Source organism: Oncorhynchus kisutch, linkage group LG15 (genome assembly GCF_002021735.2).
Source record: "Oncorhynchus kisutch isolate 150728-3 linkage group LG15, Okis_V2, whole genome shotgun sequence".
Taxonomy (NCBI): domain Eukaryota; kingdom Metazoa; phylum Chordata; class Actinopteri; order Salmoniformes; family Salmonidae; genus Oncorhynchus; species Oncorhynchus kisutch.
Genome location: NC_034188.2, coordinates 7765951 through 7910129, shown reverse-complemented (window position 1 = coordinate 7910129; position 144179 = coordinate 7765951). Strand labels below are relative to the sequence as shown.

Genomic DNA, 144179 nt, shown 5'->3' with positions numbered 1-144179 from the left:
AAAGGGGGGATACCTAGTCAGTTGAGGAAGGGGAAAGGGGGGATACCTAGTCAGTTGAGGAAGGGGAAAGGGGGGATACCTAGTCAGTTGATGAAGGGGAAGGGGGGATACCTAGTCAGTTGAGGAAGGGGAAAGGGGGGATACCTAGTCAGTTGATGAAGGGGAAGGGGAAAGGGGTAGGGGAAAGGGGGATACCTAGTCAGTTGAGGAAGGGGAAAGGGGGATACCTAGTCAGTTGAGGAAGGGGAAAGGGGGATACCTAGTCAGTTGAGGAAGGGGAAAGGGGGATACCTAGTGAGTTGAGGAAGGGGAAGGAGAAAGGGGGATACCTAGTGAGTTGAGGAAGGGGAAGGGGAGGGGAAAGGGGGATACCTAGTCAGTTGAGGAAGGGGAAGGGGAGGGGAACGAGGGATACCTAGTCAGTTGAGGAAGGGGAAGGGGAGGGGGAAAGGGGGGTACCTAGTCAGTTGTACCAATGAATGCATTCAACTGAAATGTGTCTTCCTCATTTAACCCAACCCCTCTGAATCAGAGAGGTGCGGGGGCTGCCATAATCGGCATCCACGTCTCTGGCGCCCGGGGAACAGTGGGTTAACTGCCTTCGTCAGGGGCACGATGACAGATTCGATTCGATCCAGCAACCTTTCGGTTACTGACTCAACACTCTAACAACTAGGCTACCTGCCGAGGAAGGTGTTATTAAAGTATGATATGAGGAAGATGAGGGAGGTGTTACTAAAGTATGATATGAGGAAGATGTTAATACATTGTGGGCATCTAAAACCAGAAGCTGCCCCACAAGAGGAAGATAACGATGGCCGTTCGCCTCTGCAGGTGGTGAATCAGATAAGTACCTTCTGTCAGCTGCTGAGCCACAGCCACATATTTGGCAATGATACAGACAGAGGCAGACCCTGCTTTACTGCGTTGTCCTCCTCTCTGTAGGAGAGATGCTCCTCTCCTCTCCTCTCCTCTCCTCTCCTCTCCTCTCCTCTCCTCTCCTCTCCTCTCCTCTCCTCTCCTCTCCTCTCCTCTCCTCTCCTCTCCTCTCCTCTCCTCTCCTCTCCTCTCCCTCTCCTCTCCTCTCCTCTCCTCTCCTCTCCTCTCCTCTGTGTGAGGATGGTTTGGCAGCAGGGCAGTAACCAGTAGATGAAATGGAAGGGAGAAACATTGGGAGAAGTTCAGTAATTGCTTGGCAGACATAAAGCACGTATTTGCATGTATTTATCAAAATAGACATTTCTCCCTCACGGTCACACTAAGGTGTTTATTAGCTGTGAGTCTCAGTTCAGCCAGAGTAGAATAACATTCACCATCATGCACATTTACATCATGTAGTTGAAAAACAGGCAACTGAGAGCTCTGATTTACATGAAGACATGAAGACATGGACCAGCTAGCATCAGGATAAAACATTACACAGCTGTTTTACATGAAGACATTACACAGCTGTTTTACATAAAGACATTTCACAGCTGTTTTACATGAAGACATTACACAGCTGTTTTACATAAAGACATTACACAGCTGTTTTACATAAAGACATTACACAGCTGTTTTACATAAAGACATTACACAGCTGTTTTACATAACGACATTACACAGCTGTTTTACATAAAGACATTACACAGCTGTTTTACATAAAGACATTACACAGCTGTTTTACATAAAGACATTACACAGCTGTTTTACATAACGACATTACACAGCTGTTTTACATAAAGACATTACACAACTGTTTTACATGAAGACATTACACAGCTGTTTTACATAAAGACATTACACAGCTGATTTACATAAAGACATTATACAGCTGTTTTACATAAAGACATTACACAGCTGATTTACATAAAGACATTACACAGCTGTTTTACATAAAGGCATTACACAACTGTTTTACATGAAGACATTACACAGCTGTTTTACATAAAGACATTACACAGCTGATTTACATAAAGACATTACACAACTGCTTTACATAAAGACATTACACAGCTGATTTACATAAAGACATTACACAACTGCTTTACATAAAGACATTACACAGCTGTCTCATAATCATGCAGGGACATGTCAGGTGTTGAATGTATTCCAGAGTGCACACCTATTTTCCATGTAGTGCACTAGGCTACCCCTCGGGGTGGCAGGTAACCTAGTGGTTAGAGTGTTGGGCCAGTAACTGAAAGGTTGCTAGATCAAATCCCTGAGCTGATAAAGGTGCAAATCTTTCGTTCTGCACCCTGAACTGTTCCTAGGCTGTAATTGAAAATAAGGATTTGTTCTGAAATGACTTGAACAGTTAAATAAAGATAACATATTTTTAACCAGACCTATAGTAGAGAATAGGGTGGCAATATGCAACGTCATACAACCTGTTGGGACAGAATAACCAGGCAGCTGGCTCCAGCTGCGACTGACTGGGGACACAGCCAGATGAGACAGCCCAGGGAAGGTCCATGATAATCAGACACTGTTTCAAATAGAGGTCCTGGCAGACTAGGCCTGGAAGCTCTGCTAAGGGCCCTGGTCAAAAACGAGTGGACCACGTATGAAATAAGGTGCGGTTTGAGATGCACCCGGGGTCACATTTCCCTGAATTGGAATTGAGAAGCATTTAACGAAATGAGGAACAAAAGGTTTGGCCTCAGACTGGAAGGGAGAGATAGAATCAGAGAGGACTGGAAGGGAGAGATAGAATCAGAGAGGACTGGAAGGGAAGGATAGAATCAGACAGGACTGGAAGGGAGAGATAGAATCAGACAGGACTGGAAGGGAAGGATAAAATCAGATAGGACTGGAAGGGAGAGATAGAATCAGAGAGGACTGGAAGGGAGAGATAGAATCAGATAGGACTGGAAGGGAGAGATAGAATCGGACAGGACTGGAAGGGAGAGATAGAATCAGACAGGACTGGAAGGGAAGGATAGAATCAGACAGAACTGGAAGGGAGAGATAGAATCAGATAGGACTGGAAGGGAGAGATAGAATCAGACAGGACTGGAAGGGAGAGATAGAGTCAGACAGGACTGGAAGGGAGAGATAGAATCAGACAGGACTGGAAGGGAGAGATAGAATCAGACAGGACTGGAAGGGAGGGATAGAATCACATAGGACTGGAAGGGAGAGATAGAATCAGACAGGACTGGAAGGAAGGGATAGAATCAGACAGGACTGGAAGGGAGAGATGGAATCAGACAGGACTGGAAGGGAGAGATAGAATCAGAGAGGACTGGAAGGGAAGGATAGACTCAGACAGGACTGGAAGGGAGAGATAGAATCAGACAGGACTGGAAGGGAGAGATAGAGTCAGACAGGACTGGAAGGGAGAGATAGAATCAGAGAGGACTGGAAGGGAGAGATAGAATCAGAGAGGACTGGAAGGGAGAGATAGAATCAGACAGGACTGGAAGGGAGAGATAGAATCAGACAGGACTGGAAGGGAAGGATAAAATCAGATAGGACTGGAAGGGAGAGATAGAATCAGAGAGGACTGGAAGGGAGAGATAGAATCAGATAGGACTGGAAGGGAGAGATAGAATCGGACAGGACTGGAAGGGAGAGATAGAATCAGACAGGACTGGAAGGGAAGGATAGAATCAGACAGAACTGGAAGGGAGAGATAGAATCAGATAGGACTGGAAGGGAGAGATAGAATCAGACAGGACTGGAAGGGGGAGATAGAGTCAGACAGGACTGGAAGGGAGAGATAGAATCAGACAGGACTGGAAGGGAGAGATAGAATCAGACAGGACTGGAAGGGAGGGATAGAATCACATAGGACTGGAAGGGAGAGATAGAATCAGACAGGACTGGAAGGAAGGGATAGAATCAGACAGGACTGGAAGGGAGAGATGGAATCAGACAGGACTGGAAGGGAGAGATAGAATCAGAGAGGACTGGAAGGGAAGGATAGACTCAGACAGGACTGGAAGGGAGAGATAGAATCAGACAGGACTGGAGAGGAGCGAGAGAATCAGACAGGACTGGAAGGGAGAGACAGAATCAGACAGGACTGGAAGGGAGGGATAGAATCACATAGGACTGGAAGGGAGAGATAGAATCAGACAGGACTGGAAGGAAGGGATAGAATCAGAAAGGACTGGAAGGGAGAGATGGAATCAGACAGGACTGGAAGGGAGAGATAGAATCAGAGAGGACTGGAAGGGAAGGATAGACTCAGACAGGACTGGAAGGGAGAGAAAGAATCAGACGGGACTGGAAGGGAGAGAAAGAATCAGACAGGACTGGAAGGGAGCGATAGAATCAGAAAGGACTGGAAGGGAGAGATAGAATCAGACAGGACTGGAAGGGAGGGATAGAATCAGATAGGACTGGAAGGGAGAGATAGAATCAGACAGGACTGGAAGGAAGGGATAGAATCAGACAGGACTGGAAGGGAGAGATAGAATCAGACAGGACTGGAAGGGAGCGATAGAATCAGACAGGACTGGAAGGGAGAGATATAATCAGACAGGACTGGAAGGGAGAGATAGAATCAGACAGGACTGGAAGGGAAGGATAGAATCAGACAGGACTGGAAGGGAGAGATAGAATTAGATAGGACTGGAAGGGAGAGATAGAGTCAGACAGGACTGGAAGGGAGAGATAGAATCAGACAGGACTGGAAGGGAGGGATAGAATCAGATAGGACTGGAAGGGAGAGATAGAATCAGACAGGACTGGAAGGAAGGGATAGAATCAGACAGGACTGGAAGGGAGAGATAGAATCAGACAGGACTGGAAGGGAGCGATAGAATCAGACAGGACTGGAAGGGAGAGATATAATCAGACAGGACTGGAAGGGAGAGATAGAATCAGACAGGACTGGAAGGGAAGGATAGAATCAGACAGGACTGGAAGGGAGAGATAGAATTAGATAGGACTGGAAGGGAGAGATAGAGTCAGACAGGACTGGAAGGGAGAGATAGAATCAGACAGGACTGGAAGGGAGAGATAGAATCAGACAGGACTGGAAGGGAGAGACAGAATCAGACAGGACTGGAAGGGAGAGATAGAATCAGACAGGACTGCAAGGGAGAGATAGAATCAGACAGGACTGGAGAGGAGCAAGAGAATCAGACAGGACTGGAAGGGAGAGACAGAATCAGACAGGACTGGAAGGAGAGATAGAATCAGATAGGACTGGAAGGGAGAGATAAAATCAAATAGGACTGGAAGGGAGAGATAGAATCAGACAGGACTGGAAGGGAGAGATAGAATCAGAAAGGACTGGAAGGGAGGGATAGAATCAGATAGGACTGGAAGGGAGAGATAGAATCAGACAGGACTGGAAGGAAGAGATAGAATCAGACAGGACTGGAAGGAGAGATAGAATCAGACAGGACTGGAAGGGAGAGATAGAATCAGAGAGGACTGGAAGGGAAGGATAGACTCAGACAGGACTGGAAGGGAGAGAAAGAATCAGACAGGACTGGAAGGGAGAGATAGAATCAGACAGGACTGGAAGTTAGAGATAGAATCAGACAGGACTGGAAGTTAGAGATAGAATCAGACAGGACTGGAAGGGAGAGATAGAATCAGAGGGGTTGAAAGGGTTAGGAATGACACACACACACTCACATACTCACAGACAAACACAGACAAACACAGACACAGACACAGACACACACACACACACACACGCACATACACACACACACACACACACACACAAAACACACACAGACAGTGGGACGGAGAGACAGACAGACAGATAAAGTAGACAGACAGATAAAGTAGACAGACAGATAAGGCAGACATACAGATAAAGCAGACAGACAGATAAGGCAGACAGACAGATAAAGCAGACATACAGACAGATAAGGCAGACAGACATATAGACAGATAAGGCAGACAGACAGATAAGGCAGACAGACAGATAAAGTAGACAGACAGATAAGGCAGACATACAGAAAAAGCAGAAAGACAGATAAAGCAGAAAGACAGATAAAGCAGACAGACAGATAAGGCAGACAGACAGATAGACAGACAGATAAGGCAGACAGACAGATAGACAGACAGATAAGGCAGACAGACAGATATACAGACAGATAAGGCAGACAGACAGATAAAGCAGACAGACAGATAAAGCAGACAGACAGATACGGCAGACAGACATATAAAGCAGACAGACAGATAAGGCAGACATACAGATAAACCAGACAGACAGATAAGGCAGACAGACAGATAAAGCAGACAGACATATAAGGCAGGCAGACAGATAAAGCAGACAGACAGATAAGGCAGACAGACAGATAAGGCAGACAGACAGATAAGGCAGACAGACAGATAAGGCAGACAGACATATAAAGCAGACAGACAGATAAAGCAGACAGACAGATAAGGCAGACAGACAGATAAGGCAGACAGATGGGGACAGGTCATTAACTAAAGTTCTCCAAGGTCAAACTCCCTGTCTGTCTGTGGGTTTCAGACAGATAAAATGAAATGAGATTAAATGTGATGTGATGTGATCCTATCGACCCTCAGATAGTGGACCTTCATTCACCACTGTAATGTTGTAGTCAACTGGGGAATACCTGCAGGGTTATGCGCAATGCTATTGGGGGTACGCCAAATAAAAATGTGATTCACATAAAAAATATATTTAAAAAAATATATACAAGAATTGTCTTCAAATTTTCAAACAGTACATTTATATTTTCCAACAGGGCTATACATTTGGGTGAGTTTTTTTTTTTATCTCACTGTTGCGCCTTCTTCACCACACTGTTTGTGTTGGTGGACCATTTCAGATTGTCAGTGATGTGTACCCTTTTCAACTTTTCAACTTCTCCATTGCTGTCCCGTCGATGTGCATAGGGGTGTGCTCCCTCTGCTGTTTCCTGAAGTCCACAATCAGCTCCTTTGTTTTGTTGATGTGAGGTTGTTTTCCTGGCGCCAGGGCCCTCACCTCTTCCCTGTAGACTGTTTTGTTATTGTTGGTAATCAGCAAACTTGATGATTGAGTTGGAGGCGTGCATGGCCACGGAGTCATGGGTGAACAGGGAGTACAGGAGGGGGCTGAGCACGCACCCTTGTGGGGCCCCTGTGTTGAGGATCAGGTAAGTGGAGGTGTTGTGATGAGGTGTTGAAGGCTGAGCTAGAGTCAATGAACAGCATTTATACATATATATTCTTCTTGTCCAGATGGGATAGGGCTGTGTGCAGTCAATTGCATCGTCACGGCGATTGCATCGTTTGTGGATCTCTTTTTTTAAATGTTCAACTTTGTTTAACCTTTATTTAACAAGGCAAGTCAGTTAAGAACAACGGCATACCCTGGCCAAACCCTAACCCGGACAATGCTGGGACAATGGTGTGCCGCCCTATGGGACTCCCAATCATAGCCGGTTGTGAAGTTGGTCTAGGTTGTCAGGTAAGATAGAGGTGATATGATCCTTAACTAGCCTCTCAAAGCGCTTTGAGAGGCTAGCGACAACAGAAGTGAGTGCTACGGGGCGATTGTCATTTAGTTCAGTTAACTTTGCTTAATTGGGTACTGGAACTATGGTGAACATGTTGAAGCAAGTGGGGACAGCAGACTGGGATAGGGAGAGATTGAATATGTCTGTGAATACTCCAGCCATGCTCTGAGGACATGGCTAGGGACACCGTCAGGGCCGGCAGCGTTGCAGGGGTTAACGCGCTTTACTCACTTCGGCCACGGAGAATGAATCACAGTCCTTGGGAGCGGGTCGCATCGGTGGCACGTCTCGTGTCTGAGCCATTGTCTCTGTACTGATGTTTTTCCTGTTTAATAACTGACTTACTGAAGGAATAACTACACTGTTTTGTATTCAATCATATTCCCAGTCCCCTTGCCATGGTTACAGTGCCTTGCAAAAGTATTCATCCCCTTTGTTGTTTTTCCTGTTTTGTTGCATTACAGCCTGTAATTTAAATGGATTTGGATTTGATGTCATGGAAATACACAAAATAGTCTTGTTTAAAAAAACACATGTAAATGGAAAAGTTGTGCGTGTAATCTAAGTGTCACATGATCTGTCACATGATCTCAGTATATATACACCTGTACTGAAAGGCCCCAGAGTCTGCAACACCACTAAGCAAGGGGCACCATGAAGACCAAGAAGCTCTCCAAACAGGTCAGAGACAAAGTTGTGGAGAAGTACAGATCAGGGTTGGGTTATAAGAAAATATCAGAAACTTTGAACATCCCACGGAGCACCATTAAATCCATTATTAAAACATGGAAAGAATATGGCACCACAACAAAACTGCCAAGAGAGGGCCGCCCACCAAAACTCACAGACCAGAAGGGCATTAATTAGAGAGGCAACAAAGAGACCAATGATAACCCTGAAGGAGCTGCAAAGGTCCACAGCGGAGATTGGAGTATCTGTCAAAGGACCATTTTAAACCGTACACTCCACAGAGATTTATGGAAGATTGGCCAGAAAAAAGACATTGCTTGAAGAAAGAAATAAACAAAAACATTTGGTGTTTGCCAAAAAGCATGTGGGAGTCTTCCCAAACATATGGAAGAAGGTTCTCTGGTCAGATGAGACAAAAACGGGGCTTTTTGGCCATCAAAGGAAAACGCTATGAGGGCCTTTTAGACATCCCATAAGGGAGAGTAACAATGGTTGAGTGTTTTTGCAGCGCGAGTACTACAGGCAATGTGTTGATTGAATTTCGGTAGCGTTTTCCTCATATTTGCTTTGTTAAAATCCCCAGTTACAATGGCCTCAGGATATTTGGTTTCCAGTTTGCACAAAGTCCTTTGTAGATCCTTGAGGGCCGTTGTGGTATCGGCTTGAGTGGGAATATACATGGCTGTGACTATAACCGAAGATAATTCTCTTGGGAGGTAATACGGTCGGCATTTGATTTTGAGGTATTCTAGGTAGGTTGAAGAAAATGACTTGAGTTTCTGTACGTTGTCACAATCACACTATTAGTAGTTAATCATGAAACATACACCACCATCTTTCTTCTTCCCTCTCTTCTTCCTGTCTGCATGATGTACTTAGAACCCAGCTGGCTGTATGGATGGGGACAGTATATCTGGAGAGAGATGGACTGAGAACCCAGCTGGCTGTATGGACGGGGACAGTATATCTGGAGAGAGATGGACTGAGAACCCAGCTGGCTGTATGGACGGGGACAGTATATCTGTAGAGAGATGGACTGAGAACCCAGCTGGCTGTATGGACGGGGACAGTATATCTGGAGAGAGATGGACTGAGAACCCAGCTGGCTGTATGGACGGGGACAGTATATCTGGAGAGAGATGTACTGAGAACCCAGCTGGCTGTATGGATGGGGACAGTATATCTGGAGCGAGATGGACTGAGAACCCAGCTGGCTGTGTGGATGGGGACAGTATATCTGGAGAGAGATGGACTGAGAACCCAGCTGGCTGTATGGACGGGGACAGTATATCCGGAGAGAGCCATGATTTTGTGAAACAGAATATGTTACAGTCCCTGACGTCTTTCTGGAAGGATATCCTCGCTCTGACCTCTTCTACTTTATTGTCCAGAGACTGAACATTAGATAGTAATATACTCTGAAGCGTTGGATGGTGTCCATGCTTCCTGAGTCGGACTAGAAGTCCGCTCCGATTACCTCTTCTTATCCGGTGGTGTCTTGGAGCAGCCTCTGGGATAAGTTCAATTGCCCTGGGGGGGGGGGGGGGGTACGAACAAAGGATCCAATTCGGGAAAGTCATATTCCTGGTTGTAATGCTGGTGAGTTTCCGCCACTCTGATATCCCAAAGTTTTTTCTGGCTGTATGTAATAACACAAAAAAACATTCTGGACTAATAATGTAAGAAATAACACACACAAAAACAAAATACTGCAAAGTTGTTTAGAATCTAGAAGCAGAGCTTCTCTGCTGTCGGCACCATCTTTGCAACTTGGCCATTCACATGTCCTGTCTGAATAAGAGTACACTCCATGTTTATTACGAGACATAAAAGGAACAACATCATGATTCATGTTTTTAAGATTTGCACTGACTGTCTCATTTTCTGGGTTTTCTGTTTGGTTTTTCCTCAATGTTTCAGGCTGCATTTAATTGCAGTGTCTGTGTCCCAAAATTGGCCCCGTATTCCCTATATAGAGCCCTATGAGCCCTGGTCAAAAGTACATACGGACTAGGGGTGCCATGTGGGATACATTCAGGCAGTACCTCATGAATAATTAATAAACTCTGTAATAATCCAGTGTTTCTGTTTTGCAACAGATGTGAGTCAGAGAAATGAATCGTTTTATTCACATGAAAACTCCATGTTCATGTTCATGCGGGCTTGTTTTTCTGTTCATGTGTGTGTGGATTCTCGTGGACTCTTTCCTCCGGACTGTTTGGTCCTACTGTTGGGCTCGTTAAGTGATGCGCCTGTTTGGCATCACCGTTACTTGTCCTGGAATAAAGGACCACGATTGAACTACCTCTGCTCTCTGCGCCTGACTCCTCCACCCACTACTCCTAGAAGCCGTGACAGAGGGAGAGAGGAAGAGAGAGGGAGAGGGGAAGAGAGAGGGAGAGGGGAAGAGAGAGGGAGAGGGAAATAGAGAAAAAGAGAAGGAGGGAGAGGGAAAAAGAGAAGGAGAGAGAAGGATAGAGAGCTGTGATTTAGATGTCAAGGTGATTTGTGATATACACGTTGCCAGTCATGAAATCAGGCGTCTTTAATGCAATCCGTGGACAGCCGATGTTGCTGTTCTGAGTCAGTCGGGAAGAACAACACCGAACAACACCGTCTGTCATGACTAACAAAGCAGAACTGACAGAAACATGTTCATATCAGTGTCTTTCCTTTCCTTTTCATATTCTAAAACCTCTGTGTTTTAGAATATGACTTCATTACAACAACATCTCCCATATGTCTCATATAGGCATGACTGTAGGTATGACTGTACCTCACTGTATCTACATGCCAGGCAATGAGTTTGATGGCGATCCCATCCATTGTGTTGGTGGATCTTCGAGAGAGTAACCCTCTATGTAAAAACAACCCCCTTTCTTCACACACAGGAAGGAACAATGCCTAATATGTTGCCCTATTCCTTTGGGGAGCATTGACAGGTCCCAGTGCAGTCTATAAATATAGTTAGGGAGTGGCACAGCAAGCCAAATATGCCCCCCGATTGTGTTGTTCTGTCATTTCCCACAACATAGAACCTGCGTCCCAAATGGAGCCGTATTGCCTATAAAGTGCACTACCAGGGCTGTGGTAAAAAAATAAAAATAAATTGTGCACTAGGAAACAGGGTGCCATTTGGGAGGGATCCAGAGAGTGGGACAGATTAGATGAATGCATTTAGAATCTAGATAGCAAAGCCAGAGGACAGAAAGAGCTTGTAAAATATGCATGTGTGCTGAAAGACCTTTTGTCATAGTGGTCTGACTGAGCTTGACATGGGAATAGCCCAGCTTTCAGTGGAGGAGGAGGAGGAGGAGGAGGAGAAGCGGAGCTGTGGGTACTTAAAATGTCAGGTACAAAGTGGCACATACAGCAACATGACGTGAGACCCCATCCGGCCCCACCCTGCTCCTTTGTGTGTGTGTGTGTGTGTGTGTGTGTGTGTGTGTGTGTGTGTGTGTGTGTGTGTGTGTGTGTGTGTGTGTGTGTCCTGCTCTTACCTCCTTGTCTCCTCTCCTGTCTACCCATGGGTGGTTCATGGAACCTTCTAAAATAGAACTTCTGCAACCTCCCAAACAAAGGGGTCACGACTTGTCAGGAGCAGAAAAAGTCCAATCTGTCAGTCTGACTGACTGTCTATCTGCATCATCTGCTAGCTAGGGGAATCAAGTGGCTGGCTCAAAGACATATAGGTGAAATACTAAGCCCCCCCACCCTAGCTGGAAATAAAGAAAGCTAGAACAGATATTCCCACAAGACAACAGCAGATGTTGAAAATGCTCAGCCCTGATCTATGTAGTTTGTATTGGGAATAGACTATATGTATCTCATTCCTGTGCCAGAAGAAGGCTGAACTGCACAAACAACGGCGGCAGGTAGCCTAGCGGTGAGGTAGCCTAGCGGTGAGGTAGCCTAGCGGTGAGGCAGCCTAGCGGTGAGGCAGCCTAGCGGTGAGGCAGCCCAGCGGTGAGGCAGCCCAGCGGTGAGGTAGCCTAGCGGTGAGGCAGCCCAGCGGTGAGGTAGCCTAGCGGTGAGGCAGCCCAGCGGTGAGGTAGCCTAGCGGTGAGGCAGCCTAGCGGTGAGGTAGCCTAGCGGTGAGGTAGCCTAGCGGTGAGGCAGCCTAGCGGTGAGGTAGCCTAGCGGTGAGGCAGCCTAGCGGTGAGGTAGCCTAGCGGTGAGGCAGCCTAGCGGTGAGGCAGCCTAGCGGTGAGGCAGCCTAGCGGTGAGGTAGCCTAGCGGTGAGGTAGCCCAGCAATGAGGTAGCCTAGCGGTGAGGCAGCCCAGTGGTGAGGTAGCCCAGCGGTGAGGCAGCCCAGCAGTGAGGCAGCCCAGCGGTGAGGCAGCCTAGCGGTGAGGCAGCCCAGCGGTGAGGTAGCCCAGCGGTGAGGCAGCCCAGCGGTGAGGTAGCCTAGCGGTGAGGTAGCCTAACGGTGAGGTAGCCTAGCGGTGAGGTAGCCTAGCGGTGAGATAAATAATCTCAAACCCTTTCCCTAACCCGGACAATTGTGCGCCGCCCTAATGGGTCTACTCAGTCGCCTGCCGCACAGCCCAGGATCAAACCCAGATCTGTAGTGATGCCTCTAGCACTGGCGTTGCAGTGCCTTAGACCGTTGCGCCACTCGACAGGCACCCATCCATACTATAAGATATCAATACATTTTATTACAGTATGTTCAGTGTCCCCCCCACCCCCCTTTCCAAATGAACTGCCTCATATAGAACACTAGTATGGTCCCACAGCAAAAATAAACGCTTCTACGTCACAGACACAGTATTAAACCACAGTAGAAACCTGAAACAGCACATCTCAACACTATGCATTACATTTCCATAGAAATAAACAGGGAGGGTGAAACAACAGAATGCCTCAGTTAACACTAGTGTAGCCAGCTATATGATCTTAACTAGAGTAAACTAGCTAGCCCACAGTCTGTCCTGTAGCCAATAACACCTCAGCTATAATAATAATAATAATGAAATGGGTGTCTCAAAATGGCACCCTATTCCCTATATAGTGCACTACATTTGACCAGGCCCTATAGGGAAGTATTGCACTATATAGGTGAGTAAGGTACCATTTGCGACAAAACCTCCCTGTTTATCCCACTGAAAGTGCTGTGAGACTGCAAAACGGGACGGACGTCAAAACACCTGCTGTTCGAGAATGAGCAGCCCTAATGGTGTTTGACAAAAACTCAGAGACACTCTCTGTGGAACCACCAAAGGGAATTCATTAAATGAACTATGAGGCACAGAAGAAAAATCATCGCCACCACAGCAATACTGCAGTTGGGCTGGTTCATTATACAGTATAAAGTGTGTGTGAGTGTGTGTGTGTGTATTGTAGTTGGGCTGGTTCATTATACAGTATAAAGTGTGTGTGTGTGTGTGTGTGTGTGTGTGTGTGTGTGTGTGTGTGTGTGTGTGTGTGTGTGTGTGTGTGTGTGTGTGTGTGTGTGTGTGTGTGTGTGTGTGTGTGTGTGTGTGTGTGTGTGTGTGTGTGTGCGTGTGTATTGCAGTTGGGCTGGTTCATTATACAGTATAAAATGTGCGTGTGTGTGTATTGTAGTTGGGCTGGTTCATTATACAGTATAAAGTGTGTGTGTGTGTGTGTGTGTGTGTGTGTGTGTGTGTGTGTGTGTGTGTGTGTGTGTGTGTGTGTGTGTATGCATTGCAGTTGTTTCCCTATACAGTACAAATGTGCACACACCATGTTGATTTTCTCTACCCAGCCATGAACTGAGATGCTAAAACTAGGAACACACATTGCCTCAATCGTTCAACCAATCGTTGAACTGTCGTGACATGGCAGCTTTTAAACTAGCTCAGAATAACCCATTTGCTGCATGTGAGTCAATGAATCAATTTAACCACATGGCTCTCTCAACACTGAGACACAACCTCCCAGGGGAAAGCCCACAAAGAGTTTGAAAACAAATCCAATTTTGATAAACTCCCATGGGTGAAATATCACAGTGTGACATCACAGCAGCAAGATGTGTGACCTGCTGCCACAAGAAAAGGGCAACCAGTGAAGAACAAACACCATTTTAAATACAACCCATATTTATGCTTATTTATTTTTCCTTTTGTACTTTAACCCTCATGTTGTGTTCGTTTCATGTTAATTAATTCTGTGTTCCTGGTCCAAAATGGCCGCCCCCATTATAGCTGATTATAAATCCATAATAATACATACGTCATTATGGATAATGTTGTGTTTGATCTTTTTATCAACTTAAGTTCTTGTGAACATTACAAGTTTTGAACTTCTATTAGCTCTTTATGGCCTGTAGGCCTCATTGACCTGAGCTCATACAACTCGTTTTTGAGTTTAAAAAATCATAATGTATGAAATATTTAGACTATAACAAATACTCAAATGAAACATATTGTGCTATTTATCACAGACTACTTTGTGTCAAAGTTTAACAAGGACTCTCTCCTCCTCACCAGTGTCATGATCAAAGATAGGATCAAGAGCATCACATACAGTATATCGTTTGGTCATTGTGCTGCCACAGAATGAATAGTGAGCAAGGCCTCAGTAAAGCTTTATATACCAGAGCTGTGAGAAAAGTTCTATATATTATTGAAACAATGTTGCGATTGTTTGTGAGAATTCCAACAGCTGTGGGGTTCCGTGGGGGAAATATTCTATTGGGGAAAGGTTCCCTTGGGGGTTGCCATGGAAGGGTCTTAATGGTCTGAGGGTGAGTGACGAAATGGAGTCTTAATGGCCTGAGAGTGAGTGATGAAATGGAGTCTTAATGGTCTAAGTGTGAGTGATGAAATGGAGTCTTAATGGCCTGAGAGTGAGTGATGAAATGGAGTCCTAATGGCCTGAGAGTGAGTGATGAAATGGAGTCCTAATGGTCTAAGGGTGAGTGATGAAATGGAGTCTTAATGGCCTGAGAGTGAGTGATGAAATGGAGTCTTAATGGCCTGAGAGTGAGTGATGAAATGGAGTCCTAATGGCCTGAGAGTGAGTGATGAAATGGAGTCCTAATGGCCTGAGAGTGAGTGATGAAATGGAGTCTTAATGGCCTGAGAGTGAGTGATGAAATGGAGTCCTAATGGCCTGAGAGTGAGTGATGAAATGGAGTCTTAATGGCCTGAGAGTGAGTGATGAAATGGAGTCTTAATGGCCTGAGAGTGAGTGATGAAATGGAGTCTTAATGGCCTGAGAGTGAGTGATGAAATGGAGTCCTAATGGCCTGAGAGTGAGTGATGAAATGGAGTCTTAATGGTCTAAGGGTGAGTGATGAAATGGAGTCTTAATGGCCTGAGAGTGAGTGATGAAATGGAGTCTTAATGGCCTGAGAGTGAGTGATGAAATGGAGTCCTAATGGCCTGAGAGTGAGTGATGAAATGGAGTCTTAATGGTCTGAGGGTGAGTGATGAAATGGAGTCTTAATGGCCTGAGAGTGAGTGATGAAATGGAGTCTTAATGGCCTGAGAGTGAGTGATGAAATGGAGTCCTAATGGCCTGAGAGTGAGTGATGAAATGGAGTCTTAATGGCCTGAGAGTGAGCGATATGGAAAAAAATAATGATTGAACTTTTTTAAACTGCATAACATAATGTCCTCAGAATTCTGCAGCCTGCCTTCAACATTTTACCTCCATTATACATAATCTACCATTTTATTAATGGGGAAAATTAAAATGGCAGTAATATTAAAAAGTAGAATAAACTGATTAAATTACTGGCAAAATAAAGACAATGAAAACACATAGAGTACTGTACTGGCTCAGAGAGCCTTCCAGGCAACAGAAAACAGAGTGAGATCTAAGCAAATCGAACTCACATTTAATGTAGAAGAATACCATTACTGCTTTAAGGTCTGACGCAATTCAGCCTATTTCTGTTTTCAGAGCAAAACACTGTCTGCGAAATCTAGATATTTGGACAGTGATCATTAAAAAAGGGCACACACTGAAATCAAAACATGGCCACTGTTCTTTGTCTTCTGTCCAGCTGATATGTTTATTCTATTGCAAGGCTTTACCCTAGTAACAAATACCATCCTATTCCCTATGGAGGGCACTAGTTTTGACCATGGTCCAATGAAGAAATGACACCGTTTGGTACATAGTGTTCTACAGACCTGGGTGGACGTGCCGTGTCACATGAGAGGGAGAAGTACATGTCTGTAAGATGAGGAAGTAGGTCTTCGAGGAGATCGTTAAAGATGATGGTGTGACTTCATCTGAATAATTTACATCCAAGTACATCAGCTGCCAACAGAATCTTCTTCTTTTTTTAAACTCTGCTCTATTACAGTGGCTGAGGAGAAGATTCAGCTTTTGTCACTACCTACTTCATAGTCAGAGTAGTGGCTCCTTCTACTTGATGTCATAGTCAGAGTAGTGGCTCCTCCTACTTGATGTCATAGTCAGAGTAGTGGCTCCTACTACTTGATGTCATAGTCAGAGTAGTGGCTCCTCCTACTTGATGTCATAGTCAGAGTAGTGGCTCCTTCTACTTGATGTCACAGTCACAGTCAGAGTAGTGGCTCCTCCTACTTGATGTCATAGTCAGAGTAGTGGCTCCTACTACTTGATGTCATAGTCAGAGTAGTGGCTCCTCCTACTTGATGTCATAGTCAGAGTAGTGGCTCCTCCTACTTGATGTCACAGTCAGAGTAGTGGCTCCTTCTACATGATGTCATAGTCAGAGTAGTGGCTCCTCCTACTTGATGTCATAGTCAGAGTAGTGGCTCCTCCTACTTGATGTCACAGTCAGAGTAGTGGCTCCTTCTACATGATGTCATAGTCAGAGTAGTGGCTCCTCCTACTTGATGTCATAGTTAGAGTAGTGGCTCCTACAACTTGATGTCATAGTCAGAGTAGTGGCTCCTCCAAATTGATTTCATAGTCAGCGTAGTGGCTCCTTCTACATTATGTCAGAGTAGTGGCACATCCTACTTGATGTCATAAGCAGAGTAGTGGCACCGCCAAATTGATGTCATAGTCAGAGTAGTGGCTCCTCCTACATTATGTCATAGTCAGAGTAGTGGCTCCTCCTACATGATGTCATAATCAGCGTAGTGGCTCCTCCTACATGATGTCATAGTCAGAGTAGTGGCTCCTTCTACTTTAACAATACAGGTTGGTTTTATTGGTACCGGTTGGTTTTATTGGTACAGGTTGGTTTTACCAGTACAGGTTGGTTTTATTAGGACAGGTTAGTTTTATTGGGACATGTTGGTTTTATTGGGACAGTTTGGGTTTACCAGTACAGGTTGGTTTTATTGGGACAGGTTCGTTTAATTGGTACCCGTTGGTTTTACCAGTGCAGGTTGGTTTTACCAGTACATGTTGGTTTTATTGGGACAGGTTGGTTTCACCAGTACAGGTTGGTTTTAACAGTACAGGTTTGTTTTACCAGTACAGGTTGGTTTCAACAGTACAGGTTGGTTTTATTGGGAAAGGTTGGTTTCAACAGTACAGGTTGGTTTTATTGGGACAGGTTGGTTTCAACAGTACGGGTTGGTTTCAACATTACAGTTTGGTTTCAACAGTACAGGTTGGTTTCACCAGTACAGTTTGGTTTCAACAGTACAGGTTGGTTTCACCAGTACAGGTTGGTTTTATTTGGACAGGTTGGTTTCACCAGTACGGGTTGGTTTCACCAGTACAGGTTGGTTTCACCAGTACAGTTTGGTTTCAACAGTACAGGTTGGTTTCACCAGTACAGGTTGGTTTTATTGGGACAGGTTCGTTTCACCAGTACAGGTTGGTTTTAACAGTACAGGTTGGTTTTATTGGGACAGGTTGGTTTCAACAGTACAGGTTGGTTTTATTGGGACCGTTTGGTTTTACCAGTACTCTGTAAACTGACAGCCGGAATCCCAAACAGATATAGCATTTGAGAAAAACAGAATCGTTTCAAACCTTGATTGACATTGAGATACTATCACATATGCCTCTCTTAAACGTCGGATTACTTGGGAACTGATTTCCCAAATTAAAATCATTTCCTTGTGATTTGGTGAGGATTTTATGTCCAAGACCTGAAATTAAATATATATCTTTGTAAGTAAAACATTTTGGCCGAAAGGGCCGACTATTGGGGAATTTCTGGCATCAAATATGAAATAAAGCAATATGTCTGATTCTGTTATACGTTCACTCCAGTAATAATGTTAGTATATTTTTCTGCCATCAGTGTATCTGTCTGACTGTAATACATTTAATTTATTACTGCACAAAGAGTATATACAGTATTTCTCCCATCTTGTCACATTTGAAAGTGGCTGATCTCTTCCCTGCTGTGCCTGGGCAGACCCTCAGGGTTATACAGCAGTCTCTAATCCTTTCATTGGTCTGGGGGGAGATATCACAGTCTCACCCTGAGTTCCTCTCAATCTCTCCAACATGTCCTAGACTTCACAGTGGAAGTGTGTGTGTGGAAACAGTCAGGTTTCTCTCATCCTGTAGATGTGTGTGCCCTCTTCCAGCTAGACGCTGACACTAAGCACTCACCCTTAACTGGCACTGTGCCAAGAGGAGGCAGTGGAGTGTTGGTGGGGATTCTTATAGGAAATTCAAGCCTGAGTGAGACAATTATCGCTGTCTGGAAACCAAGTATGAACCCACTGCTCTGCTCTGCTCTCCTCTCTTCTTTTCCCCTGTCCTCTCCTGTCCTTTATTTTCCTGTCCTCTCCTCTCCCTTAGACAGTCCTTCTTTTACTCCACTGGTCACAATCCTTAAGAGGTAACAAGAGGGTTGAATGATTTAGCTTCTTATGGACAGGTGGGACGGTAATGTCCCACCTGGCCAACATCCAGTGAAATTGCAGAGCGCGAAATTCAAACTACAGAATTATAAATATTTAACTTTCATAAAATCACAAGTGTAACACATCAAAATAAAGCTTAACTTCTTGTTAATCCAGCCGCTGTGTCAGATTTCAAAAAGGCTTTACGGCGAAAGCACACCATGCCATTATCTGAGGACAGTGCCCCACATACAAAAGCATGAAAAACATATTTCAACCAGGCAGGTTGCGTTATAATAAATGCCTTACCTTTGATGATCTTCTTCTGTTGGCACTCCAAAGGGTCCCAGATACATCACAAATGGTCCTTTTGTTCGATAATGTCCTGCTTTATATCCATGAAAACTCAGTTTAGCTGGCGAGCTTCAGTCAATAATCCACCCAGTTTCCCTCCATCAAAATGGATACAAAATTAATCCCAAACGTTACTAATAAACTTCTAATAAACTAATAAATAAAGTCATACAGCGTTTATAATCAAACCTTAGGTACCCTAATACGTAAATAAACAAAAAAAATGAAGACTGAGAATCGTTATTGTCTTTACCGGAGAAAAATACCAAAGAACGCACTCTCTTCCACGCGCTTGGAAACACTATTGCCAAAATGGGAGCCACCTAGAAAAACTACAATTTCTGGCAAAGTTTTCCAAAACCCGGCATGAAATTCTTTCTAAAGACTGTTGACATCTAGTGGAAGCCCTAGGAACTGCAATCTGGGAGGACTTCGCCTAATAATAAAAGTGACAGCCATTGAAAACTGGTAGGCTGAATTTTTTTGGGGGGGTGGGGGGGTTGGTTTGTCCTCGGGGTTTCGTCTGCCATATCAGTTATGTTATACTCACAGACATAATTTTAACAGTTTTAGAAACTTCAGAGTGTTTTCTATCCAAATCTACCGATATATGCATATTAGTAACAGGCACATATTAGTAACAGGCTCATAGTAACAGGCTCATAGTAACAGGCTCATAGTAACAGGCTCATAGTAACAGGCTCATAGTAACAGGCTCATAGTAACAGGCACATATTAGTAACAGGCTCATAGTAACAGGCTCATAGTAACAGGCACATATTAGTAACAGGCTCATAGTAACAGGCTCATAGTAACAGGCTCATAGTAACAGGCTCATAGTAACAGGCTCATAGTAACAGGCACATATTAGTAACAGGCTCATAGTAACAGGCTCATAGTAACAGGCACATATTAGTAACAGGCTTATAGTAACAGGCTCATAGTAACAGGCACATATTAGTAACAGGCTCATAGTAACAGGCTCATAGTAACAGGCACATATTAGTAACAGGCTCATCGTAACAGGCTCATAGTAACAGGCACATATTAGTAACAGGCTCATAGTAACAGGCTCATAGTAACAGGCACATATTAGTAACAGGCTCATAGTAACAGGCTCATAGTAACAGGCACATATTAGTAACAGGCTCATAGTAACAGGCTCATAGTAACAGGCACATATTAGTAACAGGCTCATAGTAACAGGCTCATAGTAACAGGCACATATTAGTAACAGGCTCATAGTAACAGGCTCATAGTAACAGGCACATATTAGTAACAGGCTCATAGTAACAGGCTCATAGTAACAGGCACATATTAGTAACAGGCTCATAGTAACAGGCTCATAGTAACAGGCACATATTAGTAACAGGCTCATAGTAACAGGCTCATAGTAACAGGCACATATTAGTAACAGGCACATAGTAACAGGCTCATAGTAACAGGCACATATTAGTAACAGGCACATATTAGTAACAGGCTCATAGTAACAGGCTCATAGTAACAGGCACATATTAGTAACAGGCACATATTAGTAACAGGCACATAGTAGTAACAGGCTCATAGTAACAGGCACATAGTAACAGGCTCATAGTAACAGGCTCATAGTAACAGGCACATATTAGTAACAGGCTCATAGTAACAGGCACATATTAGTAACAGGCTCATAGTAACAGGCTCATAGTAACAGGCACATATTAGTAACAGGCTCATAGTAACAGGCTCATAGTAACAGGCACATATTAGTAACAGGCACATAGTAACAGGCTCATAGTAACAGGCACATATTAGTAACAGGCACATATTAGTAACAGGCTCATAGTAACAGGCTCATAGTAACAGGCACATATTAGTAACAGGCACATATTAGTAACAGGCACATATTAGTAACAGGCTCATAGTAACAGGCACATAGTAACAGGCTCATAGTAACAGGCACATATTAGTAACAGGCTCATAGTAACATGCACATATTAGTAACAGGCTCATAGTAACAGGCACATATTAGTAACAGGCTCATAGTAACAGGCACATATTAGTAACAGGCTCATAGTAACAGGCTCATAGTAACAGGCACATATTAGTAACAGGCTCATAGTAACAGGCTCATAGTAACAGGCTCATAGTAACAGGCTCATAGTAACAGGCTCATAGTAACAGGCACATATTAGTAACAGGCTCATAGTAACAGGCTCATAGTAACAGGCACATATTAGTAACAGGCTCATAGTAACAGGCTAATAGTAACAGGCACATATTAGTAACAGGCTCATAGTAACAGGCTCATAGTAACAGGCACATATTAGTAACAGGCTCATAGTAACAGGCTCATAGTAACAGGCACATATTAGTAACAGGCACATATTAGTAACAGGCTCATAGTAACAGGCACATAGTAACAGGCTCATAGTAACAGGCTCATAGTAACAGACTCATAGTAACAGGCTCATAGTAACAGGCTCATAGTAACAGGCACATATTAGTAACAGGCTCATAGTAACAGGCTCATAGTAACAGGCTCATAGTAACAGGCTCATAGTAACAGGCTCATAGTAACAGGCTCATAGTAACAGGCACATATTAGTAACAGGCTCATAGTAACAGGCTCATAGTAACAGGCTCATAGTAACAGGCTCATAGTAACAGGCACATATTAGTAACAGGCTCATAGTAACATGCACATATTAGTAACAGGCTCATAGTAACAGGCTCATAGTAACAGGCACATATTAGTAACAGGCTCATAGTAACAGGCTCATAGTAACAGGCTCATAGTAACAGGCTCATAGTAACAGGCTCATAGTAACAGGCTCATAGTAACAGGCACATATTAGTAACAGGCTCATAGTAACAGGCTCATAGTAACAGGCACATATTAGTAACAGGCTCATAGTAACAGGCCCATAGTAACAGGCTCATAGTAACAGGCTCATAGTAACAGGCTCATAGTAACAGGCTCATAGTAACAGGCTCATAGTAACAGGCACATATTAGTAACAGGCTCATAGTAACAGGCTCATAGTAACAGGCTCATAGTAACAGGCTCATAGTAACAGGCTCATAGTAACAGGCACATATTAGTAACAGGCACATAGTAACAGGCTCATAGTAACAGGCACATATTAGTAACAGGCTCATAGTAACAGGCTCATAGTAACAGGCACATATTAGTAACAGGCTCATAGTAACAGGCTCATAGTAACAGGCACATATTAGTAACAGGCTCATAGTAACAGGCTCATAGTAACAGGCACATATTAGTAACAGGCTCATAGTAACAGGCTCATAGTAACAGGCACATATTAGTAACAGGCTCATAGTAACAGGCTCATAGTAACAGGCTCATAGTAACAGGCTCATAGTAACAGGCACATATTAGTAACAGGCTCATAGTAACAGGCACATATTAGTAACAGGCTCATAGTAACAGGCTCATAGTAACAGGCTCATAGTAACAGGCACATATTAGTAACAGGCTCATAGTAACAGGCACATATTAGTAACAGGCTCATAGTAACAGGCTCATAGTAACAGGCACATATTAGTAACAGGCTCATAGTAACAGGCACATATTAGTAACAGGCTCATAGTAACAGGCTCATAGTAACAGGCTCATAGTAACAGGCTCATAGTAACAGGCTCATAGTAACAGGCTCATAGTAACAGGCTCATAGTAACAGGTTCATAGTAACAGGCACATATTAGTAACAGGCTCATAGTAACAGGCTCATAGTAACAGGCTCATAGTAACAGGCTCATAGTAACAGGCTCATAGTAACAGGCTCATAGTAACAGGCTCATAGTAACAGGCTCATAGTAACAGGCACATAGTAACAGGCTCATACTAACAGGCTCATAGTAACAGGCTCATAGTAACAGGCACTTTACTTTGGGCACGTTTTTCCTTTTCTTGAAAATACTGCCCCCTGCCCAAGAAAGGTTAACTCACTACCTGCCAATGCCTGATCCTACCCGTGTTCAGCTGACTCTACCCATGTTCAGCTCACCTACCCGTGTTCAGCTTGATACCACTGACTGCTCTGTCTGTCTAGTCCCTCAGCTTTGATGCAGGAGTATCTGGAGTAACAGAACACAATCTGACTGGCTTTAGCTCAACAAATGAGTGAGTCCTGCCGAGGTCATTTCAAGGTTAAAACGCTGTGGAGTGTACAGAACAATAGTGTGGTTCACAAGGGTGTCTAAAATAGATGTTAGATTTGATATTGTGTCTCATCTAACTGATGCTCCTTTATCCTGAATTATCTCTGCTGTACAGCAGGAGAGAGAATCTTAGAACAGAATCTTAGAACAGAATCTTAGAATGCGTAATGATTCCATGTGACAGTTTTATGTCCAGATCACTGATCTAGACTAAATGCATCATGTCTGCCTATCACTCTGTAATGCCTTCAGATACCATAAGCTCTGTCAAATCTTTGTCTTGCTCTGAGGAAGGTCATCGTTGACTGAAAGTTTGGCACATTAAATACTGAAACATGCATCTGATTTAAGTACGCATAGACTTATTTTCAAAGTAAGACTTGTGAATCTGTCATCAATACATTTGACCAATAATGACATGGAGACAGCTGAGATCATATGGTGTAGATGATGCTGTGAGATACAGAGAGTTTTTGTTTGAGATTCAGTTCGTTTTTTTATGTTTGAGATTCAGTTAGTTTTTAAGTTTGGGATTCAGTTCATTTTTAAGTTTGGGATTCAGTTCATTTTTATGTTTGAGATTCGGTTTGTTGTTATATTTAGGATTCAGTTAGTTTTTATGTTTGCTTGTTGCACCCTCTAGTGTATTTTTTCATCCTCAGAATCTTTCCGATTGTGAGGCAATGCCTTAACACCAGTAGTACACCTTTATTTCCAATGGGGGGCAGTAAAACCCTAAATACTTCAGAGTCACATACTGTACACATGTCCAATGACATATATTCCATGCTGTTGGGATTGAAGACAAAAAATAAAACTACCACACTATCCACTCCTCCACATTGTACTGGAAACCCCCCAGAGCTACGTCCCACATGACAAATGGTAGAAGTCAGTGGCGACACATCATTCAGGTCAGGTGGGGCAGAGCCCACATTTTGTGCAAAAAATAATTATATATATATGTATGTATATGTGTGTAAATAAATACATTTTTGGAGTGGGCTTACTTGTTTTGTATGTTTTTTTTGTATTAATACGTGTCACATATCAGTTTGCAAACAACGTAAAAACAATATATATGTATCAATAAGTTAATAAAGCTACATACACACATGGTCTCTTTTTTGTTTTCTTGAGTAAGGCAGCTCCAAAATGCAGGTGTTTCAGCCTAGCTCTGTGATGGCGGGGAGAGCCAGCAGAAAATATAAAGTGTTGCGCCGTGATTGGCTCAGTGTTCTGTCACTCATGGGGACAGTACGTCATCACCCAGTTAAAAGTCCTTAGTAAGGGTAGACATCCAAAATGTCAACGCTTTTGTTCCTGCCATAGAGTTATATTACAAGTGCCCTTCCAAGAAGGCTCAAGGTCATTGGCCACAGATAAAATGATGTCAAACCACGTTATATGTACAGCAGCTTTGATTGGACTGATCATGTCAACATCATACTTTGAAAATCTTAGGTAGCATGTCATCATCATGAATAAAGTCAACAGTCTACTGACAAATCCCTTTTAATCCTTGTCATATGAAGAGAAATAACGAAGAGAAACTACAGCTTAAACGTATCAGTGCTCATCGTCCATCAGACATAAAGACAAGACACAAGAAGCTGGAAATCGCACATTGAGTCTTTTGGAAGGAATCAGTGTCTAACTTGCAAGTGTTACAAAGAAACCACTAACGTCAGCCTGCTATTCAATGGAGTGGCTGTGTGGTTTTTCCCCCCAGAGACCACAGCGCCACCTTCCTGTTCAAGTGAACACAACAAGGGGAGTCCAAAAATGTCTTGTAAGCTGCTGCATAAATGATGCAATATTCCAGGGAGATATGTATACTATAGCTAATAAAGTAATACTAAGTGTATGTTGTGTAGTAAGCGGTTAGCAGCCCCGGTGCCTCTAACCCTAATAATTTGGTCTATTTTCACCAACACGGTATTGTAAACACACCGTTCGTGTCCCGGTGTGTGCTTGTATTGTTTTGTACAGCTTTGACAGTGCTACTGATAGTAGTGGTGGTGCTTGGCTTGCACCTGCAAATTCAGCACAGACCACATTCTATAATAGAACTGTGTTATACTGATAGTAGTGGTGGTGCTTGGCTTGCACCTGCAAATTCAGCACACACCACATTCTATAATAGAACTGTGTTATACTGATAGTAGTGGTGGTGCTTGGCTTGCACCTGCAAATTCTATAATAGAACTGTAACTATACATTCTATAATAGAACTGTGTTATTTGACCTGTCCCAAATAACATATCATTTAATGTGTCAAATAGTGTTACATGACCTGTATCTCTTTTGACATGTGTTCGAAACATGTGTTCAACGGTGTTCAAACTGCCTTACACTAATCATTTGAGATATTTTCCCCTCTTAATTTCGCCTACTGTTCTAACTTGGTTGGTGCACAAATAGCCTATAAACTGTTTTAGAGAAATGTAAAGCGTTGAATATTACAAAAGTTTTCATTGTCTGTTTGCCCCCTTCATTTATCCTACAGTTCTGACTTGTACAGAACGGAATGGGTTTCTGAGCTGTGTGCTGGTTGTTTAAACTGACAGCTTGGTGCATTCAGCTTGTCAACACTTCTTACAAAAACAAGTAGTGATGAAGTCAACCTCTCCTCCACATTTGAGCCAAGAGATATTGACATGCATATCATTAATGTTAGCTCTCTGTGTACATCTAACGGCCAGCTGTGCTGCCCTGTTCTGAGACAGTTGTAATTTTCCAAGATCCCTCTTTGTGGCACCTGACCACACTACTGAACAGTAGTCCAGGTGGGAAAAAACTAGAGCCTGTAGGACCTGGCTTGTTGATAGTTCTGTTAAGAAAGTAGAGAAGTGCTTTATTATGGACAGACGTCTCCCCATCTTAGCTACTGTTGCATCAATATGTTTATTGATGCAACAATAAGTCATCTCAACATACTCAATTTCCACATTATTCATTACAAGATTTAGTTGAGGTTAAGGGTTTAGTGAATGATTTGTCCCAAATACAATTTTTACTCTTTGCTAAGTGTTGCTGTCATTTCAGTGGCTGTAGTAGCTGACGTGTATAGTGTTGAGTCATCCGCAAACATAGAAACACTGGCTTTACTCAAAGCATGTCGTTAGTACTAGACATACGAAAGTTGCTTTACGAAAGTTCTTTTTTTCTAAATCTAGAAATGTAATAGTGCTATAAAACAGAACAAACACACATTTGGAGATTTGTATTTGTCACGCCCTGACCTTAGCGAGCCTTGTTATGTCTCTATTTGGTTTGGTCAGGGTGTGACTTGGGTGGGTATTCTATGTCCTGTTTTCTATGTTTTTGTATTTCTATGTTTTGGGCGGGTATGGTTCTCAATCAGGGACAGCTGTCTATCGTTGTCTCTGATTGGGAATCATACTTAAGCAGCCTTGTTCCCTTTTGTCATTGTGGGAAGTTGTCGTTGTTAGGGGTACTATAGCCCTTGTAAGCGGCACAGTCTTTTTTTGTTGTTGTTGTTATTTCTTGTTTTGTTGGCGACATTTTATATAAATAAAGAAAATGTACGCTCACCATGCCGCACCTTGGTCTCATTCCGACGAAGGCCGTGACAGTATTACACATTTGAATAATCTAATCTTAGAATTAAACAATAAAGGGATTTAAACACAAATGACTTTTGTAAGTTGCATCTTATATAGGAGAAAAATAGGTTGTTTCTTTACATGGTTTGATAGCTCATACTAATATATATTTCAAATTATATTAATATGAAGACACATATTGAGATTGCCTCTTTCAAGAATCCCTGAGCTCTAAAACAGCAACATTTTCTCTCAGCATCATGGCAAAATGTAAAACTGCTCTACACCACTGTACGCCAAGCCACGGACATTAGTTTCTCCTCCTCGATGAGTCTGGATCTGAGTACCTCCCAGACCCTTCACAGAATACCAACACATTCAGAGCCGTTAGACTGGTCCAGAGGTGATGGGTTGGACCAGAGTCAGTAAAGGCGGCGGTTTGAAAACATGTCATTGTCTTTGACACTCTGATTGGTCAGAAATGACAACTTTTGTTTTTTGTACAACGCCCCTCGTGCCATTCGTCGCCACAAACGACATCAACGACGGCAGTGTCAGACTAAAGTTGCTCGCGTATGACAGAGAAGCGGAAGAATTTCGAGTGAATCGCCAGGCTGACTCACTTCGAGTGAATCGCCAGGCTGACTCACTTCGAGTGAATCGCCAGGCTGACTCACTTCAAGTGAATCGCCAGGCTGACTCACTTCGAGTGAATCGCCAGGCTGACTCACTTCGAGTGAATCGCCAGGCTGACTCACTTCGAGTGAATCGCCAGGCTGACTCATTTAGAGTGAATCGCCAGGCTGACTCATTTAGAGTGAATCGCCAGGCTGACTCATTTCGAGTGAATCGCCAGGCTGACTCACTTCGAGTGAATCGCCAGGCTGACTCATTTCGAGTGAATCGCCAGGCTGACTCATTTCGAGTGAATCGCCAGGCTGACTCACTTCGAGTGAATCGCCAGGCTGACTCACTTTTTATCAGCGCCAATAGAGGGCAGTGTTTCTTTCATTCCACTTCATTCACAGCTTCTACCTGATTTCCCAGCAAAAAGGGTACATCCCAAAATGGCACGCTATTGGGCCCTGGTCAAAAGTAGTGCATAGTACGTCATTTGGGATGCATCCAAGGGCTCCACTGCCCGAGGACATCATCAGACACTCAACAAAGCAACAGACAGATATTTCCTCTGTTTAATTGATACTGCTGAGCACAACGCAATGCAAACATTTGAATTTGACGCCTGCTTTCAATAAGCCATGATATCTTCTCATTGTTCTATTCTGTCTTCACTGCAAAGCTGATAGTGTACTAACCTAATCACACTCTGGATAGAAAAGTTCCCTTAACTTAATCACACTCTGGATAGATAAGTTCCCCTAACTTAATCACACTCTGGATAGATAAGTTCCCTTCACTTAATCACACTCTGGATAGATAAGTTCCCTTAACTTAATCACACTCTGGATAGATAAGTTCCCTTAACTTAATCACACTCTGGTTAGATAAGTTCCCTTAACTTAATCACACTCTGGATAGATAGGTTCCCTTAACTTAATCACACTCTGGATAGATACGTTCCTCTAAATGAATCACACTCTGGATAGATAAGTTCCCTTAACTTAATCACACTCTGGATAGATAAGTTCCCTTAACTTAATCACACTCTGGATAGATAAGTTCCCTTAACTTAATCACACTCTGGATAGATAAGTTCCCTTAACTTAATCACACTCTGGATAGATAAGTTCCCTTAACTTAATCACACTCTGGATAGATAAGTTCCCCTAACTTAATCACACTCTGGATAGATAAGTTCCCTTAACTTAATCACACTCTGGATAGATAAGTTCCCCTAACTTAATCACACTCTGGATAGATAAGTTCCCTTAACTTAATCACACTCTGGATAGATAAGTTCCCCTAACTTAATTAAATCAAGGGCTATCTGTTTACTTACTTTGTATAATGAAAACCATTTGATTTTACTGTGGCAGGCTGGCAGCCATGGCCTGCAGGATATAACTTTCAATTCAAATGTAATTAGATTCTATTTTCTAGCTTGTGATACTGTTGCTTGAGAAAACAACACACTTACTTTGTCTGTGTTATGGGCCAGATATCGAAATTCACTTAGCACAATAAACAAACTGGGGACAAACTGAGAAGATTGCAAATATTGATGTTTACTATCTTGACTTGATCAAACTTGAAATGGATGAACTATAAATATTACAGACATGCTCTTTTGTTTGTGCCCATTGAGTGTGAAAATGTACATTTGACAAAATATGCCACATTCACGTACATTTACCCCCCTCTCTTACTATTAATAGTCACTCAATTCTGATTGGCCTGAGCCTCCCTATAGATGTGTATGTCTTTATGAACTGCCATTAGTGTCACGCCCTGGCCTTAGTTATCTTTGTTTTCGTTATTATTTTGGTTAGGCCAGGGTGTGATATGGGTGATTTATGTGTTTTGTCTTGTCTAGGTTTTTTTTTGTAGATTTATGGGGTTCAGTTTAGTTGTCTAGGTAAGTCTATGGTTGCCTGGATTGGTTCTCAATCAGTGTTTATTGTTGTCTCTGATTGGGAACCATATTTAGGCAGCCATATTCTTTGGGTATTTTGTGGGTGATTGTTTCCTGTCTTTGTGTTTTAACCACCAGTTAGGACTTTTACGGTTATTGTTTGGTAGTTGTGTTCATGTTAAGTGTCTCTTATTAAAGAACCATGAACTATAACAACGCTGTGTTTTGGTCCGCCTCACCTTCCCAGGAAGAAAGCCGTTACAATTAGGTTCTACTAAGCTGTTCTGTTTTAAGATGGTCATACCAAGGATAATTTTGATTTGAATTTTAACAACAGATAGTCCCAACCCCCAGGCTGACTCAGGAAATGAGGAAATGTATAATTGTTTTAAACATGTATTTGACACTTTATTTGGGGGTGGGGCACTAAACAGTCTCCGTATGTACTTTCATTCATTTTTACAACTGGTACCAGGGGACCTTCAGACGAGTCTTGTGAGGACTGTGGGCGTCGTAGAGCATAACAACCAACATGTACGTGTCGCACCTTCGTGAGAGTCTCAACACAGAGGGGTCATATTAGTGTGTAACTCAAACTGTTCGGACGCTACAGACAGAAGTTGGCAGATCGGCGGCACCGACGTCAGACTAGTCCCAGGACCGCTTGTGGGCATCTTAGAGCAAAACGGAGAACATCGATGTCATGAATCTCATCTTTCCGTAGAGGGGTCATAATGTAGGCCAAATCATTTGGACACTACAGACGATTTTGTGAGACCAATTTTCGGGATGTCTCATGGTCTGACAAACACTGCTGCAGCTCTGTCACCATTCACCACAGATGCGGAAGTGCGAATAGACGGATGAGGTTGATTGAGACGCATCCAATGATATCTCTAGTTTAAACTGAAGGATTTTGATAGGGATTTTTTAGTATGCTAATTCGATTTTCCGTATGTGTTCATGCTCTCTCTTCCTCTTTCTCTCGCTCTCCCTGTCTCCCTGTCACTCTCTTTCTCTCTCTCTGTTGCTCTCTTTCTCTCTGTGTCTCTCTCTCTCTCTCTTTCTCTCTCTGTGTCTCTCTCTGTGTCTCTCTTGCTTCCTCTCTCTCCCTCTCTCTTTAATAATAACAATCGTGATGTAGCAGTTGAGAGAGCAGAGAAAGAGGAGGGCCAGCCGTCTACCAATCACATGGTTTCCCCACCTCCCTCCCTCTGTCTCTAAGCACGCAAACGTTGGGCAAAAAAAAGAAGTGATAAGCAGCTTTGAAACGCGTTCCCGCTGAATCAGGGCGAGTGTGTTCGACTCAGACACAGACAGCACAGCATTGGCTAACTCTCTCTCCTCCACAGACACAGACAGCACAGCATTGGCTAACTCTCGCTCTCCCACAGACACAGACAGCACAACATTGGCTAACTCTCTCTCCTCCACAGACACAGACAGCACAGCATTGGCTAACTCTCAGAAGCGAGTGTCTCACAACCAAAGCAAACATAGCCTTATTAACGTGACGAGTTTGAGAGTCAGGGAGACACGACTGACTGCCTACTCTCAGGGAAGAGGAGGAAGCTGGGGACACTTGACTTACCAACACAACCAATCCAGAGAACCTGGAGGGAGGCAATCCTTCCCTCTGCGTATGCTGAGGAATACACCTTACACACAAAAACAACTACAAGCCTGAGAAGAAGAGAGACCAGTGCCACGGTCTTTCTCTTTCTCTCTTTATACCTCTCTCTCCTGCTGTGGAGCTCTGTCCTCGTCTCTCCAGTCCCTCAAGGTATTCTGCTGACCTGACTGCCTGATCTGCTGTCATCATGTCAGAAGGAGAAGAATGTCGCTCTCCCATCGGTCTGGACTGCTGCTCCTGCTGCCTGGACCTGGCCAACTGTGACGACCCAGCTGGAGGAGGGGGTGAGGGCAGAGGCCAAAGCACCCCTCTGATGGGCAGCCCCACGTCGCTCAGCCACTTCCGCCAGTTCCGTGAGCAGCTGACGTTCCAGAACCAGAACGTGAACACAGACAAGCTGAACAGCATGATGAGGCTGGACTCTCTGGAGTCTGTGGTCAGAGACCCCTGTTACCTGCTCAACGAGGGCATCTGCAACAGCAACATCGACCAGACCACGCTGTCCATCCTGCTGTTCTTCCACAGGTACTGTACTTCACCTCTATACACCGCCCATCCTCATCCTCACGTTGTTGATACATGAAACACCTCACAACACCTCTTCACATTATCTCACTCATTACTGTCTCATTATTACTGTAATTATTACTGTGTAATTATTACTGTGTCATTATTACTGTAATTACTGTACAATGTAATCATTATTGTGATTACTCATTGTTATACTGTGCTTACAGCAGTAATCCTAACCAGCCCTGCGCCTTGCCGTAACCCTAAGTACAGTGTAAGTGCAATGTAACAATGAGTAACTTCAATATTGTCACTGTACTTATGGGAACATTAATAAACCAGGCAGTGTTATGTAAAGAGAGACCCTTCCTCCTCCTAATCACCTGAACTGAAAGTGGTTTAACCATCCCTTCCCCCTTTCTGTTTTACTATACAGTTCCACTTTCTGATTGTGTACATTTTCAATGTTCATTTACAAGGAATGTATTGGTGCTATGCCTGTCATAAACACAAATGACAACAATAATGTTATCAACATAATCAACAAAAACATGAATACAATACTTCTATCTTAAAATTAAAACATCACAATTGACCAATGAGGTTCTTTGATAAAACCTTTTCCTCTAGACGTAACTGTGAAAAACAACGAATCACAAAGACCTATTTGTTTTTTTTGTTCTAAAAGACAACTTGTTATATTGGACTCAGTATTCATTAGTTTGGGTGGGTTGCAGAAGGCTTATTAACCTATACTATGGTTGGTTTAATTCAGGGTCACACAGAGCAGTTTCTTAGTAGTCTTAAACAAATCTACTTTGAAACAGAAGTATACACCTCACACACATGGTTATGGGCTGATATAGAGTTGAAATGCATTCCATTTAGAGTTTGCATCCCAATATGACACTTTACATACATCACAGAAGACTGAAATATAACAAAACCGTTTGACATAAAATCACAGGATTTTTCTGGGCACGTTTTTGCAAAATAATGTTTATTGATTAATAATTAAATGATGAATCCTATTAAGAAACATTCCACTCATGACTCTACTAAGTCATTTGACGACAGGAAAGGGATGACCTGTACATACACTAGACTTCCTCCTCTCTCATCGTGGCCAAATTGTACATGTAAAATCGCAGGTTTGTTTGGAAACATGCTGACGTGTTAGTGGGGATTAAACAAGTCATGCAGCAGATTACTGCCAGTTCACATCTATGTTTGGCAACCCTAGGAATGACTTACACTCAGTTCAAATTAAAATGAACCAAAATGACCATTGGAACTATTCCATAGCTTCAGCAGCCATCATTGCTGTCCTTCCGATTTATGAAAGCACGAACAGTACAGTCTGTACACACTGAAAAGTACTGTCTGTACACACTGAAAAGTACTGTCTGTACACACTGAAACAGTACTGTCTGTACACACTGAAACAGTACTGTCTGTACACACTGAAAAGTACTGTCTGTACACACTGAAACAGTACTGTCTGTACACACTGAAAAGTACTGTCTGTACACACTGAAACAGTACTGTCTGTACACACTGAAACAGTACTGTCTGTACACACTGAAAAGTACTGTCTGTACACACTGAAACAGTACTGTCTGTACACACTGAAACAGTACTGTCTGTACACACTGAAACAGTACTGTCTGTACACACTGAAACAGTACTGTCTGTACACACTGAAACAGTACTGTCTGTACACACTGAAACAGTACTGTCTGTACACACTGAAACAGTACTGTCTATACACACTGAAACAGTACTGCCTGTACACACTGAACCAGTACTGTCTGTACACACTGAAACAGTACTGTTTGTACACACTGAAACAGTACAGTCTGTACACACTGAAACAGTACTGTCTGTACACACTGAAACAGTACTGTCTGTACACACTGAAACAGAACTGTCTGTACACACTGAAACAGTACTGTCTGTACACACTGAAACAGTACTGTCTGTACACACTGAACCAGTACTGTCTATTTACACTGAAAGCACTAACAGTACTGTCTATACACCCTTTGAAAGGTACAGATTGCAAGTGTCATGTTTGGTTTCTGAGCAGTAAAATGTGAAGGCCTACTGAGAAATATCTTAGCTAGGACATTATGTCCACAATGAGCACCGTCATCAAAGTATTCAAAGTATTTAGTCAGCCACCAATTGTGCAAGTTCTCCCACTTAAAAAGACAAGAGAGGCCTGTAATTTTCATCGTAGATACACTTCAACTATGACAGACAAAATGAGAAAAAAAATCAAATTATTGACCAAATACTTACTTTCCACCATAATTTGCAAATAAATTCATTAAAAATCCTCCAATGTGATTTTCTGGATTTTTTTCTCTTGCCATAGTTGAAGTGCACCTATGATGAAAATTACAGGCCTCTCTCAGCTTTTTAAATGGGAGAACTTGCACAATTGGTGGCTGACTAAATACTTTTTTGCCCCACTGTACATTGAACTGGGAGCATTAATGTCAGCGAAGCAGAGATATTGGTTAAAAATTAATGTCAGAGAAAAGTGCAATTATATCTTTAAAACATATTTCTAAATATTTATTACACGTGACAGATAATTATGTAATAAAAAACATGTTGGACTTCTTTTCATTGGTGTGACCTAAGCATTCTCCTTTGACCCTCAACCTCACCAGAACCATCAGACAGGGTTCTTGGTAATGTCTGAAAACCAGGAGATTTAGATTGGAAGGTATTCTGTAACACTTCAATCGTAATGAGTTGTTACGTCTTAAAAAATGAATTTTAAGACTTGTTGTGGACATGTATGACCCTGTTAGAATCTCTACTACGTCTAGTAATGATCCTCACAACAACAACAGAAAACTGCCGTTTTGAATCAGTCAAAAAGTGACACATAGAGAGACAAAAAAAGTCTGAAATAATTATACCTGCAGGCTTTAAATAACAAGTCGTGAAATCATCAAGCACAGTATGATTGGTGCAAGAACTAGAAACAAGTCTAAACACAAAACACTGTAGCCCGATTTGGGCGGGAACAGTTTTTATAGATGTGTTTACATTAGGTGTGTTGCTCAATGGAGTGTTATGAGAAACGCTGCCAAACTTCTGTCGCCATTAAGACTGAATGTTGGCTGCCACTGTCATTTTCACAGCTTTATTCTTGTCAAATATGTATCTTTCACTTCATGGCAGCTTTATTGTTGTCAAAGATGCATAAATAACTTCATGCCAACGTCACCAAGACGATCCAAGTAACTCAGCTGTTAAAAGTAGAATCAGTTTTATTGTGTTGACAGTCACTTCTCTACTTGGCATTGACTGTACTAGCTACAGAGCCTTCAGCACATTGTGTTGTGTTACAGCCTGAATTCAAAATGAGTTAAATATGATTTTATACCCATTTACACACAATACCCCATAATGACAGTGAAAAAAACGTTTTTGAATTGTTTTGCAAATGTATTGAATATGAAATGCAGAAATATCTCATTGACATAAGTTCACACACCCCTGAGTCAATACTTTGTAGAAACACATTTGACAGCGATTACAGCCATGTGTCTTTCTGGGTAAGTCTCTAAGAGCTGTGAGTCTTTCTGGGTAAATCTCAAAGAGCTGTGAGTCTTTCTGGGTAAATCTCTAAGAGTTTTCCGCAACTGGATTGTGCAACATTTACCCATTATGCTTTTCAGAATTCTTCAAGCTTTGTCAAATTGGTTGTTGATCATTGCTAGACAACCATTTTTTCAAGACTTGCCATAGATTTTCAAGTCCATGTAACTTAGTTTTTTTTTTACAATCCCTTTGGCACTAATTTCAGAACCTTGTGGTCATTTTTCAAAACTCTAGACACGGAACTCAAAACGGTCATCACTTGTTACTGTAACGGCTTTCTTCCTGGGAAGGAGAGGCGGACCAAAACGCAGCGTGGTTATAGTTCATGTTATTTTAATAAGGTAACTCACCATGAACAGAATGCAAGACAATAAATGTGCAACCCGAACACAGTCTTAGCTGGTGCATAGACACAAAGATAAGAAACAATCACCCACAAAACCCAACACAAAACAGGCTACCTAAATATGGTTCCCAATCAGAGACAATGACTAACACCTGCCTGTGATTGAGAACCATATCAGGCCAAACATAGAAATAGACAAACCAGACACACAACATAGAATACCCACCCAGCTCACGTCCTGACCAACACTAAAACAAGGAAAAGACAAAAGAACTATGGTCAGAACATGACAGTAACACAGGCTGACCAACTCTCAAAGCGTTGTTCATATCTTTAAAGAAACCTTGCACTTGCAGAATCATTGGTTCAAATAACTCATTTATCATGAAATACCAATAGGAACATTCATTTAGATCACCCAGTACGTTACAGGAACATTCATTTAGATCACCCAGTACGTTACAGGAACATTCATTTACATCACCCAGTACGTTACAGGAACATTCATTTAGATCACCCAGTACGTTACAGGAACATTCATTTAGATCACCCAGTACGTTACAGGAACACTCATTTAGATCACCCAGTACGTTACAGGAACATTCATTTAGATCACCCAGTACGTTACAGGACCATTCATTTAGATCACCCAGTACGTTACAGGAACATTCATTTAGATCACCCAGTACGTTACAGGAACATTCATTTAGATCACCCAGTACGTTACAGGAACATTCATTTAGATCACCCAGTACGTTACAGGAACATTCATTTAGATCACCCAGTACGTTACAGGAACATTCATTTAGATCACCCAGTACATTACAGGAACACTCATTTAGATCACCCAGTACGTTACAGGAACATTCATTTAGATCACCCAGTACGTTACAGGAACATTCATTTAGATCACCCAGTACGTTACAGGAACATTCATTTAGATCACCCAGTACGTTACAGGAACATTCATTTAGATCACCCAGACACAAGATACCGATAGTTTCACCGTATAGTTGTTCGTTCATTCATTAAATATTGTAGTACGAAATATGTGATACATGTTTCATTATGGTACTACACGTAAATACATCACTGTAAAAGGACTAGTAAAGAGAATACTACAGACACAGTGGAATCATTGAACAAAATATGACATTTATTGATGAAATACAATAAAATCAAACCGATTTCTTTTAATCAAAGCAAAAAGAATTAGCTACAAAAAAGACTACTGTAAAACATCACTGCAGTGTTCCTCACCTGGCTTACTGTAAAACATCACTGCAGTGTTCCTCACCTGGCTTACTGTAAAACATCACTGCAGTGTTCCTCACCTGGCTTACTGTAAAACATCACTGCAGTGTTCCTCACCTGGCTTACTGTAAAACATCACTGCAGTGTTCCTCACCTGGCTTACTGTAAAACATCACTTCAGTGTTCCTCACCTGGCTTACTGTAAAACATCACTGCAGTGTTCCTCACCTGGCTTACTGTAAAACATCAACGGGAGAATGTCCAGACTCATTCAAGCTAACGGAAAGGCCACACATGCTCAAATAACAGCTGTTTTAAACAGTGGTGTACAGAAAGGGCATCTCTTAACGTACAACACGGTGAATAATTCAGGCTGTTGTGGAGGCAAAAGGGGGTCTTACCCAAGTACTAGATAGATGTACCTAATAAAGTGGCCGGTGAGTGTACAGTCATGTCAAATCTGAAAACATGGTCTGGAAAAGTGGTACATGGGACCATAGAAACAGTGTCTGATAGAGAATGATGATGAAATATTACATCCATAGATAATGTCGTCCAATTGGTTCATGTTCCACGGTAATTGATGTCAATGGATCTCGTTATCCTGAAACTTTCATGATCTAAACATGTAATATTGTTAGTCAGTTTCCACAAAACTATGCATTAAGACTAATGCAACAGTTACTTATCATTTTGATCAGTTGTATCAATTGATAGTTAGATCATTGTAATGAAACGAATAGACAGTCATCTCAGATGTAATGTGTGAATTGCATTTTGAAATGGTGATACTTGGATGTTAAGTTGTGTCATTTTGAACAGGTGATTTTAAGTTCAATGAAAAAATGATCTTAGTTGTATGTGTATTGTATCCAAGCATTTGGAAAAAGTGTTAAGAGTTTTGAAAAATTTGCATTTTGATCATTGGTTTTGAATTTTGTGTCTAGAGTTTTGAAAAATGACATCAAGGTCTCCGAAATTAGTGCCAAAGTGATTGCAAAAAACTCTATTATGACTTGTTAAGCACATTTTTACCTCTGAACTTATTTAGGCTTGCCATAACAAAGGAATTGACTTAACTTAATGACATTTTAATGACATTTCAGCATTTACATTTTTTAAAATGAATTAGTAAAAAAAAAATATATGTACCATGGGTTTGGTTTCTAACCTGTCATGTTAACTGCTTCTACTAACAGTATTAGTCATTAGTTCAGAATATAATTCTAAGTATTAATCTACTGTTTCTAATCTAATTTTTAGTAAAAAAATATATATATATATATTTGAAAAACAATTCCGCTTTCACATTACAGAGTAGTGTGCGTGGGCTACTGACACACACAAAAAAATGTAATCCATTTTAAAATCAGGCTGTAACACAACAACATGTGGAGAAAGTCAAGGGGTGTGAATACTTTCTGAAGGCCTTGTACCTTTATCTCTTGTGATGATATATAAATAACAGAGATAAGACGAGAGTACATTGGAAGAGCTATCACCATTCCACGTTACTGTGTGTGTGTGTGTGTGTTGTTTGCAAAGGGAACACTCTGTTCTTGATGTATTTATGATAGCTGTGGGTGTGTCGGGCTTATAGGACTATTGCAGAACAGGGGTCAAAAGCCTTTTGGCTAAAGCCACTGTGGTCAACTGGTCCTTCCTCCCTCTTCAGAGTTGAGCAAATTTCCTGCAGAAACTAAGATACTTGTTTATGCCAGGCGATACTTTATTCATCACTTAGATGAAAAACTAAAAACTAAAAAACACATGATTTATACTTGGATATGATGAAGTGGTTTTAAATGCTGCTAGGCAGCCATATACTCTGAGTGTACAAAACATTATGAACACCTGCTCTAACTCAATAGTACGAAGGTGTTCCTAATGTTTTGTACACTCAGTGTACAATGGTCTGGATTGCAATGGGATGGTGAAAGGAGGCAGAGGGAGGTAAAACATGTATTTATGTATTAAATATGTATTTAGGACAGAATTCTACAGAGAGAAGGGCTTCCTCATCCACCTGGAACCTCCCTATAACCTACAGACTTCTGGTGTGTACCCTGGCGTTGCCCACATTGACCTGTGTTGACACGATGTTGGTAGGGAGACAGAACGTAGGTGGTAACGAGGACACCAGTCTGCAGACAGAACACTCAGCCTAGTACCCTGGAACCTCCCTATACCTACAGACTTCTGGCATAGTGTGAGGGTGTGTACCCTGGCCTTGCCCACATTGACCTGTGTTGACACGATGTTGGTAGGGAGACCGAACACTCAGCCTAGTACCCTGGAACCTCCCGATACCTCAGTACCCGTCTCCTCTTCCTGCCAACGCATCTGTTGTGTGTATTGTTTTGTACTGTTAGGTATTACTGCCCTGTTGGAGCTATAAAAAAAACATAAGCACCTGCGATAACATCTGAAAGATATGTGTACGCTATGCGACTAATAAACAATTTGATTTGATTCGAGACTCAAATAGAGTCTCAGCCTCTCAACCATCGTGATTTTTTTCTTCCTGTGGAACTAGTTTCTTACCAAGAGAGATTAATCATTAAGGTGGATCAAGTTGTAACTACTCATGTAGACTACACCCACAGACACACCCACAGACTACACCCACACACACACACACACACACACACACACACACACACACACACACACACACACACACACACACACACACACACACACACACACACACACACACACACACACACACACACAGACACATCCACAGACACACCCACAGACTACACCCACACACTCACACACACAGACACATCCACAGACACACACACACACAGACACAGACACAGACACACACACGCACACACACATACAAACACCAAATAAAAATAAAAATAAAAAACACAAACACACACAGACAGACAGATGGACACATGCAAAACTCTGTGAAAATGAGAAATGTGATTCTGTGAACACAGTAAATAATTAAGACTACACTAGTCATCGCGTGTTAGCCAGGAGAAGAAGAAGAGTGTTAACCAGGAGAAGAAGAAGAGTGTTAGCCAGGAGAAGAAGAAGAGTGTTAGCCAGGAGAAGAAGAAGAGTGTTCGCCAGGAGAAGAAGAAGAGTGTTAACCAGGAGAAGAAGAAGAGTGTTAACCAGGAGAAGAAGAAGAGTGTTAGCCAGGAGAAGAAGAAGAGTGTTAGCCAGGAGAAGAAGAAGAGTGTTAACCAGGAGAAGAAGAAGAGTGTTAACCAGGAGAAGAAGAAGAGTGTTAACCAGGAGAAGAAGAAGAGTATTAACCAGGAGAAGAAGAAGAGTGTTAACCAGGAGAAGAAGAAGAGTATTAACCAGGAGAAGAAGAAGAGTGTTAACCAGGGGAAGAAGACGAGTAGAGCGGGCTGAGTTGACGTCTACAGGATTAAAACGTTCTTCAGATATTTTTGGGTCATCTGGGCCAGGAATGTAAAAATTTCTCAAAGACATTCCAGTTGTGTGTTGGTATGTGGTTCTTCTGATGAGTCCATCCTAACCACTCAATGAAATGTCTCACCAGTCATTTAGTTCACTGGGGGGTCCTGGTCAAAAGTAGTGCACTATATAGGGCCCTGGTCAACAGTAGGGCACTATATAGGACCCTGGTCAACAGTAGTGCACTATATAGGGCCCTGGTCAACAGTAGTGCACTATATAGGCCATACGGTGCTGTTTGAGATGTGAAGGAGTGGGCTGTGGCAGCCATGTTACGTAAAATCCTTGGTAGGGTCATGAGAGGCTGCTGGCTTTCTGGCTCAAGAGGCTTTTCCTTGCTTTCCTTTGAATGTGGCTTTGAAAAAGGATCTGTGATCCAACAGGATGAATGGGGAGCGGTGGGGGGGGGGGGGGGGGGATAGTTGGCTTTGAGGAGCTCTGACTGCAGACTCTGAGGCTATTGGCTTTAGAGAAGGAACACTAGCTTCTACCGTTGGCAGTGTTAGTGAGCTTGTTATAAACTCATTGACATGGCCACCTCAAGCAGTGAGACCCACGTTACATTAGCAACAAAGCATTTTGGGAACTGGCCACTGTCCAGTCAGTGAATTTGCGAGCTCTCCAGATGGGTAGGAATACACTCATCCTGTCACTTAAGAGTTGACCGTGAACAGCAGGTCCCTCGATGAAGGCCGAGTCCATTTGAATAGAGGTGCCTGATTTCTACAAGGTGAATAGTACGCAGGGAACTCAAACACAGCCAACTTTTGAATAGCAGCAGCTCCTCTCGTCACATGACATCTCAGACAGACTGTAGTTTGTCTGAGTACAGCCTATACGTGGTCTACAAACGTATCATACTGTTGAAAGACTTACACTGTGAAGAACATCCAATGTATTTAACAAAGTATAAACAAGGTTGCCCTACAGAACCAGATACAATACACAATAAAATATGGGTGGCAATTAGCCTAGCCGTATGGGTGGCAGTTAGCCTAGCCGTATGGGTGGCAGTTAGCCTAGCAGTATGGGTGGCAGTTAGCCTAGCAGTATGGGTGGCAGTTAGCCTAGCAGCATGGGTGGCAGTTAGCCTAGCAGTATGGGTGGCAGTTAGCCTAGCAGTATGGGTGGCAGTTAGCCTAGCAGTATGGGTGGCAGTTAGCCTAGCAGTATGGGTGGCAGTTAGCCTAGCCGTATGGGTGGCCGTTAGCCTAGCCGTATGGGTGGCCGTTAGCCTAGCCGTATGGGTGGCAGTTAGCCTAGCCGTATGGGTGGCAGTTAGCCTAGCCATATGGGTGGCAGTTAGCCTAGCCGTATGGGTGGCCGTTAGCCTAGCCGTAGGGGTGGCAGTTAGCCTAGCCGTATGGGTGGCAGTTAGCCTAGCAGTTAAGAGTGTTGGATCAATAACCTAAAGTTTGCTGGTTCAGATCACTCAGCTGACTAGGTGGGAACAAAATCTGTTGTTGTGTCCTTGAGCAAGGTATTTAACCCTCTGGCTAAAGGTTTCTGCTAAATGACTAAAATGTCAATGTAAAATGAATGTACAAACCAGGGGCGTCAATTGGGTACCCGATACCCTAGCTCAACACCAACATTTTAAAACAGGCCACAAAAAATTATGTATATATATTTTTTTTTACCCCAATTTTGTGGCATCCAATTGGTAGAAGTTACAGTCTTGTCTCATCGCTGCAACTCCAGTACAGACTCGGAAGAGGCGAAGGTCGAGAACCATGCATCCTCCGAAACACAACCCAACTAAGCCACACTGCTTCTTGACACAATGCACATCCAAACCAGAAGCCAGCCGCACCAATGTGTTGGAAGAAACAATGTACACCTGGCGACCTGGTCAGTGTGCACTGCACCCGGCCCGCCACAGTGTGCACTGCACCCGGCCCGTCACAGTGTGCACTGCACCCGGCCCGTCACAGTGTGCACTGCACCCGGCCCGTCACAGTGTGCACTGCACCCGGCCCGCCACAGTGTGCACTGCACCCGGCCCGCCACAGTGTGCACTGCACCCGGCCCGCCACAGGAGTTGAGACAAGGATATCCCTGCCGGCGGAACCCTCCCGAACCCAGACGATGCTGGGCCAATTGTACGCCACCCCATGGGCCTCCCGGTCGCGGCTGGCTGCAACAGAGCTTGGGCTCGAACCCAGAATCTCTGGTGGCACAGCTAGCACTGCGGTGCATTGCCTTAGACCAATGCGCCACCCGGGAGGACCTACAAAAATCATTTTCAATACAGATTTGACTTTAGGACCATACGGACGCCTCAACCTTTTGTCAAAACAGTGCAGGGTAAAGCAGGAAGTAGTAGAAGGCATCAAATCAAATCACATTTTATTTGTCACATACACATGGTTAGCAGATGTTAATGCGAGTGTAGCGAAATGCTTGGCTAGGTGACTGATGTTTGACTTGATGTGAAATTAGACTAGAGGTGGCTAGGTGCCTCCCAGTAGGCAAGTCACTTAAGAACAAATTCTTATTTTCCATGACGGCCTAGGAACGGTGGGTTAACTGCCTTGTTCAGGGGCAGAACGACAGATTTTTACCTTGTCAGCTCGAGGATTCGATCTTACAACCTTTCGGTTACTAGTCCAACACTCTAACCACTAGGCTACCCTGCCGCCCACCCCATTTGTAGAATGTTCAGTAACCTATCAACTGGGCGTGGGGGGGTCCCCCCCCTATCACTTTGCAATAGCCTAGGCTTATCTGAAATGACAACCTGGTACAAAAACAAAACTGCTTCCAAGCTTCCTGACATCCAGGACCTAAATACCAGGCGGTGTCAGACGAAGGCTCAAAAAATTGTCAAAGACTCCAGTCATCCAAATAATAGCCTGTTTTCTCCTGCTTCCGCACGGCAAGCAGTACTGGAACACCAAGTCTAGGACAAAAAATCTCCTTAACAGCTTCTACCCCCAAGCCATAAGACTGCTGAATGACTAAACTAATCAAATGGCCACCCAGACTATTTATTTTTAACTCACTCCCCCCTCTTTGTTTTTACACTGCAGCTACTCACTGTTTATTATCTGCTCGTAGTCACTTCACAAATGACCTCGACTAACCTGTACCTCCACACATTGACTCGGTTGACCCTGTATATAGCCTCGTTATTGTTATGTAAATGTCTGTCCATGGTATAGGAGGCTGGTGGGAGGAGCTAAAGGCAGATGGACTCATTGTAATAATGGTTGGAATGGAAAGGAGACAAACACATATGTTTTCATATGTTTGATGTGTTCGGAACTAATTGCGTTTCTATCAGTCCATCCATTACAATGAGCCCGTCCTCCTATAGCTCCTCCCACCAGCCTCCTCTGGTACATAGTGTCTCGCAATAAGCCTATCCAAACTGCTCAAAAGGTCAACACAACCCTGGACAACACAGAGAAGGGAGTAGGGAAGGGAGTAGGGAAGGGAGTAGGGAAGGGAAGGGAGTAGGGAAGGGAGTAGGGAAGGGAGTAGGGAAGGGAGTAGGGAAGGGAGTAGGGAAGGGGGTAGGAAAGTGAGTAGGAAAGGGAGTAGGGAAGGGAAGGGAGTAGGGAAGGGAAGGGAGTAGGGAAGGGGGTAGGAAAGTGAGTAGGAAAGGGAGTAGGGAAGGGAAGGGAGTAGGGAAGGGAAGGGAGTAGGGAAGGGAGTAGGGAAGGGGGTAGGGAATGGGGTAGGGAAGGGAGTAGGGAAGGGGGTAGGAAGGGGGAGGAAAGGGAGTAGGGAAGGGAGTAGAGAAGGGAGTAGGAAAGGGGGTAGGAAAGGGAGTAGGGAAGGGAGTAGGGAAGGGGGTAGGGTAGGGGGTAGGAATGGGAGTAGGGTAGGGGGTAGGATAGGGGTAGGAAAGGGAGAAGGGAATGGAAAGGGGTAGGGTAGGGTAGGAAAGGGAGTAGGGAAGGGGGTAGGGGGGTAGGAAAGGGAGAAGGGAAGGGGGTAGGGTAGGGGTTAGGAAAGGGAGAAGGGAATGGGGTAGGAAAGGGAGTAGGGTAGGGGTAGGGTCGGGGGTAGGAAAGGGAGAAGGGAAGGGGGTAGGGTAGTGGTTAGGAAAGGGAGAAGGGAAGGGGGTAGGGATTAGGAAAGGGAGTAGGGTAGGGGGTAGGGTAGGGGTGAGGAAAGGGAGAAGGGAAGGGGGTAGGGTAGGGGTTAGGAAAGGGAGAAGGGAATGGGGTAGGAAAGGGAGTAGGGAAGGGGGGTAGGGGTAAGTATAGGGGGTAGGGAAGGGGGTAGGGAGTAGGATAGGGGGGTAGAGAAGGGGTAGGGGGTAGGATAGGGGGTAGTGAAGGGGGTAGGGGGTAGGATACGGGGTAGGGAAGGGGGTAGGGGGTAGGATAGGGGTAGGGGGTTAGGATGGGGTAGGGAAGGGGAAGGGGGTAGGATAGGGGTAGGGGGTAGGAGGTAGAGAAGGGGGTAGGGAAGGGGAGAATACAGGGAGGAAAAGACGAGAGAAAAAAGACGAGAGAACAGAGTCATAAGCAGTCGGGACCACACACACGCATACACACACACACACACACACACACACACACACACGCATACACACACACACACACACACACACACACATACATACGCGCATACATACACACACACACACACGCGCGCGCATACATATACACACACACACGTACCCACACACACACACACACACACACGTACCCACACACACACGTGCATACATACACACATACTACACACACACATATAAACACAGGGAAAGCATATCAATTGTTAGACTTGTTTAGCGAACAGTCAAAGACAAAATAGAAGATAGATTTAGATATATACACCCTATTCCCTATACTGTATAGTACACTACTGTTGGATTCAGATATAGTCCTAATTACACCCTATTCCCTATACTGTATAGTACACTACTGTTGGATTCAGATATAGTCCTCAATTACACCCTATTCCCTATACTGTATAGTACACTACTGTTGGATTCAGATATAGTCCTAAATTACACGCTATTCCCTATACTTTATAGTACACTACTGTTGGATTCAGATATAGTCCTCAATTACACCCTATTCCCTATACTGTATAGTACACTACTGTTGGATTCAGATATAGTCCTAATTACACCCTATTCCCTATACTGTATAGTACACTACTGTTGGATTCAGATATAGTCCTCAATTACACCCTATTCCCTATACTGTATAGTACACTACTGTTGGATTCAGATATAGTCCTAAATTACACGCTATTCCCTATACTTTATAGTACACTACTGTTGGATTCAGATATAGTCCTCAATTACACCCTATTCCCTATACTGTATAGTACACTACTGTTGGATTCAGATATAGTCCTAAATTACACGCTATTCCCTATACTTTATAGTACACTGCTGTTGGATTCAGATATAGTCCTAAATTACACCCTATTCCCTATACTGTATAGTACACTACTGTTGGATTCAGATATAGTCCTAAATTACACCCTATTCCCTATACTTTATAGTATACTGCTGTTGGAGTCCCATTATAGAGATCTACTCAAGGTGAAGTCTTCAGGAAGTCAATTAAGAGTCAAGGAGTTGTTCATTTGTCTTGAGAGGTAGAGATAGTGAGGGGCTTGGTGAGTTCGACTCAGTACAGAGAGATGCTGTAATATTTTTCGATGGACTTGTTGAGTTATAGCATTGCTGTGACTGTGTGAATGGGTTTTGGTGCTGTGCCAGGAGATGTCTGACAACAATGTGGTGTCCTTGTATTATGGTTGTGTGTGTGTGTGTGTGTGTGTGTGTGTGTGTGTGTGTGTGTGTGTGTGTGTGTGTGTGTGTGTGTGTGTGTGTGTGTGTGTGTGTGTGTGTGTGTGTGTGTGTGTGTGTGTGTGAGGTGTTCCCTTGTTCTCTATGTCTGGTTCAGAGTACCATCAAGAGTCATCTGTACGTGGTCTCCTTCCGACCCAAACGGAGTCACTCTCAGTGGGGGACAGCAGTCGCCATGGGCCTCCTTCACCATCACCAGCCAGGCCCTGTCAGTGGGTAAGGGGCCCTGTCAGTTAGCCAGGCCCTGTCAGTGTGGAAGGGGCCCTGTCAGTGGGGCCATCACCACATCAGCAGAGGCCAACAAATACGTTATTTATCTCATACAGAGATCCAATCATACAGAGATCCACTCATACAGAGACTCACACGACTCACAAGTAGACAGGCAGACAGAGATCCACTCATAGATACTGTCAATAGTAGTAGAGTAGTACTGAATAGATACTGTTAATGGTAGAAGAGTAGTACTGAATAGATATTGTCAATAGTAGTAGAGTAGTACTGAATAGATATTGTCAATAGTAGTAGAGTAGTACTGAATAGATACTGTCAATAGTAGTAGAGTAGTACTGAGTAGATACTGTCAACAGTAGTAGAGTAGTACTGAATAGATATTGTCAATAGTAGTAGAGTAGTACTGAATAGATACTGTCAATAGTAGTAGAGTAGTACTGAATAGATACTGTCAATAGTACTGAATAGATACTGTCACTAGTAGTAGAGTAATACTGAATAGATACTGTCAATAGTAGTAGAGTAGTACTGAATAGATACTGTCAATAGTAGTAGAGTAGTACTGAATAGATACTGCCAATAGTAGTAGAGTAGTACTGAATAGATACTGTCAATAGTACTGAATAGATACTGTCACTAGTAGTAGAGTAATACTGAATAGATACTGTCAATAGTAGTAGAGTAGTACTGAGTAGATACTGTCAACAGTAGTAGAGTAGTACTGAATAGATATTGTCAATAGTAGTAGAGTAGTACTGAATAGATACTGTCAATAGTAGTAGAGTAGTACTTAATAGATACTGCCAATAGTAGTAGAGTAGTACTGAATAGATACTGTCAATAGTACTGAATAGATACAGTCACTAGTAGTAGAGTAATACTGAATAGATACTGTCAATAGTAGTAGAGTAGTACTGAATAGATACTGTCAATAGTAGTAGAGTAGTACTGAATAGATACTGCCAATAGTAGTAGAGTAGTACTGAATAGATACTGTCAATAGTACTGAATAGATACTGTCACTAGTAGTAGAGTAATACTGAATAGATACTGTCAATAGTAGTAGAATAGTACTGAATAGATACTGTCAATAGTAGTAGAGTAGTACTGAATAGATACTGCCAATAGTAGTAGAGTAGTACTGAATAGATACTGTCAATAGTACTGAATAGATACTGTCACTAGTAGTAGAGTAATACTGAATAGATACTGTCAATAGTAGTAGAGTAGTACTGAATAGATACTGTCAATAGTACTGAATAGATACTGTCAATAGTACTGAATAGATACTGTCAATAGTAGTAGAGTAGTACTGAATAGATACTGTCAATAGTACTGAATAGATACTGTCACTAGTAGTAGAGTAATACTGAATAGATACTGTCAATAGTACTGAATAGATACTGTCAATAGTACTGAATAGATACTGTCAATAGTACTGAATAGATACTGTCACTAGTAGTAGAGTAATACTGAATAGATACTGTCAATAGTACTGAATAGATACTGTCAATAGTACTGAATAGATACTGTCAATAGTACTGAATAGATACTGTCACTAGTAGTAGAGTAATACTGAATAGATACTGTCAATAGTACTGAATAGATACTGTCAATAGTACTGAATAGATACTGTCAATAGTAGTAGAGTAGTACTGAATAGATACTGTCAATAGTACTGAATAGATACTGTCACTAGTAGTAGAGTAATACTGAATAGATACTGTCACTAGTAGTAGAGTAGTACTGAATAGATACTGTCAATAGTAGTAGAGTAGTACTGAATAGATACTGTCACTAGTAGTAGAGTAATACTGAATAGATACTGTCACTAGTAGTAGAGTAGTACTGAATAGATACTGTCAATAGTAGTAGAGTAGTACTGAATAGATACTGTCAATAGTAGTAGAGTAGTACTGAATAGATACTGCCAATAGTAGTAGAGTAGTACTGAATAGATACTGTCAATAGTACTGAATAGATACTGTCACTAGTAGTAGAGTAATACTGAATAGATACTGTCACTAGTAGTAGAGTAGTACTGAGTAGATACTGTCAACAGTAGTAGAGTAGTACTGAATAGATACTGTCACTAGTAGTAGAGTAATACTGAATAGATACTGTCACTAGTAGTAGAGTAGTACTGAATAGATACTGTCACTAGTAGTAGAGTAATACTGAATAGATACTGCCAATAGTAGTAGAGTAGTACTGAATAGATACTGTCAATAGTACTGAATAGATACTGTCACTAGTAGTAGAGTAATACTGAATAGATACTGTCACTAGTAGTAGAGTAATACTGAATAGATACTGTCACTAGTAGTAGAGTAATACTGAATAGATACTGTCACTAGTAGTAGAGTAATACTGAATAGATACTGTCACTAGTAGTAGAGTAATACTGAATAGATACTGTCACTAGTAGTAGAGTAATACTGAATAGATACTGTCACTAGTAGTAGAGTAATACTGAATAGATACTGTCAATAGTAGTAGAGTAGTACTGAATAGATACTGTCAATAGTACTGAATAGATACTGTCACTAGTAGTAGAGTAATACTGAATAGATACTGTCACTAGTAGTAGAGTAATACTGAATAGATACTGTCACTAGTAGTAGAGTAATACTGAATAGATACTGTCACTAGTAGTAGAGTAATACTGAATAGATACTGTCACTAGTAGTAGAGTAATACTGAATAGATACTGTCACTAGTAGTAGAGTAATACTGAATAGATACTGTCACTAGTAGTAGAGTAATACTGAATAGATACTGTCAATAGTAGTAGAGTAATACTGAATAGATACTGTCACTAGTAGTAGAGTAATACTGAATAGATACTGTCAATAGTAGTAGAGTAGTACTGAATAGATACTGTCAATAGTAGTAGAGTAGTACTGAATAGATACTGTCACTAGTAGTAGAGTAGTACTGAATAGATACTGCCAATATAATAAAGAGACTACTGATATTCTGACCTCACCCTTCGTTTGTCCTTGAAGAGATAATCCTAGTGATAATAATAAGACAGTTTAAGCTCCGAGGGTCGTTGTATGAATCAGCTGCTGTTCCTTCTGTTCACTGTAATTCACTGCCTTGTGACCCAGTCTATGGGTCTCAGCTCTGTGTTGATATCTCACCATGCCTCGCTTGATGAATAAGCTTCTGTTTACATCTAATAATGACAAACTTGCCACTTCTTGCTCTGTTGGTGAACAACAGTGGCTTACATATAAGATTGATTGATACTTAGAAAAGATTTGGTAGAGCAGGAGGGAAGTGATAATGAGTTATTCTGTGAATAACATTATCTCTGTGAATAATTCATTATCTTTGTGAAGAACTCCCTATCTCCGTGAAGTACTCGTTATCTCTGTGAAGAACTCGTTATCTCCGTGAAGAACTCATTGTCTCCGTGAAGAACTCATTGTCTCCGTGAAGAAATCGTTATCTCCGTGAAGAACTCATTGTCTCCGTGAAGAGCTCGCCTTTATTTTGACGACACAGATAACTTTTTCTTCTTCAGTTGGACTATAGTGCAAACTTTTCCTTGAAAACAAAATCTTGAATGGCTCAACTCTGCCACACTATCATGACTTCAGTCTTGGGCAAAATTCCACAAAAACCAAAAACAGTCCCACCCATTGGTACACTAACCAACAATGTACAAAGCCAACACCCCCATATGTAATAGTAATCAGTATTCCAAGTCATATCAAAAGGTTCTACATTTTTTTGGGGGGGGGGGGGCAACTTCAAAAGACGCAAGGGAGTGCTGCCACCTCCCATCCATTACAATCTATGTCTCATTGTGATTGGTCTGCCTGTGATTGGTCCGCCTGTGATTGGTCCGCCTGTTGTTGCAACACATTCAGCTAGGACATTCTAGTTGGAATGGAAGGGAGTGTGTTACTTAAATTCAGTGGCAGAGGTTGAGTGGAGACAACTGTCTGTAGTGTGTGTGTGTGTGTGTGTGTGTGTGTGTGTGTGTGTGTGTGTGTGTGTGTGTGTGTGTGTGTGTGTGTGTGTGTGTGTGTGTGTGTGTGTGTGTGTGTGTAGTGGTAGAGTGGTAATAGCTGGCTGTAGTGCTGGGCGACACACCAGTCTTATCTGCTTGGACTCAGGCTCAGTCTGGCACGCATTAAAGATAATGAAACAGGCTGTAAACACAACACGCCCCTGTCAACACACAGAACACCAGCCATCCTGACTGTAAACACAACACACCACTATCAACACACAGAACACCAGCCATCCTGACTGTCAACACAACACTCCCCTGTCAACACACAGAACACCAGCCATCCTGACTGTCAACACAACACGCCCCTGTCAACACACAGAACACCAGCCATCCTGACTGTCAACACAACACGCCCCTGTCAACACACAGAACACCAGCCATCCTGACTGTCAACACAACACGCCCCTGTCAACACACAGAACACCAGCCATCCTGACTGTCAACACAACACGCCCTGTCAACACACAGAACACCAGCCATCCTGACTGTCAACACAACACACCCCTATCAACACACAGAACACCAGCCATCCTGACTGTCAACACAACACACCGCTATCAACACACAGAACACCAGCCATCCTGACTGTCAACACAACACGCCCCTGTCAACACACAGAACACCAGCCATCCTGACTGTCAACACAACACACCACTATCAACACACAGAACACCAGCCATCCTGACTGTCAACACAACACGCCCCTGTCAACACACAGAACACCAGCCATCCTGACTGTCAACACAACACGCCCCTGTCAACACACAGAACACCAGCCATCCTGACTGTCAACACAACACACCGCTATCAACACACAGAACACCAGCCATCCTGACTGTCAACACAACACGCCCCTGTCAACACACAGAACACCAGCCATCCTGACTGTCAACACAACACACCACTATCAACACACAGAACACCAGCCATCCTGACTGTCAACACAACACGCCCCTGTCAACACACAGAACACCAGCCATCCTACAGTACCCGGATATTTAGGGCTAATATAATGATGATATAAGAGTCTTGAAACGGTTTTCCCTTTTTTAGTTAGCCAATCAGGAGATATTACACAACCAGAACCATGAGAAAGTTACACTTCACAGAACCAGTGTGCTTTCTATCCCTCAGGCTGTCACGTAGACGACTCAAACAGTGTACTGTGTATGGAATACAATGCGCATTTTGGAAGCATTTAGTACACGCAGATTATCAGTGTCCTGTTGGTACTATCAGGCGACAGGGCAACGTGTTCGCAGGGGGGACTTGGTCTGGTCCTAGATAAGTACTGACGCTCTTCGTTCTGCTAGGCGTGTTGCCCTGGCGACACCCCAGTGATGTCACAGTCCATAGCTTGGAAAAGATGCTGTAACGAGAAGAAAAATAATGACATCTGTATTCAGTTCTACATGTTTATGAAGTAAACAGGAAATATGCCATATTCATTTGCAGTAACATGTTGTTAACAACTTATGCATGTTAAGTGTTAACAACTTAACACTTGACATGCATACTCCACTATAAAACTTAGTTATTTGAGGGTCATTGTATTTTTAATATAGATTTTTTTTTTTGTAGACAACTTTCCAACTCAGTTGTTTTCCTGAACATGGACATATAATGATTGTAACGAAGTCCCCAAAACACAAGTCTCTTGTCACAGCATGAGACAGATGAAATGAAATGACAAAGATAACAGAATGTCTCTCCTGCTGTGGCTCATAAAACAAATGAAACAACAGGCCTCCTCATTAGACTCTGTCTCAGGCCACCTCATTAGACTCTGTCTCAGGCCACCTCATTAGACTCTGTCTCAGGTCTCCTCATTAGACTCTGTCTCAGGCCTCCTCATTAGACTCTGTCTCAGGCCTCCTCATTAGACTCTGTCTCAGGCCTCCTCATTAGACTCTGTCTCTGTCTCAGGTCTCCTCATTAGACTCTGTCTCAGGCCTCCTCATTAGACTCTGTCTATGTCTCAGGCCTCCTCATTAGACTCTGTCACAGGCCATCAGGGTAGCCTAGTGGTTAGAGCGTTGGACTAGTAACCGAAAGGTGGCAAGTTCGAATCCCCAAGCTGACGTTGTAGAAACTAAGAGGACACTAGAGAAGACTCTTTCCATTCCTGATGCTGTGTTTTTGGGTGGAGAACAGTTTGGCAAGTAGCGTACTTCACAAGAATTCAGCAATCGTTTCGTAAGACTTGTGTGAAATATGTCATTGTACACCCATCGAAGAGAGTTCTCACCCCTCCCAAAGCATGCCACTTTGCATCAGAGATGTGCTGCTCTGGTAGAAGCTCCAAAAATATGTGCATGTGAAATATTTACAACGAAAAGGTGAACACTTCTAGTCTAGTGCCAGATCTGTTTGTGCTGTCTAGGCAACGTTGGCAAGATAGCACAAACCGATCTGAAGTTTAATTATGAATCGCTACATTCGACTGGTCCAAACCGATCTGAAGTTTAATTATGAATCGCTACATTCGACTGGTCCAAAGCGAAGTCTGACGAGTGAAGACTAAATCTTCAATGTAATGAATCCACTTTCCTGTTTTCCTTCCGGCCTGTGTGTATTCTCCATGTCTTCATCATAGTGTTTTTTGGGGAGGAGAGGTTGGAACTGTAGGCACTGCCACTGGGGAAGCTGGGAAACTGAGAAGGTTCTGGAAACTCTCCTGGGGTTTTTAGGAAATCTTCTGCCCCTCCTAGACTGCATTAGCCAGCCTCTCTCTATCACTCATCATAGAGAACAGGACACCACCCAACCCATATAACACCCACCAAGTCCAGTCTTGATTTCCACGGTTACAGTAATGAGGCAGATTAGGCAGATCCACTTCAGCCATTTGACTCTCTCTGAGAATGAAAGAAGTTATTCATCCAGGCCATTCCGTGCAGACTACATAAGAGTAGAGGACGGAGAGTAAGTTGTTTGCCAAGTTCTTTTGTAAGCCTACGATTGTATCTGCCAATAAAATAAAAACGTTTCAGGGCTAGCTGAGCAAAAATAACAAGATGCATCCTGTCTTCACATCTGTGTATTGTTTACAAGAGCAAGTCGTTATATGGGTACAGGGAGGGTACAGGGTGGGTACAGGGAGGGTACAGGGTGGGTACACGGTGGGTACTGGGTGGGTACCGGGTGGGTACAGAGTGGGTACAGGGAGGGTACAGGGTGGGTACCGGGTGGGTACAGGGTGGGTACAGGGAGGGTACAAGGTGGGTACACGGTGGGTACTGGGTGGGTACCGGGTGGGTACAGAGTGGGTACAGGGAGGGTACAGGGTGGGTACAGAGTGGGTACAGGGAGGGTACAGGGTGGGTACAGAGTGGGTACAGGGATGGTACAGGGTGGGTACACGGTGGGTACCGGGTGGGTACAGAGTGGGTACAGGGAGGGTACAGGGTGGGTACAGAGTGGGTACAGGGTGGGTACTGGGTGGGTACAGGGTGGGTACAGAGTGGGCACCGGGTGGGTACAGGGTGGGTACAGGGTGGGTACCGGGTGGGTACAGGGTGGGTACGGGGTGGGTACAGGGAGGGTACAGGGTGGGTACAGGGTGGGTACAGAGTGGGAACAGGGTGGGTACAGGGTGGGTAAATCAAATCAAATCAAATCAAATTTATTTGTCACATACACATGGTTAGCAGATGTTAATGCGAGTGTAGCGAAATGCTTGTGCTTCTAGTTCCGACAATGCAGTAATAACGAACAAGTGATCTAACTAACAATTCAAAAAAAACCTACTGTCTTATACACAGTGTAAGGGGATAAAGAATATGTACATAAGGATATATGAATGAGTGATGGTACAGAGCAGCATAGGCAAGATACAGTAGATGATATCGAGTACAGTATATACATATGAGATGAGTATGTAAACCAAGTGGCATAGTTAAAGTGGCTAGTGATACATGTATTACATAAGGATGCAGTCGATGATATAGAGTACAGTATCTACGTATGCATATGAGATGAATAATGTAGGGTAAGTAACATTATATAAGGTAGCATTGTTTAAAGTGGCTAGTGATATATTTACATCATTTCCCATCAATTCCCATGATTAAAGTGGCTGGAGTAGAGTCAGTGGCATTGACAGTGTGTTGGCAGTAGCCACTCAATGTTAGTGGTGGCTGTTTAACAGTCTGATGGCCTTGAGATAGAAGCTGTTTTTCAGTCTCTCAGTCCCAGCTTTGATGCACCTGTACTGACCTCGCCTTCTGGATGACAGCGGGGTGAACAGGCAGTGGCTCGGGTGGTTGATGTCCTTGATGATCTTTATGGCCTTCCTGTAGCATCGGGTGGTGTAGGTGTCCTGGAGGGCAGGTAGTTTGCCCCCGGTGATGCGTTGTGCAGACCTCACTACCCTCTGGAGAGCCTTACGGTTGAGGGCGGTGCAGTTGCCATACCAGGCGGTGATACAGCCCGCCAGGATGCTCTCGATTGTGCATCTGTAGAAGTTTGTGAGTGCTTTTGGTGACAAGCCGAATTTCTTCAGCCTCCTGAGGTTGAAGAGGCGCTGCTGCGCCTTCCTCACGATGCTGTCTGTGTGAGTGGACCAATTCAGTTTGTCTGTGATGTGTATGCCGAGGAACTTAAAACTTGCTACCCTCTCCACTACTGTTCCATCGATGTGGATGGGGGGGTGTTCCCTCTGCTGTTTCCTGAAGTCCACAATCATCTCCTTAGTTTTGTTGACGTTGAGCGTGAGGTTATTTTCCTGACACCACACTCCGAGGGCCCTCACCTCCTTCCTGTAGGCCGTCTCGTCGTTGTTGGTAATCAAGCCTACCACTGTTGTGTCGTCCGCAAACTTGATGATTGAGTTGGAGGCGTGCGTGGCCACGCAGTCGTGGGTGAACAGGGAGTACAGGAGAGGGCTCAGAACGCACCCTTGTGGGGCCCCAGTGTTGAGGATCAGCGGGGAGGAGATGTTGTTGCCTACCCTCACCACCTGGGGGCGGCCCGTCAGGAAGTCCAGTACCCAGTTGCACAGGGCGGGGTCGAGACCCAGGGTCTCGAGCTTGATGACGAGCTTGGAGGGTACTATGGTGTTGAATGCCGAGCTGTAGTCGATGAACAGCATTCTCACATAGGTATTCCTCTTGTCCAGATGGGTTAGGGCAGTGTGCAGTGTGGTTGAGATTGCATCGTCTGTGGACCTATTTGGGCGGTAAGCAAATTGGAGTGGGTCAAGGGTGTCAGGTAGGGTGGAGGTGATATGGTCCTTGACTAGTCTCTCAAAGCACTTCATGATGACGGATGTGAGTGCTACGGGGCGGTAGTCGTTTAGCTCAGTTACCTTAGCTTTCTTGGGAACAGGAACAATGGTGGCCCTCTTGAAGCATGTGGGAACAGCAGACTGGTATAGGGATTGGTTGAATATGTCCGTAAACACACCGGCCAGCTGGTCTGCGCATGCTCTGAGGGCGCGGCTGGGGATGCCGTCTGGGCCTGCAGCCTTGCGAGGGTTAACACGTATAAATGTCTTACACACTTGGGCTGCAGTGAAGGAGAGACCGCATGTTTTCGTTGCAGGCCGTGTCAGTGGCACTGTATTGTCCTCAAAGCGGGCAAAAAAGTTGTTTAGTCTGCCTGGGAGCAAGACATCCTGGTCCGTGACTGGGCTGGGTTTCTTCCTGTAGTCCGTGATTGACTGTAGACCCTGCCACATGCCTCTTGTGTCTGAGCCGTTGAATTGAGATTCTACTTTGTCTCTGTACTGGCGCTTAGCTTGTTTGATAGCCTTGCGGAGGGAATAGCTGCGCTGTTTGTATTCAGTCATGTTACCAGACACTTTGCCCTGATTAAAAGCAGTGGTTCGCGCCTTCAGTTCCACACGAATGCTGCCATCAATCCACGGTTTCTGGTTGGGGAATGTTTTAATCGTTGCTATGGGAACGACATCTTCAACGCACGTAGTTACAGGGTGGGTACAGGGTGGGTACAGGGTGGGTACAGGGTAGTTACAGGGTGGGTACAGGGTGGGTACAGGGTGGGTACAGAGTGGGTACAGGGTGGGTACAGGGTAGTTACAGGGTGGGTACAGGGTTGGTACAGGGTGGGTACAGGGTGGATACAGGGTGGGTACAGAGTGGGTACAGAGTGGGTACAGGGTGGGTACAGGGTGGGTACAGGGTGGGTACAGCGTGGGTACAGGGTGGGTACAGGGTTGGTACAGGGTAGTTACAGGGTGGGTACAGGGTGGGTACAGAGTGGGTACAGAGTGCATGGGGGCAGCATTAGGCATGTTGGACTGTTGGTGTATACACTATACCCCTATGCGTGTGTCTCTCTTGCCATGTCTGTGTCCAAAATGGCACCCTATTCCCTAAATAGTGCAGCCCTGTGGGCCTTGATCAGAAGTAGTGCACTATATAGGGATTAGGATGTCATTTGTAGACAAATCCCATCTTTTCAGAACAACTATGTACACTAATTGGTGATGCCATTTAGCCTGTACTGGCTGGCTGACTGGTGGGCTGGCTGACTGGTGGGCTGGCTGGCTGGTGGGCTGGCTGGCTGACTGGTGGGCTGGCTGGCTGACTGGTGGGCTGGCTGACTGATGGGCTGACTGGTGGGCTGACTGACTGGTGGGCTGGCTGCGTTCTTTCCACTGAGATGTCATGGCAGTGACTCACCATTACAGCGATGCATGGTGATGGTCACTTAGTTTGTTTACGTGCTACAGAGGTTAAACAGACTGAATGAGGAGTAAACAGGACAGAGAGCAGAGCTCTGGAAGGAGCACAGAGACACAGAGAGTAGAGCTCTGGAAGGAGCACAGAGACACAGAGAGTAGAGCTCTGGAAGGAGCACAGAGACACAGAGAGTAGAGCTCTGGGAGGAACACAGAGACACAGAGACACAGAGTGTAGAGCTCTGGAAGGAACACAGAGACACAGAGAGCAGAGTTCTGGAAGGAGCACAGAGAGCAGAGCTCTGGAAGGAACACAGAGACAGAGACACAGAGAGTAGAGCTCTGGAAGGAACACAGAGACAGAGAGACACAGAGAGTAGAGCTCTGGAAGGAACACAGAGACACAGAGAGTAGAGCTCTGGAAGGAACACAGAGACACAGAGAGTAGAGCTCTGGAAGGAACACAGAGACACAGAGAGCAGATCTCTGGAAGGAGCACAGAGACACAGAGAGTAGAGCTCTGGAAGGAACACAGAGACACAGAGACACAGAGAGTAGAGCTCTGGAAGGAACACAGAGACAGAGACACAGAGAGTAGAGCTCTGGAAGGAACACAGAGACACAGAGAGCAGATCTCTGGAAGGAGCACAGAGACACAGAGAGTAGAGCTCTGGAAGGAACACAGAGACACAGAGACACAGAGAGTAGAGCTCTGGAAGGAACACAGAGACAGAGAGACACAGAGAGTAGAGCTCTGGAAGGAACACAGAGACACAGAGAGTAGAGCTCTGGAAGGAACACAGAGACACAGAGAGTAGAGCTCTGGAAGGAACACAGAGACACAGAGAGCAGAGCTCTGGAAGGAACACAGAGACAGAGACACAGAGAGTAGAGCTCTGGAAGGAACACAGAGACACAGAGAGCACAGCTCTGGAAGGAACACAGAGACTGGCTAATGTAGGCTTAGTTAGGAGTTATGTGGGAATGTGAAACATGCCTTTCTCTCTCTCTCTATATATATATAAATGTCTGACATCCACATAGCTCTATAAGGACTTGCATTGCTACGGCTGGGGTGATCCAGAGAGAGACTTTCTCAGGCCAGGCTGCAGTGCATACAAAGACCTTTCTATCACGTAGCTGGATGAAAGGTGTCAAAAATGAGACGTTAATAAGTTGATGGGGAAGTAGGAAGTAGGAAGTAGGAAGTAGGACTACGGTGAGGGAAGTTATGTAACATATCACTTGGCTGGGGAGAATATTGTAACAATTGTCAATATGGTGGTTAACAGACGGGGTTTAGATCACGAATGTTTCTACACTGAACAAAAATATAAACGCAACATGTAAAGTGTTGGTTCCATGTTTCATTGAGCTCTCAGCAAATTTGAACAGAGATACAGAGACGAGATCCTGAGGGCCCATTGTTGCACCATTCATCCACCGCCATCACCTCATGTTTCATCATGATAATGAAAGGCCCCATGTCGCAAGGAGCTGTACACAATTCCCCAAAGCTGAAAATGTCCCAGTTCTTCCATGGCCTGTATACTCACCAGACATGTCACCCGTTGAGCATGTTCGGGATGCTCTGGATTGACGTGTACGACAGCATGTTCCAGCTCCCGCCAATATCCAGCAACTTCACACAGCCATTGAAGAGGAGTGGGACAACATTCCACAGGCCACAATCAACAGCCTGATCAACTCTATGTGAAGGAGATGTGTTGCGCTGCATGAGGCAAATGGTGGTCACACCAGATACTGACTGGGTTTTTGATTCACACCCCTACCTTTTTTAAAGGTATCTGTGACCAACAGATGTATATATCTGTATTCCCAGTCATGTGAAATCCATAGATTACGGCCTCGCGAATGTATTTAAATGGACTGATTTCCTTATATGAACTGTCACTCAGTCAAATCTTTGAAAATTGTTGCATGTTGCGTGTATATTTGTGATCGTTATATGTTTGAGAAATGGAGGAATGGGACACTACTCCTAACCTGTCACATTGTCCCCGGGATGTTGCCTTTGATCCAGATGGTATATTTCATTAGTAAAGGTTTCTTTAACTAGCTGTTCTTCAGAACGGTGTGTCACTTCTGGAGCACACCAATAGCTCACGCCATATATATATATACATATATACACGCACGCACACACACGCACGCACGCACGCACGCACACACACACACACACATTTAGGGGGGGTGGGCGCTGCTACCCTCCGACCTGTCCGGTTTGGTTACACCTGCCATGGGTGCTGTATATACCACTCTGGTTAAACCTTAAGGGTAGTTGGCCTCTTGCTCTGGCTGCCTAATCTGCTTTGACAAGGTGACAGATGACCCCTAAATGCACCTGTAAAGTAAAGCCTCATTGGGGTCAAGTAATGTCCTATACAGTCCCACTACACTGACACCTTTCTCTTGGTAGAGGCCATCCCATTACAGTACACACTGACACCTTTCTCTTGGTAGAGGCCATCACATCACAAGGCAATTGTGTTTTCTGCAGTCAGTCAGTCAGTCAGTCGGTCGTTCAGTCGGTCGGTCGGTCGGTCAGTCAGTCAGTCAGTCAGCGAGTCAGTCCAGTCAGTCAGTCAGTCAGTTAGTCAGTCAGTCAGTCAGTCAGCGAGTCAGTCAGTCAGTCAGTCAGTCAGCGAGTCAGTCAGTCAATGAGTCAGTCAGTCAGCCAGTCAGCCAGTCAGCCAGTCAGCCAGTCAGTCAGTCAGCGAGTCAGCCAGTCAGTGAGTCAGTCAGTCAGTCAGCGAGTCATTCAGCGAGTCAGTCAGTCAGCGAGTCAGTCAGTCAGTCAGCGAGTCAGTCAGTCAGTCAGCGAGTCAGTCAGCCAGTCAGTCAGTCAGTCAGTCAGCTCACCTAAAGAACTAGGAGTTCAGCCAAGACCGCTTCTATCAGAGGAAGGACAGCAAAATAACAGCTGTGTGAGGCGAGCCCTCCCTCTCCTCCCTCCCTCTCCTCCCTCTCCTCCCTCCCTCTCCTCCCTCCCTCTCCTCCCTCCCTCTCCTCCCTCTCCTCCCTCTCCTCCCTCCCTCCCTCCCTCTCCTCCCTCCCTCTCCTCCCTCCCTCTCCACCACCTCGTCTTTCTCTTCCTCTTTTGTAATTTGTCTATTTCTGTATTATTTTTGCTACCCAGTCAGGCACCTGGAGATACAGGGTGAGGTCTCTCCTCGCTTCTCTAACAGACACGGCTGCTACTGGGTTCATCAGATGATCTCCGTCTCTGTGAAATAGGATTGTATTGGTATACTACTAGTGTTTGGTGCATGTCTGTATAGAGGAGAGCCCTGGTCTGTCTGTTTGATACAGAAACTATCTTGTAGAAAGAAGTGTTAGGTTGCATTCGGTGTCACCAGTTCCCCCCCCCCCAAAAGTGACAAACACAATATCCTGAAAATATACTGATAATAACAAACATAATTCCCCTTATTTATTTTTTTTGTAACACAGACAGGAAATTCAGTGACAGAATTTGGTCAGTAATATCTTGAAAAGAAAATAATATGCCACTTCCATGACCCTGTGTAATCCAGGGTCTGTCTATTAATAGTGTCCTTTCTCTCTCTCTCTCTCTCTCTCTCTCTCTCTCTCTCTCTCTCTCTCTCTCTGTGTCTCAACTTCCTTGTTGTCCTTATGACACATTCACGATAAGTTCCATCCTGTGTTCTACTAACCAACCACCATTCATCTACAGAGAGAGAGAGAAAAAGAAAAGTGTTGTTGTGGAAATTCTTACACAGGATACTCAAAGTCAATATTAAATTAATCACTCTTTATTGTCAGCAAGCTGAAGAGGTCACGGTCAACCTTAGATGCATAAGTACCTGTCTGAAGTGAGGTCCATAAAGGCCTACCTTGCATAGAATCTCATACATACATACATACATACATACATACATCACCATGATTCATTGGATCAGTTCACACATGTGACTGGCTCCGTCTCCTATCTTAACTTAAAGAACATATTCTGGGCGTTCTGCCAGATGTTCCTCCGGAGGGGGGCCCTACCCCTCCTCCCATGACCAGACACAGGCAGGAACCAAGGGTTGTTTATGACACCATATTCTGGGCGTTCTGCTAGATGTTCCTCCCGGAGGGGGGCCCTACCCCTCCTCCCATGACCAGACACAGGCAGGAACCAAGGGTTGTTTATGACACCATATTCTGGGCGTTCTGCTAGATGTTCCTCCGGAGGGGGGCCCTACCCCTCCTCCCATGACCAGACACAGGCAGGAACCAAGGGTTGTTTATGACACCATATTCTGGGCATTCTGCTAGATGTTCCTCCGGAGGGGGGCCCCTACCCCTCCTCCCATGACCAGACACAGGCAGGAACCAAGGGTTGTTTATGACACCATATTCTGGGCATTCTGCTAGATGTTCCTCCGGAGGGGGGCCCTACCCCTCCTCCCATGACCAGACACAGGCAGGAACCAAGGGTTGTTTATGACACCATATTCTGGGCGTTCTGCTAGATGTTCCTCCGGAGGGGGGCCCTGCCCCTCCTCCCATGACCAGACACAGGCAGGAACCAAGGGTTGTTTATGACACCATATTCTGGGCATTCTGCTAGATGTTCCTCCGGAGGGGGGCCCTACCCCTCCTCCCATGACCAGACACAGGCAGGAACCAAGGGTTGTTTATGACACCATATTCTGGGCATTCTGCTAGATGTTCCTCCGGAGGGGGGCCCTACCCCTCCTCCCATGACCAGACACAGGCAGGAACCAAGGGTTGTTTATGACACCATATTCTGGGCGTTCTGCTAGATGTTCCTCCGGAGGGGGCCCTACCCCTCCTCTCTTGACCAGACACAGCCAGGAACCAAGGATTGTTTATGACACCATATTCTGGGCGTTCTGCTAGATGTTCCTCCGGAGGGGGGCCCTACCCCTCCTCTCTTGACCAGACACAGCCAGGAACCAAGGGTTGTTTATGACACCAAAGATAAGATGCACGAAGTAAACGTCATTCATTACAGTGTGTTTGGGGGCTGTTGAGTTGTGTTTGGGGGCTGTTGAGTTGTATTTGGGGGCTGTTGAGTTGTGTTTGGGGGCTGTTGAGTTGTGTTTGGGGGCTGTTGAGTTGTGTTTGGGGGCTGTTGAGTTGTGTTTGGTGGCTGTTGAGTTGTGTTTGGGGGCTGTTGGTAGTGTTTGGGAGCTGTTGAGTTGTGTTTGGGGGCTGTTGAGGGGGCTGTTGAGTTGTGTTTGGGGGCTGTTGAGGGGGCTGTTGAGTTGTGTTTGGGGGCTGTTGAGGGGGCTGTTGAGTTGTGTTTGGGGGCTGTTGAGGGGGCTGTTGAGTTGTGTTTGGGGGCTGTTGGTAGTGTTTGGGGGCTGTTGGTAGTGGTTGGGTGCTGTTGGTAGTGGTTAGGGGCTGTTGGTAGTGTTTGGGGGCTGTTGGTAGTGTTTGGGGGCTGTTGGTAGTGTTTGGGGGCTGTTGGTAGTGGTTGGGGTCTGTTGGTAGTGTATGGAGGCTGTTGGTAGTGGTTGGAGGCTTTTGGTAGTGGTTGGGGTCTGTTGGTAGTGTTTGGGGGCTGTTGGTTGTGGTTGAGGGCTGTTGGTAGTGTTTGGGGGTTGTTGGTAGTGGTTGGGGTCTGTTGGTAGTGATTGGGGGCTGTTGGTAGTGTTTGGGGGCTGTTGGTTGTGGTTGGGGGCTGTTGGTAGTGTTTGGGGGTTGTTGGTAGTGGTTGGGGGCTGTTGGTAGTGGTTGGGGGCTGTTGGTTGTCCAGGTGGCTGCACTCACACACACTGGTGCCTTTATCTTTCCAACAGTGTGTGACTCAGCAGGTCGTTTGAGGGCATGGTTGGTTTAGTGGTGCCTGTCTGGTGAAACGAAGGGCATGTGAGAACCAGGGCAGTTCAGCTCAGTTCTTTGGGAGGAAGGCCTGGAGAGAAGACATGGCAAATACGGTCTGCTGCAGAGTAAACAATGGTATCAAGGAACAGAGTAAACAATGGTATCAAGGAACAGAGTAAACAATTGTATCAAGGAAGAGGCCAACGTTCTACATTCTACAGGCCAACATTCTACATTCTACAGGCCAACATTCTACTTTCTACAGGCCAACATTATACATTCTACTGGCCAACATTCTACTGGCCAACATTCTACATTCTACAGGCCAACATTCTACATTCTACAGGCCAACATTCTACCGGCCAACATTCTACATTCTACAGGCCAACATTCTACATTCTACTGGGCAACATTCTACATTCTACCAGCCAACATTCTACAGGCCAACATTCTACATTCTACTGGCCAACATTCTACATTCTACTGGCCTACATTCTACAGGCCAACATTCTACCGGCCAACATTCTACATTCTACAGGCCAACATTCTACATTCTACAGGCCAACATTCTACATTCTACTGGCCTACATTCTATAGGCCAACATTCTACCGGCCAACATTCTACATTCTACAGGCCAACATTCTACATTCCACAGGCCAACTGACTAACTCACCTTGATTCACCCCGCCGTAGGCATTCTGTCAACACTACTACTTAACATAATACTCTTCACTTGAGCCTCAAATAGCCCTTAACCAGACGCCACAGAGTACATGATGCAGACAGGTGACAGACATGCTAATTATCAAGCGCGGGCAGGACAAGGCTATACTGACAGACTGCTTACCTCGTGCCAGATAAGATTTAACTGGTGCTTACACACTGTGAACAGAGAATAGAGAAGGCATGGAAAACAACGGAATGGGGTGGTAGAGAAGTGTCAGTATGGCTTGGCACTGCTTTCCATTGACACAATTTAGATTCTGTAAATGTTTTTCTTTACTGTCTATGACAATATTTATAGAATTAAGCAGAAAGTCAGAGGTAGCAAAGTGTCTGGTGTTGTCCCTGTAGAGTTAAACTGTCTGACTGTTCTCTTTGAATAAACCTGTCTGACTGTTCTCTTTGAGTTAAACTGTCGGACTGTTCTCTTTGAGTAAACCTGTCTGACTGTTCTCTTTGAGTAAACCTGTCTGACTATTCTCTTTGAGTAAACCTGTCTGACTGTTCTCTTTGAATAAACCTGTCTGACTGTTCTCTTTGAGTTAATCTGTCTGACTGTTCTCTTTGAGTAAACCTGTCCGACTGTTCTCTTTGAATAAACCTGTCTGACTGTTCTCTTTGAGTTAAACTGTCGGACTGTTCTCTTTGAGTAAACCTGTCTGACTGTTCTCTTTGAGTAAACCTGTCTGACTGTTCTCTTTGAATAAACCTGTCTGACTATTCTCTTTGAGTAAACCTGTCTGACTGTTCTCTGGTCCTGGTGTTGTCCCTGTAGAGTAAAAACTGTCCGACTGTTCTCTGGGCCTGGTGTTGTCCCTGTAGAGTAAAAACTGTCCGACTGTTCTCTGGGCCTGGTGTTGTCCTTGTAGAGTAAAAACTGTCCAACTGTTCTCTGGGCCTGGTGTTGTCCCTGTAGAGTAAAAACTGTCCAACTGTTCTCTGGGCCTGGTGTTGTCCCTGTAGAGTAAAAACTGTCCGACTGTTCTCTGGGCCTGGTGTTGTCCCTGTAGAGTAAAAACTGTCCAACTGTTCTCTGGTCCTGGTGATGTCCCTATATAGTAAAAACTGTCCAACTGTTCTCTGGTCCTGGTGTTGTCCCTGTAGAGTAAAACATGTCTATCTCTAGGCTCTGTTGGCTCTGAGGCAGCAGAGACACCCAGCTGTGTAATTTCCCTGTGTGGTGGAACCATCATGACAGTGTTGCCAGAAAGATTACCACCAGACTCACCAAACCACACTCTGCCTGGCTGCTGACTGTCTGGCTGCCGGCTGTGTGGCTGTGTGGCTGTGTGGCTGTCTGGCTGCCGGCTGTCTGGCTGCCGACTGTCTGGCTGCTGACTGTCTGGCTGCCGGCTGTGTGGCTGTGTGGCTGTGTGGCTGTCTGGCTGCCGGCTGTCTGGCTGCCGACTGTCTGGCTGCTGACTGTCTGACTGCCGGCTGTGTGGCTGTCTGGCTGCCGACTGTCTGGCTGCTGACTGTCTGGCTGCCGGCTGTGTGGCTGTCTGGCTGCTGACTGTCTGGCTGCCGGCTGTGTGGCTGTCTGGCTGCTGACTGTCTGGCTGCCGGCTGTGTGGCTGTCTGGCTGCTGACTGTCTAGCTGCCGGCTGTGTGGCTGTCTGGCTGCCGGCTGTGTGTCTGTGTGGCTGTTTGGCTGTCTGGCTGTGTGGCTGTCTGGCTGCGTGGCTGTGTGGCTGTGTGGCTGTCTGGCTGCCTGGCTGTCTGGCTGCCTGGCTGTGTGGCTGTCTGGCTGCCTGGCTGCGTGGCTGTGTGGCTGTGTGGCTGCCTGGCTGCCTGGCTGTGTGGCTGTGTGGCTGTTTGGCTGTCTGGCTGCCGGCTGTGTGGCTGTGTGGCTGTCTCTGGATACCATTGATGTTCAGACAATTAGTTACATAACAGGAATGACTGACAGGTTGCATGCCTGTGTTGACAAACATAGGTAAACAATAGTTCTCTAATAAACCATAGCCTTATTGGATTGAAATCATGCAACTGAGATTTGACTTGAGGTTTTGGGTGAGTTGGGTCATTAAGTAGCAAATGGGTGTGGCCTAAAAGATATCCCCACCTGGTTCTGAGTTCTGCAAAAATAACAGTTAATCTATTAATTGTTCCTAAACTACTGTGGTTGTGTTTTCATGCATCAACATACCTGTAAGGCGGGTATTCATCACGTGTTAGACGGGAACAGACACAAGGCATTTTAGATTACACAATGGTGTGCATGTCTGTGCAATGGTGCTCAGATAAATTCATCCAAGCAGCTAGTCTCCCTGACACTCAACCCGTATTTAGTCACATATTAGATTAACTTCTATTCATGGTACATTTATCAAGTCATTTAGTATTGATCAATTCATTTATCAAATCATTTCAATTTGCTATTCGGGAACTTTGTGCCCTAAAAAATGACTTAATAAGTCCCCATCACACATTCTACCAATGTGTTGGCAGAACTGTATAATGGGTTTCTGCAATGTTAAAAACCAGCAGCACGATCACATGGACACTCTAAGACCCCAGATCTGATTTAGATGTTAACATGATAAACAGCTTTATACTGTTTAGTTACCGAAGACTTCATCTGGAAGACTTTATAGCGTGTTTGCAATTGTCTCTCTCTTTAAAAAGTTAAATATGCGCAGATAACGCTGCGGCTGTGAAAAAGGTGATGACGTAAAATCTCTATATCAAAGTCAACCAACCAGGAGAGGACGTGCACAGGACAAGGAGAGGTGAATTGTTTAGAGATATTTGGCCACGTAGGCAGAAATGTAAGCCAGCTAGCTGTCACCATGTTTGAGTCCCAAAGGACACACTGTTCCCTATATCTTGCAATATTTTTGACCAGCTCTGGGCAAAAGTAGTGCACTACATAGGGAATATAATAGGGAATATAATTTGGGACACAGTCCTTATCTTCCCCCAGCATCGGAGAGCTCTGTCAGTGGTTCCCACGAACATGTCAGGAGGATTCCAGAGCGTGACGGACTATGCTAGCTACATCTCTACAGAGAGGTTCAGGAGATATAAAGGAACGAGCTACAGTACATCCCATAGCACTATGAGTCTTTGAATATAAACTGTCCTGGCACAACCTGAGTATGGAATCATTCAAATTAAATTAGTAAAATGACTGTACAGATGATCAAGTTAAATGTGTAATCAGATCAAAGTGAGGGAGCATGTGAGGGAGTGCTAACCAGGTACTGTACATCTACACTGTCTGAAGTCCCATACAATTTAGACTTTCTTGTTTGTACCTGAAGCCCCACACAATTGAGCCTTTCTTGTTTGTACCTGAAGCCCCATACAGGAGAAGTACAGGGGCTTGGTGTTGACTTGCTTTGCTCTTATACTTTTAAACCTAGAGAAAGGAGCCCCAAAGGACCATTTGTCTTTACTTCCTGAGGTTTAAAGATAATTGGGTGAGAATATCCTGCACGTTTCTCGGAATATACTGTAGATATTCCTCCTTCCTCTCCTTCGTGATGAGATGTCCCACAATTAGGCAGGAGCCTTTGTGCCAAACATCAAACAGTAATACATTGGAATCTACGTCTTAAGCCTGAAGAGATCAACGTAAATTTAAAAAGCAAAAGCAAATTGCCATTTGGAATAGAGTGCCATTTGGAATAGAGTGCCATTTGGAATAGAGTGTCATTTGGAATAGAGTGCCATTTGGAATAGAGTGCCATTTGGAATAGAGTGCCATTTGGAATAGAGTGTCATTTGGAATAGAGTGTCATTTGGAATAGAGTGCCATTTGGAATAGAGTGTCATTTGGAATAGAGTGTCATTTGGAATAGAGTGCCATTTTGGAATAGAGTGTCATTTGGAATAGAGTGCCATTTGGAATAGAGTGCCATTTGGAATAGAGTGCCATTTGGAATAGAGTGTCATTTTGAATAGAGTTCCATTTTGGAATAGAGTGTCATTTGGAATAGAGTGTCATTTGGAATAGAGTGTCATTTGGAATAGAGTGTCATTTGGAATAGAGTGCCATTTGGAATAGAGTGTCATTTGGAATAGAGTTCCATTTTGGAATAGAGTGTCATTTGGAATAGAGTGTCATTTGGAATAGAGTTCCATTTTGGAATAGAGTTCCATTTGGAATAGAGTGTCATTTGGAATAGAGTGCCATTTGTAATAGAGTGTCATTTGGAATAGAGTTCCATTTTGGAATAGAGTGTCATTTGCAATAGAGTGTCATTTGGAATAGAGTGCCATTTGGAATAGAGTGTCATTTGGAATAGAGTGTCATTTGGAATAGAGTGTCATTTGGAATAGAGTGTCATTTGGAATAGAGTGCCATTTGGAATAGAGTGTCATTTGTAATAGAGTGTCATTTGGAATAGAGTGCCATTTGGAATAGAGTGCCATTTGGAATAGAGTGCCATTTGGAATAGAGTGCCATTTTGGAATAGAGTGTCATTTGGAATAGAGTGTCATTTGGAATAGAGTTCCATTTGGAATAGAGTGTCATTTGGAATTGAGTTCCATTTGGAATAGAGTGTCATTTGGAATAGAGTGCCATTTGGAATAGAGTGTCATTTGGAATAGAGTTCCATTTGAGACACAATCAATGACGCATAGCCAAGAGAATCTGATTAAAGGAACGACATGCTCTCATCTGATTTTAAGATCAAAACAACAGAGTCTCAAAGTAAGGCCTTGTCATCCCACTGAAACGCTTTGTCTAGAGAAATGTACTGTATGAATTTTTCATAGTTGTTCTTATAATATTCTGGCTGGTGACGTTAGTCACATTAATCTGGGAAAATACAAGGGAGAGTTAAGGTTGATATTCTTCAATAATCAATGGGTGTATGACATTCATTAAAAGGAGCACTGAACCCAATATAACTATATACCAGAGTGTGTCTTTTAAATCTGTCTCACTGGAAACAGGGCCTAATTAAAGGCATGCTTCTGGGTTATTTTATACTGTTCAATGGTGGTTATTCCACTATTCTACGCCAGAACTACGCCTCTACTACCATCCCACCCCCCCCGACCACCACCACCACCAATTCAGCACATCCACCAAACGTCGGAGGCAGCTTCCTGTCTGCTAATGGCACCGTATGCCTTACGTAATGCCTTACTATGAACTCTGGTCAAAAGTAGTGCACTATATAGGGAATAGCATGCCGTTTGGGAGCTCCCTGTGTCTTTAGGGCTGAAGCAGAGGGGCTTTGAACTCAGGAAAGGAGAGGCACGGTCCCTGTTAACTCCCAAACAACCTCCCTCCCCGCCGGGCTCTTACAGCTCCTGTGTGTGTGTGTTGGTCTGTGCATGCGTCTGAATGCGTCACACTGTTCTGTAGAACAGTAGTTGGACTTTAGACCCATTCTCCATGGTGGCAGATAGGAAAGAGAGCATTTCACCTGAAACCCCATAAAACTTAGACCCTATTTTTTTTTTTTTTTATTTAAACAGGAAAATCAGTTAAGCACAAATACTTACTTACAATGACAGCCTTCCCCAGACAAACCCTGACAACACTTTGCACCACCATATGGGACTCCCAATCACAGTCAGTTGTGATAGAGGCTGGAATTGAACCAGGATCTGTAGTGACACCTTTAGCACTGAGATGCAGTGCCTTAGACCACTGCACCACTCAGGAGCTTACTTAAAGCCCAATACAATTTTGATCCTATTGAGGATTGAGGGGTGCAGCAGAGTGGCTTTGAACTCAGGAAAGGGATGGTTGCTGTAAACTCCGGAACAGCCTCCCTCCCTGTTGAGCATTCAGGAAAGGAAAGGGATTGCACCTGTAAACTACGGAAAAGCCTCCCTCCCCTACGAGCTTTAAATGACGCGGCAGCAGTGTTGGATGCCAACTGATTTCGCCCTCTAAATGGTACTCATGCTATACCATAATTCCAATTTAATTGGGCATTCAGGGTCCCATGTTTATCTTCCGCGTTTCTGGTATTTGTAATCTCTCCCCTGTGAGATGATCACTAGTCACTATCTGTGAGAGTGTACAGTAAAGTACCTGCAGCTGCAGTTTCAGAGTTGACAGAGATTTTCTGTGTTGACAGAGATATTAGTTGTCTCTAACGGGGAGATGTATGAAAAGGGAACTTTCCACTCTTGATTGGTTGACAGAGATAGGACTTGATGCCTGACGGGGACATGTAAAGGGAATGTTTCTCAGTCCGTCACAGTCGTGAGGACCGAGCACAGTCGTGAGGACAGAGCACAGTCGTGAGGACAGAGCACAGTCGTGAGGACAGAGCACAGTCGTGAGGACCGAGCACAGTCGTGAGGACCGAGCACAGTCGTGAGGACAGAGCACAGTCGTGAGGACAGAGCACAGTCGTGAGGACCGAGCACAGTCGTGAGGACAGAGCACAGTCGTGAGGACAGAGCACAGTCGTGAGGACAGAGCACAGTCGTGAGGACAGAGCACAATCGTGAGGACAGAGCACAGTCGTGAGGACAGAGCACAGTCGTGAGGACAGAGCACTCTTTCACAGTTGACATTAGCTGAAAATAGGGAGTGGCAGGGCTGACATAGTCAGTCGCCAGTGAGGCGTAAAGCACTGCAGGGCCTTATGTAAAGTTCATATACAGTTGAAGTCAGAAGTTGACATACACCTTAGCCAAATACATTTAAACTCAGTTTTTGACATTTAATCCTCGTAAAAATTCCCTGTCTTAGGTCAGTTAGGATCACCACTTCATTTTAAGAATGTTAAATGTCAGAATAATAGTAGAGAATGATTTATTTCATCTTGAATTTCTTTCATCACATTCCCAGTGGGTCAGAAGTTTACATTCACTCAATTAGTATTCGGTAGCATTGCCTTTAAATTGTTTAATTTGGGTCAAACGTTTCAGGTAGCCTTCCACAAGCTTCCCACCATAAGTTGAATGAATTTTGGCCCATTCTTCCTGACAGAGTTGGTGTAACTGAGTCAGGTTTGTAGGCCTCCTTGCTAAGTCAATATGGGTCTTGTTTTACTGTGGATATACAGTGGGGCAAAAAAGTATTTAGTCAGCCACCAATTGTGCAAGTTCTCCCACTTAAAAAGATGAGAGAGGCCTGTCATTTTCATCATAGGTACACTTAAACTATGACAGACAAAATGAGAAAAATAAATCCAGAAAATTACATTGTAGGATTTTTATGAATTTATTTGCAAATTATGGTGGAAAATAAGTATGGAAAAAATACTTGTGTCATTCACAAAGTAGATGTCCTAACCGACTTGCCAAAACTATAGTTTGTTAACAAGAACTTTGTGGACTGGTTGAAAAACAGGTTTTAATGACTCCAATCTAAGTGTATGTACATTTCCAACTTCAACTGTATGTTTCTTCAACCTTTGCAGTGTGTAGAGGAAGTGGATCTGTGGCAATCATGCAGTGTGTGTGTATGTGTGTGTAACTATGTGTGTGTGTGTGTGTGTGTGTGTGTGTGTGTGTGTGTGTGTGTGTGTGTGTGTGTGTGTGTGCAATGCCTCTCTTTTTCAACCATGTCCTGCACCCCACTCTTCTCCACACTGCAGATGGACTGCAGATGGATAATATAAGCCTAACGTGACAGAGAGGTCTCGCTTTGCTTTGTTATTCCCCCCATCACAGACACACACACACACACACACACACACACACACAGACAGACAGACAGACAGACAGACAGACAGACAGACAGACAGACAGACAGACAGACAGACAGACAGACAGACAGACAGACAGACAGACAGACAGACAGACAGACAGACAGACAGACACAGACAGAGACAGAGACAGAGACAGACAGACAGACAGACAGACAGACAGACAGACAGACAGACAGACAGACAGACAGACAGACAGACAGACAGACAGACAGACAGACAGACAGACAGACATACAGACAGACAGACAGACAGACAGACAGACAGACAGACAGACAGACAGACAGGAAGCAAGCATTGATTGTCTCTGGCCTAGCTGTGACCGACCGACCGTGTGTAACACACACAGACAGATTTGGGGTTCTCAGTAGAAAACCTTATTAATTAGTTAGTATGGGTAAAGAGAACCACTTCCAAATCACATGGATGAATCAGTCACATCTGGAACAGTTGTGACTCTATGTGTCTCAAATGGTACCCTGTTCCCTATATAGTGCACTACTTTTGACCAGAGTCCTATGGGTCACCCTATCCCCTATATAGTGCACTACTTTTGACCAGAGTCCTATGGGTCACCCTATTCCCTATATAGTGCACTACTTTTGACCAGAGTCCTATAGGTCACCCTATTCCCTATATAGTGCACTACTTTTGACCAGAGTCCTATGGGTCACCCTATTCCCTATATAGTGCACTATTTTTGACCAGAGTCCTATGGGTCACCCTATTCCCTATATAGTGCACTACTTTTGACCAGAGTCCTATGGGTCACCCTATTCCCTATATAGTGCACTACTTTTGACCAGAGTCCTATGGGTCACCCTATTCCCTATATAGTGCACTACTTTTGACCAGAGTCCTATGGGTCACCCTATTCCCTATATAGTGTATTACTTTTAGTAGGCTCTTGACAAAAGCAGTGCGCTAAATAGGGGAATAGGACCCCATTTAGGACATTACCACACATTCTATGTCTTTAGTGCTCCTCTGGGTTGGTTATCATGCAGGCTGAGGGTACTGTACTGTAGACACTGAACAGTACCATTCTCCGAGACCCTACTGTACTCACAGTCATGTTCATAGCTGTATCAGATTCCCCTATGGCCCAGAGCAGTCTCTGTCTGGACTGAAGAAGCGATTCTATAGAACTAGATAAATATAGGCCTGTATTCATAAGTATGTCTCACAGTAGAAGCGCTGATCTAGGATCAGTTTAGCCTTTTGAGATCATAACAAAACATCCTAGATCAACACTCCTACTCTGATAATCCTTTGTGTCCTGGACTGGCTATACAGTAAGACTGAAGTTTACCAAATATGTCTACACCACAACTATTTCATACCTCTTAGTAAGGTAGCTATTATTCCCCTGTTACCACTTAGTAAGGTAGCTATTATTCCCCTGTTACCAGAAGGTATCTATTATTCCCCTGTTACCACTTAGTAAGGTAGCTATTATTCCCATGTTACCACTTAGTAAGGTATCTATTATTCCCCTGTTACCACTTAGTAAGGTATCTATTATTCCCCTGTTACCAGAAGGTATCTATTATTCCCCTGTTACCAGAAGGTATCTATTATTCCCCTGTTACCACTTAGTAAGGTAGCTATTATTCCCTTGTTACCACTTAGTAAGGTATCTATTATTCCCCTGTTACCACTTAGTAAGGTATCTATTATTCCCCTGTTACCAGAAGGTATCTATTATTCCCCTGTTACCAGAAGGTATCTATTATTCCCCTGTTACCACTTAGTAAGGTAGCTATTATTCCCCTGTTACCACTTAGTAAGGTATCTATTATTCCCCTGTTACCACTTAGTAAGGTATCTATTATTCCCCTGTTACCAGAAGGTAGCTATTATTCCCCTGTTACCAGAAGGTATCTATTATTCCCCTGTTACCAGAAGGTATCTATTATTCCCCTGTTACCACTTAGTAAGGTATCTATTATTCCCCTGTTACCACTTAGTAAGGTAGCTATTATTCCCCTGTTACCAGAAGGTATCTAGTATTCCCCTGTTACCACATAGTAAGGCATCTATTATTCCCCTGTTACCACTTAGTAAGGTATCTATTATTCCCCTGTTACCAGAAGGTAGCTATTATTCCCCTGTTACCAGAAGGTATCTATTATTCCCATGTTACCAGAAGGTATCTATTATTCCCCTGTTACCACTTAGTAAGGTATCTATTATTCCCCTGTTACCACTTAGTAAGGTAGCTATTATTCCCCTGTTACCAGAAGGTATCTAGTATTCCACTGTTACCACATAGTAAGGTATCTATTATTCCCCTGTTACCACTTAGTAAGGTAGCTATTATTCCCCTGTTACCACTTAGTAAGGTATCTAATATTCCCCTGTTACCACTTAGTAAGGTATCTATTATTCTCCTGTTACCACTTTGTAAGGTAGCTATTATTCCCCTGTTACCACTTAGTAAGTATCTAGTATTCCCCTGTTACCACATAGTAAGGTATCTATTATTCCCCTGTTACCACTTAGTAAGGTAGCTATTATTCCCCTGTTACCACTTAGTAAGGTATCTAATATTCCCCTGTTACCACTTAGTAAGGTATCTATTATTCTCCTGTTACAACTTTGTAAGGTAGCTATTATTCCCCTGTTACCACTTAGTAAGGTAGCTATTATTCCCCTGTTACCACTTAGTAAGGTAGCTATTATTCCCCTGTTACCAGAAGGTAGCTATTATTCCCCTGTTACCAGAAGGTATCTATTATTCCCCTGTTACCACTTAGTAAGGTAGCTATTATTCCCCTGTTACCAGAAGGTATCTATTATTCCCCTGTTACCAGAAGGTATCTATTATTCCCCTGTTACCACTTAGTAAGGTATCTATTATTCCCCTGTTACCACTTAGTAAGGTATCTATTATTCCCCTGTTACCAGAAGGTATCTATTATTCCCCTGTTACCAGAAGGTATCTATTATTCCCCTGTTACCACTTAGTAAGGTATCTATTATTCCCCTGTTACCAGAAGGTAGCTATTATTCCCCTGTTACCACTTAGTAAGGTATCTATTATTCCCCTGTTACCACTTAGTAAGGTATCTATTATTCTCCTGTTACCACTTAGTAAGGTATCTATTATTCCCCTGTTACCAGAAGGTATCTATTATTCCCCTGTTACCACTTAGTAAGGTATCTATTATTCCTCTGCTACCAGAAGGTATCTATTATTCCCCTGTTACCAGAAGGTAGCTATTATTCCCCTGTTACCAGAAGGTATCTATTATTCCCCTGTTACCAGAATGTATCTATTATTCCTCTGCTACCAGAAGGTATCTATTATTCCCCTGTTACCACTTAGTAAGGTATCTATTATTCCCCTGTTACCAGAAGGTATCTATTATTCCCCTGTTACCACTTAGTAAGGTATCTATTATTCCTCTGCTACCAGAAGGTATCTATTATTCCCCTGTTACCAGAAGGTAGCTATTATTCCCCTGTTACCAGAAGGTATCTATTATTCCCCTGTTACCAGAAGGTATCTATTATTCCCCTGTTACCACTTAGTAAGGTAGCTATTATTCCCCTGTTACCAGAAGGTATCTATTATTCCCCTGTTACCACTTAGTACGGTATCTATTATTCCCCTGTTACCACTTAGTAAGGTATCTATTATTCCCCTGTTACCACTTAGTAAGGTATCTATTATTCCCCTGTTACCAGAAGGTATCTATTATTCCCCTGTTACCACTTAGTAAGGTATCTATTATTCCCCTGTTACCACTTAGTAAGGTATCTATTATTCCCCTGTTACCAGAAGGTATCTATTATTCCCCTGTTACCAGAAGGTATCTATTATTCCCCTGTTACCACTTAGTAAGGTAGCTATTATTCCCCTGTTACCACTTAGTAAGGTAGCTATTATTCCCCTGTTACCACTTAGTAAGGTGGCTATTATTCCCCTGTTACCAGAAGGTATCTATTATTCCCCTGTTACCACTTAGTAAGGTATCTATTATTCCTCTGTTACCAGAAGGTATCTATTATTCCCCTGTTACCACTTAGTAAGGTATCTATTATTCCTCTGCTACCAGAAGGTATCTATTATTCCCCTGTTACCAGAAGGTAGCTATTATTCCCCTGTTACCAGAAGGTATCTATTATTCCCCTGTTACCAGAAGGTATCTATTATTCCCCTGTTACCACTTAGTAAGGTATCTATTATTCCCCTGTTACCACTTAGTAAGGTAGCTATTATTCCCCTGTTACCACTTAGTAGGGTAGCTATTATTCGCCTGTTACCAGAAGGTATCTATTATTCCCCTGTTACCATAAGGTATCTATTATTCCCCTGTTACCACTTAGTAAGGTATCTATTATTCCCCTGTTACCACTTAGTAAGGTAGCTATTATTCCCCTGTTACCAGAAGGTATCTATTATTCCCCTGTTACCAGAAGGTAGCTATTATTCCCCTGTTACCAGAAGGTAGCTATTATTCCCCTGTTACCAGAAGGTATCTATTATTCCCCTGTTACCAGAAGGTATCTATTATTCCCCTGTTACCAGAAGGTAGCTATTATTCCCCTGTTACCAGAAGGTAGCTATTATTCCCCTGTTACCAGAAGTGAAACCATATCAATGAATCTCATCCTCTGACGAAGCTCTTTATTCTATTTTCTGCCAGAAGAGAAATTCATGCAGATAAAACCCACAATTCAATATTACTGATTTAAAAAATTCACGTGGCCCAATTGGAAGTCTATTCCCTGTTTAGTACATTACTTTTGACCTGAGCCCTTTGGGCCCTGGTGAAAAGTAGTGCACTATCTAGGGAATGGAGTGCTATTTGGGCCACCACAGAAACAAAACGTAATAATCAACGACGGTGACCTCCTTGTTAGTCAGAACACGTCCATATTGGATCGGGAAAGGTCTGACTCAGTTTGTTGCAAACATAAAAACCATTGTGGTACTGTAGACGGATGGTAAATGTGATTTGTAAATCTCATTGAGCTCATTTGTCATTTGGGTTCCGTCCTGTCCATGGCTTCTCTTTCACCTTGGGGACAAATGCTCTCAGTCAGTGAGGAAAAGACAATGACGATCCTAGCAGTTACAGTATATCTTGTGCGTCCAAAATGTCACTACATTCCCTACAATAGGGCATTACAGATGTAGTAACTTAATGTGAGCCAGTTTGCTACGGCAGGAAAATGATCCTACCGCAACAGGAAATGTGAATTATTACGTGGATTATAATTAATGTACATTTTTTGTAGGGGTTGATGCATTTTTTTGTGAGGGAAAATCAAGTCTATTAAGTTATGTCAAATGAAATAAAATCTAAGCAGAAAAGTACTGGTGGTGTAGAGCTGTAATGGACAGTTACAGCTGAGGGTGTAGAGCTGTAATGGACAGTTACAACTGGGGGTGTAGAGCTGTAATGGACAGTTACAACTGGGGGTGTAGAGCTGTAATGGACTTGGGGTGTAGAGCTGTAATGGACAGTTACAGCTGGGGGTGTAGAGCTGTAATGGACAGTTACAACTGGGGGTGTAGAACTGTAATGGACAGTTACAACTGGGGGTGTAGAGCTGTAATGGACTTGGGGTGTAGAGCTGTAATGGACAGTTACAACTGGAGGGGTAGAGCTGTAATGGACAGTTACAACTGGGGGTGTAGAGCTGTAATGGACAGTTACAACTGGAGGGGTAGAGCTGTAATGGACAGTTACAACTGGGGGTGTAGAGCTGTAATGGACAGTTACAACTGGGGGTGTAGAGCTGTAATGGACAGTTACAAAACAAATGTAAACAATGATGGGGATAGCTTGGCAAAATCAGGCGGGAGTGAGTTCCAGATCACAGGGCCTCTGTACGTGATTCGTAAATGAAAAGTGGTTGTTCTTGAATGTGGGTGGCGTAACTGTCTGTTTCTTGTTGAGTGGTCATGGAATTCATATATGATCCTCAAAAGGTTCTACAGCTGCACCATCGAGAGCATCTGGTATGGCAACTGCTCGGCCTCCGACCCCAAGGCACTCAGGAGAGTAGTGCGTACGGCCCAGTACTACTGGGGCCAAGCTTCCTGCCATCCAGGACCTCTATATCAGACGGTGTCAGGGGAAGGCTCCTGCCATCCAGGACCTCTATATCAGGCGGTGTCAGAGGAAGGCTTCCTGCCATCCAGGACCTCTATACCAGGCGGTGTCAGAGGAAGGCTCCTGCCATCCAGGACCTCTATATCAGGCGGTGTCAGAGGAAGGCTTCCTGCCATCCAGGACCTCTATACCAGGCGGTGTCAGAGGAAGGCTCCTGCCATCCAGGACCTCTATATCAGGCTGTGTCAGAGGAAGGCTTCCTGCCATCCAGGACCTCTATATCAGGCGGTGTCAGAGGAAGGCTTCCTGCCATCCAGGACCTCTATATCAGGCGGTGTCAGAGGAAGGCTCCTGCCATCCAGGACCTCTATATCAGACGGTGTCAGGGGAAGGCTCCTGCCATCCAGGACCTCTATATCAGGCGGTGTCAGAGGAAGGCTTCCTGCCATCCAGGACCTCTATACCAGGCGGTGTCAGAGGAAGGCTCCTGCCATCCAGGACCTCTATATCAGGCGGTGTCAGAGGAAGGCTTCCTGCCATCCAGGACCTCTATACCAGGCGGTGTCAGAGGAAGGCTCCTGCCATCCAGGACCTCTATATCAGGCTGTGTCAGAGGAAGGCTTCCTGCCATCCAGGACCTCTATATCAGGCGGTGTCAGAGGAAGGCTCCTGCCATCCAGGACCTCTATACCAGGCGGTGTCAGAGGAAGGCTCCTGCCATCCAGGACCTCTATATCAGGCGGTGTCAGAAGAAGGCTTCCTGCCATCCAGGACCTCTATATCAGGCGGTGTCAGAGGAAGGCTTCCTGCCATCCAGGACCTCTATATCAGGCGTTGTCAGAGGAAGGCTCCCGCCATCCAGGACCTCTATACCAGGCGGTGTCAGAGAAGGCCCTAAAAATTGTCAAAGACTCCAGACATTTTTTACTTATTTATTTTTTACTTAACTTCTTAAAGCATTGTTGGTAAGTAAGCATTTCACTGTAAGGTCTACACCTGTTGTATTCGGCACATGTGACAAATACAATTTGATTTGATATGATTTGATGGTAAGAATTGTTTTTGAAGAAAGAGGGTAATAAGCGATTTAAAGAGCTGTAAAAAAAAATTCAGCAACTGAAAGAAAGTTCATTTGATGAATATTCAGGAGTTGTAATTGTTTGAACACTGAATGGATTGTAAAACCGTCATCCGATGTTACTCTTACAGAGTGTTTCTGCAGACCACAGACTGATAGTAGTATATTGTGTGCTGGTCCATGTAATATTACAGCACCTGATGAATGTGAAGGTCGTTGCACTATAGAGACTTGAGAGCAGTGCTTTACAGAGTCTCTGGAAAGTCTTCAGACCCCTTGACTTTTCCCTCATTTTGTTACGTTACAGCCTTACTCTAAAATGTATTAAATAATAAAACATCCTCAGCAATCTACACACTATACCCCATAATGACATCACAATACCCCAGAATGACATCACAATACCCCATCATGACGTCACAATACCCCATCATGACGTCACAATACCCCATAATGACATAACAATACCTCATAATGACATCACAATACCCCATCATGACGTCACAATACCCCATCATGACGTCACAATACCCCATCATGATGTCACAATACCTCATAATGACAAAGCGAAAAACAGTTTTTTAGATAATTTGTCAAATTAATACATAAGTATTCAGTCTGTTGTGACCTGAGGTTGTGTTTTTCAGAGATAATAAGATGTCACATACCTCATTACAGAACACAGGGGTTTAACTGAAAACTGCTAGATGGGGACAAGATTCATAAATTGTATTGGGCTTACATCAGTCACAGGAATTTTGTCTGCAAAAGTAGGCCCAATTTCTGTGAAAAACAGAAATAAGTGATCCGTCGCTTAGGAATTCATTGGAAAAGGGATTTAGGTTTCATCCTTTTATTGAGAAGTTAATTGATAGTGCCCCATAATGCTCTCATATTGTTCTGATGCTTTGAGAGTTCACTATCATTTATTTTCTTTTTTGGGGGAGGGGTTTAATAATTCAATTCTACATCTGTATGTTTGACAAAGAGCCCTCAGGGAATAGGGTGCTATTTGGGACGCTGATCCATCTCTACTTGTATTTCATTTTCTCATCCAGATTCTCTATGCAGAAGACTTGGTCATCGTAGTTCATTGTGACAGCACAGGTGCCAACTAGTAGATAAGTGAGGTTGTAGTTTTAACAAATGAGCCCGTCAGTGCCAAGGGGATAACAGGGGGAGGGAGGAGGGGGGGTGTTCGTCAGACGGTTTGATCCTGATCTTCTGTTGACTAGACAGAGACAGACTGACAGTTTGGGGGGGATCCTCCAGCCTCAGTCCTGCGCAGTCCCAGTCACCATGTCACAGGTCACAGGTCACAGGTGTTTCGGCGAGGCACCCTACTAGAGGAAAGGATGGAGGTAGAGGAGGGACAACCTCAGGCAAAATGAACAGAACAGTAAATGCTGTGTTGTCGAAGAAAAGGCCGGTATAGAGTAGACAGGGACCAGTAGACAGGGACCAGTAGACAGGGACCAGTATAGAGTAGACAGGGACCAGTATAGAGTAGACAGGGACCAGTAGATAGGGACCAGTATAGAGTAGACAGGGACCAGTATAGAGTAGACAGGGACCAGTAGACAGGGACCAGTAGACAGGGACCAGTAGAGAGGGACCAGTATAGAGTAGAGGGTCCGGTATAGAGTAGACAGGGACCAGTAGATAGGGACCAGTATAGAGTAGAGGGACCGGTATAGAGTAGACAGGGACCAGTAGACAGGGACCAGTAGACAGGGACCAGTATAGAGTAGACAGGGACCAGTATAGAGTAGACAGGGACCAGTAGACAGGGACCAGTAGATAGGGACCAGTATAGAGTAGAGGGACCGGTATAGAGTAGACAGGGACCAGTAGACAGGGACCAGTATAGAGTAGACAGGGACCAGTATAGAGTAGACAGGGACCAGTAGACAGGGACCAGTATAGTGTAGACAGGGACCAGTAGATAGGGACCAGTATAGAGTAGACAGGGACCAGTATAGAGTAGACAGGGACCAGTAGACAGGGACCAGTATAGAGTAGAGGGACCAGTATAGAGTAGACAGGGACCAGTAGACAGGGACCAGTAGACAGGGACCAGTAGATAGGGACCAGTATAGAGTAGAGGGACCAGTATAGAGTAGACAGGGACCAGTAGACAGGGACCAGTAGATAGGGACCAGTATAGAGTAGAGGGACCGGTATAGAGTAGACAGGGACCAGTAGACAGGGACCAGTAGATAGGGACCAGTATAGAGTAGAGGGACCGGTATAGAGTAGACAGGGACCAGTAGACAGGGACCAGTAGACAGGGAACGTTGTAAGTGGAAGCATTACTTCATAGCACATAGCTTTGCGTTTTGACAGGTCTGGATGGTCTCAGCACATTTTGTGCAACTCAAATCAAATCAAATGTATTTATATAGCCCTTTGTACATCAGCTGATATCTCAAAGTGCTGTCATTAACTGACTGGATCGTAATAGAAACATGACATTAACTGACTGGATCGTACAGAGAGACATGACTGACTGGATCGTACAGAGGAACATGACATTAACTGACTGGATCGTACAGAGGAACATGTCATTAACTGACTGGATCGTACAGAGAAACATGTCATTAACTGACTGGATCGTACAGAGAAACATGACATTAACTGACTGGATCGTACAGAGAGACATGACTGACTGGATCGTACAGAGAAACATGACATTAACTGACTGGATCGTACAGAGAAACATGACATTAACTGACTGGATCGTACAGAGAAACATGACATTAACTGACTGGATCGTACAGAGAAACATGACATTAACTGACTGGATCGTACAGAGAAACATGACATTAACTGACTGGATCGTACAGAGAAACATGACATTAACTGACTGGATCGTACATAGAAACATGACATTAACTGACTGGATCGTACAGAGAGACATGACTGACTGGATCGTACAGAGAAACATGTCATTAACTGACTGGATCGTACAGAGAGACATGACATTAACTGACTGGATCGTACAGAGAAACATGTCATTAACTGACTGGATCGTACAGAGAGACATGACATTAACTGACTGGATCGTACAGAGAAACATGACATTAACTGACTGGATCGTACAGAGAGACATGACTGACTGGATCGTACAGAGAAACATGTCATTAACTGACTGGATCATACAGAGAAACATGTCATTAACCGACTGGATCGTACAGAGAAACATGACAATAACCGACTGGATCGTACAGGTAAACATGACATTAACTGACTTATTTCTCCACTTCCTGGAGAACACGGTTCTCGTGACGACGTAAAAATCTGACAACATGGAGAGAGAGGAGGGGGCTCAAAATTACAAACAGCCCTCAGAGAGCTGTGTGTGTGTGTGTGTGTGCGTGCGTGCGTGTGTGTGTGTTGGTCCGTGCATGCGTCTGAGCATATATGCTTGTGCGTGGTAACAATGCGTCCCATTCTGCTGGTGTTGAAAATAATTAATGTATGTATGTAATTCACATATCAACAACAACAAAAAAGCAGAGTATTTGTCATTGAACGACATCAAATGACAACAGGACACTGAACATGGCATACTGCATGTATTTCCATGTGACTGGTGAGGCTGTGGCAGGGCATCTTCTTATTATGGACTGGCTGGCTTGTTGAGGTTGTTGTGTAAGCAGGCATCAACCGGAGCGTGTCTCTTTGTGAAGAGCAACTTGGGTGTTGCTAACAGAGACGTTTCACCAACCGGAGAGTGTCTCTTTGTGAAGAGCAACTTGGGTGTTGCTAACAGAGACGTTTCACCAACCGGAGAGTGTCTCTTTGTGAAGAGCGACTTGGGTGTTGTTTAGCACAGATGTGCTAACAACCAGAGTGGTTCACTGTCTGGTCTGATGCCTGGTTGCTTGTGACACACATTCCTAACTCACTCAGGTACAGACACAGGGTGTGTCCAAACCGGCACCCTATTCTACTAGGCCATTTGGGACAGATCAAGGGACAGATCAATGGTATTCCACTGGAACAAGTCTATCTCATCTCCCTGGTAAATCCCTCTCTCTGTCGGAGGTCTATCAATACGGCTGGGAACCATCCTTGTCATTTCTCCTCTAAACTATGATTGCATTCCAAATGGCACCGTTATATCTGCCCCTTCGGACATGACAAGGACTGTTCCCAGCCGTATTGACAGACCACCAACAGAGAGAGGGATTTACCAGGGAGATGAGATTGACTTGTTCCAGGGGAATACTATTGATCTGTCCTTGTGTTCCCACCATGTCAGGAAACATATCTGTTTCATTAGTCTGCATTACAATATGTTGGCACTGTGGGATCACAGTGTGTGATCAACATCATCCAGAATGATGTGTCAAATGTCAATCTAGCTACAGTTTATATCTGACGTTATCTGACATTATCATCATCAAGAGGTCTGCTATAATACTGAGAGACAGTTTCAAGAGGTCTGCTATAATACTGAGAGACAGTTTCAAGAGGTCTGCTATAATACTGAGAGACAGTTTCAAGAGGTCTGCTATAATACTGAGAGACAGTTTCAAGAGGTCTGCTATAATACTGAGAGACAGTTTCAAGAGGTCTGCTATAATACTGAGAGACAGTTTCAAGAGGTCTGCTATAATACTGAGAGACAGTTTCAAGAGGTCTGCTATAATACTGAGAGACAGTTTCAAGAGGTCTGCTATAATAGTGAGAGACAGTTTCAAGAGGTCTGCTATAACACTGAGAGACAGTTTCAAGAGGTCTGCTATAATACTGAGAGACAGTTTCAAGAGGTCTGCTATAATACTGAGAGACAGTTTCAAGAGGTCTGTCACTTTTGTGCCTCTGGTAGTTAGCCAGACCTTCTAAAACCTAACCTTTCCTATAGCTATCAATCAGGCACCTGGTCACATCACCTCCCACAGTAACACATGAATTACCAGGGGTGTGGAAGGAAAGCACTGTTGACCTGCCACAGTAACACATTAATTACCAGGGGTGTGGAAGGAAAGCCCTGTAGACCTGCCACAGTAACACATGAATTACCAGGGGTGTGGAAGGAAAGCCCTGTTGACCTGCCACAGTAACACATGAATTACCAGGGGTGTGGAAGGAAAGCCCTGTTGACCTGCCACAGTAACACATGAATTACCAGGGGTGTGGAAGGAAAGCACTGTTGACCTGCCACAGTAACACATGAATAACCAGGGGTGTGGAAGGAAAGCCCTGTTGACCTGCCACAGTAACACATGAATTACCAGGGGTGTGGAAGGAAAGCCCTGTTGACCTGCCACAGTAACACATGAATTACCAGGGGTGTGGCAGAATGCCCTGTTGACCTGCCACAGCTCAGTTGATGGTTTCTACAGATACTCTATGGACCAACAAGACTGACACAATGTATCATCTTCAACATTGTGTAATGTAATGCCCTTGTTTTTGACACGATGTCCTGCTTCAGCTTGTTTTAAATGTGAATAACAACTGTAACAGGTACGAACAGTACTTCCACAGTACAATATATCTCTCTACATTTGTCTTAGCATTTTGCCCAGGTACAAAAGAGTGCCAAAGGAAACCGAGCACGCCCCATTTCTGTCAAACTGGATTGACTCACTTCTTGAGACGACCTTGACATTTCCCAGGGAATTACCATTGATCTGTCCCTGTATTCCCGCCATGTCAGGAAATATCTGTGTGGATATGTGTGTCATTAGTCTGCATTACAATATGTTGGCACTGTGGGATCACAGTGTGTGATCAACATCATTCAGAATTATGTGTCAAATGTCAAACTAGCTACAGTTTATATCTGACATTAACTGACATATATCTAATAGTTTATACTGTATCTTACATAATACTGAGAGACAGTTTCAAGAGGTCTGTCAGAATACTGAGAGACAGTTTCAAGAGGTCTGTCATAATACTGAGAGACAGTTTCAAGAGGTCTGTCATAATACTGAGAGACAGTTTCAAGAGGTCTGTCATAATACTGAGAGACAGTTTCAAGAGGTATGTCAGAATACTGAGAGACAGTTTCAAGAGGTCTGTCAGAATACTGAGAGACAGTTTCAAGAGGTCTGTCATTTTTGTGCCTCAGGTTTTAGAAGGTCTGGCTAACTACCAAACCTTTCCTATAGCTATCAATCATACACCTGGTCACACCACCTCCCACAGTAACACATGAATTACCAGGGGTGTGGTAGGAAAGCCCTGTTGACCTGCCACAGTAACACATTAACACATGTTGTGATACAGCATGGAATTGAACCGTGGTCTGTAAGGACGCCTCTAGCACTGTGATACAGTGCCTTAGACCGCTGTGCCACTCGGTCAGACCCAACATACTGCAGAGCTTGGCTACATGTTCCATGTCGCAGAACAATGAATGACTCGTGTTTCATTACAAACACAAACAGGGTTTCTTTCAACAATAGAGATCATTATGACGATTAGTTATGCCTCTCTGAGACAGTTAGAGAAGATTTACTCCAGTCTGTTGCACAACAGATTCCATCAGTACTCAATACATTAAAACCGTTTTAGAAATGTTTCAGATTAAAGAATTTTCCCTCATTGTAAATGAGGTTCACATTCAGTGAAAGGACAGCTGTTGCGTGACAATGGTTGCTGATGGTATGGGCCTAATACGGCCCTGGAACATCACACGATGAGTGCCACTGTGTGCTGCGTTGTGCGTAGGCTTTGGCCCACTTCCAGAGGTATCCTCGGCAGTTTTCTCTTTGTGTTCTGAGAGAGATCGCTGACAAAAACAGAAACAATGGTGAATAACAGAACAATGAAAGCATCCCTGTCTCTCCACTATCCTCTCATTCGTTTGTTGGTCATTGGGATGGGAGCCTGTCGGTCGCGTCCCCGCGTTGTCCCACTCCCTAGCCAGGCCAGAAGCAGACCACCTCTCCCATCCCCTGGGCCAGCCCAGCAAACCATCCAGCGACTAGCCGAGCCGCCTGCTGCCGTCCCAGCCCCACTGCAGACACAGAGACGTCTGAGCAGCGTTGCGAGAGCCATGAACTACCACTACCAACCCCCCTACTCACCTAGTCTGTCCCAGAGGGGGTATCGGCGGTAAGTGGTGGTCGGAGCACGTTCGGCATGTGTTCAGAACCTTTTTTGGAGCGTGTGGATGGTTGAATGTGTCATTACGTGGTCAAGAGAAAGGTGATTGGTTGGTTTGTTGAGGAGGTACAGGGACTGGCAGGAATAGTAGGGCAGGTTGACATTTGGTTGATTTGTAACAGGTTAATAAACACTGGGGAAGTCATACTCCTCTATAACATTTAATCAAATTGGTCTGGAAGGCTGGATGTATAACATACTAAAATACTTATGTCTGTATATAAAATACTGAACCATTCTGTTTGATAAGAAAAGGGAAAAACTGTCCTTATTATCCTTTCTTAGACCCTTGTTTTGTTGCCAGTAGGACAGTGGATCCATTGTCTATGGGTGAAGAACATGCATTGTTTTTACAGAGAAGAAGAGTCTGTCAGAGACATCCCCCCCCCCCTTTTCTCTATGTGACAAACTGATGGCTTGTGATTTGGTTTTCATTGTATGTCTCACTCCCACTTGTCAGTTCATGCATTTATGCTATTCTCTGCATCGTAGAGGCTTACCTTCAGGATAAGTAGTTTCTCCCATGAATGCTAAGCACAGGATATTCCATATACTCCATGGTCTGTCTGACGATTTTTCCACATAATGTGAAACTCATAATTCCTCTGGGCTACAGAGGCCCAAGGCTTTGGATCCCCATGGTGACCTCCAGAGGCCCAAGGCTTTGGATCCCCATGGTGACCTCCAGAGGCCCAAGGCTTTGGATCCCCATGGTGACCTCCAGAGGCCCAAGGCTTTGGGACCCCATGGTGACCTCCAGAGGCCCAAGGCTTTGGATCCCCATGGTGACCTCCAGAGGCCCAAGGCTTTGGATCCCCATGGTGACCTCCAGAGGCCCAAGGCGTTGGATCCCCATGGTGACCTCCAGAGGCCCAAGGCGTTGGATCCCCATGGTGACCTCCAGAGGCCCAAGGCTTTGGATCCCCATGGTGACCTCCAGAGGCCCAAGGCTTTGGATCCCCATGGTGACCTCCAGAGGCCCAAGGCTTTGGATCCCCGTGGTGACCTCCAGAGGCCCAAGGCGTTGGGACCCCATGGTGACCTCCAGTGGCCCAAGGCGTTGGGACCCCATGGTGACCTCCAGTGGCCCAAGGCGTTGGGACCCCATGGTGACCTCCAGAGGCGAATAGATATTCTAGGCTACGTCCTAAAGATAATAGTGCACTACTTTTGACCAAAGCCTTGGGCCTCTGGAGGTCACCATGGGGATCCAAAGCCCTGCTCTGGTCAAAAGTAGTGCATTATTTGGGAAGTACACATTGCCAAAGCCTTGGGCCTCTGGAGGTCACCATGGGGTCCCAAAGCCTTGGGCCACTGGAGGTCACCATGGGGTCCCAAAGCCTTGGGCCACTGGAGGTCACCATGGGGATCCAAAGCCCTGCTCTGGTCAAAAGTAGTGCATTATTTGGGAAGAACACATTGCCAAAGCCTTGGGCCTCTGGAGGTCACCATGGGGTCCCAAAGCCTTGGGCCTCTGGAGGTCACCATAGGGATCCAAAGCCTTGGGCCTCTGGAGGTCACCATGGGGTCCCAAAGCCTTGGGCCTCTGGAGGTCACCATGGGGATCCAAAGCCTTGGGCCTCTGGAGGTAAGCATGCGGATCCAAAGCCTTGGGCCTCTGGAGGTCACCATGGGGATCCAAAGCCTTGGGACTCTGGATGTCACCATGGGGTCCCAAAGCCATGTGCCTCAGGAGGTCACCATGGGGATCCAGATGAGAGATACGGAGAGACTAAATTGTTAGAATGTGTTTTGCTTGGCTCTCCGACCAGGACATCTGATGGAAAGTCTGGCTCAACCCCTAACTGGCTGTATCATGACTCATAGATTCAGGGATGTGTACCAAATGGCACCCTTTTCCCTGTAAAGTGCTCTATTTATGAGCAGAGTCCTATGTGCCCTGGTCAAAAGTAGTGCATTATGGGGAAATATACTGCCCTTTGGGAGGCTCTGTAATGAGTCATGGATCCTGCTGGTCCCTTTAGGCTGGAGCACACTTATCTCAATGGACGCTGACTGACAGTTTCCCTTATAGCATATAAACGCTAGGAAGACTCAGGGTAATATGACCGAGGAGAATATAAACAGTAGGACTCATGGTAATATGACTGAGGAGAATATAAACAGTAGGACTCATGGTAATATGACTGAGGAGAATATAAACAGTAGGACTCATGGTAATATGACTGAGGAGAATATAAACAGTAGGACTCATGGTAATATGACTGAGGAGAATATAAACAGTAGGACTCATGGTAATATGACTGAGGAGAATATAAACAGTAGGACTCATGGTAATATGACTGAGGAGAATATAAACAGTAGGACTCAGGGTAATATGACTGAGGAGAATATAAACAGTAGGACTCATGGTAATATGACTGAGGAGAATATAAACAGTAGGACTCATGGTAATATGACTGAGGAGAATATAAACAGTAGGACTCAGGGTAATATGACTGAGGAGAATATAAACAGTAGGACTCATGGTAATATGACTGAGGAGAATATAAACAGTAGGACTCATGGTAATATGACTGAGGAGAATATAAACAGTAGGACTCAGGGTAATATGACTGAGGAGAATATAAACAGTAGGACTCAGGGTAATATGACTGAGGAGAATATAAACAGTAGGACTCATGGTAATATGACTGAGGAGAATATAAACAGTAGGACTCATGGTAATATGACTGAGGAGAATATAAACAGTAGGACTCATTGTAATATGACTGAGGAGAATATAAACAGTAGGACTCATGGTAATATGACTGAGGAGAATATAAACAGTAGGACTCATTGTAATATGACTGAGGAGAATATAAACAGTAGGACTCATGGTAATATGACTGAGGAGAATATAAACAGTAGGACTCATGGTAATATGACTGAGGAGAATATAAACAGTAGGACTCATGGTAATATGACTGAGGAGAATATAAACAGTAGGACTCATGGTAATATGACTGAGGAGAATATAAACAGTAGGACTCATGGTAATATGACTGAGGAGAATATAAACAGTAGGACTCATGGTAATATGACTGAGGAGAATATAAACAGTAGGACTCATGGTAATATGACTGAGGAGAATATAAACAGTAGGACTCATGGTAATATGACTGAGGAGAATATAAACAGTAGGACTCATTGTAATATGACTGAGGAGAATATAAACAGTAGGACTCATGGTAATATGACTGAGGAGAATATAAACAGTAGGACTCAGGGTAATATGACTGAGGAGAATATAAACAGTAGGACTCATGGTAATATGACTGAGGAGAATATAAACAGTAGGACTCATGGTAATATGACTGAGGAGAATATAAACAGTAGGACTCATGGTAATATGACTGAGGAGAATATAAACAGTAGGACTCATGGTAATATGACTGAGGAGAATATAAACAGTAGGACTCATGGTAATATGACTGAGGAGAATATAAACAGTAGGACTCATGGTAATATGACTGAGGAGAATATAAACAGTAGGACTCATGGTAATATGACTGAGGAGAATATAAACAGTAGGACTCATGGTAATATGACTGAGGAGAATATAAACAGTAGGACTCATGGTAATATGACTGAGGAGAATATAAACAGTAGGACTCATTGTAATATGACTGAGGAGAATATAAACAGTAGGACTCATTGTAATATGACTGAGGAGAATATAAACAGTAGGACTCATGGTAATATGACTGAGGAGAATATAAACAGTAGGACTCATGGTAATATGACTGAGGAGAATATAAACAGTAGGACTCATTGTAATATGACTGAGGAGAATATAAACAGTAGGACTCATGGTAATATGACTGAGGAGAATATAAACAGTAGGACTCATGGTAATATGACTGAGGAGAATATAAACAGTAGGACTCATTGTAATATGACTGAGGAGAATATAAACAGTAGGACTCATGGTAATATGACTGAGGAGAATATAAACAGTAGGACTCATGGTAATATGACTGAGGAGAATATAAACAGTAGGACTCATGGTAATATGACTGAGGAGAATATAAACAGTAGGACTCATGGTAATATGACTGAGGAGAATATAAACAGTAGGACTCATTGTTGGTCAAACACCAGTACTTTGTTTACATTCTCATGGTGTGAGGTATAAGAAATACACCTCTCTCCCCCCCCCCCTCTCTCTCTCTTTGTCCTTCTCGCTGTCCCTCTCTCTCTCCTTCTCCACCCCCCTCTCTCTCCCTCTCCTTCTCCACCCCCCTCTCTCTCTCTTTGTCCTTCTCGCTGTCCCTCTCTCTCTCCTTCTCCACCCCCCTCTCTCTCCCTCTCACTATCCCTCTCTCCCTCTCCTTCTCCACCCCCCTCTCTCTCCCTCTCTCTCTCCCTCTCTCTCCCTCTCTATCTCTCCTTCTCCACCCCCCCGCTCTCTTTCTCTCTCTCCCTCTCACTATCCCTCTCTCTATCTCTCCTTCTCCATCCCCCTCTCTCTTTCTCCCTCTCACTATCCCTCTCTCTCCCTCTCTATCTCTCCTTCTCCACCCCCCGCTCTCTTTCTCTCTCTCCCTCTCACTATCCCTCTCTCTATCTCTCCTTCTCCATCCCCCTCTCTCTTTCTCCCTCTCACTATCCCTCTCTCTCCCTCTCTATCTCTCCTTCTCCATCCCCCTCTCTCTTTCTCCCTCTCACTATCCCTCTCTCTCCCTCTCTCTCCCTCTCTATCTCTCCTTCTCCACCCCCCCGCTCTCTTTCTCTCTCTCCCTCTCACTATCCCTCTCTCTATCTCTCCTTCTCCATCCCCCTCTCTCTTTCTCCCTCTCACTATCCCTCTCTCTCCCTCTCTATCTCTCCTTCTCCACCCCCCGCTCTCTTTCTCTCTCTCCCTCTCACTATCCCTCTCTCTATCTCTCCTTCTCCATCCCCCCTCTCTCTTTCTCCCTCTCCCTCCCTCTATCTCTCCTTCTCCACCCCCCCCGCTCTCTTTCTCTCTCTCCCTCTCACTATCCCTCTCTCTATCTCTCCTTCTCCATCCCCCCTCTCTCTTTCTCCCTCTCTCTGTCTCTCTCTCTCCCTCTCTCTCCCTCTCTCTGTCTCTCTCTCTCCCTCTCTCCTTCTCCCTCTCCCTCTCTCTGTCTCTCCCTCTCCCTCCCTCCGTCTCTCCCTCTCTCTGTCTCTCCCTCTCCCTCTCTCTGTCTCTCTCTCTCCCTCCAGTATTTAGATTGGAAACAGTAAAATACACCTGGTGCCATTAAAATTCAATAAATCATTTTAATTCTGAACTGGAATGAAAGGATTGATCCCATCACACAGACGAGTAACAAAACACACACACAGGCTTTATGATAGTGAAACTCTAATTAACAGTACAGATGAACAATGATCAGGCCTACTGTAGATCTTACTGTAGAAATGATTGTTGAAAGAAAGTCTAGGTTGGGGCTGTTGCTGTTTTATTCTTCTGTGTTTACCTCAAAAAGCATCTTGCTTCAATCAGTTTATTCAAGTTAAGAATATAAATGATGACTTGTATTTTTACAGCAACGGTTTCAACCTAGACTTGTTTTCAACAAGAACTTCTACAGTAAGATGTACAGTAGGCCTGATCATATCTACAGTAAGATGTACAGTAGGCCAGGTCATTTCTACAGTAAGATGTACAGTAGGCCTGATCATTTCTACAGTAAGATGTACAGTAGCCCTGATCATTTCTACAGTAAGATGTACAGTAGGCCAGGTCATTTCTACAGTAAGATGTACAGTAGGCCTGATCATTTCTACAGTAAGATGTACAGTAGGCATGATAATTCCTACAGTAAGATGTAAAGTAGGCCTGATCAATTCTACAGTAAGGTGTACAGTAGGCCTGATCATTTCTACAGTGAGATGTACAGTAGGCCTGATCATTTCTACAGTAAGATGTACAGTAGGCCTGATCATTTCTACAGTGAGATGTACAGTAGCCCTGATCATTTCTACAGTAAAATGTACAGTAGGCCTGATAATTTCTACAGTAAAATGTACAGTAGGCCTGATCATTTCTACAGTGAGATGTACAGTAGGCCTGATCAATTCTACAGTAAGATGTACAGTAGGCCTGATCATTTCTACAGTAAGATGTACAGTAGGCCTGATCATTTCTACAGTGAGATGTACAGTAGGTCATTTCTACAGTAAGATGTACAGTAGGCCTGATCATTTCTACAGTAAGATGTACGGTAGGCCTGATCATTTCTACAGTAAGATGGGCAGTAGGTTTGATCATTTCTACAATAAGATGTACAGTAGGCCTGATCATTTCTACAGTAAGATGTACAGTAGGCCTGATCATTTCTACAGTAAGATGTACAGTAGGCCTGATCATTTCTACACTAAGATGGGCAGTAGGTTTGATCATTTCTACAGTAAGATGTACAGTAGGCATGATCATTCCTACAGTAAGATGTACAGTAGGCCTGATCAATTCTACAGTAAGGTGTACAGTAGGCCTGATCATTTCTACAGTGAGATGTACAGTAGGCCTGATAATTTCTACAGTAAGATGTACAGTAGGCCTGATCATTTCTACAGTGAGATGTACAGTAGCCCTGATCATTTCTACAGTAAAATGTACAGTAGGCCTGATCATTTCTACAGTAAAATGTACAGTAGGCCTGATCATTTCTACAGTGAGATGTACAGTAGTCCTGATCATTTCTACAGTAAGATGTACAGTAGGCCTGATCATTTCTACAGTAAGATGTACAGTAGGCCTGGCCATTTCTACAGTTAGATGTACAGTAGGCCTGATCACTTTTACAGTGAGATGTACAGTAGGCCTGGTCATTTCTACAGTAAGACGTACAGTAGGCCTGATCAATTCTACAGTAAGATGTACAGTAGGCCTGATCATTTCTACAGTAAGATGTACAGTAGGCCTGATCAATTCTACAGTAAGATGTACAGTAGGCCTGATCTATTCTAAAGTAAGATGTACAGTAGGCCTGATCATTTCTACAGTAAGATGTACAGTAGCCCTGATCTATTCTAAAGTAAGATGTACAGTAGGCCTGATCTATTCTAAAGTAAGATGTACAGTAGGCCTGATCATTTCTACAGTAAGATGTACAGTAGCCCTGATCTATTCTAAAGTAAGATGTACAGTAGGCCTGATCATTTCTACAGTAAGATGTACAGTAGCCCTGGTCATTTCTACAGTAAGGCTATCCTGCCACCTCTACACTCTAACCACTAGGCTACCCTGCCACCTCTACCCTCTAACCACTAGGCTACCCTGCCACCTCTACACTCTAACCACTAGGCTACCCTGCCACCTCTACCCTCTAACCACTAGGCTACCCTGCCACCTCTACCCTCTAACCACTAGGCTACCCTGCCACCTCTACACTCTAACCACTAGGCTACCCTGCCACCTCTACACTAACCACTAGGCTACCCTGCCACCTCTACCCTCTAACCACTAGGCTACCCTGCCACCTCTACCCTCTAACCACTAGGCTACCCTGCCACCTCTACCCTCTAACCACTAGGCTACCCTGGCACCTCTACACTCTAACCACTAGGCTACCCTGCCACCTCTACCCTCTAACCACTAGGCTACCCTGGCACCTCTACACTCTAACCACTAGGCTACCCTGCCACCTCTACCCTCTAACCACTAGGCTACCCTGCCACCTCTACACTCTAACCACTAGGCTACCTGCCACCTCTACACTCTAACCACTAGGCTACCCTGGCACCTCTACACTCTAACCACTAGGCTACCCTGCCACCTCTACCCTCTAACCACTAGGCTACCCTGGCACCTCTACACTCTAACCACTAGGCTACCCTGCCACCTCTACCCTCTAACCACTAGGCTACCCTGGCGAGTGGGAATGACAAGTCAGTGGTTTACAGCGTAGCATCTCCCTCTCCCTCTCACACAGCTGCCAAACTGAGCAGAGACCGCTGCTAAGCAGAGAACGCACTGAACAGAGACCGCAGTTGCACTTGGCCAAATAAATTCATGAAAAGAATGATACATTTACTCTGACACGTCGTGACTCACCATTAACAGGTCCTTTACTTTAAGAAAGCCTGCCCCAGTGTTTTTACAACCAGAGACAATAGATGTACTACACTAGGGCTGCAACTGGCACTATGGGCCCCTGGTCAACAGTAGTACACTACCCTATGGGTCCTGGTCAACAGTAGTGCACTACCCTATGGGACCCTGGTCAACAGTAGTGCACTACCCTATGGGCCTCTGGTCAACAGTAGTGCACTACCCTATGGGCCTCTGGTCAACAGTAGTGCACTACCCTATGGGTCAAAAGTTGTGCACTAAATAGGGAATAGAGTGCCAGTTGGGACACAGTTAGCCGTTTCCACAGCCCTGTTGGGTACTAAGCCTGGCAGCTCCACAGCACAGAGTGAAATCACCAGTGACAGGTACCATTGAAACTAATGCATTCAACAAGGCTCTGTGAGATCTGGTTGGTGTCGAGACCAAACTGGAGTCTCACCTTGCTAACTGGATCCGATGGGTTACAAATAAATGATGTCTATACTCACAAAATGGTTGACAGTACACCTTTTTTTTGTGTGTGTCATATATGAACTAAAATTAGCAACACAAATGGGTGTTGGAGGTGTTAAAGTTGTAACTGTGTTGCTATGCAGTGAAAGCCCATAGCAACAAGGCAGCTAGTATGGTGCATGCACTGGGTAGAGCTATGCATGACAGTATTGACCCCTATAAGATGTCCTTATGCTGAAACTCTTGCCTGATAGTGAGGATCTTTTAGGACAACAAAACCACATTGCGTATTACAAATGAACTCTAATATATTTAATTCCATTGTTCAAAAATATAAAAAAACGCTCCCCAAGTAGGCTCGTTATTTGTCCTCCTAAAAATATAACACCCGTAAATATTATGAACAATTTCAATTCTCGGCCACCAGGGGGTAGCAGAGTTCTAGAGGAAACGATGGAAAATAACCAGAGCCTTGCAATGGGTGGAAAAGTACCCTTATGGATAAGGAGTTCCCCAAAACTTCCTTTTGTACATGCCGCAATATGTCTTCTACTATTACACCTGCAAAACAAAACTCAAAACAACAAACATTATGTCAACATCCTGTTATAAACCAATAATACACGCGTTAGTAGTGCATTCAATATATCCAGATTCTAGTTTGCCTCTATTGGCTATGTTTCATAATATCGCCATACTGTTTGTTGCACATGGTCACTGACAAATTAACGATTGAATGGAAAAATAGCATTTAATAGGTATACGAGGCCTATAATACTTAAACATAATTGCGTTATAGCATTCCTTTAAACGTATTTTCAGCTGATGTAAAACAACAACGAAATAAACAAGCCAAATTATTCCTAGTCTGTATATGACATGTTATACAACCAAAAACATTTACTCAAAAAAAATACGCATGATATAAACATTGATTTTGCCTATTTGCTTCGAGGTGTAAATGAATTCGGTCTGCGGGACAACTGAGTTCTTACTGTGTTTGTAGGAGTTCAAAAACGGGTCAGAAAAGGGGGGCAGATGGGAACTGACTCCACGGCGGATTTGCATAATGTGTTCTGGCGTCAGGTGACGTCAGGATTCAGTTCAACTATAAAGGCCCCCCGGTGGCAGAAATAGATTCACTCGCTGAAACTTAACGTGCCTCCTATCACCGACATCAACCTTAACGCACAGCTCAACTCACAACAAAAGCAACCGAATCGAGTCGTGCAGTCAGTCGAGTGATTAAACTGAATACAGTAACCCCGGATTGGTATCTATCTAGGTAGATTTATCTACTCAACCAGTCGCAAACGTGGCGAGAAGCATTATACAAACGGGTCTACTGCTGAACATGAGTACGGAGATCTTCAAAACACCAATGGAGGTTGCTGTCTATCAGTTGCATAACTTCAGCATCTCCTTCTTCTCCTCGTTAGTAGGAGGAGATGTGGTGTCTGTTAAACTCGACAACAGGTAAATAAGATAACCGAACTGGATTTAGTGTGCTATTGATGCGTCATTTGTGCGTAATAGATTTCATTAAAATATTTCATCAAATATTTCATCAAAATTGTTGTAATTCGAGATTGAGATAGTCATATGTATTTATTTGCAAATAGACTAAACAAATCCCTGTTATGCCGGTATTCGTTATGATATCATTAGAAGTACCGTAATGCTGTTCAGTCTGAATAATGGTATTTAACTCCAGCCTGTCGCATGTATCCTCCGGGCGCGTCTTCAAACAAGTAGATGGAGTGGATTGAGTATCTTGAAACAATCTCGATATTATGTCATCCTTTGCAGCGCGCAACAATGTATCTAGTTAGCTAGGTTGCAAAATAAAAAAAATAGGGAATTGTAGGTCAAGGGTGGTGCAGACAGGCTGTTTATTTCATACACATGTCGAATCTAAAATAGGTTCAGAGTCGTAGCAAGGTTCATTCGTGGACAGAAATGGCCTAAACACAAATTAAACAAACATTTGTGATGGTGGCATTACATGGCAATTGCGTCCAAAAAAAAAAGACTAAGTTGTATCTTGGTGTTATAAAGGCAGTCTGGCGTCAGCATGAGAGCATACAGTCTGCTGAGACTTACTCGGCCGCCCGTTTGTTCGTTATGATCGAATGCATTGATTTGATATGTTGACTTATGGCATCTCTTCTTCTCTCCTCCACAGTGCCTCGGGTGCTAGCGTTGTTGCCATTGACAACAAGATAGAACAGGCAATGGTATGTATCACAAGCAGCATTAAACACTTTATCATTCATATCATCATCATCATCATCATCATCATAAACCAATAAAAGTAGACTGGGCTATTCTATATCCCACCACGTTCATGCACTATGCCCGTAGTAATCATATACAGTACTGTTGGTAAGCATAGTAGACTAATCTTTAGTCAACTACGTAAGTATATTATCATGGCCAGGTCGCAGTTGTAAAAGAGAACTTGTTCTCAACTGGCCAACCTGGTTAAATAAAGGTGGAATTAATCAAATAGTACAGTAGAAGCTTCATGTTTTAATGTCCCAGGCACAGATAGAGTGAAATGCCTTTCTTGCAAACTCAACAATTCAATAATCAATAACAATGTATTACTAGAACAACAAAAAAATAACAAGAAATACACTAAGTCAGTTGAAATAGCATTTTTACAATATACAGGGATACTAGAGAGATGGAACTATATGTGCCTGCAGCATTGGGTGGCTACAGTGCCATGTGATGTGGCATGTGACTATGTTCTTTCTGTTGCGAGTCAGACAGGTAACAGCAGTCGGACTATTAAATATTTAGTTTACTGATAAACTTTAGACCTTAATACAGGCCATATGGGTACAAATCTCTGTATTCATATGGCCTGTTACCACAAGTGTTTGTAAGCTACAGTAGGTTAAAGCTTATGCATTAAATCAGCCTAAATGGATAGATTTAGTTTGTATGAGTTGCACAGAACTCTCTCTCTCTCTCTAAACAGACGTCTCTAACAGTAGATCTCATTCCTTCTCTCCTATCTTAGGATTTGGTGAAGAACCACCTGATGTATGCAGTCAGGGAGGAAGTAGAGATCCTCAAGGAGCAGATCAGAGAGCTGGCTGAGAAGAACAACCAGCTAGAACGTGAGAACAGCCTTCTGAAGAACCTGGCCAGTCCAGAACAGATGGAGAGCTTCCGCGAACGGGTTCCGTCCGACTCAGACGCTCTGGTCCCCCTGCGGCTGGACAACCAGTACCAGCAGCAGGCTCAGCAGTACCAGCAACAGGCCCAGATTGGACTCCATAACCCTGACCAGTCCTGCCACATCAGCGCTGGCTCTGCTGTGTAGGTGGTTCTGCCTTGGACAGTTGTAAACGAATCGTCGCTGCCAACTTCAGTGAAGCTGTCTGTAACAGACGATGAAACACAACGGAGCACGTGAAAAGGTGCTCTAACTAGCGGCTATAGGCTGAAGCTATAAGCTAAGATGATGAGCCTTTCCTACGACATCTAGACTATTTCTCTTTAGACAAAAGCTCTAAACGAGAGGGCTCACATGTAGCCAGCCGGAGAACGCTTGCATTGGGACAGAGGGGAGGCTCCGGCCTTCTGGGGCCAGGAGGGCCAACCCCTTCAGCCATTCTCTACCACCCCTGCTACAGAGGGGAGGCTCCGGCTTTCTGGGGCCAGGAGGGCCAACCCCTTCAGCCATTCTCTACCACCCCTGCTACAGAGGGGAGGCTCCGGCCTTCTGGGGACAGGAGGGCCAACCCCTTCAGCCATTCTCTACCACCCCTGCTACAGAGGGCGGAGAGGGCTAAAAGACAGGGCTGGCCCGGGGATCTGATCCTGGGGATGCCTCTCCACGCCAGGGTGGTCCGTCCTCCAGCTTACCTCTCCAGGTCCGGCCAAGGAAATCTTCTCCAAGACAGACAGAGAGACGGCCTTCCAGTCTCTGCTAGACCCCCCCCCCCCCGTGTATTTCTTCTTCTGACAGTACAAGTTCTGAGGAGTCTGTCAGACAATATCTCTACTACCTTGTGACTGTTTCCACCTGCCACCATCTACTGATATTCTCCGTCAATATTCCTTAAGAAGAAGCAACGTGTCTTCGGGGGAAACCAAACCTGAGCTCCAGTATAACGAGTAGAGGAGAAGGAGGATCTAGGAGATCCTGGACTGTTGCTGGAGAAAGAGAGGCTTGTTGCTTCTCTATCTCAACCTCACTGCCGATAACTGATTACTATAATCATGATTCAGATCATCATTACTTGTATTCTCTGCAGTTGGGTTGTGTTGCTTATGGGGGAAAATCCTGCTATTTGACTTTTCTTCTGATTGTGAACAAAATGGAATACTTGTTAATTGGAGCGTTGTAACTGTTCAGTTAAATGATTTATTATGGGGATGGAAGTATCTACTACCCAGTATGCCTAGCTCTGTACATTTTACTAACATGTTCAGAGTAGTGGGCTGGAGATGAATTTGAGCAGCTGATTTTTTTCTCTAAAGGCTGTGAATGCGATCCTGACCTGCGTGTTCAGATGCCAACCTCAACTTGAATCAATGGCAGGACTCCTAGTGCCTATCTCCAGAAGAGGAATACCACAGTTCCACAATGGACGTTAGTGTTTTCTAACTACCAAAGACTTTGTCTCATTACTACTCCAAACGAAACCAAGCAACCTGGACCATGTGTACATCGTTCACAGGGAGAACTCTCGTTAGCAGTAATGTTTGTTTTCTTGATAAACGTTGGGTATTGTTGCTGTATTGTGTCCATGAAACAGGTATATATTTTTAAAAGGATGTAATGGATACAAAATGCACATTTGCAATAAACCCTATGTTTACACTAAAGCTATGTTTCCCTTTCACTTGTTCTTACCCGAAGGCATTACAAGCTACCTGGAGAGTAACACGATTATATCGTTTTTAAGCAATAAGGCACGAGGGGGATGTGGTATATGGCCAATATACCACAGCTAAGGGCTGTTCTTAAGCATGACGCAACGCGGAATCCCTGGATACAGCCCTTAGCCGTGGTATATTGGCCATATACCACATCCCCCTCGTGCCTTATTGCTATTATAAACTGGTTACCAATGTAATTAGAGCAGTAAAAATACATGTTTTGTCATACCTGTGGTATGCGGTCTGATAGACCACGGCTGTCAGCCAATCAGCATTCAGGACTCAAACCACCCGGTTTATAATGAACTATTTAACATACAACAACTCGTGCGATTAAGAGCTTCAAGAAACCAATGCTATTTGCTTTAAGTTCTTTAAGATCTTATCTAAGTAATTATGCGAAAGTGAATAATTTACACGTAGGCTTACATCTTAAAGCTGTTAAAATGTCCCCCCCCCAAGACAACATTTGACATCTAATTAATTATAATTTTAACAGAGGAACTAAATGCAGGAACTAAATGCATCTTACATTATTTTCTTAAATATTAACTTTTCAAACAACTACGTATGTTAAATGTAACCTCAGCCTCAACATAAGACTAGGGACCTGATGTAACCTCAGCCTCAACATAAGACTAGGGACCTGATGTAACCTCAGCCTCAACATAAGACTAGGGACCTGATGTAACCTCAGCCTCAACATAAGACTAGGGACCTGATGTAACCTCAACATAAGACTAGGGACCTGATGTGACCTCAGCCTCAACATAAGACTAGGGACCTGATGTGACCTCAGCCTCAACATAAGGCTAGGGACCTGATGTAACCTCAGCCTCAACATAAGACTAGGGACCTGATGTAACCTCAGCCTCAACATAAGACTAGGGACCTGATGTAACCTCAACATAAGACTAGGGACCTGATGTGACCTCAGCCTCAACATAAGACTAGGGACCTGATGTGACCTCAGCCTCAACATAAGGCTAGGGACCTGATGTAACCTCAGCCTCAACATAAGACTAGGGACCTGATGTAACCTCAGCCTCAACATAAGACTAGGGACCTGATGTAACCTCAGCCTCAACATAAGACTAGGGACCTGATGTGACCTCAACGTAAGACTAGGGACCTGATGTGACCTCAGCCTCAACATATGACTAGGGACCTGATGTGACAGCCTCAACATAAGACTAGAGACCTGATGTAACCTGTCTTCTCCAGATTTATGGTCATAAAACTGGTCTAGACTGGTTCAACCAATTAAATTGTCCCATTGATCATTTTGTTTGCACAAAAACTTGGTGAGTGTTGACCTGTCATTGAGTCCATCGGTAAGGAACACTCTGCAGAACTACTGAGGTGAATCAATGTCCAGTACTTAGTGAATCTGAGGATTTGTTGGGCCTAGTCTCCGGAGGACTGAAACACCAAAAGTGTCACAAGAACTGACAAGACCTGTATCAGGGTTTCTGAGATCAACTTTACATGGTGTTGGGCTGATTCATTTTCAATTTCACAAGCTGGTACTTGGGTCCTGTCCTTGACTGACCATCAGATCAAGTATGACTGGTATGGTACAGGATTAGTTTCTCTTAGCTCAATTACAGGCCCGGAAAAAGTCCTGGAATGATTCATGATCTGAATGACAGTTCATTCTGCTTGGCAAATATTTAAAATGAAATCAACTTTTTACTGTCGCATGCTTCGTTAAAACAACAGTGAAACAAACATTTGTGAAATGTTTACTTGCGGGACTTTCCCAACCATGCAGAATCCTCCCCAACTATATGTACTGTACATGGGGAGTTATTGATCTTACGAAACACACCTCTTACGAAAGCAAAGAAACGTTTTACTGGGAATATGTGCCAGAGGGAGTCTGCTATGTTAACGAGTACAGACTATAAATCACAGTCCAGTTTCTCCGGACACTCCAGTCGAAACATAACACAAAACAAACATTTCCAACAATACTGTTAAATATTACGGACCAGAAAATGGCCTATGGCACGGAATGTCACTTTAATGTTCCTTTTGATTGGAGATGCAGGATGATTTCCTGCCTGCATGGGAGCCTGTGATTGGTTGTTAGGAGTTCTGGGGTTATGCAACGAGAACACATCTGTTTCAGTTGGAAATATGGTTGGATGTGTGTGGAGCGTGAGTCGGGCCCAGCCTAAATGTGGTTAGGGGTTTTGCATGCAAAGAGATCATTTGTTCGCATGCCTTGCCTTTCTGCAGACATATACAACATGTTTTGTCCATCTCTGATAGCTGTTTATTCTTAACGTCAACCATTCGCCTGGTCTACCAGAGGACAGTAGGACGGAATACTGATTGAAGTTGGCTATTATGGAAACTCAATGCAACTTCACTCTCATAGGCCTAGTCTTTCCACGAAGAAATATAAACTATCCTTCAGATGGCTGTTGTTTTGTCCATTGAAAATATGAATATTACAAGATGTTTCATATCCCATTAGAAAGAGTCGTACTTGTCAGCACAGATTCAGTTGGGACAAAGACTAGGTATTCCATGATAAACCTTTATTCACATGGACTTGACTTATCTTGACACGGAACTATATGGCGAGGTCTATAAACTGAGTGCAAATCCTAAGATTACTGAAGGGTTCCGTCCCAAATGGCGCCCTGTCCTCTATATAGGGCACAACTGTTGACCAGGACGCCACTGTAAATAGGGAATACGGGGGTCATTTGGGACACTGCCAAGAAAAGGGGGTTGGAACACAGAACAATGCATGGTACCATGTTGAGACTGGTCACAATCTGTCAAGTTAATCAGTATTTACTGCCATAGTAACACAGCTAACACTACCACTGTGTGTGTTGGTGCCATAGTAACACAGCTAACACAGCTACCACTGTGTGTGTTGGTGCCATAGTAACACAGCTACCACTACCGCTGTGTGTGTTGGTGCCATAGTAACACAGCTAACACAGCTACCACTGTGTGTGTTGGTGCCATAGTAACACAGCTAACACAGCTACCACTGTGTGTGTTGGTGCCATAGTAACACAGCTACCACTGTGTGTGTTGGTGCCATAGTAACACAGCTACCACTGTGTGTGTTGGTGCCATAGTAACACAGCTACCACTGTGTGTGTTGGTGCCATACTAACACAGCTACCACTGTGTGTGTTGGTGCCATAGTAACACAGCTACCACTGTGTGTGTTGGTGCCATAGTAACACAGCTACCACTGTGTGTTGGTGCCATAGTAACACAGCTACCACTGTGTGTGTTGGTGCCATAGTAACACAGCTACCACTGTGTGTGTTGGTGCCATAGTAACACAGCTACCACTGTGTGTGTTGGTGCCATAGTAACACAGATAACACAGCTACCACTGTGTGTGTTTGTGCCATAGTAACACAGCTACCGCTGTGTGTGTTGGTGCCATAGTAACACAGCTAACACAGCTACCACTGTGTGTGTTGGTGCCATAGTAACACAGCTAACACAGCTACCACTGTGTGTGTTTCTTCAGAAATAACAAAAACAAAAGGGCACAGCTGTGCTTGAAACCCTGTTGATGTGAATTTCAATAATCCTTCCAGTTGTGTTGATCCCTCAAACCAAAATGTATAATTTAATGCAAATATATATTTTTTTTAACTGAATTGGGCCATGTAAATTGCAGTTGCCTAAGTGTGAGTTCAGTTTTGGAAATTAATTCAATAATTTGTTTTAAAAGGTGCCTGCTGCAATCTCTTCCGTCTTCAAAAATCCAAATATGTATGTGAACGTAGTCAGCCTTCATGTCTGGCACGTAGGCTATGCCCTAGATAAGTAAACGTAGACACTAGGTCTATGCCCCAAATGGCACGTACACCGTTATTAACAGCAAGTAGAACAAGGTGAAGTGAAATGGTTATTTACGAGCTCCCTCAACAGTGCAGTACAAATATCAATATCAATAAATCAAAGGTCAAATAACAAAGTACAAGTAGAGGTAGGAAAGTAGTACACACAGTGATTAAAACTGATCCGTACACAATAAGATATACAGTATATATTATAAATGCACTATGTCACGTATGACTGTATTTACAAATAGGCCTATAAAGTGGATAGTGTTTTGGTCAGGGCAGTTGTATAAAATATTCTATAAATATATAGGGAATAGTCAGCCACTTCAGACCCATCCTAGTCGTGACCAGAATTGCCACACATATTCTGTTGTTTCTGTTGCGCGTGTAATGGTGTCGGAGGGAAGAAAAAAAGAAGAAAAAATGTTAGTTGTATGAAGTAATTTATTTTTGTTGTTGCGTAACGGATGTGAAACGGCTAGCTTAGTTAGCGGTGGTGCTGATGTAACCGATGTGAAACGGCTAGCTTAGTTAGCGGTGGTGCTGATGTAACGGATGTGAAACGGCTAGCTTAGTTAGCGGTTGGTGCTGATGTAACCGATGTGAAACGGCTAGCTTAGTTAGCGGTTGGTGCTGATGTAACCGATGTGAAACGGCTAGCTTAGTTAGCGGTGGTGCTGATGTAACCGATGTGAAACGGCTAGCTTAGTTAGCGGTGGTGCTGATGTAACCGATGTGAAACGGCTAGCTTAGTTAGCGGTGGTGCTGATGTAACCGATGTGAAACGGCTAGCTTAGTTAGCGGTGGTGCTGATGTAACCGATGTGAAACGGCTAGCTTAGTTAGCGGTGGTGCTGATGTAACGGATGTGAAACGGCTAGCTTAGTTAGCGGTGGTGCTGATGTAACGGATGTGAAACGGCTAGCTTAGTTAGCGGTGGTGCTGATGTAACGGATGTGAAACGGCTAGCTTAGTTAGCGGTGGTGCTGATGTAACCGATGTGAAACGGCTAGCTTAGTTAGCGGTTGGTGCTGATGTAACCGATGTGAAACGGCTAGCTTAGTTAGCGGTTGGTGCTGATGTAACCGATGTGAAACGGCTAGCTTAGTTAGCGGTGGTGCTGATGTAACCGATGTGAAACGGCTAGCTTAGTTAGCGGTTGGTGCTGATGTAACCGATGTGAAACGGCTAGCTTAGTTAGCGGTTGGTGCTGATGTAACCGATGTGAAACGGCTAGCTTAGTTAGCGGTTGTTGCTGATGTAACCGATGTGAAACGGCTAGTTTAGTTAGCGGTTGTTGCTGATGTAACCGATGTGAAACGGCTAGCTTAGTTAGCGGTGGTGCTGATGTAACGGATGTGAAACGGCTAGCTTAGTTAGCGGTGGTGCTGATGTAACAGATGTGAAACGGCTAGCTTAGTTAGCGGTGGTGCTGATGTAACCGATGTGAAACGGCTAGCTTAGTTAGCGGTGGTGCTGATGTAACGGATGTGAAACGGCTAGCTTAGTTAGCGGTGGTGCTGATGTAACCGATGTGAAACGGCTAGCTTAGTTAGCGGTTGGTGCTGATGTAACCGATGTGAAACGGATAGCTTAGTTAGCGGTGGTGCTGATGTAACGGATGTGAAACGGCTAGCTTAGTTAGCGGTGGTGCTGATGTAACCGATGTGAAACGGCTAGCTTAGTTAGCGGTGGTGCTGATGTAACGGATGTGAAACGGCTAGCTTAGTTAGCGGTGGTGCTGATGTAACGGATGTGAAACGGCTAGCTTAGTTAGCGGTGGTGCTGATGTAACGGATGTGAAACGGCTAGCTTAGTTAGCGGTGGTGCTGATGTAACCGATGTGAAACGGCTAGCTTAGTTAGCGGTTGGTGCTGATGTAACCGATGTGAAACGGCTAGCTTAGTTAGCGGTTGGTGCTGATGTAACCGATGTGAAACGGCTAGCTTAGTTAGCGGTGGTGCTGATGTAACCGATGTGAAACGGCTAGCTTAGTTAGCGGTTGGTGCTGATGTAACCGATGTGAAACGGCTAGCTTAGTTAGCGGTTGGTGCTGATGTAACCGATGTGAAACGGCTAGCTTAGTTAGCGGTTGTTGCTGATGTAACCGATGTGAAACGGCTAGTTTAGTTAGCGGTTGTTGCTGATGTAACCGATGTGAAACGGCTAGCTTAGTTAGCGGTGGTGCTGATGTAACGGATGTGAAACGGCTAGCTTAGTTAGCGGTGGTGCTGATGTAACAGATGTGAAACGGCTAGCTTAGTTAGCGGTGGTGCTGATGTAACCGATGTGAAACGGCTAGCTTAGTTAGCGGTGGTGCTGATGTAACGGATGTGAAACGGCTAGCTTAGTTAGCGGTGGTGCTGATGTAACCGATGTGAAACGGCTAGCTTAGTTAGCGGTTGGTGCTGATGTAACCGATGTGAAACGGATAGCTTAGTTAGCGGTGGTGCTGATGTAACCGATGTGAAACGGCTAGCTTAGTTAGCGGTTGGTGCTGATGTAACCGATGTGAAACGGCTAGCTTAGTTAGCGGTTGGTGCTGATGTAACAGATGTGAAACGGCTAGCTTAGTTAGCGGTGGTGCTGATGTAACCGATGTGAAACGGCTAGCTTAGTTAGCGGTGGTGCTGATGTAACGGATGTGAAACGGCTAGCTTAGTTAGCGGTTGGTGCTGATGTAACAGATGTGAAACGGCTAGCTTAGTTAGCGGTGGTGCTGATGTAACCGATGTGAAACGGCTAGCTTAGTTAGCGGTGGTGCTGATGTAACGGATGTGAAACGGCTAGCTTAGTTAGCGGTTGGTGCTGATGTAACCGATGTGAAACGGCTAGCTTAGTTAGCGGTTGGTGCTGATGTAACAGATGTGAAACGGCTAGCTTAGTTAGCGGTGGTGCTGATGTAACCGATGTGAAACGGCTAGCTTAGTTAGCGGTGGTGCTGATGTAACCGATGTGAAACGGCTAGCTTAGTTAGCGGTGGTGCTGATGTAACGGATGTGAAACGGCTAGCTTAGTTAGCGGTGGTGCTGATGTAACGGATGTGAAACGGCTAGCTTAGTTAGCGGTGGTGCTGATGTAACGGATGTGAAACGGCTAGCTTAGTTAGCGGTGGTGCTGATGTAACCGATGTGAAACGGCTAGCTTAGTTAGCGGTTGGTGCTGATGTAACCGATGTGAAACGGCTAGCTTAGTTAGCGGTGGTGCTGATGTAACGGATGTGAAACGGCTAGCTTAGTTAGCGGTGGTGCTGATGTAACCGATGTGAAACGGCTAGCTTAGTTAGCGGTTGGTGCTGATGTAACCGATGTGAAACGGCTAGCTTAGTTAGCGGTGGTGCTGATGTAACCGATGTGAAACGGCTAGCTTAGTTAGCGGTTGGTGCTGATGTAACCGATGTGAAACGGCTAGCTTAGTTAGCGGTTGGTGCTGATGTAACCGATGTGAAACGGCTAGCTTAGTTAGCGGTTGGTGCTGATGTAACCGATGTGAAACGGCTAGCTTAGTTAGCGGTGGTGCTGATGTAACGGATGTGAAACGGCTAGCTTAGTTAGCGGTGGTGCTGATGTAACAGATGTGAAACGGCTAGCTTAGTTAGCGGTGGTGCTGATGTAACCGATGTGAAACGGCTAGCTTAGTTAGCGGTTGGTGCTGATGTAACCGATGTGAAACGGATAGCTTAGTTAGCGGTGGTGCTGATGTAACCGATGTGAAACGGCTAGCTTAGTTAGCGGTGCGCGCTAAATAGCGTTTAAATCGGTGAAGTCACATGCTCTGAGACCTTGAAGTAGTGGTTCCCCTTTGCTCTGCAAGGGCCGTGGCTTTTGTGGAGCGATGGGTAACGATGCTTCGTGGGTGACTGTTGTTGATGTGTGCAGAGGGTCCCTGGTTCGCGCTCGGGTATGGGCGAGGGGACGGTCTAAAGTTCTACTGTTACAGTTGTAATATCCTAAACGGACATGACAGTTTCACCAGTTTAGGATTACAGCTGGCTGGACGAGGGTGTGTCTACGTGAGCTAAACCAGTAATTATGAAATAGACTTAGGGTAAGGAGTCGGTGACATGTGATGCTATTTTGGCTGGCTCAATGGCCAGAATAAGCCAAGGCAGCCATGTTAGGAATGTGACCTGCCAAGCACATCTTATTCCAAAACAATTGTGGAACAAAGGTGGCTAGCCTTTGGTTTGGGGTTTAAAGGTGATACCTCAGTTCAGGGTACCACCACGGGACATAGCATCGTCAGGGCACCCACATAAATGAAAGCCTATAGGATTGTCATGTGACATGGTTCAAAAGTTAGGAGATTTTGGAGGGAGGGATCTCTCTCTCTAAGAGCTTTAGCTCTTATTACCTGCACACACAACACTGCTGTGTTGATATATACCTTTCTGTGATGCTCCCGGACACAGAGAATAGTCAGGCTCTCCTAGTAAAACAAATCCGATGCATGTGTATGTGTTGTGGGATGTTAGGGAACCTTTTTATGTTGTACGTTAGAGGGCTTTACAATGCATACATTGTCATACAGTGCCTTGCGAAAGTATTCGGCCCCCTTGAACTTTGCGACCTTTTGCCACATTTCAGGCTTCAAACATAAAGATATAAAACTGTATTTTTTTGTGAAGAATCAACAACAAGTGGGACACAATCATGAAGTGGAACGACATTTATTGGACATTTCAAACTTTTTTAACAAATCAAAAACTGAAAAATTGGGCTACAGAGTGATCTCTGTAGCATCATATTCCAGGCAGTCTCTTGTCTTATGGCACACAGAGGAGAGGGGAGAGAACAGGCCTACAATCAACATGTCGGGAGAAAACATGTACACAGGGCAGCAGCCTCTAAGGTGCAGGGCTGAGTAACCGGGTGGTAGCCGACTAGTGACAGTGACTAAGTTCAGGCAAGGGTACTGGGTGGAGGCCAGCTAGTGATGGCTATTTAACAGTCTGATTGCCTTGAGATGTTGTAACCTCTTCCAACCTCTTGCTTCAGTTCCCTCCCTGACCCTGACTCTGGGGTCTCAGGAAGTGCAGTTCCCTCCCTGACCCTGACTCTGGGGTCTCAGGAAGTGCAGTTCCCTCCCTGACCCTGACTCTGGGGTCTCAGGAAGCGCTGGATGTAAACATGGAAGTTAATGAACTTCAGACAGTACTGTGCTGTAAATAGCCTCACTGTGTGTTGGCGGAGGGAAGAGGAGAGTAGGAAGTTACCTTCAGGGTTGTTGTTGTGCTTCAATGTTCTCTACAGAGTTAATTACATGTTGTATATTGTGTAGTGTATTTTTAGAACAATTAAAAACACGTGGTGGAAAAGTGACGTAATCTAAGAATATTTTTCATGTTTTGTGACAACAGTATTGACTGCACATGGCATTGACAGTCTCAGATACATCTGAGGTACAGACTATTAAGGTTGGTAGCTAAAATAGTGTGTGGGGGGGAGGGGGGCATGACGACTTCTCCATAAATTATCTTCCATAGGGATTGCCGGTGTTTCAATAAGTTTAAAACTAAAACCAGATCCAAATCAAATCAAATTGTATTAATCACATGCGACAAACACAACAGGCGTAATAGACATTACAGTGAAATTACCGACAAGCCTCTAACTGACAATGCAATTAATTAAAATATGGATAAAAACAAGAAATTAAAGTAACAAGTAATTAAAGAGCAGTAGTAAAATAACAATAGCGTGAATATATGCAGGGGGGGTTACTGGTACAGAGTCAATGTGCGGATGCACCGGTTAGTCGAGGTCATTTGTATTTGGAATTTGGTATTTTACTAGGATCCCCCTTAGCTGTTGCATAAGCAGCAGCTCCTCTTCCTGGGGTCCAACACAAAACATATGACATAATACAGAATGACATAATACAGAATGACATAATACAGAATGACATAATACAGAATGACATAATACAGAACATCATTAGACAAGAACAGCTCAAGGACAGAACTACACACATGTTTAAAAGGCCCCACGTAGCCTCCATATCAATACATAGACACACACACTATCTGGGTCCAATAGGGGAGAGGCGTTGTGCCGTGAGGTGTTGCTATATCTGTTTTTACATATCAATGCAGACACACAAACTATCTGGGTCCAATAGGGGAGAGGCGTTGAGAGGTTGAAAATGTCAGTGAAGACTCTTGCCAGTTGGTCAGCGCATGCTCGCAGTATCAGTGTTATTGACTGATCCGTCGGAGGAATCACAGGAATCCCATAACATATTCCAGTCTGTGCTAGCAAAACAGTCTAGCTTAGCATCTGCTTCATCTGACCACTTTTGTAGTGATCTAGTCACTGGTGCTTCCTGCTTAATTAATTTTTAATTTGTATTTTTTTTTTTTATGTAAGCAGGAATCAGGAGGATAGAATTATCTAGAGCCGTAAAAACCATAGAAAGAAGATCTATGTTGCTGGGTGGGGAAGGCTGGCTGGAAGATCTATGTTGCTGGGTGGGGAAGGCTGGCCGGAAGGTCTATGTTGCTGGGTGGGGATGGCTGGCCGGAAGGTCTATGTTGCCGGGTGGGGAAGGCTGGCTGGAAGATCTATGTTGCTGGGTGGGGAAGGCTGGCCGGAAGGTCTATGTTGCTGGGTGGGGATGGCTGGCCGGAAGGTCTATGTTGCCGGGTGGGGAAGGCTGGCCGGAAGGTCTATGTTGCCGGGTGGGGAAGGCTGGCTGGAAGGTCTATGTTGCTGGGTGGGGAAGGCTGGCCGGAAGGTCTATGTTGCTGAGTGGGGAAGGCTGGCCGGAAGGTCTATGTTGCCGGGTGGGGAAGGCTGGCCGGAAGGTCTATGTTGCCGGGTGGGGAAGGCTGGCCGGAAGGTCTATGTTGCCGGGTGGGGAAGGCTGGCTGGAAGATCTATGTTGCTGGGTGGGGAAGGCTGGCCGGAAGGTCTATGTTGCTGGGTGGGGAAGGCTGGCTGGAAGATCTATGTTGCTGGGTGGGGAAGGCTGGCTGGAAGATCTATGTTGCTGGGTGGGGAAGTTTAACCCTTTATCACGGTTGGGGTCTTGACGGATTTGTCCAAAATCGTGGGAGGTAAAACATTACTTTTCAGTCCTTGCTTTTATGTCAGTGTAAGTTACCTTTACATCATATGTTAAGCTTTAATCAGTTGAATTAGACATTGAACTTTAACCCTGTATGAACCCTGTGTGTCTCCTCTTACGTGGTGAAAACAGTTTTCTTGGGCAAACAAAATGCTTCTAACCGAAAGAGTTACTAGAATAATTATGCATAATACTTGTTGGATTTGCAATTGTTGTCAAGCTTTTTATTTACGCCGGGATATTTTCACACATCAACATTTGATCCAGGAAGGAATTTTCCCGAATGACAGCCAAGTGACAAACAAACAGCTGTTATGATGTTATGATAGCACATGCGATGCAACCAACAGCCCAAGTGCTGGAAAAGAAGGTGTTTGAGAGGAAATGTCCAGAATACTTTGGTGTATCATTCGTTATGCAGGTGAAGACAGTTGTACCTGGATCCACGTTGGATCTCTAACATCCCTTGTGACTTGATGTTGATCCTCTGTTGTAAGTCTGCTTGATTTACAGCAGGGTCTCGCTAGATTTAACAGAGAAAGCATCAAGGAAATGAGCTCATGTTTTCATGTTTTTTTGTGCCTCGAATTGGACACATTGTCTACTTTGCGCTATTGTGTAGAACAGACTATTGTGTAGAACAGACTATTGTGTAGAACAGACTATTGTGTAGAACAGACTATTGTGTAGAACAGACTATTGTGTAGGACAGACTATTGTGTAGAACAGACTATTGTGTAGAACAGACTATTGTGTAGAACAGACTATTGTGTAGGACAGACTATTGTGTAGGACAGACTATTGTGTAGAACAGACTATTGCTCAACATCCAATGCTCTTCCTATTAATTATTATGGATATAATGACAAAAGATTACATAGTCTAGTGGGCTTCTTTACACTTTGATCTGGTAATGAGTAACATGACACATTTTTTGTCTACTTCACATTACATTTAAAAATGGAAACCTGGCACCTGGCACCCCACATCGGGGCGGCAGCGTAGCCTAGTGGTTAGAGCGTTGGACTAGTAACCTGAAGGTTGCGAGTTCAAACCCCTGAGCTGACAAGGTACAAATCTGTTGTTCTACCCCTCAACAGGCAGTTAACCCACTGTTCCCAGGCCGTCATTGAAAATAAGAATTTGTTCTTAACGGACTTGCCTGGTTAAATACAGGTAAAAAATAAGTTTTAAACACTACAAGGGGCATGAAGAGCCTGCTTAAACTGGAGCTCAGATATTCTGCTATAGGCCTTTCCTCAATTTGGTGCTTGAAAAGTCTTTGAAATTATTGTAGGCTAATTCTCCTGCTCTCTTATAATTATCTAATATTTCATCTTGTTTTTGTGAGAGATGAGGCCCCTTTTGTTCGTACACGTGGAACTGGATAAAAATCATTTATATTTTTGTTTCGAAACATTTTTTAAATTTTGATCCTAATGTCACACACTGGCCCCCTTATTTATAGAAAGACCCCTAAATATAACGACTAGCTAATAAGTTATAAATATGGTGACTAGTTAATAAGTTATATAGTGACTAGTTAATAAGTTATAAATATAGCGACTAGCTAATAAGTTATAAATATAGAGACTAGCTAATAAGTTATACAGTGACTAGCTAATAAGTTATAAATATAGTGACTAGCTAATAAGACAGAAATGTAGTGACTGGCTAATAACTAGCTAATAAGCAATAAATATAGCAACTAGCTAATAAGTTCTAAATATAGTGACTTGCTAATAAGTTATAAATACAGAGACTAGCTAATTAGTTATATAGCGTCTATCTAATAAGTTATAAATATAGTGACTAGCTAATAAGACAGAAATGTAGTGACTGGCTAATAAGTTATAAACATAGCAACTAGCTATTAAGCTATAAAGCAACTAGCTAATAAGTTATAAATATACTGACTAGCTAGTAAGGAATAAATATAATGACTAGCTGGCGAGGCCATGTATAGTGCCCATGGGGCTCTGGTCCAAAGTAGTGTACTAGGGAATAGGGTGTCAGTATGTCTTCTCCCACTCTGTCTATTTAAAGTGCGTCCGCACTGGAGGCATGTTCTGATGGCGATTATAAACTGGATGGTTCGAGCCCTGAATGCTGATTGGCTGACAGCTGTGGTATATCATACCAGTATACCACTGGTATGACAAAACACTTATTTCACTGCTCTATTTCCATTGGTAAACAGTTCATAATAGCAATAAGGCACCTTGGGGGTTTGTGATATATTGGCCAATATACCACGGCTAAAGTCTGTGTCCAAGCACTCCGCTTTGCGTCGTGCAGAGAGCAGCCTTTAGCCGTGGTATATTGGCCATATACCACACCTCCTAGGGCCATATTGCTGAAAAATAGAACAGTGATGATGTGAGTAGTTGAACCCATAGCCGCCGAAGACACAAGCACGCACGCACATTTTAGTGTACCATATGCATGCTTTGGCACATTTTAGTGTACCATATGCATGCTTTGGCACATTTTAGTGTACCATATGCATGCTTTGGCACATTTTAGTGTATCATATGCATGCTTTAGCACATTTTAGTGTACCATATGCATGCTTTGGCACATTTTAGTGTACCATATGCATGCTTTGGCACATTTGAGTCACAGAGGCTCCTTTTTCTCAAAGATCCTGTTTTGTACCTTTTTCCCACGGGCGTAATGTCGCACGAAAGATCCTGTTTTGTACCATTAGAAGACTTGCAACATATTCTACATTTCCCCAAATATATTTCTCATAAAAGCAGATTGAGTAATTTATGTGACATAATGTATTTGTTTCACAACAGGCGTTCCCAGGATACTAGGCCTTATAAAATGCCTTCAGAAAGTATTCAGACCGCTTGACCTTTTACACATTTTGTTACATTACAACCTTATTCTAAATTGGATTTTTTTTTAAACATTTTTTCTTTAGCAATCTACACACAATATCCCATAATGACAAAGCGAAATACCTTATTTTACAAAGGTATTCAGCGCCTTTGCTATGAGACACAAAATTGAGCTCACGTGCATCCTGTTTCAATTGATCATCCTTGAGATGTCTCTACAACTTGATTTGAGTTCACCTGTGGTAAATTCAATTGATCGGACATGATTTAGAAAGGCGCACACCTGTCTATATAAGGTCACACAGTTGACAGTGCATGTCAGAGCAAAAACCAAGCCATGAGGTCGAAGGAATTGTCTATAGAACTCCGAGACAGGATTGTGTCGAAGCACAGATCAGGGGAAGGGTACCAAAACATGCCTGCAGTGTTGAAGGTCCCCAAGAACACAGTGGCCTCCATTGTTCTTAATTGGAACCACCCAGACTCTTCCTACATCTGGCCCCCCAGCCATGCTGAGCAATCTGGGGAGAAGGGCTTTGGTCAGGGAGGTGACCAAGAACCTGATGGTCACTCTGACAGAGCTCTAGAGGTCCTCTGTGGAGATGGGAGAACCTTCCAGAAGGACGACCGTCTCTGCAGCACTCCACCAATTAGGCCTTTATGGTAAAGCCAATCCTCAGTAAAAGGCACATGACAGCCCGCTTGGAGTTTGCCAAAAGACTCTTAGACCATGAGAAACAAGATTCTCTGGTATGATGAAAACAAGAATGAACTCTTTGGCCTGAATGCCGATCGTCACGTCTGGAGGAAACCTGGCACCATCCCTGAAGCATGGTGGTGGCAGCATCATGCTGTGGGGATCTTTTTCAAAGGTAGGGACTAGGAGACAAGTCAGGGTCGAGGGAAATATGAATGGAGCAATGTACAGAGAGATCCTTGATGAAAACCTTCTCCAGAGCGATCAGGATCTCAGACTGGGACAATGCTTCACCTTCCAACAGGACAACAACCTTAAGCACACACAGCCTAGACAATGCAGGAGTGGCTTTGTGACAAGTCTCTGAATGTTCTTGAGTGGCCCAGCCAGATCCTGGACTTGAACACAAACTAACGTCTCTTGAGAGACCTGAAAATAGCTGTGCAGCGACGCTCCCCATCCAACCTGACGAAGCTTGAGAGGATCGGCAGAGAAGTATGGGAGGAACTCCCCAAATACAGGTGTGCCAAGCTTGTCGTATCCAAGAAGACTTGAGGCTGTAATCACTTCCAAAGGTGCTTTGTACAAAGTACTGAGTAAAGGGTCTGAATACTTACGTAAATGTGATATTTCCTTTTTTCCCAATCTTTTTAATTAGCAAAAAATGTCTAAAAACCCTTTTTTTCTTTGTCATTATGGGGTATTGTGTGTAGATTGATGAGGAAAAATACATATTTAATCCATTTTAGAATACAGCTGTAACGTAACAAAATGTATAAAAAGTCAAGGGGTTTGAATGAAGGGACTATACATAGCACAGAGCAATCTGAATGTCACAAACCAGCAAACCAGCTAGCTCAATAGAGAACGCCTAAAGATCTTGTGTGAATGCTCACTTAGACATGAACATAAATGACATTTTATAAAATGTTATTGGGAGATCCATCATAGAACAACGTATGACACATTTTTATTGATTTCCCTCTTCTTTCTCTGGCGCCTCAGACAGGGAACTATCTCTTGAACAAATGGGTGTGAACATTTCTTATTAGGACATTTCTTATAAGTAACTCACAGTCTGCAACCTATCCCTATTTAGTGCACTATGTAGTGCGCAACAAAATAGTGTGCCATTTTGGACACAAACTTCATCACAGGCCTGTGCCTGTCTGTCACATTTCACTAAACAGCACTGTCTCAAAATTTCTTTCCCAAAAACGTTGAAGTATTTGTATACAGGTGCAGTGTCAGACATGTTGGTTCCAATAACTTAGCCAGGAACTCCTGAACCAGGAACTCCTGAACCAGGAACTCCTGAACCAGGAACTCCTCAACCAGGAACTCCTGAACCAGGAACTCCTCAACCAGGAACTCCTCAACCAGACTCCTGAACCAGGAACTCCTGAACCAGGAACTCCTGAACCAGGAATTCCTGAACCAGGAACTCCTCAGCCAGGAAAGTGGTGCTTGCTTATTGTGTAACAGATCCAGTAGGCGTTATCTACAACATCTCTCAGCATGTTAAAGTCCTCACATTTGATTGTTTACATTGGAATGATTTTTAAAATCACAAGATGGTAGATCAAAATGTGGTGACACAGAAAAATACCTGTTTGACACATTATGTCTCCTCTCACACAATGTCCTAGACTCAAGTTCATTTAAAGCAATGTAATAAATGTTTTTACGGCTTGTCACAAAGGTATACCACTAAAACATATAATTGTATAGAGACAATAGAGGTAAAGCGTTGACACAGACAGACAGACAGACAGACAGACAGACAGACAGACAGACAGACAGACAGACAGACAGACAGACAGACAGACAGACAGACAGACAGACAGACAGACAGACAGACAGACAGACAGACAGACAGACAGACAGACAGACAGACAGACAGACAGACAGGCAGGCAGACAGACAGACAGAGAGTGAGAGAGACGATAGAGCAAGAGAGAGAGACAGAGAGAGATAGAAAGAGAGAGACAGAGAGAGAGAGAGAGAGAGAGAGAGAGGGGATGGAGGGCGAGAGAGAAAGAGAGAGAAAGAAAGAGAGATAGATAGATTGATAGAAAGAGAGAGCAGAGAGAGCAGAGAAAGAGAGCGAGGAGGAACCAGGACACGGTGTTCTCTGACGAGTTTAAGGCCTTCCTGTGGTTTCCCGGGGACTTCTCAGGGCTACGCTACAGACGTTTAGAAGTGCCAGGCCGAGCCCAGCGTGTAGGATAACGGACACTAGTAGACGACTCCATGCAGCTAGCTACGCTACAGACGTTTAGAAGTGCCAGGCCGAGCCCAGCGTGTAGGATAACGGACACTAGTAGACGACTCCATGCAGCTAGCTACGCTACATACAATTAGACGTGCCGAGGTAAGGCTTAGACAATGCAGCGTAGTTGACTACACGTAGCTAGCTTCATCAGAGATACAAAAATAACATTATAGAGCTATATACGTTTAGACATGCCAGGCTGAGCCAGACGTAGCTATGTTAGATAACTCGAGCAGACGACTCCGTGCAGCTAGCTAGGTTACAGACGTTTAACATGCCAGGATAATGCTTAGAAAACACAGAGTAGACTTCACCTTGCAGCTAGCTACAATCATTTATAAACCCATAGCTATGTGCATTAGATAACACAGGAGAGAAGGCCTAGTCGACTCCATGCAGCTAGCTAGGCTACAGATGTTTAGAAGTGCCAGGCCGAGCCCAGCGTGTAGGATAACGGACACTAGTAGTCGACTCCATGCAGCTAGCTAGGCTACAGACGTTTAGAAGTGCCAGGCCGAGCCCAGCGTGTAGGATAACGGACACTAGTAGTCGACTCCATGCAGCTAGCTAGGCTACAGACGTTTAGAAGTGCCAGGCCGAGCCCAGCGTGTAGGATAACGGACACTAGTAGTCGACTCCATGCAGCTAGCTAGGCTACAGACGTTTAGAAGTGCCAGGCCGAGCCCAGCGTGTAGGATAACGGACACTAGTAGTCGACTCCATGCAGCTAGCTAGGCTACAGACGTTTAGAAGTGCCAGGACGAGCCCAGCGTGTAGGATAACGGACACTAGTAGTCGACTCCATGCAGCTAGCTAGGCTACAGACGTTTAGAAATGCCAGGCCGAGCCCAGCGTGTAGGATAACGGACACTAGTAGTCGACTCCATGCAGCTAGCTAGGCTACAGACGTTTAGAAGTGCCAGGCCGAGCCCAGCGTGTAGGATAACGGACACTAGTAGTCGACTCCATGCAGCTAGCTAGGCTACAGACGTTTAGAAGTGCCAGGCCGAGCCCAGCGTGTAGGATAACGGACACTAGTAGTCGACTCCATGCAGCTAGCTAGGCTACAGACGTTTAGAAGTGCCAGGCCGAGCCCAGCGTGTAGGATAACGGACACTAGTAGTCGACTCCATGCAGCTAGCTAGGCTCAGGTCGAAGGATTATTACAGAGGAAATGACATGCCACCCAGGGAAGTCTCATCTACGTACCAACACAAACCTTTTCTTAGAAACACTTGTACAGATGTAGGATCTTAATTTGATCACTATTTTGTTGCTGAGAATTTTGCCCTGCGGCAGGAGACTTGAAATGTATTCAAGGTTTAAAAGGGTTCTAAAGTTTGTAATTTCCACTTTAAAATGTCGTTGATTTGCCCCCAACGAAAAATATAAGCAAGATATTATTATTGACACTAAAATACAACTTTTTTGGATTCATTAAGATAAATTGAATGACATGCATCTCAGTTAATAAATGGTTCTTTCTAACTGGCATCGTACACATTTCAATATCTCAATTGTGCAACGTGTAGAACTTGAACGTCAAACCTCCTCAGCTCTGAATACTGAATGTTCCAAATGATGCTGTATCCTCAGAACAGATTGAGTGGTATGACGCATTGCTTAGAATAACCAAACAAGCATTACAGTGAAGCTATTAAGAATTTAACCCAAAGCTCTTCTGGGGCGGCATATAGCCTAGCGATCAAGAGCGGAAGGTTGCTGGTTAGAATCCCCAAATTGTAAAAATCTACCCTTGAGCAAGGCAGTTAGCCCCCAACAATGGCTCCCTGATTATGCTCCACCTGCACCATTTTACTTCATTCAAGAGGGGTTGGGTTAAATGTTGAAGACACATTTCGGTTGAATGCGTTCAGTTGTGCAAACTGACTAGATATATCCTCCTTTCCCAAGTAACACATGAAAACTAAGATATGAAAAAAGCTGCAATTGGGTGATTTCAAATGTTTTGCATGGAAATTATTCTCCGGCGTTGTATTGCGTAACAGCTGTTTAATGACAGTTATGACACATCAACACCTTGTGGTTAATACTCACACACCATGGCCTGTCGCCGCAGGTCTCAGATCTGTGTACTTGGAATTCTGTGGACACATCACTCAACAAGGTTGTACCCATAAATCAAACTGGTGACTGATGTGCTTGATGACTTCTGTTGCCATATGACAGTGTTGTTCTGGCACAGAGAGTATCACATGAATTTGCATTATGGATAAAAATTACCATACAATGTCATTACTACAGAATATATTTCTGTGCAGAATATATTTCCGTGCAGAGTTTATTTAAAAATCGAATTTGACAAAAAAATATTTATGTCATGTTGATATTTTCTCATGGAAGAATCCTGACATATTTTTACAACAAAATAACATGCACTGTGTGTACCAAATGTTTGGAAGACATTCCTAATATTGAGTTGCACCCCCTTTTGCACAGCCTCAATTCCTCAGGGCATGGACTCTACAAGGTGTTGAAAGCGTTCCACAGGGATGTAGGCCCATGTTGATTCCAATGCTTCCCACAGTTTTGTCAAGTTGGCTGAATGTCCTTTGGTTGGTGAAACATTCTTGACACAGACAGGAAACTGTTGAGCATGAAAAACCCAGCAGCGTTGCAGTTCTTGACGCACTCAAACCGGTGAGCCTGGCACCTATACCCCGTTACCCCGTTACACCATACCCCGTTCAAAGGCAATTATATATTTTGTCTTGCCCATCCACCTCTGAATAGCACACATACACAATCCATGCCTCAGTTGTCTCATTGACAAAAAAAATAAATTGCTTTAAGAGCTAGAAGCAGAGCAGCCATGTCTGTCGCCGTCATCTTAACCAGTCATGTCAGTTTCATTCATCAGGAATTAGCCATATATAGCATAATATCTTAAATAAAGACATCTCAGTCTTATTTCCGCCTCATGAAAATAATAATAATAATACTCTTTCTTACTAAAGGGTAAGGGGAAAGGCGGATATCTAGTCAGTTGTAAAACCTTGTAAAACCTTCAACTGAAATGTGTCTTCCTGCATACTGCCACTGGCTTTGTTGATTATGTACTTACTAAGACTGTGATATGTGGTCGTCTCACCTAGCTATCTTAAGATGCACCCACTGTAAGTCACTAAATGACAAAAAATTAACAAATGTATGCCCTTGACTCTTCATGACAATACAACAATACATGTTGAATTCGGCGCATGTGACAAATACATTTTGATTTGATTTTAACAATATGAACTCTGTCAGAAGGGTCTAAACTCTAGTGGGTGGCAGGGCCTGCTACGATGAGTACCGAGCAGCAGGGCCTGCTACGATGAGTACCTAGCAGCAGGGCCTGCTACGATGAATACCAAGCAGCAGGGCCTGCTATGATGAGTACCGAGCAGGAGGGCCTGCTTTGATGAGTACCGAGCAGCAGGGCCTGCTACGATGAATACCTAGCAGCAGGGCCTGCTACGATGAGTACCGAGCAGCAGGGCCTGCTACGATGAGTACCTGGCAGCAGAGCCTGCTATGATGAATACCTAGCAGCAGGGCCTGCTATGATGAATACCTGGCAGCAGGGCCTGCTACGATGAGTACCGAGCAGGAGGGCCTGCTTTGATGAGTACCGAGCAGCAGGGCCTGCTGTGATGAGTACCTAGCAGCAGGGCCTGCTACGATGAGTACCGAGCAGGAGGGCCTGCTTTGATGAGTACCCGAGCAGCAGGGCCTGCTGTGATGAGTACCGACCAGTAGGGCCTGCTGCGATGAATACCTAGCAGCAGGGCCTGCTACGATGAGAACCGAGGAGCAGGGCCTGCTTTGATGAGTACTGAGCAGCAGGTCCTGCTGTGATAAGTACCGAGCAGCAGGGCCTGCTATGATGAATACCTAGCAGCAGGGCCTGCTACGATGAGTACCGAGCAGCAGGGCCTGCTATGATGAATACCTAGCAGCAGGGCCTGCTACAATGAGTACCTAGCAGCAGGGCCTGCTACGATGAGTACCTAGCAGCAGGGCCTGCTACGATGAGTACCTGGCAGCAGGGCCTGCTATGATGAATACCTAGCAGCAGGGCCTGCTACGATGAGTACCGAGCAGCAGGGCCGGCTACGATGAGTACCTAGCAGCAGGGCCTGCTATGATGAATACCTAGCAGCAGGGCCTGCTACGATGAGTACCGAGCAGCAGGGCCTGCTACGATGAATACCTAGCAGCAGGGCCTGCTATGATCAGTACTGAGCAGCAGGGCCTGCTACGATGAGTACCTAGCAGCAGGGCCTGCTACGATGAATACCTAGCACCAGGGCCTGCTACGATGAGTACCGAGCAGCAGGGCCTGCTTTGATGAGTACCTAGCACCAGGGCCTGCTACGATGAGTACCGAGCAGCAGGGCCTGCTACGATGAGTACCTAGCAGCAGGGCCTGCTACGATGAATACCTAGCACCAGGGCCTGCTACGATGAGTACCTAGCAGCAGGGCCTGCTACGATGAATACCTAGCACCAGGGCCTGCTACGATGAGTACCGAGCAGCAGGACCTGCTACGATGAATACCTAGCAGCAGGGCCTGCTACGATGAGTACCGAGCAGCAGGGCCTGCTACGATGAGTACCGAGCAGCAGGGCCTGCTACGATGAATACCTAGCAGCAGGGCCTGCTATGATGAATACCTAGCAGCAGGGCCTGCTACGATGAATACCTAGCAGCAGGGCCTGCTACGATGAGTACCTAGCAGCAGGGCCTGCTACGATGAGTACCTAGCAGCAGGGCCTGCTACGATGAATACCTAGCACCAGGGCCTGCTACGATGAATACCTAGCAGCAGGGCCTGCTATGATGAATACCTAGCAGCAGGGCCTGCTACGATGAGTACCGAGCAGCAGGGCCTGCTACGATGAGTACCGAGCAGCAGGGCCTGCTACGATGAATACCTAGCAGCAGGGCCTGCTATGATGAATACCTAGCAGCAGGGCCTGCTACGATGAGTACCTAGCAGCAGGGCCTGCTACGATGAGTACCTAGCAGCAGGGCCTGCTACGATGAATACCTAGCACCAGGGCCTGCTACGATGAATACCTAGCAGCAGGGCCTGCTATGATGAATACCTAGCAGCAGGGCCTGCTACGATGAGTACCGAGCAGCAGGGCCTGCTATGATGAGTACCGAGCAGGAGGGCCTGCTTTGATGAGTACCGAGCAGCAGGGCCTGCTGTGATGAGTACCTAGCAGCAGGGCCTGCTACGATGAGTACCGAGCAGGAGGGCCTGCTTTGATGAGTACCGAGCAGCAGGGCCTGCTATGATGAATACCTGGCAGCAGGGCCTGCTATGATGAATACCTAGCAGCAGGGCCTGCTATGATCAGTACCGAGCAGCAGGGTCTGCTATGATGAATACCGAGCAGCAGGGTCTGCTATGATGAAAACCTAGCAGCAGGGCCTGCTATGATCAGTACTGAGCAGCAGGGCCTGCTACGATGAGTACCTAGCAGCAGGGCCTGCTACGATGAGTACCTAGCAGCAGGGCCTGCTACGATGAATACCTAGCAGCAGGGCCTGCTACGATGAGTACCAAGCAGCAGGGCCTGCTACGATGAGTACCTAGCAGCAGGGCCTGCTACGATGAGTACCTAGCAGCAGGGCCTGCTACGATGAATACCTAGCAGCAGGGCCTGCTATGATGAATACCTAGCAGCAGGGCCTGCTATGATGAGTACCGAGCAGCAGGGCCTGCTATGATGAGTACTGAGCAGCAGGGCCTGCTTTGATGAGTACCGAGCAGCAGGGTCTGCTTTGATGAGTACTGAGCAGCAGATAGATTTTCAGTACTACAGAGAGATTTAATAAACAACATTCTCAGCTGTTCCAGAGAGAGAGAGAGAGAGAGCGAGCGCATCACACACACACTTTGGGAGAGAGCTTGGCAGGCAGTCACACCGGCAGTCAGACACACAGAGGGAAAAAGTGCAGGGCCAAACCATTAGTGTCATCAAAAAAAGGAGAAACACATGTGGACGGATGGGTATGACAGGAAGCAAGCACTATTGATTTTCACAGTACACGCTGTACATACACATTTAGACATTGTTTTCACGAAGCCATCATTTCTGAATCAGGTGGTTCCTTCATAGGTTTATAATAACAGTGCAAGTCAAGACGACAAAAATAATTTATAGGTCTTCAATAAAGGGGCAACGGTTTCAGTAAAAAGCTGAGGAATATGTCTGGAGAAATGTAACCACTCTCAAATGAATAAACAGAGCTAGGGATTCAGGGACTGGCCATCCATGATTTAAAAGTTATAGTTAGAACCATGTGTTATGGCTGTAGAGAGTTTGTTTACCTGTAATTTGTTTACAAACATTTGTTTACAAACACTCCTCCACGATTATATTCTGGTCTCTGAGGTGGTTTGACAGTTGTACTAAGCTCATGAGTTTATTTGTGAGTTATTTAATTCCAGAATAAATCGGTATAAATCATTAACTTAAAAGTAAAAACATGTATGTGCCAATCGCAGATTGCCCCTTTTAAGTGGAAGATCAAATTACAGATCCCAGACTTTTTATTGGGTCTATGTTCTTATCTGGAGGAATGTACAGACTGAATCAGAGACGCAGTAAGACTGTTTTAACACGGACTGGGGTGTCCAGTTCTGCTTTGGTGCTGCGTTAGTGCTGCGTTGCTGTGGCCATCTCATAGGCTAGTCCAAGTCTGAGACTCCCTGGCAGTTGTCCATTATAGCTACTATGGATGCCACATTAAATGGCGCATTAGAGCGTCTGAACATTTAGTCCTAACTCCGTTGGAACAGACCTGGGTTGAAATAGTATTTGACATCTCTCAAATAGTTTTACTCGTGCTTGGTTGAGCTCGCCATGGCACAATAGAACCAATGGAATAAACCCCCAAAAGAGCAAACCCTATGTAAATGGCACACCAGGAAGGCTAACGCTAAACAATCAACGTTTTTGAAAGATTTCCAAATACTATTTGAACCCAGGTGTTGTTGAGGAGTCTAGGCAGCCGCTGTGCCGCAGCACCAACTGATAAGATTAGCATATGAACACACACTGGCCGTGTCCCAAATGACATCCTATTCACTATGCGGAGCATTACTTCTGACCAGGGCCCGTAGGTCGGGCCTGGAGACAATGGCTACACAGTGGTGCTTGTATAGGGAACCTTATGTAACTGTGCATAATGCATGCAGAGAGGCGGCTGGAGCTGTGTGTGTCTGTGTGTGTACACCTCCCCCTCCATTCCACTCCTCTCTCACTCTCAGTCATTGGTTGTGTTGGGTGTCTATGCTTTACCTCCCACTCTGATAATGATTCATTACATTTCTCTGAATTAAGTTGAATCGAATACATTGTGCGACAGGGAAAACATAACATGGCCACCCACTACACCCTATTAAGACACCATGTTGATGTTTCCTTTATTTTAGTTACCTTCACATGGCCAGCTACAGTATCTCCTCCAGTTACCTTCACATGGCCAGCTACAGTATCTCCTCCAGTTACCTTCACATGGCCAGCTACAGTATCTCCTCCAGTTACCTTCACATGGCCAGCTACAGTATCTCCTCCAGTTACCTTCACATGTCCAGCTACAGTATCTCCTCCAGTTACCTTCACATGTCCAGCTACAGTATCTCCTCCAGTTACCTTCACATGGCCAGCTACAGTATCTCCTCCAGTTACCTTCACATGGCCAGCTACAGTATCTCCTCCAGTTACCTTCACATGGCCAGCTACAGTATCTCCTCCAGTTACCTTCACATGGCCAGCTACAGTATCTCCTCCAGTTACCTTCACATGTCCAGCTACAGTATCTCCTCCAGTTACCTTCACATGTCCAGCTACAGTATCTCCTCCAGTTACCTTCACATGGCCAGCTACAGTATCTCCTCGAGTTACCTTCACATGGCCAGCTACAGTATCTCTTCCAGTTACATTCACATGGCCAGCTACAGTATCTCCTCGAGTTACCTTCACATGGCCAGCTACAGTATCTCCTCCAGTTACCTTCACAAGGCCAGCTACAGTATCTCCTCCAGTTACCTTCACATGGCCAGCTACAGTATCTCCTCCAGTTACCTTCACATGACCAGCTACAGTATCTCCTCCATTTACCTTCACATGGCCAGCTACAGTATCTCCTCGAGTTACCTTCACATGGCCAGCTACAGTATCTCCTCCAGTTACCTTCACATGGCCAGCTACAGTATCTCCTTCAGTTACGTTCACATGGCCAGCTACAGTATCTCCTCCAGTTACCTTCACATGGCCAGCTACAGTATCTACTCCATTTACCTTCACATGGCCAGCTACAGTATCTCCTCCAGTTATCTTCACATGGCCAGCTACAGTATCTCCTCCAGTTACCTTCGCATGGCAAGCTACAGTACCTCCTCAAGTTACCTTCACATAGCCAGCTACAGTATCTCCTCCAGTTATCTTCACATGGCCAGCTACAGTATCTCCTCCAGTTACCTTCACATGGCCAGCTACAGTATCTCCTCCAGTTACCCTCACATGGCCAGCTACAGTATCTCCTCCAGTTACCTTCACATGGCCAGCTACAGTATCTCCTCCAGTTACCTTCACATGGCCAGCTACAGTATCTCTTCCAGTTACCTTCACATGGCCAGCTACAGTATCTCCTCCAGTTACCTTCACATGGCCAGCTACAGTATCTCCTCCAGTTACCCTCACATGGCCAGCTACAGTATCTCCTCCAGTTACCTTCACATGGCCAGCTACAGTATCTCCTCCAGTTACCTTCACATGGCCAGCTACAGTATCTCTTCCAGTTACCTTCACATTGCCAGCTACAGTATCTCCTCCAGTTACATTCACATGTCCAGCTACAGTATCTCCTCCAGTTACCTTCACATGGCCAGCTACAGTATCTCCTCCAGTTACCTTCACATGGCCAGCTACAGTATCTCCTCCAGTTACCTTCACATGGCCAGCTACAGTATCTCCTCCAGTTACCTTCACATGGCCAGCTACAGTATCTCCTCCAGTTACCTTCACATGACCAGCTACAGTATCTCCTCCATTTACCTTCACATGGCCAGCTACAGTATCTCCTCGAGTTACCTTCACATGGCCAGCTACAGTATCTCCTCCAGTTACCTTCACATGGCCAGCTACAGTATCTCCTTCAGTTACGTTCACATGGCCAGCTACAGTATCTCCTCCAGTTACCTTCACATGGCCAGCTACAGTATCTACTCCATTTACCTTCACATGGCCAGCTACAGTATCTCCTCCAGTTACCTTCACATGGCCAGCTACAGTATCTCCTCCAGTTACCTTCGCATGGCAAGCTACAGTACCTCCTCAAGTTACCTTCACATAGCCAGCTACAGTATCTCCTCCAGTTATCTTCACATGGCCAGCTACAGTATCTCCTCCAGTTACCTTCACATGGCCAGCTACAGTATCTCCTCCAGTTACCTTCACATGGCCAGCTACAGTATCTCCTCCAGTTACCTTCACATGTCCAGCTACAGTATCTCCTCCAGTTACCTTCACATGTCCAGCTACAGTATCTCCTCCAGTTACCTTCACATGGCCAGCTACAGTATCTCCTCCAGTTACCCTCACATGGCCAGCTACAGTATCTCCTCCAGTTACCTTCACATGGCCAGCTACAGTATCTCCTCCAGTTACCTTCACATGGCCAGCTACAGTATCTCTTCCAGTTACCTTCACATGGCCAGCTACAGTATCTCCTCCAGTTACCTTCACATGGCCAGCTACAGTATCTCCTCCAGTTACCCTCACATGGCCAGCTACAGTATCTCCTCCAGTTACCTTCACATGGCCAGCTACAGTATCTCCTCCAGTTACCTTCACATGGCCAGCTACAGTATCTCTTCCAGTTACCTTCACATTGCCAGCTACAGTATCTCCTCCAGTTACATTCACATGTCCAGCTACAGTATCTCCTCCAGTTACCTTCACATGGCCAGCTACAGTATCTCCTCCAGTTACCTTCACATGGCCAGCTACAGTATCTCCTCCAGTTACCTTCACATGGCCAGCTACAGTATCTCCTCCAGTTACCTTCACATGGCCAGCTACAGTATCTCCCGCTGTCTGTGTTTGTGTGTGTGTGTGTACATAGAGAAAGTGGCTGGGGCTAAGAGGCATGAAAGAAGAGCTGAATGCTGCATGCAGGGAACATGTTAAGCAGAGAGAAGATAGGGCATTTGTTACCCTGGTAACGGTGGTGGCTAAAGTCTACATCCAGGACAGGAGGCCCAAAAGCAGGGCCAACCTCCACACACACACACACACATACACACACACACACACACTAGATTTTCCATATGCCAGTCAAGTCATAAAGTACTACACTAACGTTTTCTCACCTGTGCTTTCTCTTGTCAGGTCAGCTTGCATAAGTGAACTATTGAAGGTGTGAGACTGTTCTCCCTCACACGCTCTCTAGGCCACATGTCTCCCGTGATCTGTGTGACTGACAGAATAAACGCTGGAGGGTAAAGACTTCTATTAGCATGTCCTTCAACATGAACATATTGCATAAATGACATCTTGAAAAACACACTTAAGTGCTTTGGCTGTCATTCCTGTGTACTAAAGTGTAACTTGAGCTTTTTGTAGTACCCTCTCATTATATGTTTGTAGATGCCTACAGATAGTGTACTCAGTGTACTTCATAGATAGTGTATAAATACTTCATGTTACAGTGTAATTGAGTAGACAATACTAATGTGATATTGTGAACATTTGCTGTAGCACAGCCCCGACACAATACCTAATACTTTAACACACAATAAACTCCACGTCAATGGCACCTGTTCCTAGTATCCCTATTGTTCTCTTATAAATGAAAGGGACGGACAGATCTACAGTGACATGCGGGTAAAGGAACGGACAGATCTATAGTACCAGGCGGGTAAAGGAACGACCAGATCTATAGTAACAGGCGGGTAAAGGAATGGACAGATCTATAGTGACAGGCGGGTAAAGGAACGACCAGATCTATAGTACCAGGCGGGTAAAGGGACGACCAGATCTATAGTGACAGGCGGGTAAAGGAATGGACAGATCTATAGTACCAGGCGGGTAAAGGGACGACCAGATCTATAGTACCAGGCGGGTAAAGGGACGACCAGATCTATAGTGAAAGGCGGGTAAAGGAACGACCAGATCTATAGTGACAGGCGGGTAAAGGAGCGACCAGATCTATAGTACCAGGCGGGTAAAGGAACGACCAGATCTGTAGTAACAGGCGGGTAAAGGAACGACCAGATCTATAGTACCAGGCGGGTAAAGGAACGACCAGATCTATAGTACCAGGCGGGTAAAGGAACGACCAGATCTATAGTAACAGGCGGGTAAAGGAACGACCAGATCTATAGTACCAGGCAGGTAAAGGAACGACCAGATCTATAGTACCAGGCGGGTAAAGGAATGGACAGATCTATAGTACCAGGCGGGTAAAGGGATGGACAGATCTATAGTACCAGGCGGGTAAAGGAACGACCAGATCTATAGTACCAGGCGGGTAAAGGAATGACCAGATCTATAGTAACAGGCGGGTAAAGGAACGACCAGATCTATAGTACCAGGCAGGTAAAGGAACGACCAGATCTATAGTACCAGGCGGGTAAAGGAATGGACAGATCTATAGTACCAGGCGGGTAAAGGAACGACCAGATCTGTAGTAACAGGCTGGTAAGTACTCAGGGCCGTAAAGAAAGGAGAGGCCATTTAGGACATGACTTAGACTCAGACACACACAGGCACACACTTACACATGAGGCAAATTAATACCAACCTATCGTACCAGGCCTCACCCTCCCCACACATAAACACAACTACACACACAAACTCAGAATAGCCCCTCCGCTACATGTAACCCAATGCACTTTGAGGGTCAAACATTGTAAATGCTTGTAGTCTTTCCAACATAGACTTGAGTAAACATCCGAAAAATAGTTCTTAGAGCTGAAGTTATGACTTGAGCTCGTGCCACCAGCCACTAAGTGACAGCTGAGATCGTGTTCACATACGTGCACCCAGCAACATGTATTCTCAGCACCAGCCTCGTACGGTTTCATCCTCAGCTATAGTACATACTGTCCTAGTTGGACACATGCCTTCTTTGTACAAGTTTTACAGTTCACTTCCCACATGATCCATCTGTATACCGTAAAGGCTATGCCTTCCACGAAACTCTCTGTGATGTTGAGAAAAACTGCCAGACAGACTATAACGACATGAATGAAACAACAGTCTGTTCTGATGTTAATGCCAGGAAATACTAGGTGATGCCCTCATAAACAACAGTGTGGGCTAGGCTTTCCAGGAAACCCTGGAGCTGCTCATAACCCAAATAATACACTAATACAGCTAGATAGACCATAATAACCTGAGCAATACGTGAATACAGATCGATAGACCATAATAACCTGAGCAATACGTGAATACAGATCGATAGACCATATAACCTGAGTATACATTAATACAGATCGATAGACCATAATAACCTGAGCAATACGTGAATACAGATCGTAAGACCATAATAACCTGAGTAATACATTAATACAGATCGATAGACCATATAACCTGAGTAATACGTGAATACAGATCGATAGACCATAATAACCTGAGTAATACGTGAATACAGATCGATAGACCATAATAACCTGAGTAATACGTGAATACAGAGTTCAGGTTAGGCACATACGTATTCTTGGACGAGATGGAGAGGGAGAGAGAGAGACAGACGTAGGATCCAGGATAGTTTGGCAGCGAGCTAACCCTTGTCCCTTGTTAGTTTCTCTGGAGGCATGGACGGTTCATGTNTATTACACCACTACTCTACCACTACATATCTACATACACCACTACATATCTACAATACAATACATTATTACACCACTACTCTACCACTACATATCTACAATACATTATTACACCACTACCTACCACTACATATCTACAATACAATACATTATTACACAACTACATATCTACAATACAATACATTATAACACCACTACTCTACCACTACATATCTACAATACAACACATTATAACACCACTACTCTACCACTACATATCTACAATACAATACATTATTACACCACTATATCTACAATAAAACACATTATTACACCACTACATATCTACAATACAATACATTATTACACCACTACTCTACCACTACATATCTACAATACATTATTACACCACTACATATCTACAATACAATACATTATTACACCACTACTCTACCACTACATATCTACAATACATTATTACACCACGACTCTACCACTACATATCTACAATACAACACATTATTACACCACTACTCTACCACTACATATCTACAATACAACACATTATTACACTACTCTACCACTACATATCTACAATACAATACATTATTACACCACTACATATCTACAATACAATACATTATTACACCACTACATATCTACAATACAATACATTATTACACCACTACTCTACCACTACATATCTACAATACAACACATTATTACACCACTACATATCTACAATACAATACATTATTACACCACTACTCTACCACTACATATCTACAATACATTATTACACCACTACATATCTACAATACAATACATTATTACACCACTACTCTACCACTACATATCTACAATACAATACATTATTACACCACTACTCTACCACTACATATCTACAATACAATACATTATTACACCACTACATATCTACAATACAATACATTATAACACCACTACTCTATCATACATATCTACAATACAACACATTATTACACCACTATTCTACCACTACATATCTACAATACAATACATTATTACACCACTACTCTACCACTATATATCTACAATACAATACATTATTACACACTACATATCTACAATACAATACATTATAACACACTACTCTACCACTACATATCTACAATACACACATTATTACACCACTACATATCTACAATCAACACATTATTACACCACTATTCTACCACTACATATCTACATACAATACATTATTACACACTACTCTACCACTATATATCTACAATACAATACATTATTACACCACTACATATCTACAATACAATACATTATACACCCACTCTCTACCACTACATATCTACAATACAACACATTATTACAATACTACTCTACCACGATATATTCTACAATACCAATACATTATTACACCCACTACATATCTACAATTACAATACATTATAACACCACTACTCTACCACTACATATCTACAAATACAATACATTATTACACCATACTCTACCACTACATATCTACAATACAATACATTATTACTACAACCACTACTCTCCACTACATATCTACAATACAATACATTATTACACCACTACATATCTACAATACAATACATTATAACACCACTACTCTACCATACATATCTACAATACAACACATTATACACCACTACTCTACCACTACATATCTACAATACATTATTACACCACTACTCTACCACTACATATCTACAATACATTATTACACCACTACATATCTACAATACAACACATTGATTACACCACTACTCTACCACTACATATCTACAATACAACACATTATTACACCACTACTCTACCATTACATATCTACAATACAATACATTATTACACCACTACTCTACCACTACATATCTACAATACAATACATTATTACACCACTACTCTACCAGTATATATCTACAATACAACCACATTATTTACACCACTACTCTACCACTACATATCTACAATACATTATTACACCATACTCTACCACTACAATCTACAATTACATTATTAACACCACTACATATCTACAATACAACACATTATTACACCACTACTCTACCACTACATATCTACAATACAATACATTATTACACCACTTACTCTAAAACTTACATATCTACAATACAACACATATTACACCCTACACTACCACTAATATCTACAATACAATACATTATTACACCACTACATATTCTACAATACAATACATTATTACACCACTATATCTACAATACAACACATTATTACACCACTACATATCTACAATACAATACATTATAACACCACTATATCTACAATACAACACATTATTACACCACTACATATCTACAATACAATACATTATTACACCACTACTCTACCACTACATATCTACAATACAACACATTATTACACCACTACTCTACCACTACATATCTACAATTACAATACATTATTACACCACTACATATCTACAGTACAATACATTATTACACCACTACATATCTACAATACAACACATTATTTCACCACTACTCTACCACTACATATCTACAATACATTATTACACCACTACTCTACCACTACATATCTACAATACATTATACACCACTACTCTACCACTACATATCTACAGTACAATACATTATTACACCACTACATATCTACAATACAATACATTATAACACCACTACTCTACCACTACATATCTACAATACAACACATTATTACACCACTACTCTACCACTACATATCTACAATACATTATTACACCACTACTCTACCACTACATATCTACAATACAATACATTATTACACCACTACTCTACCACTACATATCTACAATACAATACATTATTACACAACTACATATCTACAATACAATACATTATAACACCACTACTCTACCACTACATATCTACAATACAATACATTATAACACCACTATATCTACAATACAACACATTATTACACCACTACATATCTACAATACCAATACATTATTACACCACTACTCTACCACTACATATCTACAATACATTATTACACCACTACATATCTACAATAGAATACATTATTACACCACTACTCTACCACTACATATCTACAATACATTATTACACCACTACTCTACCACTACATATCTACAATACAATACATTATTACACAACTACATATCTACAATACAATACATTATAACACCACTACTCTACCACTACATATCTACAATACAACACATTATAACACCACTACTCTACCACTACATATCTACAATACAATACATTATTACACCACTATATCTACAATAAACACATTATTACACCACTACATATCTACAATACAATACATTATTACACCACTACTCTACCACTACATATCTACAATACATTATTACACCACTACATATCTACAATACAATACATTATTACACCACTACTCTACCACTACATATCTACAATACATTATTACACCACGACTCTACCACTACATATCTACAATACAACACATTATTACACCACTACTCTACCACTACATATCTACAATACAACACATTATTACACTACTCTACCACTACATATCTACAATACAATACATTATTACACCACTACATATCTACAATACAATACATTATTACACCACTACATATCTACAATACAATACATTATTACACCACTACTCTACCACTACATATCTACAATACAACACATTATTACACCACTACATATCTACAATACAATACATTATTACACCACTACTCTACCACTACATATCTACAATACATTATTACACCACTACATATCTACAATACAATACATTATTACACCACTACTCTACCACTACATATCTACAATACAATACATTATTACACCACTACTCTACCACTACATATCTACAATACAATACATTATTACACCACTACATATCTACAATACAATACATATAACACCACTACTCTATCATACATATCTACAATACAACACATTATTACACCACTATTCTACCACTACATATCTACAATACAATACATTATTACACCACTACTCTACCACTATATATCTACAATACAATACATTATTACACCACTACATATCTACAATACAATACATTATAACACCACTACTCTACCACTACATATCTACAATACAACACATTATTACAATACTACTCTACCACTATATATCTACAATACAATACATTATTACACCACTACATATCTACAATACAATACATTATAACACCACTACTCTACCACTACATATCTACAATACAACACATTATTACACCACTACTCTACCACTACATATCTACAATACAATACATTAATACACCACTACTCTAAACTACATATCTACAATACAACACATTATTACACCACTACACTACCACTACATATCTACAATACAATACATTATTACACCACTATATCTACAATACAACACATTATTACACCACTACATATCTACAATACAATACATTATAACACCACTATATCTACAATACAACACATTATTACACCACTACATATCTACAATACAACACATTATTACACCACTACTCTACAACATATCTACAATACAACCACATTATTACACCACTACTCTACCATTACATATCTACAATACAATACATTATTACACCACTACTCTACCACTACATATCTACAATACAATACATTATTACACCACTACTCTACCAGTATATATCTACAATACAACACATTATTACACCACTTACTCTACCACTACATATCTTACAATACATTATTACACCACTACTCTACCACTACATATCTACAATACATTATTAACACCACTACATATCTTACAATACAACACATTATTACACCACTACTCTACCACTACATATCTGACAATACAATACATTATTACACCACTACTCTAAAACTACATATCTACAATACAACACATTATTACACCACTACACTACCACTACATATCTACAATACAATAACATTATTACACCACTACATATCTACAATACAATACATTATTACACCACTATATCTACAATACAACACATTATTACACCACTACATATCTACAATACAATACATTATTACAACCACTACTCTACCACTACATATCTACAATACAACACATTATTACACCACTACATATCTACAATACAATACATTATTACACCACTACTCTACCACTACATATCTACAATACATTATTACACCACTACATATCTACAATACAATACATTATTACACCACTACTCTACCACTACATATCTACAATACAATACATTATTACACCACTACTCTACCACTACATATCTACAATACAATACATTATTACACCACTACATATCTACAATACAATACATTATAACACCACTACTCTATCATACATATCTACAATACAACACATTATTACACCACTATTCTACCACTACATATCTACAATACAATACATTATTACACCACTACTCTACCACTATATATCTACAATACAATACATTATTACACCACTACATATCTACAATACAATACATTATAACACCACTACTCTACCACTACATATCTACAATACAACACATTATTACAATACTACTCTACCACTATATATCTACAATACAATACATTATTACACCACTACATATCTACAATACAATACATTATAACACCACTACTCTACCACTACCATATCTACAATACAACACATTATTACACCACTACTCTACCACTACATATCTACAATACAATACATTATACACCACTACTCTACCAATACATATCTACAATACAATACATTATTACACCACTACATATCTACAATACAACACATTATTACACCACTACTCTACCACTACATATCTACAATACAATACATTAATACACCACTACTCTAAAACTACATATCTACAATACAACACATTATTACACCACTACACTACCACTACATATCTACAATACAATACATTATTACACCACTATATCTACAATACAACACATTATTACACCACTACATATCTACAATACAATACATTATAACACCACTATATCTACAATACAACACATTATTACACCACTACATATCTACAATACAACACATTATTACACCACTACTCTACCACAACATATCTACAATACAACACATTATTACACCACTACTCTACCATTACATATCTACAATACAATACATTATTACACCACTACTCTACCACTACATATCTACAATACAATACATTATTACACCACTACTCTACCAGTATATATCTACAATACAACACATTATTACACCACTACTCTACCACTACATATCTACAATACATTATTACACCACTACTCTACCACTACATATCTACAATACATTATTAACACCACTACATATCTACAATACAACACATTATTACACCACTACTCTACCACTACATATCTACAATACAATACATTATTACACCACTACTCTAAAACTACATATCTACAATACAACACATTATTACACCACTACACTACCACTACATATCTACAATACAATACATTATTACACCACTACATATCTACAATACAATACTTATTACACCACTATATCTACAATACAACACATTATTACACCACTACATATCTACAATACAATACATTATAACACCACTATATCTACAATACAACACATTATTACACCACTACATATCTACAATACAATACATTATTACACCACTACTCTACCACTACATATCTACAATACAACACATTATCACACCACTACTCTACCACTACATATCTACAATACAATACATTATTACACCACTACATATCTACAGTACAATACATTATTACACCACTACATATCTACAATACAACACATTATTTCACCACTACTCTACCACTACATATCTACAATACATTATTACACCACTACTCTACCACTACATATCTACAATACATTATAACACCACTACTCTACCACTACATATCTACAGTACAATACATTATTACACCACTACATATCTACAATACAATACATTATAACACCACTACTCTACCACTACATATCTACAATACAACACATTATTACACCACTACTCTACCACTACATATCTACAATACATTATTACACCACTACTCTACCACTACATATCTACAATACAATACATTATTACACCACTACTCTACCACTACATATCTACAATACAATACATTATTACACAACTACATATCTACAATACAATACATTATAACACCACTACTCTACCACTACATATCTACAATACAATACATTATAACACCACTATATCTACAATACAACACATTATTACACCACTACATATCTACAATACAATACATTATTACACCACTACTCTACCACTACATATCTACAATACATTATTACACCACTACATATCTACAATACAATACATTATTACACCACTACTCTACCACTACATATCTACAATACATTATTACACCACTACTCTACCACTACATATCTACAATACAATACATTACTACACAACTACATATCTACAATACAATACATTATAACACCACTACTCTACCACTACATATCTACAATACAACACATTATAACACCACTACTCTACCACTACATATCTGCAATACAATACATTATTACACCACTATATCTACAATACAACACATTATTACACCACTACATATCTACAATACAATACATTATTACACCACTACTCTACCACTACATATCTACAATACATTATTACACCACTACATATCTACAATACAATATATTATTACACCACTACTCTACCACTACATATCTACAATACATTATTACACCACGACTCTACCACTACATATCTACAATACAACACATTATTACACCACTACTCTACCACTACATATCTACAATACAACACATTATTACACTACTCTACCACTACATATCTACAATACAATACATTATTACACCACTACATATCTACAATACAATACATTATTACACCACTACATATCTACAATACAATACATTATTACACCACTACTCTACACTACATATCTACAATACAACACATTATTACACCACTACATATCTACAATACAATACATTATTACACCACTACTCTACCACTACATATCTACAATACATTATTACACCACTACATATCTACAATACAATACATTATTACACCACTACTCTACCACTACATATCTACAATACAATACATTATTACACCACTACTCTACCACTACATATCTACAATACAATACATTATTACACCACTACATATCTACAATACAATACATTATTACACCACTACTCTATCATACATATATACAATACAACACATTATTACACCACTATTCTACCACTACATATCTACAATACAATACATTATTACACCACTACTCTACCACTATATATCTACAATACAATACATTATTACACCACTACATATCTACAATACAATACATTATAACACCACTACTCTACCACTACATATCTACAATACAACACATTATTACAATACTACTCTACCACTATATATCTACAATACAATACATTATTACACCACTACATATCTACAATACAATACATTATAACACCACTACTCTACCACTACATATCTACAATACAACACATTATTACACCACTACTCTACCACTACATATCTACAATACAATACATTATAACACCACTACTCTACCAATACATATCTACAATACAATACATTATTACACCACTACATATCTACAATACAACACATTATTACACCACTACTCTACCACTACATATCTACAATACAATACATTAATACACCACTACTCTAAAACTACATATCTACAATACAACACATTATTACACCACTACACTACCACTACATATCTACAATACAATACATTATTACACCACTATATCTACAATACAACACATTATTACACCACTACATATCTACAATACAATACATTATAACACCACTATATCTACAATACAACACATTATTACACCACTACATATCTACAATACAATACATTATTACACCACTACTCTACCACTACATATCTACAATACAACACATTATTACACCACTACTCTACCACTACATATCTACAATACAATACATTATTACACCACTACATATCTACAATACAATACATTATTACACCACTATATATCTACAATACAACACATTATTACACCACTACTCTACCACTACATATCTACAATAGAATACATTATTACACCACTACTCTACCACTACATATCTACAATACATTATTACACCACTACTCTACCACTACATATCTACAATACATTATTACACCACTACTCTACCACTGCATATCTACAATACAATACATTATTACACCACTACATATCTACAATACAATACATTATTACACCACTACTCTACCACTACATATCTACAATACAACACATTATAACACCACTACTCTACCACTACATATCTACAATACATTATTACACCACTACTCTACCACTGCATATCTAAAATACAATACATTATTACACCACTACATATCTACAATACAATACATTATTACACCACTACTCTACCACTACATATCTACAATACAATACATTATTACACCACTACTCTACCACTACATATCTACAATACATTATTACACCACTACTCTACCACTACATATCTACAATACATTATTACACCACTACTCCACCACTACATATCTACAATACAATACATTATTACACCACTACATATCTACAATACAATACATTATTACACCACTATATATCTACAATACAACACATTATTACACCACTACTCTACCACTACATATCTACAATACATTATTACACCACTACTCTACCACTACATATCTACAATACATTATTACACCACTACTCCACCACTACATATCTACAATACAATACATTATTACACCACTACATATCTACAATACAATACATTATTACACCACTACATATCTACAATACAATACATTATTACACCACTATATCTCTACAATACAATACATTATTACACCACTACTCTACCACTACATATCTACAATACATTATTACACCACTACTCTACCACTACATATCTACAATACATTATTACACCACTACTCTACCACTGCATATCTACAATACAATACATTATTACACCACTACATATCTACAATACAATACATTATTACACCACTACTCTACCACTACATATCTACAATACAACACATTATAACACCACTACTCTACCACTACATATCTACAATACATTATTACACCACTACTCTACCACTATATATCTACAATACAACACATTATAACACCACTACTCTACCACTATATATCTACAATACAACACATTATAACACCACTACATATCTACAATACATTATTACACCACTACTCTACCACTACATATCTACAATACATTATTACACCACTACTCTACTACTACATATCTACAATACAACACATTATAACACCACTACATATCTACAATACATTATTACACCACTACTCTACCACTGCATATCTATAATAAAAACATGTATAACACCACAATGCAACAATATTACAACATTACAATGTATGTGTGTTTAGAGTGCATGTGTGTTTGTTTAACTGTGAGTGTGTCTCTTCACAGTCCGCGTTGTTCCACAAGGTGTGGTTTTCAAAAATCAAAAAAATCTGATTTCACTGCTCAATGAGGAATAGACTTCTATGTAGTCAACACTCTATTTAGTACTGTGCGTTTCCCAAAGTCTGTTCTGGTCTGGTGCCCTGGTGACATGTCTTGTGGGCTGAGCTGTGTGCTAGTCGCTTAACCAGAAAGCTTGGTGCTTTCAACATGTCAATAATACTACCTCTCATAAAGAGAAGTAGTGAGGCAGTCAATCTCTCTACTTTGAGTGAGGAGAGATTGAAATGCATTTTTATTGATATTAGCTCTCTGTGTACATTTAAGGGCAAGCTGTGCTGCTCTGGGCCAACTGTAATTTGTCTATGTCCCTCTTTGTGGCACTTGACCATATTTTTTTATTTATTTGACCTTTATTTAACCAGGCAAGTCAGTTAAGAACAAATTCTTATTTTCAATGACGGCCTAGGAACAGTGGGTTAACTGCCTGTTCAGGGGCAGAACGACAGATTTGTACCATGTCAGCTCGGGGATTTGAACTTGCAACCTCCCGGTTACTAGTCCAACACTCTAACCACTAGGCTACCCTGCCACAACTTGGCAGTTGTCCAGGTACGATAAAACTAGGGCCTGTAGGACCTGCCTTGTTGATAGTGTTGTTAAGAAGGTAGAAACTAGGGCCTGTAGGACCTGCCTTGTTGTTAGTGTTGTTAAGAAGGTAGAAACTAGGGCCTGTAGGACCTGCCTTGTTGATGGTGTTGTTAAGAAGGTAGAAACTAGGGCCTGTAGGACCTGCCTTGTTGATAGTGTTGTTAAGAAGGTAGAAACTAGGGCCTGTAGGACCTGCCTTATTGATAATGCTGTTAAAAAGGTAGAAACTAGAGCCTGTAGGACCTGCCTTGTTGATAGTGTTGTTAAGAAGGTAGAAACTAGGGCCTGTAGGACCTGCCTTGTTGATAATGTTGTTAAGAAGGTAGAAACTAGAGCCTGTAGGACCTGCCTTGTTGATAGTGTTGTTAAGAAGGTAGAAACTAGGGCCTGTAGGACCTGCCTTGTTGATAATGTTGTTAAGAAGGTAGAAACTAGGGACTGTGGGACCTGCCTTGTTGATGGTGTTGTTAAGAAGGTAGAAACTAGGGCCTGTAGGACCTGCCTTGTTGATAATGTTGTTAAGAAGGTAGAAACTAGGGACTGTGGGACCTGCCTTGTTGATGGTGTTGTTAAGAAGGTAGAAACTAGGGCCTGTAGGACCTGCCTTGTTGTTAGTGTTGTTAAGAAGGTAGAAACTAGGGCCTGTAGGACCTGCCTTGTTGTTAGTGTTGTTAAGAAGGTAGAAACTAGGGACTGTAGGACCTGCCTTGTTGATAGTTTTGTTAAGAAGGTAGAAACTAGGGCCTGTAGGACCTGCCTTGTTGATAGTTTTGTTAAGAAGGTAGAAACTAGGGCCTGTAGGACCTGCCTTGTTGATAGTTTTGTTAAGAAGGCAGAGCAGCGCTTTATTATGGACAGATTTATCCCCATCTTATCTACTGTTGTGTCAATATGTTTTGACCATGACAGTTTACAATCCAGGGCTACTCAAAGCAGTTTAGTCACTGTTCACATTATTCATTAAAAGATTTAGTTGACGTTTAGGGTTTAGTGAATGATTTGTCCCAAATATCATGCTTTTAGTTTTTGAAATATTTAGGACTAGCTTATTACTTGCCACCCATTCAAATCAAATCAGATTTTATTGGTCACATACACATGGTTAGCAGATGTTATTGCGAGTGTAGCGAAATGCTTGTGCTTCTATCTAACAAGTAATATCTAACAATACCATAACAAATACCTAATGGAATAAGTATTGGAATAGGAAGAATATATGAATATAAATATATGGATGAGCAATTACAGAGCGGCATTGGCTAAGATGCAATTAAATTAACACCCTCTCTGTTCTGTCAGACAAGAAACTCTCAATCCACAATGTGGCAGAGGAAGTCAAGCCATAACACATACGATGTATTTTCAGCAGCAGAATATTATTAATAATGTCAAAAGTTGCACCGACGTCTAACGAAAACAGCTACCACAATCTTCTTATTATCAATTTATTTTCAGCCAATCATCAGTCGTTTGTCTAAGTTCCGTACATGTTAAGTGCTCTTTCTTATAAGTGTGCTGAAAGTCAAGGGTTCATTTGTTTCCTGTGAATAATCTGGTCAAACACAGTTTTGGTAGCAGGCTGATTGGTAGCAGTGATTGGTAGCAGGCTGATTGGTAGCAGGCTGATTGGTAGCAGGCTGATTGGTAGCAGGCTGATTGGTAGCAGTGATTGGTAGCAGGCTGATTGGTAGCAGGCTGATTGGTAGCAGGCTGATTGGTAGCAGGCTGATTGGTAGCAGGCTGATTGGTAGCAGGCTGATTGGTAGCAGTCTGCTGTTTAGGTGCTTTGCTATTCTTGTGTAGCGGAATGACTTTTGCCTCCCTAGAGGCCTGAGGGCACACACTTTCTTGTAGGCTTAAGTTGAAGAGAATACAAATAGGAGTGGCAAGACAGTCCGCTATTATCCTCAGTAATTTTCCATCCAAGTTGTCAGACCCAGGTGGCTTGTCGTTGTTGATAGACAACAATAATTATTCCACCTCTTCCACAATCACGTTACGGAATAAAAAAATGACAATGCTTGTCTTTCATAATTTGGTCAGTTATGCATGGATGTGTAGGTTCAGTTTGTTGTTGTTATGTCATGCTAATCTTGCCAATCCCCCCCAAAAAAACATTAAAGTAGTTGGTAATATCAGTCAGTTGGTTTTGTTATGAATGATACATCTAATTTAATGAAGGATGGAGATGGCCTTTATGCCCAACATTTCATTTAAGGTGAGCCAAAGAATTTTTACATTTGTCCTTCATTTTTATTTTACCTTTATTTAACTATGCAAGTCAGTTAAGAACAAATTCTTATTTACAATGACGGCCTAGAAACAGTGGGTTAACTGCCTGTTCAGGGGAATAACGACAGATTTGTACCTTGTCAGCTTGGAGATTTGAACTTGCAACCTTCCGGTTACTAGTCCAACGGTCTAACCACTAGGCTACCCTGCTGCCCCGCTCATTTATCTTTGTTTCATAGTACAGTTTCTTCTTCATTTTGTTTACTTTAGTCACATGATTTCTCAATTTTACAGTACGATTGCCAATTGGCTGTGCAGACAGAATTATCTATCGTTCCTTTTGCCTCATCTCTCTCAACCATAGAAAGTTTTATTCCCCAAAGGGATTTAGCAGTTTTTACAGTAATTACCTTAATGGGGTCATGCTTATTAGCAGCTAGAATTAGTCGTTTCATATATGCGTCATTTGCAGTGTCTGGTTGCTCCTCATTACACACCACAGACCAGCAAATATTCTGTGTCTTGCATCGAGAACAACACTTTCCAATACTTTGATTCTAAAGTATAACTGTCCCAGAGAGTGTATAAACGAAATAGGAAGACATGACCCCACTAACGTATTTAAAGACAATACGTTTTCCTGTTATCTTTAGAGAAACAATGGAGCAGAGTATTCTTCAGTCATGTTTTCGAAGATCCAACCTGTTGTTCATAAACACTCACTGTGGTTCTCTGTAGATGACTGGGCCTTCTAGCAGAATGTCCATTGCTGAGGGTTTGGATTGGACACTCTATATTTGGACTTGGAGATGAGGAGGCGTCTTTTCCCAGGATTCTTGTAGACATATTTGGAATTCAGATTCTTACAGTGGTCAGTGGTTTTCTGTAGCTCAGTTGGTAGATGATGGCCCTTGCAAAGCCAGGAGAGTGGGTTTGATTGCTAGGACAACGCATACGTAAGCTGCATTAGGCACGTTGGATAAAAGTGTCTGCTAAATGGTATATGTTATATGTATACAGTACCAGTCAAAAGTTTGGACACACCTAATCATTCAGGGGGTTTCTTTATTTTTTTAAACTATTTTCTACATTGCAGAATAACAGTGAAGAAATCAAAACTATGAAATAACACATATGGAATCATGTAGTAACCAAAGAAGTGTTAAACAAATCAAAATATATTTTATATTCTTCAAAGTAGCCACCCTTTGCCTTGATGACAGCTTTTTTGCACACTCTTGGCATTCTCTAACCCCAATAAATATGGAAGCGTTTATTGTGATTTATTGTGGCACCTGAAAAGGTCCCAGCCCTTCATTTCTTCTTCCAACAAAATTAGGGTTTCTCTTCCATGTGGCCTGCCTCACAGCAGAGTTAGTTAGGGTTTCTCTTCCATGTGCCCTGCCTCACAGCAGAGTTAGTTAGGGTTTCTCTTCCATGTGCCCTGCCTCACAGCAGAGTTAGTTAGGGTTTCTCTTCCATGTGCCCTGCCTCACAGCAGAGTTAGTTAGGGTTTCTCTTCCATGTGCCCTGCCTCACAGCAGAGTTAGTTAGGGTGTCTCTTCCATGTGCCCTGCCTCACAGCAGAGTTAGTTAGGGTTTCTCTTCCATGTGCCCTGCCTCACAGCAGAGTTTAGTTAGGGTTTCTCTTCCATGTGCCCTGCCTCACAGCAGATTTTAGTTAGGGTTTCTCTTCCATGTGCCCTGCCTCACAGCAGAGTTAGTTAGGGTTTCTCTTCCATGTGCCCTGCCTCACAGCAGAGTTTAGTTAGGGTTTCTCTTCCATGTGCCCTGCCTCACAGCAGAGTTAGTTAGGGTTTCTCTTCCATGTGCCCTGCCTCACAGCAGAGTTAGTTAGGGTTTCTCTTCCATGTGCCCTGCCTCACAGCAGAGTTAGTTAGGGTTTCTCTTCCATGTGCCCTGCCTCACAGCAGAGTTAGTTAGGGTTTCTCTTCCATGTGCCCTGCCTCACAGCAGAGTTAGTTAGGGTTTCTCTTCCATGTGCCCTGCCTCACAGCAGAGTTAGTTAGGGTTTCTCTTCCATGTGCCCTGCCTCACAGCAGAGTTAGTTAGGGTTTCTCTTCCATGTGCCCTGCCTCACAGCAGAGTTAGTTAGGGTGTCTCTTCCATGTGCCAGTGACTGTTGTACTCCTGGGAGCCAATCAGTGTTGAACAGTGAAGGCGGTTTAGGCTGTGAGTTGCATAACAGTTGAGGAAGACAGAAGAGAACAGCGTAGTGGAGAGTAAACACTGTCTGGGGCTACAGACTGCAGACAACCAATACAGGGCTTGACCTGGGTTCAAATAGTATT

The 144179-nt window shown here is 43.2% G+C and overlaps 1 protein-coding gene across 2 annotated transcripts; it reads left to right on the top strand.

Annotated features, from left to right (window-relative positions):
- Positions 1 to 30747: 30747 nt before the first annotated feature.
- LOC109880965 (TSC22 domain family protein 3) lies at positions 30748 to 98777 on the top strand. 2 transcript variants are annotated; one of them, XM_031789532.1, is made up of 3 exons: positions 30748 to 31617; positions 96115 to 96166; positions 96961 to 98777. In XM_031789532.1, exons 1-3 carry the CDS (start codon positions 31280 to 31282, stop codon positions 97264 to 97266), a joined length of 696 nt encoding a protein of 231 aa, XP_031645392.1. In that variant the 5' UTR covers positions 30748 to 31279; the 3' UTR covers positions 97267 to 98777. The 2 variants fall into 2 exon arrangements, with proteins under 2 accessions (XP_031645392.1, XP_020328733.1); XM_020473144.2 differs by lacking the exon at positions 30748 to 31617 and adding an exon at positions 95060 to 95405.
- Positions 98778 to 144179: the final 45402 nt, after the last annotated feature.

Coding starts and splice junctions, on each gene's coding strand:
- LOC109880965 (XM_031789532.1), top strand. CDS start 31,280: ATGTCAGAAGGAGAAGAATGTCGCTCTCCCATCGGTCTGGACTGCTGC. Junction 31,618..96,114: donor ATCCTGCTGTTCTTCCACAG/GTACTGTACTTC, acceptor TCTCCTCCACAG/TGCCTCGGGTGCTAGCGTTG. Junction 96,167..96,960: donor ACAAGATAGAACAGGCAATG/GTATGTATCACA, acceptor CTCCTATCTTAG/GATTTGGTGAAGAACCACCT.